At 30.7% G+C, this 143417-nt stretch overlaps 12 protein-coding genes and 1 non-coding gene across 36 annotated transcripts; 6 read left to right on the top strand and 7 right to left on the bottom strand.

Annotated features, from left to right (window-relative positions):
• Window positions 1-9002: 9002 nt before the first annotated feature.
• TRNAR-UCG lies at window positions 9003-9076 on the top strand. Its single transcript has one exon. It is a non-coding gene; the product is annotated as a tRNA-Arg (tRNA).
• An 8456-nt stretch (window positions 9077-17532) lies between these two features.
• On the bottom strand, window positions 17533-31115 carry LOC113871747 (protein ROS1-like). The gene is made up of 22 exons (XM_027508848.1): window positions 30806-31115; window positions 30181-30395; window positions 27225-27883; window positions 25202-26638; window positions 24750-25106; window positions 24078-24168; window positions 22545-23955; window positions 22383-22462; window positions 22160-22244; window positions 21973-22064; window positions 21830-21898; window positions 21701-21737; window positions 21495-21577; window positions 20037-20474; window positions 19497-19533; window positions 19351-19408; window positions 19033-19172; window positions 18875-18940; window positions 18651-18765; window positions 18515-18553; window positions 18076-18157; window positions 17533-17605 (listed from the first exon to the last, which is right to left on the bottom strand). The coding sequence occupies exons 2-22, from the start codon at window positions 30201-30203 to the stop codon at window positions 17533-17535; spliced, it is 5472 nt and encodes a 1823-aa protein (XP_027364649.1). The 5' UTR covers window positions 30204-30395; window positions 30806-31115.
• Window positions 31116-37954: 6839 nt separating this feature from the next.
• Window positions 37955-40260, bottom strand: LOC113872914. The gene is made up of 5 exons (XM_027510800.1): window positions 39587-40260; window positions 39009-39130; window positions 38890-38930; window positions 38718-38816; window positions 37955-38281 (listed from the first exon to the last, which is right to left on the bottom strand). The coding sequence occupies exons 1-5, from the start codon at window positions 40086-40088 to the stop codon at window positions 38131-38133; spliced, it is 915 nt and encodes a 304-aa protein (XP_027366601.1). The 5' UTR covers window positions 40089-40260; the 3' UTR covers window positions 37955-38130.
• Window positions 40261-44103: 3843 nt separating this feature from the next.
• LOC113871125 (conserved oligomeric Golgi complex subunit 1) lies at window positions 44104-52788 on the bottom strand. Of its 4 annotated transcripts, none has more exons than XM_027507923.1 (7): window positions 51977-52788; window positions 50209-51702; window positions 48553-48747; window positions 46854-47134; window positions 46122-46301; window positions 45716-45890; window positions 44104-44941 (listed from the first exon to the last, which is right to left on the bottom strand). In XM_027507923.1, exons 1-7 carry the CDS (start codon window positions 52655-52657, stop codon window positions 44768-44770), a joined length of 3180 nt encoding a protein of 1059 aa, XP_027363724.1. In that variant the 5' UTR covers window positions 52658-52788; the 3' UTR covers window positions 44104-44767. The 4 variants fall into 4 exon arrangements, with proteins under 4 accessions (XP_027363724.1, XP_027363726.1, XP_027363725.1 ...); XM_027507925.1 differs by having other exon boundaries at window positions 44313-44924; window positions 45825-45890; window positions 51977-52780; XM_027507924.1 differs by having other exon boundaries at window positions 44313-44941; window positions 46215-46301; window positions 51977-52780.
• A 2241-nt stretch (window positions 52789-55029) lies between these two features.
• LOC113870841 lies at window positions 55030-59692 on the top strand. 8 transcript variants are annotated; one of them, XM_027507341.1, is made up of 9 exons: window positions 55030-55156; window positions 55608-55692; window positions 55841-55898; window positions 56002-56136; window positions 56210-56618; window positions 56754-56826; window positions 56900-57043; window positions 57333-57461; window positions 58772-59692. In XM_027507341.1, the coding sequence occupies exons 5-9, from the start codon at window positions 56218-56220 to the stop codon at window positions 59393-59395; spliced, it is 1371 nt and encodes a 456-aa protein (XP_027363142.1). In that variant the 5' UTR covers window positions 55030-55156; window positions 55608-55692; window positions 55841-55898; window positions 56002-56136; window positions 56210-56217; the 3' UTR covers window positions 59396-59692. The 8 variants fall into 8 exon arrangements, with proteins under 8 accessions (XP_027363142.1, XP_027363137.1, XP_027363141.1 ...); XM_027507336.1 differs by having other exon boundaries at window positions 55608-55732; window positions 56224-56826; window positions 58772-59658; XM_027507340.1 differs by having other exon boundaries at window positions 56210-56826; window positions 58772-59584.
• Window positions 59693-60139: 447 nt separating this feature from the next.
• On the bottom strand, window positions 60140-64099 carry LOC113870842 (glucomannan 4-beta-mannosyltransferase 9-like). 3 transcript variants are annotated; one of them, XM_027507347.1, is made up of 10 exons: window positions 63594-64099; window positions 63392-63503; window positions 63152-63250; window positions 62503-62755; window positions 61928-62038; window positions 61692-61828; window positions 61224-61337; window positions 60926-61125; window positions 60644-60838; window positions 60140-60414 (listed from the first exon to the last, which is right to left on the bottom strand). In XM_027507347.1, exons 1-10 carry the CDS (start codon window positions 63707-63709, stop codon window positions 60252-60254), a joined length of 1500 nt encoding a protein of 499 aa, XP_027363148.1. In that variant the 5' UTR covers window positions 63710-64099; the 3' UTR covers window positions 60140-60251. The 3 variants fall into 3 exon arrangements, with proteins under 3 accessions (XP_027363148.1, XP_027363145.1, XP_027363147.1); XM_027507344.1 differs by having other exon boundaries at window positions 63392-64099; XM_027507346.1 differs by having other exon boundaries at window positions 60140-60416; window positions 60661-60838; window positions 63392-64099.
• A 10302-nt stretch (window positions 64100-74401) lies between these two features.
• Window positions 74402-77239, top strand: LOC113873166 (GABA transporter 1-like). Its single transcript, XM_027511169.1, has 7 exons — window positions 74402-74545; window positions 74717-74947; window positions 75526-75623; window positions 75732-75918; window positions 76010-76140; window positions 76492-76725; window positions 76817-77239. The coding sequence occupies exons 1-7, from the start codon at window positions 74422-74424 to the stop codon at window positions 77195-77197; spliced, it is 1386 nt and encodes a 461-aa protein (XP_027366970.1). The 5' UTR covers window positions 74402-74421; the 3' UTR covers window positions 77198-77239.
• A 1432-nt stretch (window positions 77240-78671) lies between these two features.
• LOC113873473 lies at window positions 78672-80259 on the top strand. Its single transcript, XM_027511604.1, has 2 exons — window positions 78672-79023; window positions 79992-80259. The coding sequence occupies exons 1-2, from the start codon at window positions 78721-78723 to the stop codon at window positions 80136-80138; spliced, it is 450 nt and encodes a 149-aa protein (XP_027367405.1). The 5' UTR covers window positions 78672-78720; the 3' UTR covers window positions 80139-80259.
• A 1500-nt stretch (window positions 80260-81759) lies between these two features.
• Window positions 81760-84792, top strand: LOC113873608. Its single transcript, XM_027511810.1, has 7 exons — window positions 81760-82753; window positions 83162-83294; window positions 83432-83485; window positions 83560-83651; window positions 84010-84245; window positions 84432-84602; window positions 84668-84792. Exons 1-7 carry the CDS (start codon window positions 81975-81977, stop codon window positions 84778-84780), a joined length of 1578 nt encoding a protein of 525 aa, XP_027367611.1. The 5' UTR covers window positions 81760-81974; the 3' UTR covers window positions 84781-84792.
• A 406-nt stretch (window positions 84793-85198) lies between these two features.
• LOC113873607 (phosphatidylinositol-3-phosphatase myotubularin-1-like) lies at window positions 85199-99123 on the bottom strand. 7 transcript variants are annotated; one of them, XM_027511807.1, is made up of 21 exons: window positions 98847-99123; window positions 98660-98728; window positions 97886-98111; window positions 97492-97782; window positions 96595-96669; window positions 94918-94989; window positions 94116-94185; window positions 93806-93855; window positions 92627-92916; window positions 92425-92498; window positions 92226-92289; window positions 91780-91839; window positions 90914-91013; window positions 90704-90817; window positions 90079-90248; window positions 89859-89943; window positions 89434-89661; window positions 87480-87539; window positions 87331-87395; window positions 86478-86757; window positions 85277-86209 (listed from the first exon to the last, which is right to left on the bottom strand). In XM_027511807.1, exons 4-21 carry the CDS (start codon window positions 97528-97530, stop codon window positions 85706-85708), a joined length of 2400 nt encoding a protein of 799 aa, XP_027367608.1. In that variant the 5' UTR covers window positions 97531-97782; window positions 97886-98111; window positions 98660-98728; window positions 98847-99123; the 3' UTR covers window positions 85277-85705. The 7 variants fall into 7 exon arrangements, with proteins under 7 accessions (XP_027367605.1, XP_027367608.1, XP_027367607.1 ...); XM_027511804.1 differs by lacking the exons at window positions 97492-97782; window positions 97886-98111 and having other exon boundaries at window positions 85199-86209; window positions 98847-99114; XM_027511808.1 differs by lacking the exons at window positions 97492-97782; window positions 97886-98111; window positions 98847-99123 and adding an exon at window positions 98455-98552 and having other exon boundaries at window positions 85297-86209; window positions 92425-92501.
• Window positions 99124-100523: 1400 nt separating this feature from the next.
• On the bottom strand, window positions 100524-104288 carry LOC113872491. Of its 4 annotated transcripts, none has more exons than XM_027510084.1 (3): window positions 104119-104234; window positions 101017-102859; window positions 100655-100986 (listed from the first exon to the last, which is right to left on the bottom strand). In XM_027510084.1, the coding sequence occupies exons 2-3, from the start codon at window positions 102800-102802 to the stop codon at window positions 100958-100960; spliced, it is 1815 nt and encodes a 604-aa protein (XP_027365885.1). In that variant the 5' UTR covers window positions 102803-102859; window positions 104119-104234; the 3' UTR covers window positions 100655-100957. The 4 variants fall into 4 exon arrangements, with proteins under 4 accessions (XP_027365887.1, XP_027365888.1, XP_027365885.1 ...); XM_027510085.1 differs by having other exon boundaries at window positions 103950-104228; XM_027510086.1 differs by having other exon boundaries at window positions 100524-102809; window positions 103950-104288.
• Window positions 104289-109839: 5551 nt separating this feature from the next.
• Window positions 109840-119208, top strand: LOC113872471 (pyruvate kinase 1, cytosolic-like). The gene is made up of 16 exons (XM_027510050.1): window positions 109840-110060; window positions 110569-110665; window positions 111077-111174; window positions 111353-111508; window positions 113769-113846; window positions 114686-114817; window positions 115238-115315; window positions 115516-115587; window positions 115722-115811; window positions 115888-116032; window positions 116252-116340; window positions 117008-117103; window positions 117251-117318; window positions 117534-117633; window positions 118500-118559; window positions 118943-119208. The coding sequence occupies exons 1-16, from the start codon at window positions 109992-109994 to the stop codon at window positions 119093-119095; spliced, it is 1581 nt and encodes a 526-aa protein (XP_027365851.1). The 5' UTR covers window positions 109840-109991; the 3' UTR covers window positions 119096-119208.
• Window positions 119209-119528: 320 nt separating this feature from the next.
• LOC113871205 (dihydrolipoyllysine-residue acetyltransferase component 1 of pyruvate dehydrogenase complex, mitochondrial) lies at window positions 119529-130196 on the bottom strand. Of its 3 annotated transcripts, XR_003505773.1 has the most exons (24): window positions 129875-130173; window positions 129177-129224; window positions 128665-128719; window positions 128559-128589; window positions 126727-126773; window positions 126590-126634; window positions 126388-126461; window positions 125515-125584; window positions 125221-125406; window positions 125076-125120; window positions 124862-124935; window positions 124674-124743; window positions 124052-124444; window positions 123502-123562; window positions 123374-123418; window positions 123190-123273; window positions 122162-122238; window positions 122032-122094; window positions 121792-121862; window positions 121614-121674; window positions 121095-121129; window positions 120603-120663; window positions 120444-120524; window positions 119975-120026 (listed from the first exon to the last, which is right to left on the bottom strand). XR_003505773.1 is itself a non-coding variant. In XM_027508129.1 (23 exons), exons 1-23 carry the CDS (start codon window positions 129952-129954, stop codon window positions 119968-119970), a joined length of 1881 nt encoding a protein of 626 aa, XP_027363930.1. In that variant the 5' UTR covers window positions 129955-130196; the 3' UTR covers window positions 119529-119967. The 3 variants fall into 3 exon arrangements, 2 of the variants coding, with proteins under 2 accessions (XP_027363930.1, XP_027363931.1); XM_027508129.1 differs by lacking the exon at window positions 121095-121129 and having other exon boundaries at window positions 119529-120026; window positions 129875-130196; XM_027508130.1 differs by lacking the exons at window positions 121095-121129; window positions 124862-124935; window positions 125076-125120; window positions 125221-125406; window positions 125515-125584 and having other exon boundaries at window positions 119617-120026.
• Window positions 130197-143417: the final 13221 nt, after the last annotated feature.

Genomic DNA, 143417 nt, shown 5'->3' with positions numbered 1-143417 from the left:
ATGTGAAGATGGGAAACAGTAGTATCTTGAATTGAATTGGAGCAAAAACAAATAACTTTTTGATAAATTGTTTAAGATAAATGTTAATAAGTGATGTTGGTTAAAAAAATTAAGAAAAAATAAGCTATTTTGAAAAACACTATTAATGTATTTTTCTGTAATTTGTAAAAAAAAAAAAAAGAATGGGTTTGGTGGCACTGTTACAAGAATAATCTTTTGTGACGATTTTATATTTGATTCGTACTAAAATTATAAATTAAATAGATCGTGTCGTCTATTTTTAATTTGAATAAGATTTACACTTTAAAATATGATAAATTATCACATCATATGGCTATCAAATAAAGAAATACTAAAAATATAATAAAATAAAAAGTATCATATTGCGTTATTTTATTCTAACTATCAGAACAGATCATTAAATCTTTGAACAGTACCTAGATACTAATTGATAAAACTCATTGTTTAATTATGTATTTAATCAATAACGTTTTTCTAGCTATACGGGTGTCTCAAAATTTATTAAAACAATTAAAAATAATAATAATTATTATTATTATTATTTTATTGATTTAAATAAAATATCTAAACTCTTTCAAATATTCCTAAGACCCCAATTTTCATTCAAACTCCTTTTCCAAAGTATAAAATAAAAAAGTTAAACGTATTTATAGTTTAGCTTGTTTTGAACGATTGTTTATATATATATATAGATAATTTTGACAAAATCAGTATTATTTAGAAAAACGCTAAGACCTATATAATCAAGTTAACACATTATATTAATATTTGATGTATTGATAATACACATTAACATTTGTATTTAAACCTATGACATTGTCCGAAAATATTAATTGATGATTGAACAATAAAAAGGTTTAATTGTTTGGTATAAAGACAAATGTATTATGGAAGTAGTACGGGAGATGGGGGGGCCGGAATCGGGAATCCAGGCTGCTGGAGGCATTTACATGGAATAGACCACGTACCTAATTTTTTTGACTTGTGCTTCCCCTCTTACATCACTCTACGCTCACACTTCGATGCACATTATTATAATCTATGTTTCCCAGTTATTGTTGTCAGTGTTCTATACACCCTCCCAAATATTATTATAATCATGCATTTTTCTATCAATGTTCTTTAGTCATTCATGTTAATTTAGAGAACACAGATTAAGGAAATTGTAGTATTTCTTGCTCATGCACTGTATAGATTGATTATGAACAGAAAATAAAAGAAAAAAGAAAGGAAAATAAAAAATATTATTATACTTTGTTGATATTATTTGATTTGAAAGGAAATGAAAAATCTAACCTTTTCAATAACATATCTGCCGTTAATATGAGAAAAAAGTAGCTCCTCAGGGTTCATTTTTTAATTTTGTCATTTTTCTATTCTTAAACTTATATTTATGTGTGTATTTTTTAAAATCTTTTAGTTTTAAATAATTTTTAACATAAATATTTAATGTTATTGTAAATTATTTAAGTAAAAATTTAATTTTAATTAAAAATAAAAAATTATCTAATGAACTGCAACTAAAGTTTGTTCTACTTTTTATTAGTTATGCATTATTATGCAATATTGTCTCTAATTACTTTTATAAGACACGCTTAATCTAAAATTTGAAAAATACGGTGCTTGATCATAACAAGGTGTAGTATAATAGTATTAATGAATAATACATTTGACTTTTAAAATAAAATAAATAAATATACTAATTTTTATAATAGCAACCTTTCGTCGACATGGTTATTGCCTCAAAAGAGGCTTAACATGATACAATGTATCATTATTAACTACAGCACTAATTAATTAATGCGTCAATAGGAATTTGCATCACAACGACCCAAAAAGTAGAATTTACATTACCTCTGTTATTGGTTGAAAGAGAAAAATAATTGAAAATAAGGAATAAATTTGGAATGATATAAATAATACAAGTGCAGTGAGCAGTGGCATTTAAGGGGGGTGGAGGGAAAGAGTGTCACAAGTGATTGCTTCCCAGAGACGTAGGTGACCCAGTGGACAGTGGTTGCAGTGTTTGTAGGGCACGTTCCCATTCCTCTTGCTGCCATGCACATTGACGTAGCCGCGATATAAGCAGAGAGAGAATCATGGAACGCAATTTGACAAAACCCACATCTCACTCATCATCTCCATCACGTCACCTCCAATACTCATGTCACATCACCACATTAACATTCTCCTCTCTTCAAAATCAATATTATCAAACCAGTCAAGCCACTTTTTTATATATTTTATTTAATTTAAGTCATTTTTATAGGTAATATATGTACTATTAAAACTATGCATAGTTCCAGAAAATTAAAGCAAATGTTAGGCTGTATCCTTGCAGTATTAAAAAAGAAAAAAAAAATGAGTGCCCTGGAATGGACAATAACTTGCATTCTTTTTTTTCTTTTATGGATGCTAAGCGTTTTTTATTTCAGAGCAATAGCTTATCATCAGCAGTTTGATTTAATTTAAAAAATTATGAAAATAATTCATCTAGGTCACTTTATTTTATTAGTTTTTTTTTTTTGTTATTACACGGGTATTATTAAGTTAAAACAAATAATTATATTATATTAAATAATTATTTGTATATATATATATATATTAACATTTAAAGGATAATCTTACTTTCTATTTTAATTATTTTTTATTTCTTTTAAAAATTATATCCCCATTTTCTTCATACATTTTATCATTCTAATATAAAATAATTACAATTTCATTTATCTTGCATGTCAAAAATTTAATTATAATATAATTAATAAAAATGAATTATTCAATTTAAAACAAACAAAAAATATTAAACAAATTAATTTAAAACACATCTATAATCACATATTAAATATTATACTTATAGTTAATAAATTTTATTTATAATACAAAAAATTTCATTTATTTTGACAACTAATAATCACATAAGATAAAAATTATTTTTGCTCTAAATACAACTATTATTTACATTATAGTTTATTTTATTTTAATTATAATAACATTATAATTACAAATAATTTTTTTATTTTAAAATATTATTAATTTATATTGTAATAATATTTTAACTTTAATTACAAAATTTCAAAGACAAAATTTTTAATCTGAATACTTATCTGAAGATTTGCTTATAAATAACCTTCTAATATTTATGTAGAGTGTCAAAATTTTGCTAATATAAATACATTTTATATTGGATAACAACTGCATAGTAAAAAGAAAATACGTCACATGCACCGTAAGACAAGTGTTTTTTTCACTAATCGACACATAAGTATCAGAAGTTTTCTGTGTCAATCTTTTTTATTATATTATCGACACGGTTACTAGAAGAACAATGTCTTTGTTCATCAATCTGACACTTTATTTTTAATTTAAAAATTGTATATATATTGTCATTTACAAAATTGACATTAACAATAAAAATAAATAAAAGTATCGACAATGCGTATTACAACACTTCTTTACACATGTCATTCTTACCATAGACCTTAAATTGAGATTTTATTTCTCAATTTACCTTTTTTTGCACATAAAAGCCTATAATTACGTGATTTAAATTTATAGATCGTATAATTTTAAAATAAGATTTTTTTTATGTGTATCTCCAATTATAACAATTTTCAATTATTTACTAATTAGTGTCTATAAAAATAAATAAAATAAAATATAAAACTATTAAGCACTAGACCAATTAGGACAAAGTTATTTTTTAATTTAATATAATATGTGGTCAATTTTTTTTTATAGACAGATAAATATTATTAAAACGAGTATAAGGGATACTTAAAACCTTTACATAAAGAAAAAAAGCAAACTAATATTTTTAAAAATACAAAAAAATATAAAGAAGCATAAACATTGTTATCATATACTTTTAAATAAGCAGAGACGTGGGTTTAGATATTAATTAGCAAGAGTAATCAAATCTCCCTTATTACATAGTGACAATTACTTCCAAGATCTCAAAATAATAGAATATAACAATTCATTTTCATCCAATACACTAGTAAAAATTAAAAAAACATGATATTATTCCTATATAATCATAAAGACTACACAACACTAACCTAAATAATAAGCAGATTATGACGTTCACTGTTGCTACTACCAGCATCAATCCAAACCAAAAGATGAGAAGAAATATTTGACGGCAAAACTACTAAAAATTCAAGCTAGTGAACAGTAAAATATCAGATCTTATATAAAACTGGACACAATAAAAACAAATGACTTAAAATTTCTTCCAAATTAGAACAGAAATAGCAGGAAGTATCAGCTATATGGACATCACGACTAACTAGCAACCTTTTACATAAGAGTGCAGTTAACAACAATTGTGGAAAAAATAATACACTTGAGAGAAATTTTACTTTCTATAGCTTTCTCAGAGTGTCCATCATAACAAGTGCAACATTATTTGGACAGTTCATTTGTTTAGATAACAATAAATAAGTAGACTAAATTGAATAGCACCTTAAAGAATCAGCTCTCCAAACTTATTTATTCTCTTCCAAACCACTCACATAACACCGTTCATAAGCTCTAACATGAGATATCAGTAGGGTGCTCATATTGAAATAAACTTCTCCTCCAACTCACTTTTCATACCCACCTAGTTTTATTATGGAAATCATTTTTGAGAACCTTGAAATCCATGTTTTCCACAACATGTGGTCAATTTAGATATTAATAAAATATATTTTCTTTATTTATTTCATTCAATGTCATAGTGTCAACTATTTATACACGATTTTGTGTTATCAAGAGGATACGGATGCATTAAAGATGTTACTCGCATTAAATGGGTTCATAAATAAAATATTGAAAACAAAATCTCTAAAAGATTAACTCAAGTCTCTTTTATAAATAAAGAACTCTGACAAATTCCTAAAAATATGTTTAAACAACACAAGAATCTTAAATAGCATAATCGTTCTAAACTAACAAGATTAATTTACCGTGCATCCCAAAATCTGCTCTGCTAAATAAAAAGGAAAAAAATAATTATAAGGTTTTGTATTTGTTTTTTCATATTGTCCTTGATATGCCTAGAGTATGTCGAGGGAGCCTTGAACCTTTCAATTTCATTGTTTGCGTCAAAATAATTTATTTTGTGTACTTTTTATTTTATTATATTTGAAAATAATTTTTTCTCAACTATTTTCCCTAAAACTGATCAAATCGTTGTCCCTAACTAAACGGGGATTGATTTCATGAACGGTTGAAATAAATAGAGCTAGAAAGCTTAATTTATTCTTACTACTCAGTTTTCTTAATATATATTTTTTTATTTTTAAGGTCAAGTTACTTCATATTAATAATAAAAATCACTGTAATTATTTTACATTTTGATCTTATAACATGATATTAAAAACCATTTATAAAAACATACGGGAGTTATTTTTATTTTCATTCTCCCCCCAAAAAATGTAATTTAATGCTTTAAAGATACTAGTTAATCTTTTTTTAACAAAAATATGTAAATATAACTAACTTTTGATGTTTATTATACTTTTTAATAAAAAAAAAGCATTTATTAATTCTTTTAACTCTGATTCTTAAAATATTGATTATCAAGACTTTATCCATATAGATTTTTCTAACCATATTTCTTAAAACATCAATTTGTGAATTATTTTTTTGAAACCATGTTAAGTTATATTTAAAACTACATAGAGATGTATGTTAATATTATTTTATAACAATTTTTTTTTTAGTTTTTTGAACAATGTCTTAGAAATACCAGATTTGTCTTTTGTATGTATACATGAATGCTTAGAGTTTATGGCATGCATGATTAAAAGGGTTGAGGATTTCACAAAAGAAATTGAAAAGTGTCCTTTTGTGGTTTGTGATGGGAAAGGTGTGTTTGTCCTTGCCTAAATAGGAAAGGTGATGATAAAAAGGCCAGCTGGACAACATGGTTTGCTTATAGCAAATGTACGGATACTTAGAGAATGGTGGGACCATGATGGGGAAATGGAGGACTAGGATGGGATCGCTAATCATTCTGTAAGATAAACAAAGTTTTGTGGCCTCTTTCTATGTTCATCATTGGATAATCTCCTACTGGGAATTTCCACACACACTAGTTTCTTCTTCTCTTTCATTATTCCTCTCCCTTTTTTTTTGTTCCAATTAATGTCAAATAAATTAGGCCAAATATTTTCATACCCATCTTGTTAAAGGTTATTATTGTTACAAAAACTTCTCCTTGATAAACCTATCTGTTATTTTACTGCCAGTGTCAACTAAGTGATTTAGGTGATTATGAATTAGATTGTGATTAGGCATTTAAAAAACATATAAATAATCAATTCTCAATTCACGAAAATATATTAAAACACAATAATTCATTGATGGTTATTTGATTGAAACCATATAATTTATCTATTAATTGTTTTTTATTGATGAATATTTAATCTATCTGTTTAAAATATGTTATGATTTAAATATTTATTTTCAACAATTACAGTACTATCTTAGACAACTCTACTATGTATTGATAGTTGTATCCAAACTTTGTTAGTAACTTAATTCTTCTGTTTTTGTGGCCATATATATAAAATGCCAAACCATTTACACGACACGCCTTGATTTTAACGATGATCAGCAAGGACAAGGTTTTCTACTAGCTGTCCGTCACTGAAAAATGACAATTAAGAAGTTATACAAATTTAATGAGACAGTAAATCTTATTTATAAAAATTTAAAATGTATTTAATTTTGTTTTTGTTATTAGCAAAATCGTGATCTTCAAAAGAATTTTGATGATTATCCATGGAACCCTTGTAGGACTCAACTCCTTTTTAAAATCCTAAAAGTAGATAAATTTTACATTACAAAGCAATAAAAAAATTATTATCATGATATAATAAAGCTTCTAGAAATTTTATTTTATTTAATATTGATTGACTATTTTAAGTAGCGGAGAGAACACGTTAAGAATATTTGTAAGCAAGGTATAACATCAATTAATTATTGGTTTTGTAGCACATTGTTTTAGTATGTGCATTGGGTTAAATTGGTTTACTCTTAACATAACACTGAAATGAAAAAGTAAATAAAATTTTTTCCTTCAAACTTCAGAATTCTAAACCCTTAATTATATATCTGTGATACAAAAAGCTAAAATCTTAGACTATGAATTGTGGGCTTCTATTCTAACTATTTAGTTTTAATTAATTTTTAACCATTAGGTGTCAAATTAATGGCTTGGATTTTGAATAATATAGAGAATCAAAATTTGAAATACTTTACTTAAAATTTAGGCTCAATTTTAGCGAAACACAATAGTCTAAAACTAATTATCGTTTAATCTTGTTTGATAGATAGAAAAATATATAAATATGCTATGCTGAAATTAAATTATAACGAAATGTGATAAGAATAGTATACAACAGAAAAAGATATAATTTTAGTAATATTTTATATTTAATGGATGATTAATAATAAATTAAATGCATTATAATATTATATCTATATTTTCTTTTTTTATTAGTCGTATTATTGGTAACTTATAGTTCTTCATATTCAAAATGATAGTTTTTTTTGTTCAGCATGTGATTTATTTATTTTTCTTAATTTATTTTGAACTCTAAAAAATATATATTAAAAAAAACTGAAATATGGATATAATGGAGAAAGAGAAATCAGACAATATTAACTAGTGTAAAAGAATGTTAAATTAAGTTTGATGAAATTTTGGCATTTATCTTTAAAATTCAATTTTCCTTTTTTTTTTTCTCAAATTGAAATGTGTGATAAAAAATTTAACACAAAATTACAATGGTAGCTGTTGTTATTTTATAATTTATTTATTATTTATCTTAGACAATATTATTTTCTTTTTTGGTTATTCTTAACTTATCAAATTTTATGTTGTATATAAAATTTATAATTTGAAAAGTTAAATATTAGTGAAATTATTATTTTTTATTCATTTATAATTTATTACGTGTACTTTTAAGAAAATCGGTTGAAAATGATATGTAAATTACAAATTTTTTAAATATTTAATTTTTTATTTGTATTTTTGTTAATTTTATTTTAAATTTTTTTATTTTTAAATATTTATTTTTATATTTATAAAAATTAGTTTAACTTTTTTATTTTGTTAATTTTTTGTAATTTATTTTTAATAGTTATATATTTGAAATTTATGATTATTAATGTATAATAATTCTGAATATTTAATTAAATTTTTTTAACATTATACAATAAAGTATTATTTTAAAATAAAATATATTTTAAAATTATTTAATTTTACAAAATTTTTATTATTTTGATTTCATAAGTGTAAAATTAAGTTAAAATATTTTAAAAATTTTATTAATTAAAAATTTATTATATATAATAATTTAAAATATATATATAAATTTTTTGTTTTAATTTTAAATTATATGTATATTTAATTTAAAAATAAGCAAAGTAGTTAATATTTAAAATAAAACACTTTTACATTTCTCGTACTATTAAAGTAGTTTATTAAATGATCTTAATTGATATTTTACATATTTTAAAAACACATAAAAATATAATATTTAAAATTATGAATGAATTCTCAAAGTGTGTTTTATATTTGTGCATGTGAGATATTTATTATAACACACTATTAATTATTAACATGTTAACCGGTATAATACATAAGGAGACAATTTTAAGTTTTCATTTCAATAAAATCCAAAGTGCTTCTTTGTTTTCATACTGTTGAACCATAATCAAAATTTTTTAAATCAATAGTTAAAAAATAAAGATGCATTATTTCTAAAGTACACTGAAAAGCATTTATTGTTTTTTAGTTCAGTTACAATCAAATTTAATCTTCTATTGACAATAAAGAGAATAGAGCATAAATATATATGTAATTTAAATATTTAAAATATTAATAATAATAATATTGTCTGCTGAACTTCCCTTGAATCATTGCGATTTATTTTTACTTTTACGACAAGGTTTTTATGAAATAAAGGCAAATTTATTGTATCTGAGACCGCATAGCGCAGTGGATTAGCGCGTTTGACTTCGGATCAAAAGGTCGTGGGTTTGACTCCCACTGTGGTCGTCTGTTTTTATCAGAAAAGCAAGGTAAGATAAGCCAAAGCATAGCTAATAAATCTTTTTCCCTTATTTATTTTAAAAGCTCAATAAACCAACAAAAGTTAATTGATTTTTCTTCAACAAATAATGTCATACACTTATTTTCATAACAGAAATAATAATACAAAAATATTTTTTAATATGTACAAATTATGCACAAATATTTTTTTAATAAAAATTATAAAATTTAATATAATTAAATATATTAATACTACTATATATTATAATTGTTATTAAAAATTTACTATATGTCTTCTTACTGAGATGAAAGGCAAAGCAAGCGTTAGCTAATAAATCATTTCTCCTTATTTATTTTAAAAGCTCAATAAACCAACAAAAATTAATTATTTTTTTAACAAATAATACCATACACTTATTTTCATAACAGAAATAATAATACAAAAATATTTTTTAATTTGTACAATGTACAAATATTTTTAATAAAAATTATAAAATTTAATATAATTAAACAAGTAAATATTACTTAAATGAATGTTCTATTAGTTATTAGTTAAGTCAACTTAATTTATTTTAAAATATTTTTAATAGTCAATATATTACATTTTATTATTAGAGATAATTATATTCGAATGAAATATAAGCACTAAAAGTAACAAAATTACTCATCTCATATTTAATACATTATCTATTGTTAAAATTTTAAAGTATTTAACTATATGTATGTGTTTTAAAATCAATAATAACGTTTCATGTTATATAAACTTTGTTCTTCAGTTAGTTAAATAATTTTATTAATAATACATATTTACTTTTTAAAATATAAATATTGAATTAGTTAGTTAGAACAACGTAAAATATAATTTTAATTTTTTAAAACATTAATATTTTACTAAAAATAAATTTAAAATACAAAAGTATTTTAACCTTAGTCTCTGAGGTGAGAGCCGAGTATCCTAACCAACTTAGACTACAACAGATGAGGTGAGAGTCAACTATCCTAACTAACTTAGACTACAACAGAAAGATAAATATAATTTTAATTTATTTTTAAAATATATTAAATTTAATTTTTAATTATTTTTATCAAATTTAATTTTATACCAAATTAAATTATTGTGATAAAATGGAATATAAATAATTATAATAACGTTATACCTTTTTTTTTTATTTCTTGTTGTCATATGCTATTTTTTTTAATTAGAATAGTGTTTTTATGATGCATAAAGAACTTATAAGATTTAAAATAAATGAAACTTAATTATTCAACATCTGAATTTATTGATAAAAATTATTTTAGTTTAATTTACGATGTCAAGTTTAAATTTTAACGAGTATAACTGTATTAAATAATATATGTAATTTTGAATTTGATCAAAATTTCATTAAATGTTTAAGTGTATGAAAATTTTAAATTATATCAAAGAAGAAAGGGTCAGATTTACATAAAATTAAAAATAAGAGAACACAATTGATTTTAAAAAAATAAAATTTCGCATGAATTAAACTAGAAAAAAGAGTAAGAATATAAAATTGAGTATTTGTTACTTAACATGATAATACAATTTGTTACCCTTAGTCCCTTTTATCACATCTGATTTTGCCATTATTTGAGAGATCTAAATTCATTTAAAATTTATTTTTATAATTTTTTAATGTCTTAAATTATCAAATATTTTTAAAATTGTATGTTAAGATTTTAAATACCTAAATTTAAGTTTTAATATTTTTTAATTTTAAAAAATTCAGCAAAAATATTAGTTATTTAAATTTAAGATTTATTTTCCAAAATATAATTTATTTATGTTTTTATTTAACCAAACAATATCCTTACAATAATTGCCAGTTTAATTAGAACTATCAAGGAATTGGTCAAAAACATTTGAAGGGCAAAGCCCAACAATGTTCTTCCTGGGCCGTAGGCAACAATTGAAGGTCAAGGCCCCAACTACGTTGTTCCTGGGCTCACTTAATTCATCAGAATGGGGACCAAAAAGAAGAAAACTTACATCAGAAATTTCCATATAAATACTCTGGCAAATGTTCTTTTCATGTTTATTGTCTACCTTGTGCCCCAAATGCTCTACCTCAAACCTTGGCAGTTGAATTTCAGTGTCAATTGCGTTGGTGATGGGCGATTCTGGTGTTCAGGAAGAAGAAAGGTATGTTACTGTTACTATTGAACTTCTCAAACAAGAACCTGAAAATGGTGATTCCCCTCCCATCCCTCTGACAATACCACTAATAGATGATCTTCCCACAGAACCTCCTATTTCGTTCGCAAAACCCCAAAGCTCTTCGAACTCTACAAGGATCAAAAGGGGGTGTTATGGTGCGGTATGACCCAGAAAGCTGAAGACTTGATGGAAGAACAACAAAGGGTCATCGAGGAAGAGCATGCTGATAAAGCTGCAGAAGATGTTACCAGGTTTATCATGATGTCGGTGGAAAAACGGCTACCTTTGGAATAGATTGCTCATTTCAGAAGAGCTTTTGGGTTGCCATTGGATTTTAGAACCCGTTGGGTTTTCAATTATCCTCAGTATTTTAGGGTGGTGAAGTCTTTTGATGGACTTGAGTTTTTGGAGCTTGTGTCTTGGAACACTGATTGGGCTATAACTGAACTAGAGAAGAAGGTGGTGAATGGAATAACTGAAAATGCCACTTTGCATACCCAGGTATGCTTTCACTGCCATTTCCTTTGAAATTCCCTTCAAATTTCAAGAGTGTATCTTAATTATGGAGAAAAGATTAGGATATGCTTGGAAGAGGATTTTTGGAGAAGAAAGGAGGGGAAGGCATGGCTTTAAATTTTAAATTAAAAGAATTATATATGATGGTTCTGAGCTCATTCAGAAATGCCCTTTGGTTCTCTGGAAGGAAAAAGTTCTCTGTCTTGTGGGTTATAGAGGAAGGAAGAAGAAGTTTGAGACATATAGTGACATGTCTGATGGGGAGGGTCATGATGGTTTGCTCCAGAGTGATTCTGAAGTGGTGAACTTGCATGTACAGATTGAGCTACAGCCTACAGGACACCTTGATTATGAGGATTCATTACTCGGGGATGATTCTGAGATGGATATTGGAGAGATTACCTGAATATTTTCCAAATTTACCACATATATTATATAATTGTTTCAATTTAAACTTCAATGTTCTAGGGAACATGCAATTGTATACCTTGATGAGTTAATATAAATTGAATTTTGAGGATGGCTTGCTGCTTTATTCGGTATGTAAATTCCAAATAGCTTGTATGTTGTTGAAATTTTGGAAACCTGTGACATTCTGCTGTTTTCCGAAAAGGATTGTACTTGCGGCTGTGTGATAGGAGGGAAAAATTATGTAGAGACTTGGCCATACGAAAAGCAAGACAGCATGGTTATTACAAACTATGTACTTGAGTATTGTCATGACAATTGAGTATGTTTGCCAGCTTGTTGAGGGCAGCAGCCATCACTTGATTGTTTCTCCTAGCCGTAGCTTACCCCCTGAAATTTTATAACTGACATTCAACCATGCTCATTGGTTCTATATAAACCCACAGTATCATAGCAATTTGCAAGTTAAATGCACAACACACAAGGAAATCACTCCTTAATAACCTCTTGAGGGAGTTTGCAGTTTTTTCAACTGTTTCTCTTAGTTGATGGTTCTCATAATAGTTCTCAGATCTTGCTCTGCGCTCTTTCACCTGTGTCATGCCACTTTACTTATTGGAGGTGCTTCCCTCTTTATCCACCATCCTTGGTAAGGCCAGGTCTGGTGGATTGAAATTCCTTTAAATCCCTAGGTATATTTTAAAGGAAGAGTATGTCAAGAACTCACTAATATATAAAACTTAAGCTGTTGGATGAAAACACATGAATGATATTATATCTGATGGACAGTCAGTAGCTTGCCAATGAATCTAGGGCTTCTGTTTTTGTCCAAAATTTATCCTACCAGTATTGAGCTCAATCCTGATCCTGACAAAAGGGCTAGATATGAACTTTTTGAGCTACAAACCCACTGACTAATGATGTTTGCATGTAACTGACAGTAATTGTTAAGAGGAGTCATTTTTGTTTGACTGTTGTTATAAATATGGTTTTATTGTTTATGCTGGTCTGAAATCTGTTTCATATCCTGTGACATTTATTAGTCACCCTTCATAGTATAGAGAAGTAATTTGTTATTTGGGAAATTATAGAAAGATATTTCATATTTATTTCTATTTTCTAGAGTAAATGAAACATTCTTCAGTATGAAAAATACTGGAAACTGGATGTTTTGTTATGTGCTTTGTTTAGTTTACTGAAGCCAGCAAGACTCGTATCCTTATTTTTGTTATTTGGTGATATTAATTTTTTGTGATGTAAAGGCTTTGGGATCAACTAGTGAGTATTCTTTTGTTACTATGATAGCTATAGGCTAGCAATGGAATCTACTTTGCTGTGAAGTGGGCAAACAAAATCTGCTTCTGTTGACAAAGTGGTGTATATTTTAACAGAAACTAATCATATAAATGTGCTCTGTATTGCAATATTATGGTTCATAACAACGATCATTACCTTTTTATCCTTACATTCTCTCTCCCTCTCTATCCGTTGTTTCTTTTCTTATGATCTTTCTATTTCCCGATAAGTCCTTAATTTTTTTATAAATTTTAATTTTTCAAAAATAATTGTTTAAACCAATTAAATGATTTTCTCTTTTGGACAACTATTTTCTTCATTTGTTTGAATTTATGGATTAATGAAAAATCTTAGCTTTTTAGATAAGGGAAAATTTTGTCTGTTGAAAACTTTTGTTCTACAATGTTGCTTCAATAGTAATGAACTAGGAGTATTAAATCCTAAGCTGCTTGGACTTGGTCCTTAGGTGCTGGTTTTATTCTTGTATCTGACATGTATGCCCAATTTTTCACTTGGAGATTCAATGCCATGCATGCTTGTTTTCAGTATCATTGGCATCTTAAAAAAGTAAAGCTATGATTCAGGGAAAAGACTAATTAAAGGTTCAAATTATCCTTTTTAGAATTTAATAAATCCAAACAATAGGAGTTTAGGTAATAGAGTAAAGTTAGTACTTAGTGGTGCCCTGGCAAGGGGTTTTCTTAGTGCTGATATTGTGTGTGTATATATAAGTGAGAAAAGGAGTGCTATGTCAAATACCTAATTTATGAGAGAAAAAATAGAATGTATTGTATAACTCTATAATGAAGACTCTCTTCTTTGGTATGAATATGTATATAATAACAATCTTAATCTTGATTTCCATGTGATTCAGTTTTTTATGAATATGACCATGGATGAACTTGATGCACCAACAGCAAAGTTTTGGAAATATAAAATTAAAATTTGCTGGACAATGATAAGTTTCTTCAGTCTTAATGTTTTAAACTTTTTACAATATTTCAATTAAAGAAAAATGCATGAAGAATACAATATACAATTAGAATTTCCCTTATCACTTTTGTTTATGATTATCTGTGCTTGAACTCTCTTAGGATAATCTAAAATAATGATCTTACACCAGATAATCGCTCTGTATTATTCAGATCTTGACACTAACATAGTTATTTGTGGAAGGATTATCATAGATCCCTTAATTGGCTTGCACATTATGCTATCAAGTTTTTTTTTTTTTTTTTTTTGGGGGGGGGGGGGGGGGGGAGGGGAAACTTGTAGTTTTGAGGGGATTGTTATCTGGTATTTTATATTAAATTGTTTTGTGAAGTTAGGTTAATCAAATATGCTGTATTTTGGTAGGCTCATATGCTCATGGCTGCTAATTGAGGCATTGCTCTTGTGCCACCTTTACTTCTAAATTGAAATTTAGGGAGGGCTTGAAAGAGCATATACAGATATGTAAATAATTTATGATTCTTATAAGCATTTTTCAGTTTAGTTTAATAAACTTTTCATAGTTTATCAATTTTTTTTTGTAATAAATTTCATGATTAAACTTAGGTCATAGTTTTTCATGTGATAAGAGTTTATTAAATAGGTACTTAATTAAACTGCTTGCCCAAATGCACCCTTAATATGGCTTTGAAATCAAACCAAAATGTGCTTTTTTTGGATGTCGGTCAGTTTGTGATTTGCATCCATTTTAACTTGCAACTTACCTAATAGCAGTAAGCCAATAATCTTGTAAGCATTTCGTATCCCTGCAATAACAATGTAATGTCTAGGGTTAACTTGGTTCCCCTTGATCGAAAAAGTGAGTCAAATCAATCCACTTCATGTTATTGGTGATCTACAAAAAATGTCAATTGGTTAGTGGATTGAGTTGGGTTGATTTAAATTTAAAAAATGAATACAAACTCAAACAACTAAAAAAGAAAAATAAAAAAAATTAATAAAAATAGAAAATATACCATAAAAATTCCCCATTACTAGCTGCTAGTTGTTTATGTGTATGTATAACTTGTATGCCAACTTAGGACACCACAAGTTTATTATTTGTAACTTGGGGTGTTTGTGAGTTGATTTCTTCTACAACCTATGATGCACAAATATGATATGTATTTGATATAAATTATTCTTAAAATTATAGGGTATAAGATACATGTAGGATACATATTCAGATTTGTATAAAAAATATAAAGACACTAAAAATCATAGTAGTATCACAATGGAGCAGCATGGTGCTGCTATAGAGACCTAATAGCTTTGTGGTTCAAAAGTGTGCCAGTTGCGCCGCAAATCGTGGCAAAAAATGGTGGAAATCGCAGATGTTATTCTATTCTTGTTGAAATTCCAAACTTGCCCTCTATTTCTGAATGTTAGGTGACTTTTAAGAGTGACAATCTTAGGATTTTGCCCCCTTTTTATTTTTTTATATATTCTCCCTTCCTCTTTTGTAGCCCTAAGCTTCTCATTTCCATCTCTCAGCTCTCTATTATTTTTCCTCTTATTTCATCTTTGTTCTCTATGATTCCACTGCTTCTAGTGGCCTGCATCTTTGGTGAGGCTTTTGACGCAACAAAGACGTTTTCTGTTCATTTTCTTCACCTCTAATTAAGCTTCCAACGTGACCCAAATTGTTTTCAGTCATCTTTTTCAAATTCAGCGAAACTTCTATTGTCACCCAGATATTTTCCTGTCATCTTCTATATCTCCGAAACTTTTCGGCGAACATGCATATTTTCCGGTGATTGGACATTTTTTTTTTCTATTTGATTTCCTTTTCTATTTTGATTCTCCTACTTTGTTGTTTCAAATTTCAAAGCTTAAAGTAGAAGTAATGACTGTTTCTACACCCTTCGCTGTTTGTTATTTATTTTCTTTTCTGATTTGAGTTTTCCTTTTTTATTTTGTTCCAAATTTGTGTATTAATTATATATTTTTCAGCATGTATATGTGTGTATTAAAATTCAGAATAGCGTTCATCCCGCTACCGCTATCCCCACTATAGAGTTTTTGAGATTGACTGTTCCGTGCTGCTATTCGGGATTGACTACTATGCATTAAATATATGATTACAATTTTTCAAATTTAAATTAAGAACATACTTATTCAACATTACTAGAAGCAACACAATTATAAATCAATGTCATCATTAATTATTGTCTGATGCCTACAAATAGGAACAATATTGATCTCATTCCTTCCTTGGGCATCATCCATTAAGTGGATAGCTTCCATTTCTAGTTCATCAAGAAACCAGGTTTCATGTTTCTATCTTTTACATGCTCATATGTCTCATATTTGATTGTATTAGATTTTTGTAACTTTTTTTAAAGGCTTGGGTACTTGGTAAATATGTATAGGTGAAGTATATGAGAGTATGGGTGTTTGATATATATCCGATATGAATACTCGAAGCAAACATAAGTATTGATGCTTCATAGTTTACATCGTATCTACCATGAGCCAGGTTGACTCACAGATTGTATCCCATTTTGATAGCAATAAAGTCTCCTCTAAGTCTATTAGGAGATTATATATTTGGATGATATGAAGAACAACATTACATGTTCTTGAACAAGAAAATAGTTTTCCTTCTCTAGATTCTCACTAAAAGATTATTCTCTCTCTCTCTCTCTCTCTCTCTCTCTCTCTCAATCTCCCCCTCCATGTTCAACAGTTAGATATGCCAATTAATAATAGCTGCAATATAATCAGATGGAATTTTCTGTATTGTTGCTCTTGTATTGCAAATTATGTTTCTTTTGCTGTATTGAATCTTTGAATGGACCTATCTATTGGAAATTTCCATGTAAAAACAATTCTTTCTGTTTTGAATGACAACTGGGGTATTTATCTATCATTATTATTTTTGTTAAAAATTGTGATAGAATTATTGTTTGATGGACCAGGTTTTGTACTTGTAAGACAGCCATTGGTTGTCTTGAATTTGTTCATAATTAAGATGAGCTGGGTTTCTCAATAGCTAGATACTCCTCAAATTATAATTGGATTGTATAGATGATTATTGCCTTTGTCCGAAGTGATTGCAGTCCTCTCATAGTGACTATCTCTCTTGAGTGGTTAACCGGTTAATTGAATATGATGTACCATTTTTATTCCGCTGCTTGTGATATTTCCTGTCAAATACATGTGCAGTGTATGGAAATAATCCAAAGTCAAAGTTACTTGACATGCAGTAATAAACTTATGTGATTGATTGGTGCATTTTCTGTTTATTATCAATGAATTCTTCGATTGATAATAATGCAATAATTACAATTGATTTTGATTAATGTCAGCATGATTTTAACAAGTGGCTGTTTCATGCCTGAACATAGATGATTTACTGGTCAATCTCACTATTTATGGAATTTCATTTCCTAAGCTGAAAACTTGGATACTTTATGACATGCTGTGTATTTGTTTCATGTTAGAGAAAGAATAGTTGAAGGTGCAAAGGCATGCATTGATGATCCCCTGCCATGCAGGCGGCAATCCCCTCTGGTCTTAGGAAAGTTGGATCTTCAAGACTAGCTTTTTCTGGTAAATATCTTGATTCTTGAACAGGTCCCATTATCATATTTTTCTTTTTTCTTTCTTTGCTAACCTATTTGCGGTAAAATGCAGTCTGGCTTGGAGAGGACGGGGTGCACGGCTCTGTTGATCAAATCCCCTGACACAAACAAATCCTGAAATGAAACAAGAAATTGTTAACAAGAATGACAAGATTGAACACTGATACTCTGTAGCTGCATATGGGAATTAATCACTGATTGGAGAAGGTATTTGCATGTTTCTTGAATTGTTTGAGTATAGGTGATGGTTTAAATATGGCATTAAAAATGTAATGACAGTTGCTTATAACTGTCATTTGTATGCATTACTCACTTGCAGTTCTCAACAATATAGGTTTGGTAATTTTAGATTTTGGTACACCATGTATTTCCTTCTTATCAGTTGGAAGGATTTGTTCTTTCCTCTGTTATCAGTATGTCTAGCAGGACAAAAGAAGAAATAAAGCAAACATTTTAAAGTAGTCTGCCTACCTCTCCAAAAGCAGTACTGAATTTCTTGGGTTGAGAGGCCTAGTAGAAATAAATATTTATGGTGAGTACAATTCTATTATGTGATAAACTGGTTTAGAATAAACATGTAGTAGATGAGCATATAGAGTTTTTCTACCTCTGAAAATTGATGATACAGAGGTCCCAAAGTATACTGTCCTCCTTGGCAAATTCCATATCCATGACCTAGGGATATCAATGGGTTGAATGCTGGATGCATGATCCGCAAATAACTTCATGATAATAAGTTGTTTATGAATCTTGTTAGTGAATAATGAAATTTAAAATAAGGGTAGACTTGCTAAAGTTATCAAATATTAACAAAGCCTTTATTACACATACCTCATTAACTTGAAAGTAAGTCCCATTCAGTGGAAAGCTTCCCCTAGTTGCTGTCCTACAAGGTATCTACATATGGGAAAATATTTGTTTAAGTTAAAGAAAATGAAAGTCAAGAAAATAGTGACTTTAATCCTTCTGTATCCACAAATAATCTTTACCAGAAGTGTTCCTCTCACTGTTTGTGAATTAGCTTCTCTAATGCTGTTGCATGAAAAGCATGTCTTGTCATGGCACAGGTTGGTCGAGTCTTGGGAGTCACACTTTCTTTCTGGTGGTTCTATGGAATTTGCAGTCTCACCTAATGTTCAATGTCATAATTCATAAATATAGATGAGTGACTGTGTTGTTCTTTGACTTTAACCTATCTTAGAAATGATTATAATCTTGCATGTGCTTCACTTTTACTTTCCAATCTGTCTATTGAGCATGGATATAAGTAAAAAGGTAGCTTTTGCAGACTGTTGTCTTTTGCTAACCTGGTGTCCATATTGCAAGAAGATATGGGCTTGGGTCATCAGGTTCCCGTTTATCCATCTGTAAAATTTATTAAGTAGACCAAGATAAGAAAAAATTCTGTAAGCTGATAACTGCATGTTGCAGTATAAAGAAAAGAATCACCGACCTTTTCCAAGAGAGGGTGTGAATCTGGAAGTTCATATCTGCATCAATCAGGGAGGTGTTAGAAAGCATGATTTAGATTTCCATTCAAAAACTGACCTGCCACCTAATCTAGAAACTAGAGAGTCAAGTAATTCACTCCAAGTATGCTAGTTATGACAACTACTGTAGTGAGGCCAAGTAAAAAAACCTCCCAGAAATACTTTTGCTAGGTCTTGAAAATAAAGAGGTGTCACACATCTTATCATTTGGACTTGTATTTGTGAATATATAGCCAAAAGCTTTGCATTGTCAACATACTTAAACTACGTAGAAATCTGACAAAATTATCTTTATAAAGGTGCAGATCTAATTTTATCAAGGAACTGTAAGTGCTTGTGGGTGATTAGCTGCTGTATAGTCTTTACAGCTAATTGTACTGCAAAATAATTTTTTAAGCACACTAAATAGGTTTCTCAGCTTGAAGAGAGCATGACTGTTTTTTGTTAGATGTGTTTTTCTGTCAAGATTTATGTTGCTACAAGCAATACTAGAATCTACTTACACGTGGTGTTCTGTTCTTAGCCGACTCACATTCTTCAGTTTTGGTGTAGGGATAGAAGCAGACTGTGGAGTCAAGGCAACAAGTGCCTTAGACACATCACCTTCATGATGCTCCTTGTATTCTTGCAAGCAGTTCTGTACATTCATTGCAAACTCTCTGATATTGAGGTTGATAGTAGGAATTTCATCAGGATCCTCCCTAAAGAAGTCCTCAATGTCACTGTCTAATTCCTCTGTCCACTCTTGTTCAGGTGTTGCTGGTTCTTCAATGATTGGTTCGCACTGTCCACTTTCAGGACTTACTTCTCTGATCAAGTTGTTCTCGGGGAGAGGTAGGATCACAGGGTTCTTATTGACATAACAGTTTCTCTCTGCTGCAATGGGAACATGCATACTCACAATGCGTTTCTCTTCTGGTCCAGGCAAGGCAAGCCGTGCACTGTACTGAAAGGGTTAGTTGGCTTATAAAATGAAATAGGTATCTGATGCACTATATGCTAATGATGCAGTTGAAACGAACACTTCATTTTTGCTTGTTTATCTGGTTGTTTTCAACAATAGCTTGTTGTTAGCCTTATATTTCTTCTTGAACTTATGATTTTAGAGGCTTCAAAATTTGACTGTGGCATATAGGATCTACTTTGGACTTGTCGAGATGGGTGATGTTAAGATTTTGGAAATGTCATCTGTCATGCTGCTGAAACAATTTATTTGACATTGTGGCCTTTTGCTTTTTGATAATAAGTTGATATCATTCGTTGGTCAATAGTCCAGAACAAAAGTTACCCTGTAAAGGAATAAAACCATTGTGGATGTGCAAAATTTTCTAAACTGACTGCACCAATAACCATAGTGTAGTACTGGAATCATGAGCAACAGGATGGGGATCCTAAGTTTAAAGTAAGAGGAAACTGAAAACAACATTGCAAAGAAAAATTTGATAGAGGAACTCAGAATGTACATTAAAGCACAAGGGGCCAAAGGATGAATTGAGCCTTGACTTTGAATGATGGAGATGATGAGGGGTTTAAATAAGTGCATACGAACTCTAAAATATTTGGTGGTTGATTTGCATGAAAACTGATGAAACAACTAATTTGACTGCTAATTTTGCTTTAAGACCCACAATCAGACCTGATAACTTATTTAATATCTGGATCTTATTTTTTGTAATGCTAGAATATAAATAAAAACTGTCTGTCCTTGTTTTGAAGTTTCTTTGATATTTTATTCTTTCATCTAAATGATGTGGTTATAATATTTTAGTTTTTACATGTTTGGCTGTGTTCCTTTGAATTGGCTTTGGATTTCAAATCTCAAAGAAGATGTAATTTTGTACACATTTGTGAATTGATTTTCGTATCTCAAGAATTTTAATAGTTTAATATATAGCTTTACATGCATTTTGCATTACATCGATGGAAGCAGGTAACACAAACTGACATATTTAGTAACTAACCTTGCAAACGCACTTGCAAAATGTCTGCATTCTGCTCTCATTGGGCACGCATTGCAATTTGGTTTTTTCTTGGTGCAGAAAACCTACATATTTTGAGCATGAATTAATCTTAACCTCCTTTCTGATGCTTGTGAAGCAAAAATAGTTTTAAAATTGTGTCCGTTCCCTGAATGTTATCACAAATGTGAAAAAAATATTATGTATACCTTCCCAAACGTAATCATTTGGTAGTGTAGCTCATACCTGCATTCCATTTATATATCTGTTAGAGATTTAAGCATAACATAATAAAGCAGCTATTTCTAATGCACAGTGTTGTGGAGTTATGGTTTTACAAGGTTCTTTGATCAAGTTTGCACAATCTTGGCCAGAGATACTTCTGAATTGATTCCAGCACTGGATACCTACATGGCACAGCAGTTGGCAGCTTTTATCTATGATACATTTAAATCTTTGCTGTTTGGCATTAGATACTTACAGTTCGAGGAGGTGTAACTGAAGTGTTTCTGGAAGTGGTTGGAGAGGGACCCATCCAAGTCTAACAGCTATCCTTCCAACATTGGTGTCAACCTTCAAGGCATGATTCATGGCAACATGTTATTGCAAAGCTTTTTATGGATTTGGATTGGCTAGTAAGCAGTGAATGGGTTTTGAATAAGCCTTACTGGGAAAGCAATATGATGAAGTGTCAGAAGTCGTACACATTCCACACTTTTTAACCCCAGTCCTCGTATGCTTAGAAGGTAGTCCCTGCATTTGATGTTAAAGCATATAGATAGGACATGGTTAATTTGCATTATAAGCTGTTATTTGCAGCCAGTGTCTGCTACTGCTACATGGGGGCTTTCTTAGGATATGAATGGTGATATAAGAAATAAAATGGCTTACTTTGCTTTATCTGGGGGAACATGTCTTAACCATTCAAGATCAATGCGTCCATGTTCTGTAACCAATCTGTTCAGGAATTCCTGAAATATAATAGAAGTACTTGTCTAATAATATTTTGGCCAAAAATCAGTGTTCAATATAAACTTGCTTTGTTGAATATACCTTGATTCGTTCTGCTAGCATGTTGTTCATCCCTCGTTCTTTAATAGCTTCAGATATCTCTTTAACAGAGGCACATCTTACTGCCTCGTAGTCCAGTGAATCCATTGTATCTTTGCTTCTGTCTATCTCTGTCCCATTTGCCTGTACATCCTTTCTTAGTTTGTCCCAGTCTTCTGCAGGCTTTTTCTGTGTCTCAGGTTTCACTTTCCTTTCTTTTAAAACCTTGATTTTTCTCTTTTTCTTCTGTGGCTCTGATTTAGCCCTACCATTGTCTGAGCATCCTTGCCTTCTTGCAGCAGATATCATTTTTTCACTGTCAAGTCCACCTTCTGCATGTTCAGAAATAGTGCAGCGATCATTCACTACAACATCTTGCCCTCTGCCCAATATGTGAGAAGTGTTTAGTGACTTCGTATATGGCCCACTTTCTGATTCTATGGTTTCCTGACCTACAAGATGATGGTTCGATGAAGGTTGCTTATGATTTGTCTGAGGTCTTGATTGAGAAGTATCTTCTGGAAGGCCTAAATGCCTGCACAATGGTCCATAAGGGCTAATTGTCGGTAATTCTGGAGACCCTAGAGTTCCATTTCCAAACTGCATCTCTTTATAGTTATCTGCACTATCTCCTACTTCCCTAATGCCAAATCTCCCACAATCGTTGTCCTGGAATTTACTGTATGCAGAAACAGTTTCAGTCCTTGAAGACTCCCCACAATTCAATTGAAAAGTCTGCAGCCCCTGTGTGTCTGGGTGATGTAACTCATAATCAGTTGCAGGAAATACCGGTGGTTGCTTTTGTGGATAAATAAAGTTGCTGGGATGACTGAATGCTGAGTGAATATTGTTTCTGCCTACTCCACAATTTTTTTTCATGTGTTCAGTTTGATGCAGCTTTTCATCTTTGGTTCTCTCCTCAAACAGTGACACCCCATTTACACTGTTATAAAATTCCTGGAACATAGCGGTCCTTCCTACCTGTAAAGAAGTTGTTGAAGTTAAAAGCTGAGTCAGTCTTGGTTCACACCTACTGTCAAGTCCTTCTGATTCTGAGTTGGATCCTGAAGAGCATCTAATTCTGGCATCTTGAGTGATTGAGGAATCAAGTGAATCTTGCGATGATAAAAATTCTTCCTCTGAGCTCTGATTATTTAGCTTTATTAGGTTTTGTCTTGTCCTTGGGGTTTCACTCTCTCTCCAAAGCTCTCTTGTATGATGGGATGTCTCAAAGCCAAGATGATAGGTTGGCTGATTTAATGTCCCTCTTCCAATTGATGTTATTGTATCAGCTGGATTTAATATCCAGAGTTCTGCTTCTTCAAGCAATGCATCTATGGCAACAATATCATATGATGTGTTGCTGCTTTTTGACTTGAGAGGAAACCTTGCTGTCAGGGACATAAAGGCAGAGCTGCAAAGAAAGAAAAGAAGCATAATTTTTTGGCAAGGTTGCATATCATCTTGCACTAGTATTTGATATTTTGGTGAAGCTTCCCAAGTAAAGAAAACACCTATCACTGATATTTAGCTTACCTTGAAAGATGGTCTGAAACATTCTGAGTGAGGAAAACACCTATCACTGAGTCAACAACAGATCCTTTCCATTTTGAAAAACGTCTATCTCCTGCAGAGGTGTATTTCATCTTATAAATATATGTTGACAGGTGAATAATTTTGCAATAAAGTGAACATTTTTTATAAATTGTTATCCTCTGTTTTTGCTATTAATAAATATGCTGAAGAGCTGTTGGTGAAAATATCTGATTTTGTTGTCCATTCATGTTTGTGTGCCTTGACATGTTTCTTTTCTTTTATGTTTTAAACTATTTTTTAAGAAAGAATGCTGTTAGGATATTATGGTTATTAGTCTTGATATAAGTGGCTTGAGCCAGTAGTACTAGTGCTCGACCTAATTATTATGTGACAGCAGGATTAATTTAGTGTAAGGTATGACTTTCATCTTATCATACATTCAATAAGCTATCATTTACCATCTCTCTCTCTTCCTAGCCTGAATTAGTTCTAACACTTACAAATATATCTAGGAACATTCTAATGAGAAGTTTAATGTCAATTATTATAACTTGCGAAGAAACAGAAATGGTTGTAGACATTACAGAAAGTAAAGAATGTCTCTTGAGCTCATGTAGTGTTAGCACGTTTTCGGATTCTTGGTACTTGATGTTTGGGTATGATGTATCATACCTTGAATAAGATGCATCCGTGCAATGAAGGAATCAACTCGTCCATGAAAAACATTTCTTTCTTCTTCCCACCACTTCTCCTTTTCCTTGTCAATTCCTTCAATGCCTTCACTTCCTTCCTTGCCCATCAACAGTTTCCAGATTCTCTCTGTTTCTGAGTCAAGATCCACTTTAGGCCTTGGTTTTTGTCTTTTTGTTAATTCAAATTGCTGGTAGGGTACAATTGAACCATCTCCGTTATATGGGACAAGTGCCTTTTGTGCTTCAATGTCTGATAAGTTGCTCTTCCCAAGGTTGAGACCATTCAGTTGACAAATTATCTCATCTATCAGAGTGGAGCATATCTGGTGCGGTTCTCCTGAAAATTAAGAAACAGATCATTGTCATTATATGTATACTGAAAAGACCATTCCTTTACAAAGCATGCATAACTTGGGATAGCAAAGCATTCACCAGTGCTGGCTCCATTGTTTTGCTGCTCTACAAATCTTTTCCTTTCAATACAGATGTTTGGCATTCCTTCATTAGACTCTGATTGAAATCCATTTTTTTCTTTAATTCTTGCTTTCTGTGATTTCCCTTTAGACATTATTTGACCGGAGGACCTTCCACAGATGTTTATATTGACTTTCTTTTGAGTATTTTTATTCTTCTGCTTTTTATTGCCATCTGCATGTAAACTCTCTTGACACAAGGAAATATCATGTGGATTTCTGGCTGAGTCATGTTGGTTCTTAATGCTGTTATAATATGTTCTCTTGGAACCCTTTCCTTCAATGGAATCAGATACAATGTTAGTCTGCAATTGAAGGGTATTCTGACAAATCAGTTCTCCGGTGTTCTGAGAGTTTCCAAAACATATTTGTGATTGAAATAGGCTGTAGTCTAATTCCTTAGCATGAAATTGGTGCATACATCCATTATTTCCTTCCTGGCACATATCAGAATTTCCCTGTGCTAGACTTTCTTCAGTGTGTGGAAATTTTTCTATCTGCTGTTCTTCTGTAGTTGCTGACAAGACTGTGCCTAATTTCCCTTCTGATGGGAAATAATTAGTTTTCTTTTCATGCAATAGAAGTGTATTATCATCAATGTTTCGGCATTGTTGGTTTCGTACTGTAAGTTGATCATTCTGGCTGATCAGCAAAGCTGATTTTGTACCATTTGTTATGGTTGGTCCCCCAAGCATGTCTGTGGCCTTGTGATCTGAAGTGATACTGAAAGCTTTCTCATTTCTATTGTGGATCTCCTGCTGACAAACTATTCTGCTCTGGCTTTGGCATCTGCTATTTTCAGAGTCAAAATTTAGAGCTCTCCTGCAGGATTTTTTAGTGGCAACTGTAGAATCAGCAGTTTTATCTATAGCATCAATCTGCGGTGTTGCTGCAATGTTTGGGACATTCTTCCTCTTTCTGTGCAGATTCTCCTTGATCTGTGTCTTCTGAGTTCCATGCCTTGGATTTCTTTTGGGCTTGGCCTCTACAATTACTTTTGGCCTATGCTTTCTTCGTTTGGGTGCTTTCTGCTCAGGTGTTTTGTTCAGGTCAAATCCCAGGTCACTTTCCTTGCCACATATATTGCTGTCAGAACTCTTTTGATCCCCATATGTTGCAGAAATTGCTGCAGATGATGAATCTACTATTTGTTGTAGAAGCCCATCACAATATTCCTGAATTTCATTCTGTGTGGATGAAACCAAGTCTTTTTGTTTGTTTTTCTCCTGACTTGTGCTTTCAGCTATTGTGTAATCTGGTATTGAACAAAACTGGTCGTTCATGAACTCGAGCTGATCCATTGTTGGTATTGATTGGAGGGAATTGCTGAAACTAGTGGTGGCATCAGCTTCAGCTAGTGGTGCATAATTCATATTATAATTGGGGTAAGAATCACCTGTAAAACCAGTTTTAGTCACTAACCCATTAATTGCTGAGATCATAATGGATGCAAAAAGGTATTGTTTAAACTGCCAAAAGAAATGGAGTTGTGTTTGTAACACCACAATTTTTATCATAGTTTCTCTTTGCTGCTTACTGTGTAATTTGGTGAGGGATATCAATTGCAGGTAAAAGAGAGATAAAATAAGTTTTGAAGAAACTATTGTCTACATTCATTTTCAATGTTTATAAAGTCATGTTTTGTGAAAGAATAATCACTTTTATATCAGTGTTATGAAAATTAACGTCTTTTGGGTTACTGATACATGGAATTTGCCCTTGAATTTTTAATGTAATCTTTGAATATAAAATTACTTAATGCAAATTAACTGTTATGGACCCTGGAGATTCAGTTTATTATCTATTTATTAATTTGGCAAAAATATAACCTGTCAGTTTGTGTGGCTACATGTGATATGCAATTGAATAGTATATTTCTAATTCAGTTGTCTAAATTCGTTGTGTTTCAGTCGGCTAGAATATCATTAGAAAGCCATTGTAAGCACTAAAATTTCTGAGTTTCATTTGCAGAAGAAAGTTACCATAGGGTATCTCAGAGTAGAAGTCATCCAGTTGGTATGGGACTGAACAGTGAATGTCATTGTTGAGCAAGCTGTTCAAGTTGCTGCCACCAAATTCAGAATTCCTATTTGGAATCAGAAATCTATTTGCTTCTTTGAGCAGAGTGTCTGAAGCAGAACTGACATTGCATCTTTGTACACCTACATAGGAATTACTCACATCACTGCTAGCCTGAGGGTAAAATTTTGGTACCAGTGAATTTCTTGCTGCCATGTTGTTCGCATCCAAATTCCTGTTAGGGGAAACTATTTTAGTTGCATTGTTCTTGAGGAGCTGTTCCAAGGTATTACTGTTTGATCCACTGCTCTCATAGTGCCACGCCTGGGTGTAAGAGCCTGCAATGTGATTGAGAGCATTGGTCCTATTAGCTGAGTTGCCATCAAAATTTTTGTTTTCTCTAGTTCGACCTGCTTCTCCTATCAGGTGGAGATTCTGATCTGCTCCATGGTAATGCAGCAGCTGCTCTTTCTTGTACTCGCTTCCAGGTACCCCTAGTTCTTGATAATTTGATCTTACTAGAGTCAGCTTCTCTGGGGTGATGGGTACCCATGTATTGTTCATTTCAAATTGTCTATCATCTTCACCCAAAAGTTGTTCTCCAAAGTTCATCATTGAAATTCTGAAAGTTTAAAACGGTATTACTGAGGACATTATGATATGAGGAAATGGAGAGTATATTAATATGATCATGTGTTACAAAACACCAAATCAATGCGCCTATTTATACAATATTCCAGCTCAAGTACAAGTGTACTAACTAGTACGGGCTAATAAGGGCCACTCAAACAATAAGGCCTCTTAATTACATTGGTATTATATTATATACATTGTTGGGGTGAAAAGGCCAGGAAACGATCAACACGCACAAATGGAATGTCCAAGAAAATATAGCAATCATGGGCAATATTCAATAATAGAGACTAGTTATTTACTAATTCCACGTATATTAAATTTTTATTATTAATTTTCCTAAATAATATCGACGATAGCTAAATGAAATTAATTATTTTAGATTTGATTGCTTTTTATTTTCTGAGAACAATCTTTTCATTTGATTATTTAATAAAAAGTATTACCATACTAGGAATGTATGAGATAAAATGAATTGATTTCCTCTTATGTAAAGGTCAAAATCGTTGTATGCTCTCTATGTCTTGTTAGGAGATGTTCATAAATTATATATATAAAAAAATTCAATTCAAAAGTCTTGTTAGTCGATTCAAAAAGCATATTTTCAATAGTTATATTAAATAAATAGGTATTGATTTTATTTTTTTAACATAATCTTTTATTAAATTTTTTAAAATTTATTTTTTAATTTAGTCTTATTTTTGGAATGTTACTCTATAAAAACGATTGTGAACCTAAAACCGAGTGAGGGTTCGAATCTATAGTTTATATGATGTAAATTCTTGTTTTGTTTCATTTGACAATTTAGTCTTATTTAATATAATAATGTATTTATTATTAATATTTAAATATTTTTCTTTTAATTTATAGACTTTATATTTAAAAATATTTATATAGTATATTTGGACATTTTATTTTAATTTAATAATAAATGTGCAATGTATGAATAACATAAAATTGAACTAACAAAAATTAGAAAAAAATAAAAGAATGGTTAATTACAATATAATACTTTTTAAATTTAGTTTATAAAAAAAATAATTTTTTTATAGGAAAAAATTAATAAAAATAAAAATAAATACTTAATATATGAGAAGTTACATAATTTATATTTTATCTCTTTATATGTTTGGTCATGTGTAATTTAGATTTGCGAGTAATACGTCATCTACTTTTGAAAGTGTACAAAAAAATTTCTTTTGTTACTCAACCGTCTAATTTTTTTCATTTTTTAGATAAAATACTATAAAAAATGAGAATATTTTTGTCCAAGAAAACAGAAAGATTGGATGGCTAAATAACAGAAGAATTTTCTTATATATTTTCAAAAGTACATAACATTACATTGCACATTTTCAAAAGTCAAATCTAAATTACATATGATTAAACATACAAGTAGATAAATATACTTTTTCCTAAAAATAAAAATATTTTTTAAAAAATCTCATGTTCATAAAAAAAACATTATTTGCATTTTGATTTCAAAGATTCATTTAATTATCATAACTTTTTAATATGTTTTTATTATTATTTTTATTTATTAAAAAAATTGCTATGTATGCTTGTTTACAAGTGTAACCTTTTTTCAAACAATTAAGCGGAAAAAGCAACTCTGAACATACTTTCTGTAACGTTATTGTCAATATAGGAATGGAATTTCAATAGCAATTAGCATAGATAAAATTTCTGCATAGATCACATCAAACTCGTCACTGCTATTAGCTGCATCAGAATGACGTTTATAGCTATATTACTTACTTGAAAAATGAATGTAACCCTAACAGAATCCCATCATATGTCAAACATTGCGATGGAATTACTATAACCAAAAGAAAACATAGACATTTACATTAAAACTTGTAGGTGATATTAGAAATGAAACATTGCACGTAGAATCAAGAATTGAGGAAGACCAATACATATAAGGGAAGGATAAACAAGAAGGTAAGCCATTTTGGGTTCCACATTATGTATGTGATCAACAAGCAATGCCATTAACACCAAACAGCCTCCAACCAACTCAAGAAACACCATATTTCAGTACAAGATGTATAAGAACTTTTCAAGCATAAATAAATTTTGTCAGGTATTGTTTATCATGTTACCTGTTCATGTACAATATCTAACTGCAAACAAGGTTATTTGTGTTATTCCCAATTATATGCTGAACATACTTTCCACTCAAAATATGTCAAATATTCAATCAAACAAAGGATCAACATTCACATTGACAGTGTATTCAACTCATGAGAATCCACAAAAAAACAATTCAATAGAGGATCTCACCTGCTATGTTGTTGCTCACCCATCTGAAGAAATTTCAAAGCTTTATGATCTTGATGGACTAGGCCAAAGCTACAAGTTCTACAGCTTCTTCAGAAGTAATCTAGATTTTGCCCTGAATCATACGAATCCCGATGAATTCATGTAATTCTTAGTTTTAACTCATTGTCTGATCTCAACCTGTCACAACCCTTCCAACACATTCCTCAGCATAGCCACTGTTACACGATAACATAGCAACATATTAAACCATAAAAATAAAAACTCCCCTTAGGCACATATTATTCAATGCCTGCTTTAAATGTTGAAATGAATGACATGAACATGGAAATGGTGAATAACAATGGTTAACTAAAAGTAAAAGCACATGTGTCCAGCACACAATACCAAAAGAAGATTTTTATTGGTAGTTGTGAATCTGACTATATTGACTGATTAAAATCCGACATAAATATATGGGATTTTGTCACAATAAACGATATAAAACAGAATCTTCAGAATCTGTGAAATGAAGGATACACGAAAAAACTTGTCTTGATTTTGTTCATTGTATGCTAATTATGTAGAACATTAATACGAAATAGCAAAAATGGTATTAAAAAAAATGTTCTTTTGAAGCTCAGCTCACCTATCTGCCTTAAGGGTACATAGCCGCACTGAGCGCCTCACAAAACTTAAGGTATAGTCATTACCGGAATGGAAACAGAGTGAGTCTGAGAGAGAGAGAGAGAGAGAAGAGGGAGAAAGATAAAACGATAGATTATAAGAGTTTTAAATAATATTAAAAAAAGTACATGTTAGTTTGGGACACCCTTTGTGTAAAAGAATCTAAACTGAGCACTCACACCATGCGTTCATGGTTTTATCTTTTGCTTCTCCAATGACTTGTTTCTGTTTTTATTCTCTTACCCATTAATGACTTTACGAAACAGAGAATCGAGCTGTCTCTACCCTTTCAGACCTTATTTTATAACATTTACTATGCTGATTTCATGTAAATTTGAGTTATTACAGTATTAATTGTTTTGGTCACTGGTTACAAAACTTTATATTGGATGTTACTACTCTCGCAATACAGTATTTGGTGAACATATATGAGTACAATTTGTAATTTTCGTGTAACATTGTTCAAAGTTTCATGCCAGGAACTATCTATCTAGTTGTAGAATTTATATTCTTAGTGTTATTTTCAATTTTTTTTTACATTAATTAATAGTACCTTCAATTTTGGTTTTTTTTCTTATTTAATTTTGTACTTCTATTTTTAGTCGAGGAGAATATGACATGTACACGAGAAGGTGAGGGTCGATTTGAAAAAAAAAAAGTTCTAATCAATTAAAATTGTTTGTTAGTTTAATTTTTTTAATTTATCTTTAAGGGATGTTGATTCTCTCTTATTGTAGCGGGAATCAATGTTAGATTCATTTTTTCTTAAATAAAATAAATTTAATAAAAAATACAAAAATGATAAAAAAGTATATGCAAAATTTATTTAAATAAATTCTAAATTTGTAAATTTTATACTTTCTTTCTCATTCTTGTACTTTTTCTCTTCCTACATACTCAACACTCCTTCAATCTTTATGTCCAATTTCTTCTTCTCTTTTTTCCATACTCAACTTATCTCTTCTTTTCTAACTCCCTCTTTTACTCACTCATTTAAATGAGTTTTGTGTATTTTTTTTATTTTTACTTAAATGAGCTCATTTTTGTTTAAACAAAAATAAAATTAAACCTTTAATTTTCGTTATAATAGAAGATGGTTCAGATCAAATTTTAAGTTCATTTCTATTTACATCTTTAACCTAGTTATTTGAAAAATTAATTTTAAAGACTTTTTAAAAATTAAATTTGTTATTTATAAATTATTTTTTACAATTAAATTTTTGAAATATGAAAAGATATTTTTTGAAAAAAAAATTGAAAGTGATTTGTAAATCATTTTCTAGATTAATATTTTAGAAATATAGAAAATGTTCAAGGGATGAGAATTAAAAAAAGAAAAAGAAAGAGGAGTGTGAAAAGACATTCTCTAATTTTAATTGGCCAACCCAAATTGAATTTGGTCTAGGGAAGTGATTGGATTGTAATCTTTTGAAAAAATTGAAAATAAATAAGAAAAATAAAAAAAAAAGTACAAGTCTTGTATATAAAAGATTGGTTGACACCAAAGAGAGTAGAAGTTGACTCATAAATTTTAGACAACACTAACAAGACATGCAACAAATGCAGGCAACATAGGGCAAAGTATAGATGCTAAATCGAACAAATAGAACATGAAAATGAGAAGACATCAACACATACCTTGGTTTGAATTGAAAGTTCATAGAGATGGCAAGAGCTACGAGTACAACGGCAATGAGATCTATTGAACAACAACTCTCAGTATAGCCAATTCATAGGCAAATCACGAGGGCAACAAAAATTCGACTGAAGAAGATGAGTTATTGTATGGAAAATCAATGAAGAATGCAAATGAATCCTTCAATTTGTGAATATATACACATATTAGTTTGGATCGGGTTTATTAGTTTTTTCAATGTTTTAACCCGAGACTTGACCCGGCTGAAATTAAGGTTTAACCTTTCTTATTAAAATTAAACCATTAACCTAATTTAAGGTTTGTCCTTTAGATTGAGTTAATTGAGATTGTAAACTCTTTTTTAGCTTAGGATTATTATTGTCTAAAAATTACATTTGGATAAGATCACAGCGAGTGGTAAATTTTTAATATAATTTAAAAATTAAAATGAATTCACTTATACATATATAATTTAATTAATGGTTTTAAATTTATGTATTTATTACTTTGTAGTTGTTTTACGAATAAATAACTTTCTATTTAATAGAAACTATAAATTTAATAAATATTAAATGTATATTAATTTTTTTAATATTTTTCCTTTATAATATCAGCAATAGTTAAATGAAATTAATTATTTTATATTTGATTCCTTTTTTTATGACAACAATATTTTCATTTAATTATTTAATAATAATCATTACCGCAATATTTATCAGATAAAGTGAATTGATTTTCTCTTATGTAAGGGTCAAAATCATTTTCTCCTCTATGCTGCCTTGATAGGGGTGTTCATAAATTACAAAAAAATGAATTCAAATATCTGCCTCTATATATAATTTTGAGTCATAATTTTTAAACTAGAGTATTTTTAGATGTTAATTTTATTTTCATTTTTTAATTCAACCTTCTATTTATTTAGATTTTGAAAATTGAAAATTTTATCTCTTTAATTAAATTTTATTTAGTGTAATAATATATTTATTATTAATATTTAAAATATTAATTTTAAATTTCATTTAAAAATTTATTTTAAGTAATAATAAATGTACAATCTATGAGAAGCATACTAATTGAAGTTGAACTAATTAAATACTGAAAGATGAACTAACCATAAATTAGAAGAAAAAAAGCACAATTTAAAAAAAAATTGGATCAAATTTTTATTTAATTTTAAAAGCTAATTTAATCCAATCCAAATCAAACATGTACGTATATTTAAATATTATTTTTATATATTTTTAACTTCTAATACATTCATTAATGTCACAAAGATACTAATTTAAATATTATTTTTATATATTTTTTAACTTGTAATACTTTAATTAATGTCGCAAAGATACTAATTAATAACCTCCGAGCAAGTTTAAATACATGAAAATACCTGTGGCTTTTTTTTAAAAAAAATAGTAATTAATATTACCTTTGATTATTAAAAATAAAGAAAATAGTATACATCCTCTCTTGCATGAGTTGGTTTTGTAATCATTGAGGCCTGACATGAGTTACTTTACTTGCGTAAATGTTTGCATAAACTATGCATTATTTTGAGGATATTTTGGGGACAGTTATGCCTAAATCAACAAACCAAATGGAATCCCATGAAAGTCGTGTCTTCAAATAACCACAAGTCCTAATGTGAAAAGTATGATTAATTAAAATCTTTAATATATTGTCTTTTAAGTAAAAATACATCAAAGGGAATAAACAAAAACACTTAATTTTGACTTTTTATATAATGACATGTGGCAAAAAATTTAGTTTATCTAAAAAATAGTTTTTATTTGATATAATGTATGAAAACTTAAAGTTGAAATAAAATTTAAATTGCATTTATAAATAATATTTAAAAATGATATAAAATTAACAAAATAAAATTAAAAGTGTAATATATGAGAACTCATGTGATTTAATAAGAATAAAAAATAGAATTAATTTTTAAAACATATTCTGTTAAAAAAAAAGGAACTCAAACTTATAATAAAGAAATTAACAAAAAAATATTCTTGCCATACTTTTTAATTTTTTCTTAATTTTACAAAAAAAAATACTTACAAATTTTTTAATTTAATATGTGGTCTTAAATTTGAATCAATAAAAAAAATACTGTCATTCATAATAATTTTAATCAAGTTAAACAAGATTGTATCTAGTGAAAATTATGTTGTTTTAAACAAAAAAAGGAAAAGAAACACATGTAAATTATTTTTGTTTTAAAAATTCATTTAATTATCGTAACCTTTTAGCATGTTCTGATTATTGTTTTTCGGAAAAACTTAAACCAATACATTCTTTACTTTAACGATTAAAATTATGTTTTTGAATTTGACTAAACATGTTTTTTTCTTTTACTCTGAAGAATAATGTAATAACATTATAAAACAGTTTTCTTTTAAAGAAAAATCTAAATAAAAATAAAACTCTGAGGACGTATTCCCGCAAAAGTAATATAATGCAATTTTTTTTAAAATTATTAATAATAAAAAGTATTCGTACGATATTTTAAAGTTATTTTTAATGCAATTTTTATTTATTAAAAAATACTATTGTGATGATAATTAAAAAATAAATAAATCAATGTAACAACGATGATCTTATTTTTCTTATGCAATTATTTATGTTACCATGCCTCTTGACGACCGTTTCTAGATCTTTATTTTCTTTTAATTTTTAAGTTTTTTAGAGTTTAACTTTAAAAATATTAAAGTAAAATTTAGAAATTTAAAGGGCTTGTAAAACTTACCAGAACATGTTGAATGTACGATAGATTTTATCAAAATTTAAATTTAGTCATAATATTAATATTATTTTTAATTAAAATTTAGTTTAATAATATATGTAGATTTTTAATATTAGTGTATTAACTTTTAATTTTAACTTTATTATTTAAATTATTGAGTTACAAATTTAATTGTAAGGAGAGAGTAACATTATTAGTGTAATTTTGGACCTAAATTTATAAGTACAGAAACCATGTGAATAGTAGTACTATCAATACATTCTTGATATGTTACATGATAATTTTGAAATAATAATAATAAATAATGTGTTTAAAGAGTAAAAATTGAGGTGAAAAAGCAACTTCCTAAATTGAGTCACATAAATTCAAACCAGCCCTATAAAATACTAAATTGTACTCTTTTAAACAAAGATTAAGTAAGATGTAATCCATATCTAAGAAAATATTGTTCTTAGCATTCTAAAAAACTTGCAAGGAGCATGCAGAAGAACTAATAGCTTAATTACACTGGAGGAGAATTCATAGTGGACTATTGGTCAATAAAATAAAGGATTAAATATTAAAATTTATAAATTTAGAGACTAAAATAATTAATGCTTATATTTAAGAAACTAAAACAGAGTTTCTTTTGTTTTCACCTGTTAAATTTGTTATATCAACCATATAGCATTTGGTAAAAATCTTCCTCCATGTCTTAGAATTTCTGTTGCAATAACATTAAAATAAATAAATGGAACAAAAATATTATTTCTAAATTTTTGTTAATTTACTAGAAAATTAATATAATTTATGATAAAAATATTTTAATTTTATTAATTTACTCAAAAAATGATTTATGCAATAAAGGGCAAAGGAAAGAAGGAACCGCAGGGATTGGAAGGATGCAATGGCAAATGGATGTGTCACCTTTGGTGCCTTTATTCCTTCCGTGTGCTCACCCAAAAGTCTGTTTCTTTTTTCCCTTTCACAACTTGGAAAATGCTTTTTGTGTTTTGATGCGTATAGATGAAGCGTGCAGTTAGATTCTACGTTTAATGCTAACTCTTAAGATTGATTATACGAATATAAAAAGTATTCAAATTTTCCGAGTTTAATGGAACTTTTTTTTTATTTTAAAAATATAAATTGTTATTATTTAAAAAATATAGAAAAACATTTAGTAATTCTTTAACTAATATTTTTAAAATACTTATTAACAAAATTCTTATTATTATTATTTCAATTTTATTAATTTTTTTGGTAAATAAAAAAAAGAAAAACATAAAAATAAATTATAAAATATGTAAATTATCTAAAACTAAAAGTTTAAGAATTATATCAGAAGAATTTCAATTTTATTAATTTTAGTCTTAAAAGTGATGTTAAATATTTAAAATAATAATTTTTTTTTATACTTTTATATGCTCAATATAATTTTTAAATAAAGCCTTTTGTTACCGCCAGTTGCTTGGTTTTAGTTCTAAAGGCTAGGGGTCTATATATATTGTTTGTTCTACTTCTTATTATTATTATTATTGTTGTTGTAAAAAACATTTTAAATTTTCATTTATTTTTTTACTATTAAAATAAATTTTATTTTTAAAAATTTATTTCATTCTAGTTTTGTCATGTATTCTTAAAACTGTTAATATTAACTATAACCTACATCTTATCCCAAATAACTAACTACATGGTTTTATCTCTTTTCAAACATTGCATGTAATTGAATTACTTTAATTTTAAACATTAATATATATATATATATATATATATATATATATATATTATAAAAGATGATAACCTAGATTTTGATAAAAGATGACTTAACAAATTTAATTTATTTTTTTATCAGATTTAAAAATATTTATTAAACATATGATACTTCTAAAATAATTTTATAAAAATAAATAAATAAAAAATATTAAAATATGACAAATTTTATGATTAAATACAAATAAAATTATAAAAAATATGATAAGAAATTATTTATAAAATTATATAAATAAAAAATAGTACTATAATTTAATAATTATTAATAATACAGATAAAAATGAGATAAATATATAACTTAGTTTTATAATAAATTATTATATTGTATTTAATAATAATAATTCATTCCAAATATTTAATATTATAAAAATTTAATTATTTTTTATCTATTTGAAATAATTTTTATTTATCTATAAATTTATAGTAAAAAATGTTATATAAAATAAATATTTTTAATAAATTATAATAATTTTTTTAAAGATAGTTTATAGGTTACTTTCAGCCCACTTAATTTAATGGTTTTTTTTTAACTCTATAGACTTTTTAGATGATGAACTTTTTGATCTTATATATTTTAGTGCTAATCCACATTTCTACATGAATTAAAGTTAAATTAGTTAAAACTAGCTCATTTAATACTTTTCTGGTGACAAAACATCGGGTTGAGGCGAAGGAACGAGTAGTTCACTGAATGAATTATGTGTGAGCTTAATCTAAGAAAAAAATTGCCAATATATTTTGCACAGATTAGAAATATGTAAATAAATACTAGTTTTATAGAGAGTTTTAGGAATTGAAGAAAAGGGAAAGAGTCTAATTAATACGTCTTATATATTATAAAATAGTAAAATTCATGAATCACTTGCCAGTGTCCTTCACAAATTCCAAATCATTATTTATCAAATTATTATTATTATATATTTTTAATCCATAATAATCGTGTTATACTGAAATTTAAATATCAGGGAAAAAAACAAAAATTGTGTAGAGATGTTACTTAAATTGCTATAACTTAAAACTACAATCCTAGAAATTATTAAATTCACTTGAATATTCTCAAAACGAATGGAAAAGGAACTTGTGTAATAAGGTCTTAAATCACATATGATTAAAGGAAGTGAGTTTTGCGCTGTACTAACGGTTTATTTCCATGCATCTTTGGTCACAAGTTCTCTAACATATCATAGTGACCGTATCCATGAAACAGCACATTGATGGAATTTTCTTCGCCGTTTCTATATTCTTCGCCATATTTTGCTATGTTTACCAAATCAACTGAGCTTGGGTCTCTCATGAAAACAGATATTGGCGTCCTAACAAGTTATGAAAAACATGTTAGATACAAGATAAAGAAGAATCAGAACAGCGGAAAATGTAAAAAAAAAAATTATCTCTGGGTTAAGTTATTGCATCATAGAATATCCCTAAACTTTTCTAGTTCTAGAAACTTGTTAATTTATAGTTTATTATGTGATGGATGGATTCACATGTTTTACATCCATTAATTTTACTGTTTCTGTTACCGTATAAAGTGTATGAGAATTTGGGATTAATTTTTGTTTAATTTATTTGCTACAGCGTTATGTCCATCGTTCTATATCATTGATGTATCAATTTAAACTTACCAACGATAGATGGTAATTGAAATTTAAGTAAACAGCTTCTAGTCAATAAAATATACATCAAGACACATGTTTAAATTCAATTATAAAATAATATATACGAGTAAGACACATTTATAAAACTCACCTCAAGACATGCGAAGCCATTAACAGCTCTGGTTCTCCGCCCCATACATAAGGCTGTTGAATTCTCTTCACGTATGCATCAAAATCTCCTTCTATAAACCTGCAGATAAATAAGACAAAATAAATAACAAAAGCACATGCCAAGAGAGTGATATTTATCTTGCAAATCTAACCATTCTGTTTCCTCTCGCCGTTTTAGCAACTCATCCACCACCTAAATTGGGAACACAAAAAACGTTAAGAAATTGGAAAAGAACAAAAAACTTATTATCTATCTAAACACTGATCTTACTCGAGCTCTTAATTCATCAGCCAAGTCCCTCTGCTCATTCTCATTAGGTGCTTTTTCTCCATTTCTCAAGCAAGCACTATGAGCTATTGCTCTAAACAAACACCGACCATCAGCAGGCACCCCTGTACCAGATAACTTACAAACAAATCAATATATTAACTTTCACACAATCTCACTCAAACTTTTGGTCTCGGTGCTAAACAAAATCATCAATGCAATTTTTAACATAAAAGATATTAAAAAGGAAAACAACTAAATACTGAAAACATAAAAAAAATAAAATCGATTCAATTAAAACTCTTCAATGTTGTCAATAACAAAAACAAATTTAAACAAAAATGAATACTCTGTAATTTGAAAAACTTAAAACAGTTCAATTGAAACATAAATCCAATTTCATTGTTCATAAATTAGTTAAAAAGTGTCTCAACTCAGATTAAGACTAAAAGCAGTCACACGACAAATCCATCTTCTTTTACAGAATGTAAAATGCTGATCCACTTAAACAATCTTACAATCTAACAAACATAATATTAAAAATAAAGGAAAAAAAAAAGAGCAAACGAAATATAACTAACCAGTTACTCTGTAATCAGCAAAAACCTCATCCTTCTCTTCTTTATCCACCAATTCCTCTCTCCTGCAAATCTCGTCGGAGACCACTGCAGCAGCTCCGGGCGCCGCTTCGGAATCGACATCGACACAAACCGGAGGTGCGAGGCACGCACACACGCCGAAGAGAAGCCAAGCCGAGTCAGGACGGTGGAGCCACCTCGCCGGTCGGGCGTCCCAAGCCACGTTCCACGATCCCTCTCCCTTCAACTCATGCACTGTAACCACTCCGCGCCGGAATCCGTCACCACGGCGTGGCATGATGGCGTGCCATATTGAGGCGGCGCCGCCACCGGAGCCGAAGAGTTTACAGTCGCTGGAATGACGGCGACGGATGAAACCGTCGAAACGTGGCGGCGGCGGCGAGACAGAAAGAGAGAACGAGGTGTGAGCCAGACGAGCCGGCGACGCGTGAACGAGAGAGAAGATCCACGGTTTTGGGCGAGTGGCGCAGAGAACTCCAAGCATGGGGGAAGGCTATCGTGCGCTGTGTTTGATTGTTGCACTATCTTACGCATCGGCATCCGCATCCATACCCGTTTGCATTTGCATGTGTGAGTGGCAGAGCATAGCTTTTTGGAGAATTCCAACAACCCACACGGCCTCTCCAAAGCAATATTACAATCACACGCGCGTGGCTAACATGCTCTCCCACTCGCCTCTTCTTTATATACCCGTGTTCCTATCTGCAATTTCTTTTTCTTTTTTATTTTTTTATTAAAAGGAATATTCCTCAGTGCCCTGGAATTTCTAAAATAGGTTCAACCGTTCGTATTCCACGTGGTAACACCTCATTGCTTCGTAATAATACTTTATTTTTTTTAATGCTATGACTTAAATCCGTGATATTGTATCTATTCAATTAAATCAGTTGTTAATTTAATCACATTTTTAACATTTTTTCCTAATCGAACAGTCCCAGTATTATGGGTTTGTTCAGTTATTGCCCTGACCAGCAACTCTTACAATTCAATATTTGTTGTGTGCATAAAAATATATCATTTAAAAGGTTAATGTTACTTACTTCATAGAAGACTATTCTGGGAATTTTATAGACATGTTTGATTGATTTTGAAAACAAAAACAATTTCTTTTAAGGTTTTGTAAATAAATTAATTAAAAATTATTATTTTTAGCATTGATTAAACTGATTCACTGTGCTAATTTATATGCTTTTAACAATGTTATAAGTACCAACTCGAGATTTTTCTACCAAGTGCTATTTTTACTAGTGAATCGAATGTTCGTAGTGGTAGGAAATTTTGATAGAATAAAAGTTAGACATAGTTTTTTTATAATTTTTAATTAAATTTTGAGCTCCATTTTAATAACTTACAGAAACAATAAATATATATATTTTATTAAGATAATTTTTAATTTTATTTAAAAATAAAAAAATATTCATAAAATTGTAGCTAACTTCTGTCGATTATAATAAATTAATTAAAGCTTGAGATTGATTGATAGAAATCAAGACATTTTAGTATTTTCAGTGCTAGTATGATTTATAAGTCTAATCATGAATTATCATGTCACTACAAATTGTTCATTTTTGTAGTAGTTAGTTTAAAAATTTTACCTATTATAAAATTTAATTAGTTGATTGTATAAAAAAAAATTCTGATAATGTATTAAAATTAAACTCATATTTTAATAAAAAAAATTACAGTTAAAACATTTTATACCATGTGGTCGTGTTTTTTTATTTTATTTTTACTCTATATATTTAATAAAATTAAGTAGTTTTAGTGCTTTTGTCAAAGACTAAAAGCACATTTTTAAAATATTTTTTATGCATTAAAAATTAATAAAAATTTTTAAGAATTAAAATAAATACGTCATATCGTCTGGGATAAAAATTACATCTAAGTCTATTAATTAAATATCATAATTTTCAAATAAAAAAACCATTAAATGTTCTCAATTAAATATTAAGTATCCAACATTTTAATTATGTGTATGTATATATAAAATGATATAAGCTAAACAACGCAATGATTTATAATCTATACTTACGCTTAAGTGTAAGTTATTATTTTCCTAAAATCATACAAAAAGTGGTCAAATAGAAAGTATGATATACAACATTTATCTTATTTACGAAAATTAAAGACGCATAAAGAGGTGATTAATTGAAAGAGATGAAATCATATAAATTTGGTAAATGGTAACTAAGTGTATAGTATCAAAATCATTAAAATGTGATCATGTCATAAGGCCTAAAACGAGAAATTTCAATTCAAAACTTTAATTTGAATGTTCAATCAATATAAATATAAATTTTTTATACTGCTAAATAATTAAAAATAAAAGAATCAGTTGCATAATAATTAATGATTGAATGAGAATATAAAATACCTTCACTAATTACTTCAATTGTAAAGGCATAATGACTAGAGTCCACAAATGGTCTGAAATTTGATGGTCCCATTTTAGTTTTATGCTATTTTCCTTTCAAAAAGCTAAAAAAAAGAGTTGTTCAAAACATTCCACGTGGTTGTTTGGTGGAACAAAGATATACGTACAAGTCATTGATGAAGAATGAAGTGAAGCATAGCAATAAAACATTGCTGTCCTTTTTTGCTTTAACAATCTATTTCTTTTTATTGTCAATATTCAGCTAAGAGAGAAAAGCATATTAATATTTATCATAATAACGTGCTGCTAATCATAGGAAAGGGTATTAAAAAAATGATATAAGACAAAAAGTCTAAAACAAAAGGTCTTCAATAAATTATGCGTATATGTTTTTCATGAATTTAATTGGAATAAGGACAAGCATGATGAGGAAACTGAAGTGTAGTTTTTATTAACTATTTTCTTAGAATTTGTTTTGAATCGATGTTGTTTGTTTGGAATTATTTGGTCCTTTTTGTTTTTATATATGAGTAATATAGCATTGAAAAGTGTAGCCACGTTACAGTGTTGCTTGCACGACTCTAGCACCAGCCACCTCGTGCCCTAGAGGGACAAGAACATGTCATCACCAAATGTAACAAAATGGCACGCTCATTTAGAAAACCCTCAATTTAATAAATTTTTTATTCTTTAATTAGTGCCTAAGAATAATTAACATTGGTCTTAAGTACTAAGTTAAACTCTAACTCTAATTAAAAAAAAAACTAACAGTAACTTAAAATGTTGCACCTGAATTTTATCCTTCCTTAACCAGTGTCTTTAAGAGAAGCGATTAACATTTGCCAAATGTAATCAGTAACTTAAAGAAATGGTTAATAGTATTTGTCATTTAATTAATGGATTCATAGTGACATAAACGCTTATACGTTTTGCGTTAGGCGAATATTTTGAGAAATAGAACGAAGGAAATCACCCTTTTCCACGGACAAGTCCATGATTTCTTCCTCAAATTGAATCTATTCATCCTGATTCTCGCCGGGCTCGTGGAAAACGAAAAATAAAATAAGAAAACTAAAATGAGAAAACTATCACTACTCACATGTAAGTGTATTATACAAACCTATATCAAAATTATGAGAGAAATTTTCTTCTCGTAAGTCATGAGCAAAATTGTGAGACATGGTGCATTTCTTTGTCGTGAGACAAAACTAAATTGAAGTCACTCATAATCCATAACATGCTAGTAGTTTCCAATAGATGCAATGATGTGAACTAAATGTAAGTTATTAGTGTGTATTGAGTTTTACACATTGAAATTTGCAAAACAAAATCATACACAAATTATGTTTAAGGCCGAAGCTAGAGAAAGTGTAATTTTTTTAATGCAAAATAATTTATTTTACTCGTTTAAAATTCATTCAGTTTATCATTTGTCATAATATTTTAGTCTAGTTTAACATTTCAACCCTTCTTATTTGCAAAAGGAAAAATGCTCTTCCTATGATTTATTTCAAATAGAAAGAAGATTAATAACATTATTATCAAAAAGTACATCATAATAGCCTAGAAATTATCATTGTATGATTTTATTACACATTTAGCAGTTATATTTGAAAGAATAAAATTATAAAAAAATTGACACATTTTAAAGTTAATTTATTCAGATAAATACTTTTAAGAATCGAAGTAAAACAATCTGCTCATTCTTACGCATAAATATACAATAACAAGTCTTATTTCAGGTTATATAAATCACACGTCATTGAACTTAGTGAAAAACTAAACTATTTTTTTTAACACATGACACGAATAAACCTTGTCTACAGGAAATAAATGTTAAAAAATAACTTTTAAGGACCAAATTATCTAGTTACATGACACTATATGTATATGATTCTTATACCATATCAGTAAATACATCACCCTATTAACAACCATGAACAAAAGAACAAAATTATAAATAAGTTAACATTTTAAAATGATAAAATATTTCGACAATACTTTCAAAACCAAAGATAATCAACATTAATTTAATAGACCAAATTGTATACTTACAGATACGTAAGACTTCTTTTTGTAAAGAAATTTCTATATCACCATATGTTAGTGATTTACATGGCGAAAGAAAGAAAAAAACTTAACCCATATATTGAATTGATGCCAAACTGTATTTGGCGTTAGGTACATTTACCAAAATGAATAGAACAGGAATATAATGACAAACTACAGATATATGAATTCAGTTCATTGAATGAGTATTTGAAATACAGAGTTACATTGTAATGAGAACCTTAAAAAATATCTAACAAAAGATAATTTGATTGAATTTATGCAACCACTATAGACATTGACCAAAAATTAGAACCACGCAATACAGTAGCCACAAATTATAGCAGCTCTCAACTCTGACATTAGCAAGATCCCATTTCAGCTTCCTTGACCCAAATGACACGCGATCTTAAATCTACCATCAACACTACTCGCTCGTCAATCTGTTGTCAAGTTCCCTCATGCTTAAAAGTTGGGCATTTACATTCAAAACCGTTTCCAAGCCAAATGATAAAATGATAGTTAACCACGCCAGTCAACTTTAAGAATCCTCATCCCTATATTTCTTTGACCCATTTGCTCCAGATGTTTAGAATACTCGGAGCTGATTGTAATGTTGCTCTATCTAGAGTGGTTTCATGTATGAAAGGTGGAGGGTTGGGAAGGTTTCATGAGATATCACACTTTATGGTAACGAGACTTTTCAAGAGCAACTGGGATCTCTTTGAATCATTGAGCCATCATGAATCTGATCTTGGAGCTGTAAAAGATGAAAGAAGACCAGCTGCATGAGCAGGTAAAATATCTCCAAACGAGGACATAGCAGCTGCAGATCTATCCTTAAAAATGCCAACTTGCCCGTCAGATAATATGGATCCAAGTTTAAAAGTACTCTCCCCAAACCTGCTTCCAACCTTGAAGAAATATAAGAAATAGTATCAATACCTACAAATCTATGCGATCAAACAATATATTCTAAATCAGATTTTAGATATATAAGAATAGAGAAGTAACAGTATACAAATGCAATTAAGACTTCATATAGATCGGTCAATCATATCAAAGGTGACTTTACTCCCAAATTTTGCGTATAGGCGGCTAATGTTGTAAACGGCGTATACTGAAATCTACTGGCCAAGCAATATGGTATTATATGCTCAACCACAGAGCATGACGATAACTCATTAACCAAATTCGGCAACAATTATAAAGAATTTTCTCAATTAATCAGGGAACCAATTATAATTCAATGGATAACCTTTTCCAGGCTAGAGCAACACATGATACAAGTACTAGGTGTAGGAGATGAAGTTCTATGCGGTTTAAGAAATTGAAATGATTCAGAATTACTTCAGTCAAATACTACAGTAGAATAATCCAAATAAAATTACTAAGGAATTCTTTAGATTTTGAATGATACAGTACTCTGTACTCCTAATAATCACTTGGCATATGGATTGGAATTGCATTAAATAGTTGCTCAACTGTCCACAGTGTATAAAGAAAGACAACTTGTCTATAGAAAGGAAAAATACATTTGTATGGCTGCATAAATAAGAGTTCCCTGCAGCCATGAATGTGTATGACACGCAAATGTGAGACGTGGAGTTCAACATCACATAATTTCTTGATAAAAAAATATGATGAATTAAACTGCAATACAGCAATAGATAGAACCAAAAGCTTACTTGCATAAAAGACTTCAGTAATGGTGCTGCCACCCCAAGACTTGAACTATCATCCAAATTTATCTTCTGAGAAAGCTCTCCATTTGTAAGAGAATTCCATGAACTTCTTGAAGAAATTTCATTTGTTGATGGGGTAAATGCCTTCTTTGTCCCTCTAGAGGACAATGCTGGAGCACTGGATTTACCAAGACATTAGTTTGTGAATATGAAATGACATTTTAGAATATTATTCAATAGCTTAATTAATAGGTTTCTTAGCAAAACTACCATAAAAATTAGTCATTGGATGAACTATCAGATTTAAACTAATTTATATTAAATAAATAGTAAGACGGTAAAACAGACAAGCAAAGAACTATGCATTATAAAATGACACAATATAAATAAAACACAAGATCAGACTAACCTGATGGGGAGGTATTTAAACCGGGGAACTGTAGAACACCTCAGAATATTAGATTCTGAATTAGTAGGCAGTTTCTGAACAGTATCGGTGTATATACGGTTAAGTTGCACAAAGAAACCAAAGAGGACTGCATGGCGTAGGTACGTCTGTCTCTCATTCTCCCAGAGATATGGTTCGTACCTTTAACAAATTAAGTAAGATAAGAAATCATTACCAGATCAAGGGAAAGAAGGAAAACTTGAGATGACTCTGAATTACTAGAAAAGCAAATTAATACCTACAGCCAATTCAACCCCGCACAATAAATGCACACTACAAATTCTCTCTAACCATGATTTTCACAAAAAAATATATTACAATGTTTCAACCTCCCAGATTGCAAAATTATGGGGCCTAACTATGTCATCTGGATTTGCTCCTGCATGAGCATGGATTTCTTTGAGTTACAGTATATTTAAAATTCATGAATCATGATCAAGTCTTGGCCCTTGAGCCATCAATTCTTTGAGTAATCCATTTCACTGATACTCTTCGAAAATTTTTGCATTTCAGAGGGCAGTTTTCTATTTTTTCTACTTCTATTATTTTCTAGATTTATTTTAGCTATTTCCTTGCATGTGTAATCATTGTATAACCCAAATGTTCATGTATTGCACATCTTATGTTCCTTCTAACATGGTATTAGGTCTAAATCAAAAAGAAAGAACTTGAACAGAAGAATGAGAAACTTACGTAAGCCAGTCTATGGGATCTAGTTTCTGAGAAAGTCGATTTAGCAATTGATTTGAACGTTCTCTAATGGCTGATGTCGTCAAACTTGGGTCCTGCTTCCTTCTGATGGGTAGCTTTGGTTTCGGGTTATTAGATGATTCCCCAACCACATTTGAATCACCACCAGAAAGAACATCAGTAGCAAATTTGACATCTAACAAAACTTGCAAGACACCTTTTTCTGACACTTGTCGGGAACCACCCTCTTCAGTGGAAAGGAAGTCCTCAAAGATTCCAATTACCTGTAGATGTAAGCAGTGAACAACATAGCAAGAGTCATTGAAACAAAAATACATAATAACTTGACAAGCCACCACCTAGAAAATTGTTCCAAAACATTGAACAATTCAGGATGGAATGGCAACATGGTTAAATGACACTTCATTGACCATTGATTAACATGTCTTCACAGTGAGCAGTAACACCTAGATTTGAGCAATATTTTCCTGGTACTTACGTTTATGGTGAAATAAAAACTGCAAGCCAGTGCTAGTGTAAGTGTGTTCTATTTGCCCAGGGATTTCAACCTAACAAATTTAATGGGATAAGCTGCGGCCTTAGCTCCAGTTTCAACACCTTTCTCAAACTGTTTTCTTCAATAAAAATGGAAAGGGGTGGAAAGCTATTATTAACCAGCCTTTATTATTATTTACTCATGTTTGTCTCAGAGATATGCATGTATTTATTTTGTACTTTTGATTTTAAAAGTAGAGACCTTTCATTTAATTGTAATAAATTCCATAAAAACAAAAGGAAATGTTAATGAATAATAAAGAGATAGAAATTAGTAATTTGATGATATATCTATAAGCAAAATTTAGTTTTGACCAGATGCTTCAGAAGAAATTACTAGTTTAATGATAATTTTATACTTTTCCATGTTTTTCTTCAAGATCAGGTTTTGGGAACATTTGATTTACAACAAATATAAGAAACCATGCATTGCAAAGGCCACACTATTGTTTAGTCATCTGTAGCACTAGCAACATTGTAAAAGAATATAATGCTAGCCGTCAACATTATGCTAATACGAAAAAAAGGTTAGGCTTTTGCATGCCCATGGTTCTATTCACTCTCATTTTAATTCAAAACATACAAAGAAATTTAGAGGGTTGTAGATTTCAGGAACTTCCATATCCCATCTGAGCGTCAAAATGCACCAGTAAATCAAAAGGATTTAGCATATCAAATGGTGCTCAAACAGCCTCATTGAAAGTGAATCTTTTTATTTTTCAATTCTCTTTTGGCTACTCACCAATAATCATTCAGGACTTAATTATAACCATTTAATAAGGACAATAACTTTTGGTTATTCTTAACTTTGAATCCAATATAAAAAAGACACCCAGATAAGATATTGATTTATTGTCACAATACCTCAAAACCACCAAAGGCAAAAAGACATTATGCAGCACAAGGAAAGCTTGCAGAGGGATTAGACAACCTTGCTGAATTCTTAGTTCACTTCTCATTGTTTTCTGTCTTATGTTTTATATGATTTTTAGGATATATTATCCTCACTGTCATTTTCTCTTCTTATTTTCAATGAAATCTCATTTTCTATAAATAAACAAAAGGAAAGAGAGGAAATAAATTTAGAGAGGCAGAATCACTTTGGTGGACATGAACTTCAAATAGATTAACACACAGAAATATCTACCTTTTCCAATAATCTTGATGCAAGTTTATGCAAAATCTTCTTGTCAAGTACGTGACCTCCAACTCTATGAACTTCTTCACAAGCTCTAAATAGAAACGAGATGATATACAGAGAAGGCATAGATGGAAGAGATATTTTCATTTCCGATTGGTTCTCATTCGATTGATCTTGCTTGACTACAATATCCTCCCAGCCCTGTTTAGGAAACCAAATAATGAGCAACCTTCAAGATTAAAACGATAACTTGGTCGGCATATCACAATACAAGGTCCCACCAAAAAAAATGACAACATTACCCAATGACAACACTTGAAATTGATGATACTTTACTATCCTTTCAAAAAAGCAAACAAAAGTTAAGCTGGTTCTATATTGAAAGGCCACAAGTTTTCATTTGACATATCATCATTAGTTGGTTGCAAAGCAAAATATCATAGTAAACAAGTACTTCTTTAACACATTTTCAATTCATTTCAATCCTCTCAGTCTCAAATAGACAAACTTCAGTAAATTGCTAACTAAATACTCAAATAAAATAAATCTAAGAAGATATATATCACTGCATTCTATGCATTGCATCAGTGATTCCTTCCATTAAGTAACACCACTAAAGGAATGAAAGTTTGGAAGGAAGGAGAATTTGTCAAACTAAATGCTTCCAATTCATTCAAAATAAGGTGAAAAAATCTCACCATTATAGATTTGTCAACCCATTTCTGGGAGGATTAAGTTAGTGATCGTGGAAAACATAAGAAACAACTAATTATCAAGAATACAGATCTTGAAGTAAACTAATTGAAGACATCATCATATAAATCAGGCAATAATTCACAACTAATTTCAAACAAAATTGACAACAGTGGCCTGAACTATTTGGACTTTAGGCTCTTTCAATTCCTTGTTATCATCCTCAAAGATGATAATAACAAATAGGGTTTAGGCTTGCTTAGTTCTGGTGAGGAATCTCAATAAAGAAATATTAAAATAGGGCAATGTTCTAACATATAGCTTTTCTGGCAAGACTTTTGCATGATTTGCTTAACAAGATAGCAAATTCATGGATTATGGTATAGTGTTTCCTCCAGGATGTAAACTCCAATCATTCAATAAAGATTGCTACAAGTTGTTTGGGTTGTGTTTCTTGATATGTCATTAAAATTTTGGATCCTTAAAAGTTTCCAAATTTTCACAAGATCCATAGTATAATCACAATTCCGTTTCATAGAGTTCAGACTACAATCACATGATATGCAGTGCTATAAATGTTCAAGCAGGAATCAGGGACAAGTTTTGACCCAAACCCAATGTTGGTTAAGTGGTTTTCCATTCTGCTGATATTAAAATAGGCTGAAGAGCTTAAATTTATTGATTTCCAGTATTTTTGGTTTTCATTTACTCTTTATTCATAAGGAATTTCTTATCCTCCTTCTCATGCTTTCCTTCTTTATTTCTTATCATCTAACAAACTTTTATTAATAGAGATCTTCAAAAGGAACAAACTACAAGTACTCTTGTAAGACATATAAAGGTTCTCCAAAAATTAAAGGCTCGCAAGTGGAAGATTAACAAATTATGACGAATGAGTTTAAGCTATCTCATGTCATGGTAAAGCAAAGAGAACAAACCAGAGGGGGCAAGGAGGTAAATAACACTTACCCTCCAGGGTGTGCTCAAAGATAAAGCATCATCTTGTTTAAGATCCCAAGAGACAATGGCAGAAAGTTCATCGGACAGCCATAATATCCACAAGTTGTAAGCTCTAATGCAAAGATCCCCTATAGTCTTATTCAGTTCTTCCAATTCATGACTTGCACCTTCTCTTGCTCCAAGCAAAGCAGCAATAGCAGATGAATTTTGTCTTTTAGAGGCAAGGCTTGTTTGTCTTCCTGGACTATCACAGACAGCAGAATCAGTTCCAAATCGAGATTGTTTCACCATAGTTGGTAATTTCCCTACTGCAGATGCATTCCCATTGGCCCAAAATCTGGGAGAACCAAGTATCAAAGGTATATGTTTAGAATGGTTTTGGAATGCAAACAATAATCGTCCAATGAAAAGAGATTTTTCAACTGTAACAGTTGTTGGCACTGCCTTGTCGCCATTTTCCATGGAGGCATTTAAACTATCAAGCTCTTTTTTCAGTGTCATCAATATAGAAGACACACTTTCATAACATTTACTTTGCAAATATGGTGCCAGATCCTTCAATCTTCTAGAAGCCTTTGGAGATTCTAAGAAACTTAAAAGATCCTCGAGGATGCTCTGACAAGAAACATCAACTGCATCCCTGATTTGGCTTACTTCAGGACCAAAATAGGCATTAAGACAAGACTGAAATTCACTCTCCTCAGGCTGGGCTTTAAACCCAGAAACAACTCCAGTTTTTTTGGCATTGGAGTCTAGAAACCAAACACCACCAGCTGTAGAAGGTCTGTTCAAGTACCCCTGAACATCATTGTCCTTGGTAAATGAGTCAACTACAGCAGAAATTGAGCTCATCACATTAACAGAGCCAGTTAGCTCCCTAAATCTCAAGTCAATAATTTCTTTCATCCTGCCAAGAAAAGCATCCTCAAATATCTCGTCCCAAAGATCTGAATCGTCTTCCAAAACGAGTTCCCGAATCCTACTCCAAGGTAACTCAATCTCAGACCCAAAAACACTCTTGAGCCATTCTAGACTCCCCTGTAGAACTTGTTTGCTTTCCATTGTCTCCCTTATTGATTTCTCAGCAGAAGCAAGATCCTGGCCACTACCAATGGCATCAATCAAATTTCTTCCACTTATCTTGTTTACACATTCCCTCAGCCAAGTAAAACAAGTATCCGCAATGTAACGCTTATCAAGCATTACCATGATCGATTCCAGTTTATCTCTGAATGACTTCCAAAGCCTAACTTCCTCGTCAGGATTGGGAATCCCACCAAATAATTGCGATGCAGGAGGAGATCCCAGAATGACTTTGTAAAAAAGGGGCATATCATTCAACACTTGCAAAAACAACTCACCCACCTGACCCACACTGACCTGAATTATACCCAACACATCACACAATACCGAAACCACCAAGGAGGAAGCATCTCCAGCACCAGCATTACCCAACATGTGCGATATCCACGATTTCCTCGATTCCAGAAACAAGCTCAACACCTGTTTTTCATCAACAAATCAGTTTATACCCATCAAATGACGAATTAAGCAACTGCCCACATCTCAAATCACTCAAATCTGCTAACCGCAAGCAATGACACACCCTCTTACACCCCATTTCCAACCCAATTCTCAATCCACACTCACCAAATACTCCACACCAATCAATCTAAGAACCAGGCACCTAAACACATCTCAAATCACACAAATCCACAAACTGAAAACAATCACAACAGTCAATAACCCAAAATTCCGACCGAAAAAAACAAAATACCTGCTTGGGCTGGAGCTCGTCAATTACAGCGACGGCAGCCAACGCATCGGCATAAGCAGCAATGGCAAGGCCGCGATCGAGCATGCGATCACGGCTGCGCTGGGAGATCTGCGCCCTGAAGCTCTCAACGATCTGCCACTGGTGCTGAAGAAGCGGAAAATTGGCCAAGATCTTGTTCTTCTGGTCATCGGAATCGAGGAACAAGCGGTGGTGCACGTGCTTGGCACGCACGTAGCGCGACGCTGCCTCAAGGAACATGCCTTCGTCGAGGCAGCCCCAAATGTTTTCGGGCGTGTCGACGAGGTACTTGACGCGGCACGCAACGCCGTAGGTCCAGGCTCGGGACTGGGAATGGAGCTTGGTTTGGGAATGGGATTGAGAGAGGGAGAGGGAGCGGATGCGGCCGTTCACGGCAGAAATGTTGGCAGATATGGCGGTGCAGGAGGCCTTCATGTGGACGATGGAGTCGGCCGAGTCGATCAGGTCGCGGTAGCGGTTGCCGACCAGCTGCCGGAGCTCCTCCTTCTTGTCCTCGATCTGCTTCCGCATGGCGGCCTCGGTTTTTCGGATCTCTGCGATGGGCTTGGAGCGGAAGAGGGACTCGGCGTCGCGATGGCCAAGGGTGGAGATGCGGTGGTCGTCAGCGTGAGACGCCGCCGCCGCGGGGGAGGACACCCTCATGGTTGTGGCAGTGGGGTTTTGGGGTTTAGTGGTTTGGCATTGATGTTTTCCGGCGACGATTGTGGCGGACGAGGGTCGAGGAAGAAGGAGAGTGGAAAATAAGAGAAGGGTCACTTGGAAAGAAAATGGAGAGGATCGAGGCAAGTTTCGTAAAGGATAATTTTGTCTGACGATGATGTAAACGGCGTCGTATTCCTCGGGAAAAGATAAATTATTTTTTTTAAGATGTTAATTTCAGTTAATTAATTTTAAACAACTAAAAATGATAATGTTTTACTTAAAAATATATATTTCAAAATAAAATCGTTATTTTTAAATATTAAAATTCAATAAATTTTAATACATGATGAAATAATTAGATTGATTATGGATCATAAATTTATTTTATTGTTGATGTTAAAATAAGTTAAATAATGTGTTTTAAAAAAAATTGAAATAATTAACAAAAGATAAATCAAGTAAATATTTAAATACGTATTTGGTAAAATTTATTTTTATAAAAATCTTTAAAACTATATAACCATAGTTACTCATATTATATTATGTATTATATTTTTGTAATACATAATTTTTTTTTTTCTAGTTAACACATTCTCGTAGTATATAGTTTAATATATACATTTATTATAAAACTAATGTGGACATCACCACTTAAGTTCAAGCTCAACTATCACATGGAATTCAAGATCTATTACAAGGCTTAAGAAGACTCATGATAAGAGCTAGATCAAGGAAGGCTCCAAAAACTCTACAACACATGCTCATCACCATGCTAAAAGCTCAACCCCAATATAAGGCTAACACTTATTCTAAAATGTACACATGCATAGCCAACTTATAATGAAAGAAGAGTTCAAAGCTTTAAGTAGAGATTGAAAGACTTTTTATTTGTTTTGGAACTTTGTGTAAAAAATATGTAATTATACATTATTGTTTACATCAAGACTTGAATCATGCACTTGACGTTAAGATATGTCCACTTAACCACTGAGACATATACATCATGTTTGTAGTAAGGGAGTTTTTATTTTTAATATGTCAAGTTTATGTGAACAAACTCTTAAACTGAATTGTATTAAAACTTTTGGAAATTATTTGGAGAAATAACAAATACTTGATTGAAATCATATTATAGTAAATATTATGTTCTGCTAGAGTTTTTCCTTATAATCTATGATCTTAATAAGAATTCATCAATTTTTGTAGCGATCTTGTTGGCTTTATCAAACATCTTTATTTGTGGTGTCATCTGTATCATATTTTTTTCTTTTATTTTTTTTACAATATATGAATTTCGGTTTTCTCCAATTCTAAATTTTAGGGTTCATAGCATTTTTTTCCAAACAAATCCTAATCTGCACCCAGAATAACTTTTATTCATATCTCATGATTTACAATTCCAAAATAAGTAATTTTTGAGTTAAAATTTTAGTTCAAAACGTGAACTTTCATGTCATTTTTAAAACACTCAATTATAAAATTTGTAACTTAAGTTACGTCACAGTTCTAGTTAGGTCCAAAATTCAAAAAGCTTAGGATAAATCTCATCAAAAACTTTGGACCACTTTTATAAAAGAATTATTTATCATGCTTTACTAGGTGTGATTTTATTATATAAAAATATTTATTTTTTATCAACATTTGATAAAAATTAGGATGAACACAATTTCTTTAAAAGACCATTTATCCTTTGACTTATTTTGCAAAATAAATATGCTTTTATCTTTCAAGGCATTATTTGATAATAAAATAAAAATTTTGATTTTCTATTCTCATCTTTCTGTTGACATTGTCATGACTTAGTTTGCTCTCACAATAGAAAATAATGACTTATGAGAGTTTTTTTTTTAAGGCTTCATGAGATGATAAATTGTGAACATGCAAAAGAAATGAATTTTAAAATCAACACTTTCATAATTAATAAAAGAGTTAATCATATTCATCATGTAATTTATATCATAAGGGAAATTCATAATATTTTATCTAAAACTAATTAACAAGTGAATCTCACTTGTATCTTTTGAAAATAATAAAAATATTGAATTTGTAGCTACATAAATGGATAACAATAGGAGTAAAAAAAAAAAACTATGTAAATCTCTTTTATATTTTACTTTTGGACTTCTAGCTTCCTAGATTGTTATTTAAAAACTAAAAAAATAAATTAAATTATTAAAATATATTAAACACACTTTTAAAAATAAAATTTTATAAATAATAAAAAAATTGTATAAATAACAAACAAAATGGTTTATTTTTTGGTAAAGAAGAGGAGTTAAATTCCGTGATCCATTGGGGGTTGGACTTGGGCCCACTTAAATTCCGCGAAGTAAAGGCCCATTTGAAACGGGGAGTTTCGTGCCAGTGGTGTCACTCTTGCCTGAACTGGCTAATCTAGCCTTCCCTTCTCCGAGGAGAGCACAAGAGTCGCCGGAGACGACCCCACCACTGCGACACCGTCGTCCAACCCCTTCTTTCTACCAATAATTATACTTATCAGTGAGTATACGTATAAGCTTCCGATAAATTTCTTCTGCATTTTATCCATAAAGTTATCTCACCGTTTCTTCAGTATTTTGCATTTTCATCATGTCAATATGTATCGTGCTTATACCTTTATCTATCTATCTATCTACACACACACACACAAAAACAAAATTCTATGTATTTTCTGGTTACTTTAAATTATTCATAGTCATGTCTTGCTGACTGGCAAGGTGTAAGTTTTGTTTTGGATTTTTAGGAAATGGGATCGTGTTTAATGAGCCAAAAGCACAAACGATATGGAACACGTGTTACTTATTGTAAAAATTTGAGTTGCCTTTGCTTTCTTTGTCTTCGGTATTACATTGCAAGGATTATTAGTTTGTTATGGGGTATGGGTTGAAAATGACATATAGGTGTCTGAACTATCTAAATTTTAAATTTTAAATTTGATATTTATGGATAGAATGTGAAGTTCACAACGATGGTAAACCAAAGGGTTGAACAACATATTACGGAAGGGCAAAGGAAAAAGAAGAGGAAGAAGGAAGGTTTGATTCCTCGTCCTGCATGCTCATGGGTGTATTTTAGGTGATTTGTTTTGATTTCTTAACAGTGAAATTTCATTTGTTTTGTGTGTGTTTGTTTTCTGTTCTGATTTTGTGAACTACTTACTAAGTCTTAAATCAATTTTTGCAGTAAGGAGTTTATCAAAGAGTATATTGCTTCCCATCCTGAGTCATCGGGTCTTAAAGCTGTGAGCATCTTTATTGACTTTTGAAACTGCTAGGTTTGTAGTACATTTGTAGGTGAAAAACTATTTATGACAATAATTGAAGTAGCAATTATTCTCGCTGCAGGCAACAAAGGCTGCCTCAGATGTGTGGAAGTCGATGAGTCTTGAAGAGAAGGAAAAGTATTCTAAGCATGCACGTGAAGCGTGGGATGGCTACTTGAGTTCAGGTGCTGCCCCTGTCCCCAAACCAAAGAAACAGGTAATTCCAAGCACTTGAGTGATGGTTGATTTGTTTATTCATTTTAATAGTTAAATGAATCTTGAAGTTGAAGATAAAATAATGCAGACTAAACTAGTAACAAGATGCTCTCCCGGTCGCTTATTCAATGTGTTACAGTGCCTCACACCTGAACAGAAGGAGGCAGTTAAGTGTATGGGCTTTGGCAGCCTCCTCGGCCTTAGATGCCAAACGCTTCGGCGCAGTTTGTGTCTTTGGTTATTGGAGAGGTTTGACACTACTAATTGCAGCTTGGAGATCTGTAATGAGCACATGATGTTAACTCCGAAAGATGTAGAGATAGTGATGGGATTATCTGCCAATGGGAAAGAAGTGGTGAACTCTGGTCCAGAAGACTTGATTTTAGATTTACGTAACAGTTATAATGCAACAAATCATGGAATTTCAGTGCGACTTTTAGAGGAGCGGTTGGCAACTGCTGAGGCTGGAGATGATTTTAAGAGGTCATTTATTCTTTATGTGCTGGGAACGCTTCTGTCCCCAACAGCTAGGCTGGATGTTAGCCCATCATTCCTCCACTTTTTGACAAATATGGATCTTGTCCATCAGTATAACTGGGGTAAATTCTTGCTTGATAGGCTGGTTCGAGAGATATCACGCTTCCATCAAGGGAAGCAAAGAGCTGTTGGTGGTTGTCTCTTATTTCTGCAGGTAACATTGTTTTCCCTGCAACTTCCATTTAGCTTATTAATGTTTTTTTACCTGACTCCTATTTCTTTTTCAGCTTTTCTACTATGAGAGCATATCTCTTGAAGGGGCTTCTGCTCTAGTTCCATATAGTGTTCCATATCTGTTTTCTTGGGGGGAGGAGGAGATTGCTGAGAGAGAAAAACGAGAAAAGGAACTTGGCGGTTATGGTTTTGGCGAGGTAGATAATGATGTACAATTTATTTTATTACAACACTATGTTATTTTCCTATTTTTAGGTCAACAGAATATATGTTTTAATGGTAGAAATTAGAAAACCCTTCAAGGAGATGAAAATGACTTACCTTAAGGCATCTACTGACCATTTGTTTAATGAGATGTTTTAATTGTCAAACTAAAACCATTTGTTTAATGACTTAACTTCAGAACCATACTATTTAGATGTTTTTTTTGTTAAACTAGTGGATCCTAAGTTTGTGCAGATATTAAGGTATGTTTTTACTTTGCAGCCATCAAGCAAGAAGAAATGCCATAGTATGAATTTCCCAGATTATAGAAATCATCCAGCTGGCCCATCAGTTAGCACAGAAAGCACTAGGATTGGGCATGGTTCCCTTCTTGAACCAGAATCAAATGAGGTGATAATGCCATTGTCATTCTTTATTATTATCCTCTTTTTATGTCCACAAGTGCATGTCAAAAGGCCCTGTTTTATACCCTCTTATTTTTATAATTATGAACCCAAAATTTTTACTTTCTTTTATGAAGGAAGAAGACCAATGAATAATTTTCTTTCCAACTTTGCAATAGTTGCAAGTGGAGTAAGTCAGTTTTAAAAGTTTGAGTTTGATTGAAATAAAAATCTGAGGAACCATGATGTGTTTTCTTTAATTTGGAATGACTATAGATTTTGGTGGAACTGTTTTTCTCTTAAACATTTTGGTGGATAATATGAAAGAACTTATTAACGTGACCCTTGCTCTTACACATTATCAAGCAACTGGTCTAGTCTCTTTGTTTGGCAATGTTGGGTTTTGAACTAGTGATATTGTGTTGTGCCATAAGACCACATGTTGCTAGCCAGTTGATGAATGGATTGTTTTAAGGCTGTCCATTGGCATTTTAGCTGATGCAACCAATTTACCCGTTGTGGTCTACACATTCAATATGCTTTATTTCATAAAGATTTTAAAATATTTAGAAAAAAGATACCTGGAACCAAGGAAGAAGTGTAACAATTGATTCACAAATTATAACCGTTGCATTGAAAGCTGTTTATTATATTCACTTTTCTCTTACTGTACCCTTCTGGGGGTTCCTTATGGGCACTGTTTTTTTAAAGTCAGGATAACAGCATGCTTATTGCCTTGTACTGTGTTTAAACGAATTCATAAGAGTGATAGATCACGATGAGACTTATAAAAAATGGTTTTCTCATTGCATTAATTATTAGGCTTGAGATATTCATTTTGTTCTCCATTTTTCTTTGTTGATTTTTGGTTGAGCTTCTCCTTATATTAACACATTAGGAATTTTATTTCTTTTAGTAGATTGTTGATGTATATTTTTGTTAAACACATTTGATATTCATTATGAAAATCCTAAAGCAGCACTTGTTAATAATCTGAGTGCAGAGAAAAGTAATCAGTGAGAAAGTATTGAGTGGCTTGAATTTTATAGCTTTTTCTAAACATTATCTTTTCCTAACTGTCATAGCTGGTCAAATTTCTTTCTAAATGTATGGTGGGGTTCACAAGGAACTATTAGTGGAAGTTCTATTTCTACACTCTTCTCCAAGACCTGTATTTGTGTTGTTTTGTGCATGCGCATTCAGGTGTGCAGGCATCCTGGCATGGATGCATTTAAACGAGTGCACATGGATTTTTTTTATTATGACATATGCAGCTTGAGAATGTTTACCCTCTCAAAAACTAAATTGTTTCTACAGGAAGGCATCCTTGGTCTTCCCAGGACCAGAACTGTATTGAGTGGAGATGCGGATTTAGTAGTTGAATCAATCAAATCACCTTGCCAAAACAGAGAATATGGCTGCAATGAAACTCTGGATTACATGACCAGTAATGACCATGAAGTGACATGCATCTATTCTCCATGTACTTGCCCACTTCAAGGCTGCAACTATGTTGGGTCGTTTGAACAGTTGGCATTGCATTTCAGCAGTAAACACTGGGATTCTGGGAGACGATTCAAATATAATTATCCATTATCTATCTATTTACAAATGAACGAACAATTCCTTGTTCTCCAGGCAGAAGAAGATGGGGTTCTCTTTCTCCTCAACAAGGGCACAGAGATTAATGGGAATATAGTGATGATAACCTGTATTGGTCCAAGCTCATTAAAAGAGAGGTTTACTTATGAGATTGTTTCATGTAGGGGAAGAAGTTCTCTTAGATTAAAGTCTGTAGCTGAGAGTTTTCCTGCTCGAATGGAGGATTTTCCCCCAGTAGATTTTCTTTTAATTCCTTTCCATTTTCTTGCTTCTTCAGGGAAGCTCAATATCGATATTTGTATATGGAATTCTACTGATCATGATGTAGATTGCTCTTGATTTGTGACCTAAATTGTAGACAAATTATTTAGGAAGTGAGAATGATGTCAATTGGCATTTGCTTATAAGATTTTTCGGCTATTTCTTTAGAATGAACTCTTGATCAACTGAATGCTGCTTAGAGCAGGATGGTAATCTCTATCAGAAGTCCTAGAAAGTTGTTTAAATTCAACCTTTGAAATGATAAGTTAGGTGCTGCTGGAGAGGCTGGAATTTCTGTATGTACATATTTTTCTACACTTCAGATTTTATTGTAATTATTTTAATAATATAAACTATTGCAAATTCTAATTTCTTATTAACAAATCAAGACTCCTAGACCTATTTGATTTTTTCCATTTTCACATCTTTTAATAAATAGTGGCGTTTGAATGAATAAAGCCGTACCTGAGAGAGAAGATATGCTTATTGGGACCTTGCCTTAGAAAAAGAATTTTCAAGGACAGGAGACTTTGGATTGTGGCTTGGAACTTGGAAGTCCGAAGTTATGTTTGTAACAATAAGCTCAGCAGGGAGCAAACTGGACTTAATAGTTCCAATTTTCAGTTTAGAGAAAAGGAGGAGGGAAGCAGAAGTTGTGTCAACTTGCTTCTATATTCCAAATTTCCAATTTATTGATTATCCTTTCCAAGGCATTTCAAGTAATAAACAAATCTCCGTTTTTTCATTTATCTGTCTTCCTTGTCTATTTCCATTTAAAAACAATTGAAAGTATGACAAATACTTGTTATAAAAATAATGTATGCTACTAAAACAAATTGAATGGCAGCTACCGGCAGAAGAAACTGCGTTTTGTTCCTTCTTGTAGTGAATGGGATGCCGAATGATACTCAATAATTCTGATGGAGGAGTTCCTCTAAGAATTAGGAACAAAGGTGCCAATATAGCCAACCCCAACCACAAAGAAGGCAAAAGATTGCAGGAAAAGATATATGAAGTAGTGGTTCCTCCCATGGGTAAGATCATACCATCCACAGAAAAAGAGGTAGGCTCCCACTCCAAGTTCTAGGAAATAAAGCCTGTTAATCAATAGTCATCAACAAATAAGTACTGAAGGTGAAATAGTGATTTCTAGTTATAAAAACCATAATTTAAGTTTGCATGCAGAGTGATTGCTATCATGCAACTGCATACACCTGTTCCGAATTTGAGGGAATCAACTCAACTCATGTCTATATTGTTTATTCTATGGGGCAACAGATGATAACAAGCTAATAAAACTGAAGCATTCTCCTTATATAGGTATACCTTTCACCAATCCTGATACGAGGCTTCTTAGCTGCTTTGCCAACTGATTTTGTTTTAAGAGCATCTCCCAATTTCTCAGTAACTACCCATTCATTGACTCTTCCTGCCTCAAGCAAACCTGTAAGTGTTGCCTTGGTCCTATGCATTGACATGACATTTTCAAAAAGTATCCAGAATATCAATAAGTGGATTGACCTGCAAAAGGTGTGTATATGATAAGTTACTTGCAAATGAACGCAAGAACACGTTGTCTGCGTAATTTAGACACCTTAAAATGCTTACCTTGGAGTTCCAACAGCATTAAGGAGGGTAATGATAGAAGGTATATAGACAGCACCCCACTTGGGAACTTCTACTTCTGGAACTAAAACAGTTGCTGGCATCACGATACAGTAGAATACAAATGTGACCACATGGGCTACGATCTTTCGTACAAAGAAAAAACTATAAATCACATAAAACTTCTTCCACATGGAGACTTTCTGTATGATATGGTAGAAAAGGAATTAGAAGAGAAGATGCATAATTATTAAAACAAACTATAGTATAGATTAAAAAATAATTACAAGGAAACTGATACCTTGTTTCTTAAGATTTCCATTGCCATTTTCCTGAAAAGATTAGCTGGGCCACATGACCACCGGTGCTGCTGATAACGGTAGGCTTTGAAGGTACTTGGCAATTCATTTTTCACCTAAATTATTTAGATAAATTGTTATACAAAATAAAAAATTCCGTACAGGAGAAAAGACTCGACAGAAACTTGATGTACAACTGAAAGAACAGTTTGTAAAATGTTTTCTGAATAACCCATTGCAGAAATTATATATGTTGCAGTCCATAAAATTTTTAAAATCCACTTAAACAAGGCTTCTAAATTCATGTTCTATTATTCATCTCAAATAAGGGAAGGGAAACTAAATTCACCATCAGCTGACATAATAAGGTTTTAAACCCCTAGATCCAGTTAGTAATAGATTGGCCAACTATAATTTGTTAATACAATTCTATCAGTCATGCAATTAAATGAAGTGTGATTCAATGATACCTTGAGGTCACTAAGGTAGACAAATTTCCAGCCTCTGAGACCAGCTCGGACAGCCAAATCCATATCTTCAACTGTTGTGCGATCCTTCCATCCACCAGCTTCATTTAATGCTGAAATTCTCCAAACACCAGCTGTGCCTGCACCATATCATCTACATTCACATGACACCCAAAGAAATATTTCTCTGCAGTTTACGTTTCTTTGAAACTGTGATCAGTGTTAGGGAAATGATTTACCATTGAAACCAAAGAAAGCATAGGTTGAGGACCCAACTTCCTGCTCCACAAGGAAATGATAGTCCAATGACATCTCTTGCATTCTTGTCATTAAGCATTCATCAGCATTTACTGCAATACACAAGGAGTATAATTGTCACACTCCAAAGGCATCTATATTCTACGTTGGATCCTCGATTTAGATATTCGAGGATATGGATTGGTCATGTTAGAGAGAGAAATACATCAGAGAAGGAGTACCATAGTTGGTTGTAGAGATCTATTAGCTATATTTTTATCTCTTGTGTCTTTTTTTCTCTGACATGACCATATCATGTCATTTAATAACAAGTCCTTGGATCTCTAAGTTGATTCTATTTTCAGTCCATTGGTTTGGCTTGACCATGAAGCTTTGGTGCTAAAAGAATTTTCTTTCCATGTTCAGTTGTAACTAAGCGTATTTTTTTAACTGAAAAATATATTTTGATACCAGATCCATTATTAAAGAACACACAGTTTTGCTTTTATTTCCTACCTAAAGAAAGCTTGCACAAAGGAGCTTCATGAATATTTAACTTTAATGAACAAAAAATTACCAAATTTCCATCGAGCTTGGACAAGTGAAACTTCTGGGTTGTGAGCCAGGAATGGGATGGTGCGCCAAAGGAAGTTAGGCTCAGGTTGGAAATCAGCATCAAAGATGGCCACATAGTCACATAGATTGACATAACTGTGCTTCATGCCTTCTTTGAGAGCCCCAGCTTTGTATCCATTTCTGTTCTCTCTGATCTCATACTTTATGTTTATGCCTTTGCTGGCCCATCTCTGGCATTCCACCTCCACCATATTCTGTGGTGTTTTGGTCAAAAAAGAAACAAAGCATAAAAGGTTACGTAAGCATTAACTAGATTCATATCAGAGAACAAGAACTGTCTAAATGAATTGTGTCATTTTTTACAAGGATTTTAGTCACCATTTTTCTTTACTATCTTAATGTTCTGAATGAATTGTGACAGAAAGTGCTGTGGTTTTTAAATGTTATTTTGTGAAGGAAACCTTTCCATGCAAGTTGACCTAGATTATGACTAATGAGAAAAATTATATTTTATGTAGCCCCTAGAGAGTACAAAAGAGCTAAGAGTGGGTTTCTGTTGACTAAGGGAGAAAGAAATAGGAATTTGTAACATTGTTTAATTATTGCAAGATAAAGGAACAAAAAGTCATATTTCTAGGGATGATCTCAACCTTAATGATTGGGTCTGTGGAATCATCAAGAACTTGAATAATAATTCTATCAGATGGCCATGATAGCCCACAGGCAGCTCCAATTGATAATTGATACACCTGCAAGCAATGGAACAGTACCCACAAAAAACCTCAACATCAGAAAAAAGAAAAACAATATTTTTAAAGAAACAATCCATGTCATAAAAGTTTTTTATTTTTTAAAGAGGTTTGTTAAATAGTATAACTTTCCACTAATACCTCTTTCTCATTGTACATTGGAATTTGCACCAAGACCATTGGGTATGCAGAGTTTCCTAGCTCAAGGTCATCCCTGAGTGGCTCCCATTTGTATTGCTTCTCTGGCTTTCGCCTAAAAAACTTCAAAATGACTAAGACTATACCCATATAAACTCTCTCCACAAATAACATAACTGACATGGCTAGGCACAAAACCACTAACAATTTCAGCAATGGAACCATCAAGGGTGCCCTGGCTTGCTGCCAAATCAAACCCATTTGGTTTGCACTGCCATAATGCATGCTTTCAAACGTAGTTGCTGATGAAAGCCGATCCATTTGGGGGCTTACTTAGTTTCCTTTGGAGAGACAAAGTGCACTAATAGAGCAGTGACTATATAAAAAAGAATGTGATATGATATCACTATTTGTGCTTGGTTTTTGAAGCAGGTCTTGGAGGCTTGTTGGCTTTGCGAAAAGAACACGGATTGTTTTTAGTTTTCACTTTTGGTCACTCACTGATTGTTGCTTAGGAGTTACGACAAGGCAATATGAAAGAGCTAGAGTCAGTGGATACTATTATAGTACTGTGCTAACAATGCATTCCCACTGAACTAACTAGTTCAACTCCATGTGCCAGATTTAGCCACAGCCAATGGCACCAAATGGAGCAAACGTATATTGCAATGCTTTTCAAGTTCTCTCTCTCTATGGTCTCTCTCTCGTTTATTAACAGTGAGAAAGAGAGAGAGAATTTAGAGAAGGATAGAAAGAATAGAACAACGTGTGGAGTATTTATATATAAGAAATTGCAAAGTTTGTATCAAAGGCAAATTTGAAAAATTTGCAAAGCAATTATGATAAGATGAATTATGGACAACTGGCTCGAAAGTTGAAACCACAAGAGTGTCACAATCTGGTAGCGTTAATGAGTAGGCTTGTGGCTAACATAACATTAAAATAGAGCAGTGGTTTCCACAAAGTGAGTCATTATTATGTCAAATCAGGGAAGTTTGGGATTTTGTTTAAAGAGATGTTTTAGTGCATAAAGACGTAGGGAACCTCGTTTTAGTCATTTAAATTGTTTTGGGTGTATGAATATGAACATACATTTAATAAAGTTTTAAGTTAAAGTAGATTCAGGTTTAAGTAAATTTTTAGAAGTCTTTATAAGAACATTGTTTCAGTTAAGATAATTATTGTAGGAGAACTCGAACTTAAACAAATTTTTAGAAATGTCTTTGTAAAATATTATTTGAGTCGAGTGTAACTATTATAAATAGATTAAATATTTATTTGAAATATATTTTTAGAAAATTTTTCATTAAAATGTTATTTAAGTCAAGACCCCTGTAGCTAAATTACACATTCACTTAAACTCTAATTTAAGATCATGTATTAAACTGAAATAATCTCTTATTAATCCTAGTACTTGGTGGTTAAAAAAAGTTAATTAAAGTTAACTAAATGATTACAATAGATAAAAGAGTTATTTAACTCGCTCTAAGCTATCTTGGTTGGATGCTTGTAGCAGGAAACTTGAACTTTCAGATTTGATGTGGCAGATTATGAGAAACTATTGCCAAGTTGGACAAAGAACAGCCAACAAAAATAAGCGTACTTGGCAGTTGACATATCGATGATTTTATAGGTCTTAAGTTCTAGTCACCTTAATTTTAAATCGAGAATTTTGATGCACAAAAAGTATACTTGACAATTGACATATATAATATTGGTGCTTTATAAGCATAAAAATCAAATTATATGATTATTTATAATTAATATCATCAAATTTTTTCAAATAAATTTAATGGAAGTTGAAGAATTATTACGATGACAATAATTGATATTGAATGATCACTTAAATATCTATATATATATATATATATATATATATGTAATTAAATGGATTTCTTGTGGTTTTTATTTTTCATTTACTTTTTAATATCATTAATTTTTCATTTGATCCCCTAAAATGAGAGATTAAATAAAATAAAAAATATTTGAAAGGATCAAATAACAGAATAAACGAAGGAGATCATTTAATAATAAAAAAATTATTTAATTAAACAATATCTTAATTTAAATTAAGAATTTATAGACATTACCATTTATACTTTACACACATACTTATTTTAATTAAAAGAATCAAGGAGCAAAATCTTCATATACTAAACAGTTGGCATATCAATTTTTTTTTAATGATCTTAAGGTCTACTCACCTTAATTGTGTAACGAGAATCTTGATGATCAAATACACTTGACTGTTACTACTAGTGAATTTGTATACTGTAGATACATTATTAAATTAAAATAATTTTTTAAATACAAATTATAAATTATTGTATAACGTATTTTAAGTTTAATAACATTTTAATATTATAAAAATATTAAAAATTTAAATTAAGATTAAAAATTTAAAAAGTTAAAATGTTCAATTAAAAAAATGACACGACACAAGGAAGAAAACAATTATTTTCTAAAAGTATCTTTAAGATAATTTTTAAAATACTATTTTTAAGAATAAAAACTTTTATTTTACATATAAAAATAAATTGATGTTTTATTTATAAGTATAAAAATTAAATCGTTGTTAAAAAAATAGATTATTCATTATAATTAATATAATCATTTTTTCCAAATAAATTTAATAGAACTTAAACTACGACTAATACTCTAATATCGTTACTATTATAAATATTTATTGATACGGAGTGGCCAAATCCACAAATAAGATATCAATTACTAATGCTACTGTATACAAAGTTTGCCTCTATCATGTCATTATGTAAGCTATTAGCCTATATTATAATTAGAAAAAGAAAATTATGTAGTTAATATAGTATATATTATTTATAATAATATATATAATATAAACAAGAGCTAGGATTTATTAACAAGTTAAATTTATACTAAATTTTAATCGTATAAATTAAATAATCTAACGATTAAAATTTCTGTAAATAATAAAATATAATATATATATATATATATATATATTTATTTATTTATTTATTTATGTAACTGATGACGAGCACCCTCGGAAACAGGTTTCAAGTTGTGATGATTAATTATGTATTCTTTTAAAAAGCTGTAAGTTTGGTTAGAATACATTATATATATATATTGGCTTCACAAAGAGGACGCAACACGTAAAGCAAAAGCATTCCAACATTTCCATAAGCATCCAATAAACCATGCAATCATCCTCATTCCATTGTAGAACTGCAAAAGCTATATCCTTATTAATAAACGCCAACTTTAAAGAATCAATGGTCTCAATCAACACATTAGAGTTTCTTTATCATCCATAAACCATGCAATTACGATCATCATTCAAAAGCTTGATCTTCCCTTATAATGGTTTTCAAATTTTTTGACTAGATTTCTTTTTTAAAAAATCAAATATCCTCTACGTGCTCAAGGGAGAAAAATAGGGTCATATATGGATCCCCTACAATTTTCAAGATGCTTTTAGTTATTAATGTAATGGCCAACTTTTATTAAATTATATTTATAATTTTTATTTCATCATAAATTAAACAAATTTTAGCATGTACATTTTATCTAGTTGCTTTAGCATATGCTAAAAAATTTGTAAGCACGAATCAAGCTTAAAAATTATAATTAATAATATTGAAGTAAATATAAATTTATGATTATTTAAATATACACTGCAAAAAAAAAAAAATCCTCAAATGCCTAATAACTTTTGTTAGTACATTCTTTATCTAACAAAATATAAATTACTATCGTAAGCTTAAAAAATTTATACATATAATAATATATATTATACCAATAAGTAATTTTATAAATAAAAAAAATATTATATATTATCAAAATATTATATGTTAGTATAATATATTATTTGTCAATATAAAACTTTAAAATCTATATGAATAATTTATTTTTTATTAAATAAAATTATATCAATAGAAAAACTATCTTAACACTTAATTAACCATCTTTGTTTGTAAGTAAATAATTTTTTTAGTGATAGTGTTATGTACTGCAGAAGATTCGCATCCAATAATAATAATAATAAAAACAAAAGCCATGTAATCTCTTAGTTTGTTTTCAAAGTGCCTTTATCCCCAAGTGCATGGTATTTCTGCAACTCAAGAGAATCTTGCATGGACTGAAGAAGTAAAAGGGAAATTGGATTATTTTAGAAGTAGAAAACTCAACATTATAAGCCCAATTTGATCTTAACTATGGGAATCCACCTTACTTTAATTTACTAGTTCTTTCATTATTGCATGGCTTCCACCTAATTATTCATCATTATTGGAGACTTTCCATGTATTCCACGAGGTGCTATTTGCAGGGATAAATCTAAGATCAGATGATAATTAACAATGTACTAAATAGGGATAGGAACTGGACTCGGTCCTACATATAAAAAAAAAGAAACTGAGTACTTATTCAGTTCAATTTGGTCGAAAATCTCTTGTTAAAATTTAAAGGTAATTAATTTAATTAAAGGTAATAATTAAAGCATTATCTACTTTAAGTAAAAAGTTAAAATTAAAGATAAAACATATAAAAAAAAGGTAAGGAATACAGATAAGTGGTTGACTTTTTATTATTAAATAGTATTTATTACTCAGAACCAAATTCTAACTTCAGCATCGGAATGCTTTTTGCAGGTATCTTCCTCACGTCAGCAATAGTCAGAGGGACGTCATCATTTCATGGCAGAAACTAAAAGATTAGTGTTTCCCTAACAGGAACAAATAATTTTATAGATCATACCTTTATAAAAATGCATTCCTCATTCTAAATTCTTTTTTTTTTTCCTTCGAGAAATCTAGCCTAACCCAAGTTTGATTGGCATAAACAACGTTAAGAAAAATATTGGTTTACAGTAGAACTAAAGACTATATATATATATATGAATTGTAATATTATATATTAAAAGTAATAGTATAATATCATTTTACGTACTACCCACTATTTTCCGTTAGAAATGTTAAAAGATATTTGTTTAAAATATTTCTATCATCCAATGAAATTTTATATTAATCTCATTTATAAATAATAAATTAAATTATTCCATGAACGTCCTATAAAATTTTACTCAATGGTATAAGGTGAACGGAATAATTAAAATAGAAACAAGGTGAGAGTATTTTTCTCTTGAACAAAGAGAATATTTAAAATTTTAGTTTTTTGGTCAACAAAATTTATTTATTTAAAAAAAAAATTGTTTCTATTATTTTTTTTTGTTAAAAATTGTAAAAATATATAACATCTTATTTTTTTATTTTTTCAAATAAACTACTAATCCTGTTATATAACCGAGTATATATAATACTTGTTCATTTTAGAGATAGAATTTACCTGTAAAAAATAACCAAAAAAAGTATCAAAATAACAAAAATATTTATCAATTACAAAAGTTGCCCAAACAAAATTTTAAAAAGATAATAAAACCATTAAATAAAAAATATATAAAATATTTGTAAACATAAAATTATTTAATGATTTTCATCATCCAAAGAGTATTTTAAATTATTCATAAAAAATAACACTATGAAAGATATTTTTAAAAAAACTAACAAAGTTTACTTATATTGATTAGAAAAAAAAAAAAAAGTTTACTTATATTGTGAAAAGAAAGGACGGTTATTTATTAAGGAGTTTGGGCCCTGTTGCGTTGGACCAGTTCAATAAAAAATCGTAGGATGGATATCACACAGCACATGTTAATCCTTTCAGTTCATTTTTATAAATTTGATTTCTCCTTTTTTTTTTTTTTTTTTTTTTCAGGAAATTCATTATTATTGCCTTTTCCCTCCCTCCCTCCCTCTCTCCTCTTCTCTGTTTCTCAACTATATTTGATACCAAATCCTTTATTAAGGAACACACAGTTTTTGTTTTTATTTCCTACCCAAAGAAAGCATGCACAAAGGAGCTTCATGAATATTTAGCTTCGTGAATAATAATAATAATAATAAAGGTAAAAATTTTAATATAATATTTTTATATTATTTTAAAAATTATTTAAACATTTTAATAAACTTTAAAAAAAAAGCAGGAAAACTCACTTTATGTTTCCTTTTTCTTGCTTTTTGACCCAAATTATTGCACAAGTTTTCTTTCCTTATATTTTCTTAGCATCCAAACAAAGCATAAAACTTTATTCCATAATTTTAAATTAGGATGGTATGTTTGATCCCGATGACCTTAAATGCAACTCAATATGAATAATGTGAAATTTGGTTTGTATGCTTAAGCTTCCATAGCCTTAAATGCAACTGCATGCATTATGAATGCTTTATTCATAATATAAAATTGGGATAGTATTCATTATGCCTTGATGACCCTAAATACAATAAGAATATGCCCCTTCGTTATTTTTTGCTTATGAGTTTAATGAATGAAAACTTTAATGTCGTGAATATATTTTTATTTAGAGAGTAGGTTGTATATACAACTTCAACTTAATTGGAAATAGAAAGGTAAATGTGATCACCCTGAAATGATAATTGCTTTAGTGGGGATAAATTGATTTTTTTTTTCTCCCTCCCTTTAAATAGAAAATAATCTTGTACATTATCAAAGGTGTCATTCATGATTTTGCCATTATTCCTGTTAGCAATTGTGTTTGTGTAGTTCTGTTTGTCATTAGATTTTTATTTTTATTTTATCATTTGAACTTTATTTTAACTCTTGATGTTTTGTTATTCATTTTCAGGAACTTGGTGATATTCTTAATTACTCTTCTGAATGAAGCTGGATATATTTTGTAATGATTAAAGTTGTATGAGACCTTAAAATGCAAGTAAAGGTTTAGTGAGCCCAAAATTATCATCTAGTGTTCAACAATTTACCATTATGTTGGTGATGTAAGTTGGTGAAGTTGTAGCTTTTTAATTCAGACTATAGATATAATAGATAGAATACATATAGGTCTAGAATGCTACATGTGATTTATTCCTTCTTTGGGAAACATTTACACTTAATCTATGTCATCTGTAGGTCATTAATCAAACTAAAATGTTCATCTACAAGAGCAAATGTTTTGTTTTGCTGCAACTACGTTGTGGGGTAAGTCTGCAATCATTTTGATCCTGGTTTTAGACATTATGGCTTATATTCTGATTTTATGTAAGTTTATGCTTACTATCCTACTTCATCTAGTTATAGGGAGTTATGGAGACGATTGTGATAAGTTATGCTGGGTATCTTCCTTTTGTGGTTTTAAATTCTGATTTTAAAATATATTTTTTTAATAACTATAAAAATAACACCTTTTATTTTGTTTATTATCTGTCCTCAAGATATTTGTGTAAAAATTTAAAGTATTAAGGTTACTTGTGCGGTTGAAATATTAGTTCGTTATTTCTATTAACTTATGATTTCTTACACGTACACATGATAAAATCTTCAGGGAATTTAGAAGCCAAGTCAAAGTTTATAATAAATAGAGAAGAGCTCTTGCTATTCAGGACTAACAAGTACAAATATCTTATCGTACAAAAAATGAGTCACATAAGGATCTGAGACAACTCATGTAGTCAAAGTCAATAAATAATTTTTGAATATACTCCAAAAAAAACACGCGAAAATGCATAAGCCAACTCAACTCAAGTCATGAAATACAAATAAATCACAAAATATACACATAAATTATACTTTTGTCCCTCTTAATAGTTTATTCTCAAATTTAATTACGCCCATCTTTATTGCCATGTCTTTCATAATTCCTACCATCTTTCCATCTCTCTCTCTCTCTCTCTGTTTGTCCAATTCTAAACAGCCCAAAAACTCAATATGTGAGAAGTGTCATGTGTGTGTGTAAATTAGTTCAAAAATTTCAACGATTGATTATTATAATAAGTAATAATATAAAATAAGATTTTTGTTTCGACCCATTAGATAAAAAATAACTTGTAGTATTTAGATTGTATAGAACAGTTACTTTTTTCACATAATCAAACAAAAATAATCACAACCACCTAATTTTCTCCTTCTTGTAAACAAAATTGTCAGCACACCCAACTCAAACCACTCAATTTTGTTTTTTGGTTACCATTCCACACATCTTTGTCCAGAGGCATTAGTCAACAGCTTACCATGACAAGCTTACTACCTCCACAGAAGCACTTTTTTGCTTTGTTTATCTGCATAAGCACTTTTGTTCTTTGTGGACCGTTACATTTCCGGGGAACCTTCTATTCCTTTTTCATTTTTCACAAAAATTGACAAACCCAGATAAGTATGTACCTAGTTAGAGCAACATAGTTAGTACCGAAAAATGTCAAGAAACATGATGTCTCTTATCAGGTTAACTAATATTCGTCAGGAAAGTGTAAGCCTTTCTGTAATTTCATTCGGCAGAAGCTTCTGGCAAGAGAACATTCTATTATTTTCTGCCAAATTGTGTTGCTCCTTTCAATTTTAAAATTAGAGAAAACTATATAGAGCATCCTACTTTAGTTGGTGGCGTGAAAAGAATTGAAATGTAAAAGAAAAAGGAACATTTAAAAGGGAAGTTTATACTATTGCTAGACAAGAGAAAATTCGAATATAGTTTGGTTAAAAGTATGAAGGAAACTATCAGGGGCCTGGAAGAAAAATTAATTAATGCATGTGTTAGTAATTGGTTAGCATAATGCATTAGGGTTATTTTAGTGGATATGATAAAATATGAAAGTTTGATGATAACATAATATTATAAAAAAACTGATAACTCTTATTTTATTTTACATTTAATGCATATCAAAATAACAAGTTAAATATATTATATTATTTTATCTTTTTTATTTTTACTTTAGCTTCCTAAATAAAATAAAATTTAAACAAAAAATAATAAAACAATATATCTAATTTGATTCAACAAACATTAAAAAAAATACAGAATAAAAAGGAAAAAAAAAAAAACTTTCCTATCCATGAAACAAATCCTTTTAATCAGTAAGATAACTCAACAAATATACATATATATATGAACATAACTTTTGAATTATTATTAAACACCAATTGTCCTCTAGCATTGGAAGAAGACTTCTTCTTCCTTCCGAACTATGTCAGCAGTTAGACCTCTGTATTGTATATTGTTTTCTAATCTTACGCAAGCCTCTAATTAAGATAATTAATTATAGTTTTAGTCTAATTAAGTATCATACTGCAATAAAAAAAAATCTTAAAATAGTTTTGGTGAGAAGGAGGATCACTCTAGTTCGTTTTTATAAAGTCAAAGTATAGTGTCTAATAACTAGTGCTACGACTTTTCAAACTCGTTCATTATTGGTTTTCTTTTTCCTTTTTCCTTTTCAATACCGTTCATGGGAGAAAATTAGGCGTGCCTGCATGGGTATGATGAAATTCTGCATTATATTAGTTTTATTTTCAAAGGTTTAATTCGAAACGATTTAGGATATTATATGAATATGATATGCTTTTTAGTTAAAGATCTAACAAAGAATGTTCTGTGTAGACTCATAGCCGACATAGAAGAAACTTCAACATAATAATAGACTTAAGAGTTCATTAATATTAGCCTCTTCGCTTTGGCCGGTGGCTTTTCTTTTTCTTGTATCAATTAAGGGGAGGAAAAGAAAAGGCTAGAGCTTCTTTTGATGTTTGAACTTTAACTTTTAAAAAATCAAACTACATCCATTATTCTAATATATTCAGAATAAAAAGAATTAGTTCATTTTATAATTAAGGAAGGTTAGTAACAAATTATTTTTAATATATTTTTTTATTATCAGTGAAATTTATATAAGGTTGACTAAATGATGTAAGTCCTACTTTTGATTTAATATTATAATTTTTTATTAAGCAAATCTTAAACAATGTTATCTAAAATCACGTATATGCTACGCATTTCTCATCTGCAAACATTTATTTATTTATTTAGACTTAGATATCTATGAATAAAAATACCAGGGGTCCTTAGATGAATGATATTTGTTGATTTATTATGAAGCTCAGTCATGTACTATTACTACAAGCTCAACCTGAGTTGCCAAGCTTAGGAATCAATCGCCAGGTTCATTTATCAAATAGAGATAGCTGAAATGTTTTTGTTTTTAAAGTCAAACAGCTGTAAGGAATTTTATAGATATTATAACCTATTTGAATGAGTTTGTTTTTACTAGATTCAGAGGGAAGGATTGTTTGATTGAGTATTTTAAAATAGAAAAATAAAATAATTTTAATTAAAAACAATAGTTATGTGATCTTTTTAAAAATAAAATGCCAAAAAATTATTTTATTTGTTTTAAATTAAAAATAACAGTTTATAAATTTTAGAAATAAGTATGATGCAAAACCCTCTTTAAAAAAAAACTAAACAAAAGACTCTAAGTCAAATCAGAATTTGTCATATCCTCTCAACAATTTTCTTATTACTTTATAAAGTAAATCTTAAATAAAAAGTTTATACATATCTTTATTTAGTAATTAAAACAATATATAAAAATAAAAAAAACATTAATTATTAGTAAAATTCACGTAAAAATGATTGCTTTTAACTTTAACCATGAAACAAAATGAAATTGTCAGAAAAATGTGTTGCATCCTGGGGATTCCCACATGTGTGAAATCTAAGTATGTGGACAGGCTGTATCTGGTCAACTTTTCTTACAAAAATACATAGAATTTGGCATCTGATAATATAATACAGCTGATTAAATTGACTTCAATGTTGATGTTGGATGAGCCACCTTAATGTTTTAAGTCACCATAGCCCACCTCACAGTGGCATAAAACTTTAGGATTTCGTAATAAACTAATCATGAAGCAAGTTGTTACCCATGTGTGTCACTGTCGTATATACCATTCAAAATTATCAGTCCAAGACAGTTTCCAACGCACAGTAGTTATGCTTCTTTGACCACCATGATTCAATCATGTTTCTGAACTAAACTAATTTAAGTCTTTTTCAGCATTCATGTCAACTTGCGTCTCTTCTTATAAGATACAGTACATTATTGTTATCATTATTAGCTCAAGGTACGTATGTGAATTTATATTATTGGCCGCAGAAAAAGAACAATTAATTCGTATCACAGAGAGAAGAAAAACTGGCAACAAAGATGGGAACTGTTGTTCACAACTCCTCGGAAGTGTATACAAGTGACAGTGAAAAGGGCTTTGCCATCAACCACTCTACTCCACCAGAGGTAGATGCAGGGGCAAAGTTTGTTCTTGTATCAAAAGGTGAGGGTGTTTTTCCTTGTTGAATTGATCTATGTTACTTTATTCCATGGTGGTTTGTGATGAACCAAAAGAAAAGCTTTGTGGGGGGCTATGATGAAGAGTTTTTTTACTTTTTCATGAAGATAAGAAAAGGGTATTGATCAATTGTTCGCTGTGTGGTGATGTATGTAGGATCATGGTTGCACTGCGGGTATCATTTGACTACATCTATTGTGGCTCCTGCGCTTCTTACTCTTCCTTTCTCCTTCACTTTGTTGGGTTGGATTGGAGGATTGCTTTGGTTGACCCTTGCAGGCCTTACCACATTCTATTCATACAACCTTTTATCTGTGGTCTTAGAGCATCATGCACATCTTGGGCGTCGCCAGCTTCGATTTAGGGACATGGCTAGAGATATTATAGGTGAATATCCAGCTTCCTTGGTTTTTGTTGTGAATTTAAAGAACAATAGTCCCAATTTTCACAGAATTATCATCTTTTTGGCACAACATAATCATATTCTATCTTTTCATTGTTCAAATTTTTATCTGAATTTCCTTCTTTTTTAATATTTTTTCCCCATTTTATGAAATGAAATGTAAAACTTTCATTTTCAATTCAAAACATAATGATAAGGCTTTAAAAGCTGAAACTGTTGCTGTTGCCAAATTGCTTTTCTTTTCTTTGCCAAAAGAAAAGCTTTTATTTCTTACAACAGCTATGGACAGCTTGGTATATTTACTTCAGGCTCTTTATTATATATTCGAAAACATTAGAAATTAGAGAGAAACTATGCTGCATATAAACAATAGCTAGCACTAGCAGTCACCTACAAAAAAAAAATTTAACTGCTAGTGTTATCCACTAATTTAGTTGGTATTGAACTCCTTTTCTGATTTTTCTTTTCCACTGTGATTTCCTTTAATTGGAGGATGTGTGTGCCTTTAATGGGTTGGGGCATTCATAATTGATATTATTGCTAATTGCAAATGTTGTGGCAGGACCTGGATGGGCCAAATACTATGTAGGCCCGCTTCAATTTGTCATATGCTTTGGCACAGTGATCGGTGGTCCTTTAGTGGGAGGAAAGAGCCTCAAGGTAATTACAATTACAAGTGTCATTTTGCCAATTACAACTTTTGAAAATTTCCATCCTCATTACAATTGTGTGTTTTATTGAGAAGCTACATTTTCTTCTTCTTTGCAGTTCATTTACATACTCTACAACCCAGAAGGAACAATGAAGCTTTATCAATTCATTATTATATGTGGAGTCATAACACTGATTTTGGCTCAACTTCCATCATTTCACTCCTTGAGGCACATTAATCTGATTTCTCTGATTCTTTGTGTGTTGTATGCCACATGCATCACGGTCGGTTCTATATACATTGGTAAGGAAAGGAAAGCACAATGGCATTATTGGCAACTCAACCTAAGCAGAAACTTGAAATCAAGTTGACGTTTCTCTTGTATATACCACAGGTCACTCGAAAAATGCACCACCTAGACACTATTCTGTAAGAGGTTCTGAAGTAGACAAACTCTTTGGTGTCTTCAATGGTATTTCAATAATTGCTACCACATATGCCAGTGGAATCATTCCAGAAATACAGGTTTGTTGACCATCTTGTTATTCATTTTTAGAAAACCCATGTTGGATATGCAATCAAGTTTAAGATGTTTTTGGATACACGACTTATTTAAGTGCTTATTTAAGCTTTTTTCAAACAATACTTAATGCCATAAATTTAGTGATAAAACTAATTAGTATAAGATGAAAACAACTAATTTTGGTAAGTTAAACCAAGAAGCTTATTGAAATAAACTTAAAACAACTTACAAGAGTTATAACCTTGTTTAGAAGCTCTTCCAAACAGACCTTTAATAAGGAAACATAGTTAAGAGCCTTGTTTAGCTAAATGCAGATGCGAAGTCACTAAATAGAATTCTTTTGCAATTTGCAGGCAACTTTGGCACCTCCTGTGAAGGGCAAAATGTTGAAAGGACTATGTGTCTGTTATTCTGTTATAGCCACTACCTATTTTAATGTGGCCATATCCGGTTATTGGGCATTTGGTAATGAAGCCAATCCTACAATTCTTGCTAACTTCTTCCGTGGGACAAAGCCTTTGCTACCCAAATGGTTTTTCTTGATGACTAATATATTCATCCTTCTGCAAGTGATGGGAATGACTGCGGTAAGAACACCTGAATGGTATATATTTGTGAATTTTGCAGTTGACATCTCATTTTCGTGATGAATAACCATAGATATTGGTTATATCACAGGTTTATCTGCAACCAACTAATGAGTTATTTGAAACAACTTTTGGAGACCCAAAAATGGGACAATTTTCCATCCGAAATGTTGTGCCAAGGGTGCTACTTCGGTCACTATCAGTGGCAGCAGCCACAGTTTTAGCAGCGATGTTGCCATTCTTTGCAGATATAATGTCTTTGTTCGGGGCATTTGGATGCATTCCTCTTGATTTCATTTTGCCTATGGTTCTTTATAATATGACTTTCAAGCCCTCAAAACACAGCATAATGTTTTGGGTGAACTCATTGATTACAGTAGCATCCTCAATTTTGGTTGTAATAGGAGGAATAGCATCGATTAGACAAATAGTTCATGATGCCAAAACATATAATTTGTTTGCAGATATGTAAAAATTATAGCAATACATACAGACACCAATTTTAGGTGTCATTACAATTCTGTTAGTCATCTAAATTCAAGCCATTCTTTCAATCATTCAGATATCTGACACATTATCTCGTTAGACATTATGTTTTAACAGCTAGTTGATTCTGTACTTATCCAGGTAACTACAAAGGTTTTAGTTCTTTGTCAAGACCCAACTAAACGACAATGTATTGATCAAAATATTAATCAAAGTAGTCAGTTAAAGAATGGGCATTGTACGTTTGAAACAGATAAAGTGAAAAAAAAAATACTAGAGTTAAATGAATATTGTTTAGTTAGGGAAGTTGCAAAGAAAAATTAAGAAGAATTCAAAGAGGAAAACGAATGCAAGAATGGTGCAGGAGATTTTTTATTTTTTTTAGAACAAACAGAAGGAGATTACTTCAAGGATGAGGTATCACATTAGTTAAAATCTTTAAATGGTAAGATAATGTTGAGGAAATAGTCTACATGATAACGATGTATAACACCCTATAAATTTAATATATTATAGATTAATTAATTAATAGTGTAAATTTTTTTCAATATTAATAAACAAAAACTAAATCTTAAAATAATTAATAAATGATAGAGTTAATTTGTTTTTTTTTTGCACGATCATAAAAGTTGTCGGATAATTAGAAGGTAAATTTTACAATATTTAAAAAAAAAAAAGAGTATTCTATGCTCTTATATATGTAGAACAATCATAATTATTGATTTTAACAGTAGAGTTAGTAGTATATTTGAAAAAATATAAATATCTTTTAATATCTTAATATAATCTAGAAACAATATTTAATAAGAACACTATAATAAGCACCTAATTAAAAACAGTAAAAAGAGGACAAAAAAATTCTCAAAGCTGATTACTAAATTACCACACTTTTTATCATCTCTCTTTCACAAACATTTTATTTGGTGGTATAAGAAAAGTTGTGACTAAAAAAACTATAATTTTGAATGCAATTTTATATAAAGCAATAAAAGAGTGGATGAAAAAGAAAACATTCATATGGACTCATTATTCTTTATTTTGAACCTCCTGCTCTTTGACATTTCTCTTTTCTATCCTCATTTTGTACCCATTATTCTTTCCATTAAAATGCAAAATATTGTTTATAAACTTTATACAATATTGTTTTTCTTAATTTCTGCATATTTTTCTCAAGTTAAATAAGTTAAAATTTTATTTATTGTTTTATCAACTATCATTGTTATTTTTAAATATTAACCTGAACAATTTAATCTAGCAGAACAAATTCATTCCAGAGGCAAACAAAGTGAAAGGGTACATCCATGTTCAAAACTCTTCCAGAGTGGTGGTTGTGGAAAGTCCTACCATAACCCATAACCCAAAACCCATAACCCATAACCCATTACCGAAACCCACTCTCTTCCATATAAGTATGTATTTGGGATTTGATGCGCTCACATAATTCAAATCCCTCACTTTCATTTCACTTCATATGCATCGGTAAATTCACCGCTCTAAGAACAGAACAGAATGAACAAAACCACCGAAATTGTGGCCATTGAAGAAACACCACAATCACCCAAACAACCCACACCAAACCCCCTTCTCTCTTTCTTCTCCAACCTCAACTTTCATTTTGAACTTCCTTTCTTCCCACCTAAACCAAAATCACAACTTGAAGAACCCCCAAAACAGGCCCAGGTGAGTCCCAGCTCCAAGCCCAACGTTGTACGCTTTCCCAAAACCCAGGTTGTGGTTCCTCCATCTCTCGAGGCCGAGCCTGATGCTGATCAATCCTCCACAAAGACTTCCAATCCTATCATTCTCTGGCAGGTATTCCTCTCTCTCTCAGATTAGGGTTTTTGGGTCTCTTCGAACTTTATAATTGAGGAATTTATGTTATGCCTCTGTTTTGTAAGCAAGGGAAAAGAGTAAGTAGTGAAATCACTCTCTGGGTGAATATTTTTGCGATGCGAAGTTTACATTCATTCTGATATAAAAGTAGCATGTGTATGGTTTGTGTAGTTACTACTACTAGTTCATCATGGTGATGCGATAAATAAGAGGTAATTTGGTTTGGTTTAAAATTCCTGATAGATGTGCAGCATGTGTCACATGAGAGAGAAATCAGATTAAGACCTCTCCCTCTCATCTTCAGTTTTATTAATTGGACACCTTTTATGGTGTTATGGTTTAGTTTCAAAGAAAAGTCCCTACAAATGATTACATGGATGCTTCTCCTTTCTCCACCTCTAACTAGAGTCGTTCAAGTCCCCATTAACCTTCTTTCTGATATCTTGCCATATAGTTAGCTCTTCGTTTTTCTCGTTTTCCTATACTATCCTTGTACTTCTCTTTCCTAAAGTATGCTGGAATATTGCATCTTGACCTTAATATGTCTTTTGACGTGAGGGTAACGAATTTGTATTCAATCCAATGCCCTTTTTGGTTTCATTACAATGCTCAGCTGATGAATTTTTTAAGTTTTAACCCCTTAGGACTGATAATAACAAAACTAAAAGTGGCAAGTTTTTATCGGAAAAAAATGTATTTAAATGTTGTCTTTTTTCAATAAAAATCTGCTACATTTAAATGCTTTAAATCAGTCATGAGGACTTAAGGTTAATAAAACCGTTTTTTTAAAGAAACGAAACTGCATTTGAAGTTTGTTGTGTGTGTAGATTTGTACAAGTATGAGCTCCAAAGAAAGAGCTAATTGTGAAACAGGTTACTTAGCCTTGTTATACATGGTGATAAACTCTGTTTGCATATTCTGACAAGGTTACTTTATCTGATTCCAGGTTTATGTATTAGGAGGGATCATTATTTCAAGATGGATTTGGGCAAGGTGGAATGAGAGGAAGGGTGGAGGGAGGCCCCCCAATGATGAGAGCGCTGAAGGAAGAAGGCCTTCTGATGATGGCCGTCGATCCTCAGACAATGAATAGAAATTTTCATTAGCTGTGTATACGGTGCTATCTCCATATTCACAGATTCTCTGTATCAATGGATACTTGTTTCGTTTGCTAAAGCCATATAAGATGCTTTTTGTTATATACCAATAGTTGCTGTGTTGGTATATATTATCTTTCTTTACGATCAAGTGATGCCATCGATTTTTTTTCTCATTTCTGTTCTCAAATCCTCCGCCGGCATAGGTCAATATTAGCTGATTAACCTCAAAATAAACTTTCTATGCATTTCTTGAATGTGATTAGTTCGTAACTAGCCCTTAATTTGGCCTTTTTTACTCGGCTGGTGTGGTGAATTTCATATATTTTGACAGGGAAGGCCAGCAAGTAACACAATTTTTTTTTTAAATACATCCTTAAAAAATATATTAAATTATAAGTGAAAAAAGTCGAACTTAAATAATTTTTTGTAGTTTTTAATAGATTTTAACTTTCATGTTGAAATAGGATTGATCGATGATGATAGCAGAAGCGGTTTATTATTTTTCTACTTGAAATAAACAACATATTTAGGTTGGTATAATCTTTATTTTTTCATTTTAATGTAATAATTTTTTTTTTCTCTCAGCTCTTCCGTTTCTATCATGTGTCACGTTTTCTATCAATGGCCATTAGCCCCCCTTCACTTCTCCATCATTCAACAGCAAAATTGCCTGTTCATCCCCATGCAAATACGTGAAGGAAGAAGGACAGCTTACAAAATTTAGGTGCTTAGAAACCTAACTTTTTCGGCAGGAATTATACCGACTTCATTCTTCAGCTTGCAAACAAAGAAAAGGACTGAAGTATAAGAGGAATTGATGAGAGATGTTTCAGTATCATGTGATTTTGTAAACCAAAAACACATGGGATATGCTTAGGGACAAAGATAATTAATTATTTTATCACCAACTTATTAGGTGTGTGTTTGATCGAATAATTGTGAGTTTAATTTTGGTTGTTCTTTTTTTTTTTCTACAAAAACTAAATTAATTAAAATTGAGGTTGTGGCAAAGTTATTCATGTTAGAAAATGTTTTATATTAAAAATAAATTTATAGTCCAATTTATTGTGAAATTCTTACGATGTTAAAAAAGGTTATTTTTGTACCTCTACCATAACCTGCTCATATACCGATCTTAATTTTAGCTTTATCCAGTCAAGCATATTTTACTTGTTTATAAATCCTGTTTCTATAGATCCTGTCTCGCCAATAACACTTATTGACTCACTACATGCTTATGTTATTCCTCATTAAAGTTGAATAACTTGACTTTTGTAATTTTGAGGTCATAACTAGTATTCAAAAGTTTAATTCCACATTGTTCTTGTGACCATTGTTACACTTGAACATAGTTTTAGGATAATTAATTAGCTGGGTACATATGATGTTTTATCCCTAATCACAACTTATTAGCAATTCTTAAGCATCAATTTGGTTTAAAATTCGATTTAGTTTCCAAAAAGCTTTTTGGTTTAGCCAAAGCCCTGTGAACAATGTTAGTGAAGAAAAAACAGTTTATGAGAAGATTTAAAACATTATAAGGCAGATTATTATATTCAAGAACGTTGTTGATAAGGCTCTGTATAAAATCACGTTAACAAAATAGATAAAAGAAAGACAGTTTGTTGTTGCTATTCATCTTTTGGTTGGTAGTTGCGTAAACGAGAGTTACCCCTTCGTTTTGGATCGCTGTTAGAGCACTCTGCAATAAGAAAGAATCAATCCCTAACTGCACGTTTGATGACGGAAATCGTTACAACCTCCGTCATAACGTCGTCTCCGATTCCTCCGTCACAAACCCTAACCCCTTTTTCTCTCTCTATCTTATAATGGCCACCGAAGACTACTCGCTCCTCGACTCTCCCTCTCACGCGCAGCCCCACATCCACGCGCCCACGCGCCACCACTTCGCTTCCTCCTCCTCCTCCAGTCCCAGCACTCTCCCCGCCGCCGAATCTGCCGCCGCTGACTACTACCCTCACACCTCCTTCTCCGACGCCGCCGAGGACTCCTCCGGTCCCTCCAAATCCGGCTCCGCCGTCCACACCCCCAACTCCAAGCGCGTCTCCGCCGCCGGCAGCCCCTACTTCTACAACAAGAAGCTGAAATCCTCCGCCAATCCCGATCCGGCGACCGACGCGGCTTTCCGCGGAGGCGGTGGCGGCGACTATCGGAAGGACCGAGAAGAGTGGAGCGACACGGCGATCGCATGTCTCTTGGAAGCGTACACGGAGAAGTTCAACCAGCTGAACCGCGGGAACCTCCGCGGCCGCGACTGGGAGGAGGTGGCGAAGGCGGTGGGCGAAAGGTGCGGCGGAGGAGGAGGAGAGGGAAATCATCACAAGTCGTACAAGAGTGTGGAACAGTGCAAGAACAAGATTGATAATTTGAAGAAGAGGTATAAGGTTGAGCTTCAGAGAATTGGGAGTGGTGGCAGTGGCATAGCCACTAGTCTTTGGCATTGGTTTAAGAAGGTTGAAATTATTGTTGGAAACTGTGTGACTGTGAAAAATGTGTCTGATGATGACAAGGAGGGTGGTTGCGGTGGTGGTGCTGGTAGTGGTAGCGGTGGTGCTAGTTCTTCTATATCTAGGCAAACCAAGATCAGGTATTATTAGTTTTTTATTAAATCACCTTTTTGTTATGTTAGTTGTTGGACTTGGTTATGCATATGTATTTTTGTGCTGTTGATGAAATCACCATGATTTTGGCTTTTGATGGCCGAGTGTGAGGGTTGGTTGAAGTGGGAAGATCAAATTATGTTGAGTTGGAATGTTTTGTATTTTATTTTTTGCTAATAATTATTTTTCAGTAGATGTTGTCGTTTGATGTGTGTAGCAAACTCTGCCTGCCTGCTGAGACAAGGTTTGATTGCCGTTGTGAACTTGTGATAGTTCAATTTTTTGTTCAAGACATGCATTTTAGTTGTTGATAGCTGGTTGGTGTGTTCATAGCATGTTGTGGTGTAAGAGATATTGAGATGGTTGTCTGACATTAGTGATATATCTGTTTGCAGGTATGCACCTAGCATTTCCGCCATGGCAAACAACCTCAAAACAAAACCAGCCTCAAATCTAAAATGGCGTAGAGTTTTGTTTAAAATTAGCGGCTCTGCATTGGCTGGAAACTGCCAGAATATTGACCCCGAGGTGCCTTTTTTGTTCTTGGTCCTGTTAAAAATTCGTTGGATTTTGGTTTTTAAGGATATTTGAATGAATAGATTGTGCTTCCTACTCTTAGAGACTTAACTGGAAACTGCAATTCAACTGCTTCCTTCCATCATTAGGTGGCAATGCAGATTGCTAGGGAAGTGGCAACAGCTTGCTGCCTTGGGGTGGAGGTATCCTTTGACTTCTTTAGTGGTTTGCAATGGAGGTTACTTTTTGTTAACATTGCTTAAAGCTCAATTCACAGGTGGCCATTGTTGTTGGTGGTCGTAACTTCTTTTGTGGAGATGCATGGGTGTCTGCTACCGGGTTGGATAGACCTACGGCATACCAAGTAGGGTAAGCGGTTTTAGTGCTTTGGTGGCATAACACGTGTAGTCTTTGATTGATTATTATTGAAATTATTTATACTAATTTTCCAGGTCTTTTCTTTTAATATTGCATTTTGTAAGGGTCTGTATGTATCGGGTGTGAGATGAGATTGAAAAAAAATGCAATGGGAGTTTGGTTAAAAGTAAGGCAATGCTTTGAATATCAAGTATATTGTTAATAAATATAACTTTGCAGTGCAACTAGCTTTCCTCATTTGTTTTCCTAGAATCATATTTGCTAAATTGACTGTAGATCAATAATAGTAGTCCCTCTCCCTTTCTTTGGTTGTTGATTGCATATTGACTATGTTATTGTCTGTAAAAAGTATGATGGCAACGGTTATGAATTCTATTTTGCTTCAATCTGCTTTGGAGAAGCTGGGTGTTCAGGCACGTGTTCAGAGTGCATTCTCAATCCCAGAGGTCGCTGAACCGTATAACAGGCAGCGTGCCATTAGACATCTTGAGAAAGGAAGGGTTGTCATATTTGGTGGTGTTGGTGCTGGCACTGGAAATCCACTTTTTACCACCGATACAGCTGCAGCTCTCAGAGCTTCTGAGCGTATGACCTTAACCTTTATAGTTTTCTTTTTGGGTCAACATCTATTTGGTTTTGTTGTTTTTATGTCAGTTCCAATCATGTGTTCTTCTATAATATTATATAGCCTTGCCCACCTCTCTACAAAATGCTTGATTCTTGATGCTTGACTTGGAATGAATTTTGATGTCTCATCCATTTTTTTCCCAGTTAATGCCGATGCAGTTCTGAAAGGTACTAATGTGAATGGTGTCTTTGACTGCCAATCCCGTAATGATAATGTAACCCTTGATCACATATCCTTTAGAGAAATTGTTTCTAGGGGCATCACCTCCATGGATATGACGGCACTAGCATATTGTGAGGAGAATGGAATACCTGGTTGGTATTTTCTCACCTTCATCTATTAAACCTTTTCTTTTTTCTAAGCTATTCGTTCTCTCCAGTTGTGGTCTTCAACATGCTTGAGCCGGTGAATGTTTCGAGAGCATTATGTGGAGATAAAGTTGGCACTTTGATCGATCAAACGGGAAGAGTGGAGCATCAGCTTCCTAGTTAATCATGTATATTTTGTTTTTAATCGAGGCGTTGCCTGCCAGCATAGCACACAATACCAATTCATTACATTGAGGGAAGACATGTAACTTAACTACTGAAATTTTGTACTTTTAACAAATGTTAATAGAATAATATTATTTGGATGAAGGTCTCTTGTCCGAATATATTGATTATCGGTTTATATTAAAAGCTGATAAAATTATAGAACCTACCGGTTTTCCAATCATTATTATTCGTTTAAACACGAGGCAACCTGTCTTAGAACCTTCCCTACTAACAATTTGGCACATTTCGATTCATCATCCAATTCCAGTTATGTTTGAATCAATTCATCTGATTGTCAGTCATGTTTGCACGTTGAATTATTTTGGAGAATAAGATCTTGTAATGCCATCTGCCCTGAACCAACCATCTTTTCCAACGAACTGCCGCTTAAAGAAATACCAAAAAATACCTTAAATTCAGCACCTTCCACTAATTGTGAACAGGAGGAATTGACTAAGTAATGCAGGTGTACGGCAATAAATTAACTTTTGCTATACATTGTTCCCTCGGGAAATGTTAAAAGAGAAACTTTATCTGTACAAAATTGACCTTATTCAACAATTACAACGTAATCTGCGACGATAATTGTCCCCAAATTTACAATTATACAGATGCATAAAATAATGTGAACAACGTGATACGCATCAACCCAACATCATTGTACTGAAAGATTGGGTCTGCACCAAGACGGTCTCTAGCCAGCCAACTCTTATAGTCTGTACAACTCCGGAGACCCAATGTAAATGGCAGGGTCCACCATTTCACCCCATTTTTCATCGCGTGGAGTGTTAAAAAAATTAAAAATTATTCTCTTCGCATAAAGAAACCAAAATTCGTTGTGACTGTTCACTGTCGAGTCTTTTGGGAACTAAATTCCCTGTTCAGTCAGACTTGAAATAACTGTCATCAATTGACAGTTGGTCGAATGCATCAAAATTTGCCTTCAAACCAACATACTGGCTACCTAGTTGAGCACAGCCACCATTTGGCCACCTGCAGCCTCCATCGGCAGAGCGAAATGGGCAGAGTGTTTCACATACTCGGCCAATGGCATTGTTTCCACCATCATCATCTACTGTAACCGGAACCGAAACATACATAGCCTTTTTGTCATCGCGTACAGTACTATTTGATTCATTCTTATAGCAACAATACAGTAAGTCTGGGTTGCTTTCAATGTCAACAGTACATTCACCACTACCAGAGAAGTGAACCTTGCACCCCATTGACTGAATTGCACGCTTTATGGCCGTATTTTCTTTGCTTATATTCTTGGCCATGTTCGTAGCTGAGCTGTTTAGTTGCTTCTCACGTCGTAATTCAGCACCTAGCGATTCCATGGCATTTGTCATTTCCTTAGCTTTCCTTTCAGCCATTTCTTTAGCCTGTCACCATCACACAAAGCACTAATAACATTACAAGGTAAAACCAAACAGATCAACAGTTCAATTCACTTCACAATGGAAATAAATAGCGAACTATTCTGATAATTGATATGCTTAAAGGAAAAAAAAAGTACAAGGTGGCCCCCAAAATTAAGGACCTATTCCAACCTACTAATATGGAGTGCTAAAGTGAGTAACACAGATGGATAAAGGCAATGGCTTATAAAAGGGACACAGTCGTAATCAGAAAATACAGGAAAATAGCTACCTTCTGCATCTCAGAGTATTTCATAACTATCTTCCTGCATTGTGCTTCAATCTCCCCAGTTTGTGCTTCTTCTGGGCAGGCCCAACGAAGGTGGAATTGGGGCCATAAAGTTGGGGCTAATGCTGCTGCTGGGGGTAGAAGCGCACTATTGTGCTTCAGTGGATCATAAAAGGGATTGTAATGAACATGGGAACCTCCTTCTGATGTCCTCAAATCAGCCAAGTATACCCACAGACACCCACAAGCTTCGAAAACATTGCATTGCTGCCTCTCCTTCTCACTAAAAAAAAATGCCATCAAAACAAATACAACAACCAGCAGCAATACCTTGGGTCCAATGCTTTATTTCACATTTCCCATTACTTCATCCTCATACATTTACCATTTAATCCACACTCTCACAGCTGTGGTCTTTTTAAATGTCTAAATACATAGAGACGGAAAATTTTTCCTCAGACTGAACATCTATAATAATGACAAATATTTCAGGTTCTAAACTGACATCAAACCAGTAATGACTAATAATCTGTAGGTTCTAAACTATGTAGTAGCACTACAGTGCTACTAAATGGGCCACATAACTCTGTAGGGTTGAGTACCCATGGGTTATATAGCACTATACATCATTTTTATGATATATTGGATGTTATTTTTCATCGTCTCTGAATGTTATGATCCAATACAACTTTTGATTCATTATTCAAAAATTAACTCAACAATTCTCGATTTGATAGCTTTACTTTGGTGTGTTTCACTACTTTCAATTTGATAGGACATGTTAGGAAAATGCATGTCATTGACCACATCATTCTGCAGTGTGCAGAGAAGACAAGTTACTAACAAAAAGAAATACCTGTTACATAGGAAGTTTCCAAAACGACAAGAAAGCATGCAATCTAGGACGTCCACAAGGAAAGCCTGAAAAAACAGTTTTTAGCAGGAAAGAAACTAAAAATAAAACCATGCAACAAAACAAATACAGAAATATTAAAGTATACATACCCCAGAAAACTCGAAAGCAAAAGGATACATCCGCAACAATTGTGAAACACAGTCTACCCACTGAAAACATATACCAGACAGTGAGATCACAATAAACACAAACACTGAACATAAGTGTTGTAGATGTATAATGGGAGAAAGTCAAATGAAATTAAATGAGGAACAAAAAGATCCAAATTGATAATCAAGATTGATATATTCTTGTGCATTCACCTTCTCATGATAGAAGTCTCACCAAAAATTTATTAAAGGGCATCATTTCACAATGTCAGTATTTATCTCTTTAAAAAATCCCAAAAGAAAATGAATTATAGCTTTCAAGAAAAAGGTATATTCACCTTCTCAAAAGAGTTTGCTAAGTTTTGCAATTTTTCCTATGATAATGATCAAAAAGCCTCAAAACTATATAGAGGCATTACTTTTTAATATTTTATGTTATATTTTAAGCTGAATTTTTTTAATGCTAAAAATTGAACATCCTTTTATAATACCAATGTTCTTGAAATGTCAATGTCCATGTCCATCCATATGAGAGTCAGCTCAAATGTCCAAGCCAACAGAACATATGTTAGAGACAAGTTTCCCAAAGGCTTGAAAGTTTACAAGCAGCAAAACTATAGGAGAGGAATTAGGAAATAAGTTGTTATGTTCTGTTTTGAGTAGTTTAGGATTTATCTTATTTCCTTTTGTTATTGTTGTCTGTTACCTTTTGTTATTGTTTTCTGTTACCTTTTGTTATTTTCTGTTACAGTAGCTAGGAGCATGATTTTAGGAAACATGACAGCTTAAATAAGGGGATTACAGAGGGGAATGGGCATCGGGAAAATTATTTCAGATTAGGGTGTTGAGCCACTTGAGAGCTCACTTTCCATTGCTGTAATTTCTGCTCAACTGAGCCAATTCAATACATAATTTAAATTTCAGAATCCTTACCTTATCAACATAAGTTTATAATTAGACACCTAGTGAAGAGTCATTGACGCATGTTGTATGGGTGTTAGCATGGTTGTTAAAATTGCAATTTTGATCATTGGATCATCCAGTCCTGAGTTTTGTGCTTTGTTCTTTGTTTATTTACAGGTGGGATCAGAGAATGGTACAATTGCTCTAGGATCACAGGGGTATATTGCAAAAGTGTGGAATTGGAGAGCCAGATCAAGCTGCAGGCATGTGAAATCATGGATTGGGTTCCATGACCTAGAGGCAGAAAACCCAATTTTTGTGAGCTTTTTGGTCCTATATCACTCTTCTCTCTTTAAGCAACATCATCAATGCTGCATCTCCCTTTGTTTCAGCTTCAGTTGTTCCCTTTATGCAACAGACACCATGCAAGTTTCTATTTGTTCACTTACTATTTTTGCTGCTTTTCTTTTTCTGGTGTCTCTGTTGGTTTTGCTGGTATGCTTGATGGATGTTTGTTGGTTTATATAAAATCATGTGACATTTAAAATCGATCATGTGACATAATGTGTTAAAATCCTGCAATGTATGAGTTTCCCCCCTCCTTCCTTTCCTAGGTTTGATTCTGAAGTTTGACAACATTGGATGACCAGGTTTCAATTTCAGAATCGTGTCCAACACCAACACCTCAAGAAAGAGTAGTGTTTGTGCTTCATAACTAACAATAGCATCACCAAATTTATAGTGACATCAAACCTTCGAAGGATTAGTCCAAGGCAGAGTCTACTGAAGCCTGAATTTGAAGGTGATGATTCTAATGAAGGAGATGATTTTAGAGAAGATATAATATAACCCAGTTGATTAATTATAGATTACTTGTCAATTAAATGATGTCTAGGGGTTATTCACAGAACTATAACTACTACAAAAGTAGCCTTTTCCCACTAGGAGAGGTCAACTACATGCATCAACCAACATCATAACATCCTATTGTATTTGTAAATCATGTTTATAAACATATCATTTAAATCTAGATCTTAATTAAGGAACAAACCTGCAAAAAAATGGGAGAGCAATTGTTTGAGTTATGAGTGTGAGATGTAGCTGGAGGTTGAGATGAGAATGCTCCTGATGACTGCCGCAGAGGTGATGGTGGGAAACTGCCAGTTGAAGACTGCCTAGATAACTCAAAAGGCATGTTGGTAGTTCCAGAGACAGATGGCATTCCCACACGATCAGAAAATGGATGACCAAATGCAAGCCAATCTTTTTCGATGAGTGCCTGCAAATGGAATAAAAATGTGAAGCACAATTAAATAACAAGTACATCGATTCATTTTCAACATGCGATCAAAACAGATAAATGGTTTGATTAGATTAGTGTGGAATGAATTTACCTGTGATATCAAACAGCAAAAGGAAAGTTGCTCATTTTCTTATAGTAGCATTGAAATAGAATTAGTTGAGTAATGTCCTTACCTGAAACCCCGTGAATGTCCGGTAATATGGATCAAGCAACAAATTAGCAAGTGAAACCAACTGGCTTGTCCTATCCCATCCATCACTACCAAAATACGAAGAAAAAAAGGTAATGTGTTAGATACCAAATAAACTTGAATATCATACAAGGGAAAATACAGTAAATTTTCAATTAAGAATTCTTAGTTTTAGAACAGTGAGGAAGACATGATTATAGCACCTGCAGTGTACAAGCACAGAAGCCTTTTCCATAGCAACACGAGCAGCAATCCAGGCTGCACCAGCCAACACACTTTGAACATGCAGTAACCATCCACTGTCCCCAAGAGTTGATACTGAAGCAGACATACTACTTAAATTGCCACCACCCCATGTTGACCCACCATGTCTCTAAATAGAACTCATAGAAACAGTCTTAATACAACTCCCATAAAGTTAGAAAAACAGACTGCCAATTGATACCATACAAAGTTACTCAAGCCAAAACAGTTCCGTAAAACATAATTAAAAATGCTATAACTCAAATCCTAGCTAAATTGAACATTATTTATGCATCATTGTTGGCAACAAATTACAAACAAGCACAAAGCAGTATGTCATGAGCATCTTGTGTATCTAAGTCCTTTTAACAATTAACCATGCTGGATGATTTGTGGAGGAATAATAGAAGCACTTTTATGCATACACCATGGTCCACATTCAACTTTTAAAAAAACCAACCAAAACATTCAATACTATAATTATCAGAACAGAATTTACCAACAGCTCCAAATCATGCCATTTTAATTCCCTACTCAATACATCCAAGACATAAATTGCTAAAACTTTAATAATCACAGACTAACCAAAAAAGATGACATTCCATCTGATGACGCTTTTCCATGAGTGTCCATGTATTCTCGGAGCCGAGCAAAGCTCTCTCTCATTGCATGGATGTTGTCTATCCCCAAAAAAACTATCTGAATCAGAATTTAGATGCTTAGAAAATACAGCCAAATTTATAACTGGAAAAACAAAGAAAATAAAAATGGACAGATCAAGCATATATAGCAGACCTCAGATTGAAAATAGTTTGATGACGATTCAGAACCACCTCCCATGGCTCCATTAGCTAATGCATTTTTCCTTGGCCGCGCATCAGCAATATATAGCTTTCTAGAACATAAATACAATTTTGAAAAAGGTTTTCAGAAAATGCAGAGAGGAAAAGTATCTAGGGATTGTGCCAAGTACACAGTCAATTAAATATTTAAATGGGGGTAATTATTTATGCAAAATACAAGTTAGCTTTCACCAAACAACTTAAGCTTTTAGGGGAGTTAAAACTCATTCTAGGGATTGCAATTTTTGTCATCATTAGGGAATCCTCACAGGGACTTCTCCACACAAGGCCACAAGTTCAGAGACTTAAATGTGTTATCTAACTTTATATAATTTGAAAAGTTTTAATAGTGTATTATCATTTATTTTGCAATGCAGAAATCCCCAAGTGAGAATCAGGGATGAGGACAGGAGAACAATGAGCTGGCAGGAACACAGAGGTACTCCCCACCCTAGGTGGGTGTTGTCCTAATCCTTGGTGTGATATCAAAGCCTCTATGAACAATATTCACCACCCATTCTTCTTAATTAAGTCATAATTCAGCACAGGGTAACAATTTAAGCCCAAATGGCTATTGCGGTAGGGAGCATGTCAGGGATATACAAACCAATTCTGAGACTTCTCAAAACAGCTCAGTTCTTAGGGAGGTTGTCCTTGACAATATTGATTGATATTTTATGTGGATGTAGAATTCATGTTGAAATTCACTAACAAAGTAACTAAATTGCAGAAGCCTATGCTTTTGCTTCATGTAACAACAATGAGCAAGAGCAACATAAATTCACAATGCAAGAATATAACAGAACAAACAAATCTTACCTCCTTGAGCCATCATCTAGTTTGCTGCAAAGTGCAGCAACAAGTTTTTCATCCATGTTGCTGCAGGAAAATACATGAAAGCTTGTCACTGTTTTGTGTATTTCATTTCTTATAAAAGAAAATTAATTGAAGAAATCACCCTAGTGATTAAGGACCAGGAAAAAACACAAAAACAAAGGAAAACATGTTCAACCCCACCCAAAAAGAGAAGACATCACTATTCCATAATAAACAAGACAGAAAAATTCGGTAACTGATTGGCCTTACAATTCCTTCCTTCTAGCAAATGAAATAATTACTGTTTGTACACAGTGTAAAGAGGCGTGGTTTAAAACTTCCAACATCAGTTAACAATATATCCTATACTGGCCTTACATCTATCCAAAACAAATACTGTGATTCTTTTGCCTTCAAGAGGGAAAATTTGATGAAATAGTTTGCATTACCTCCTCATATTCATCATGAGACCAACTAAGGGTTGGGAAGATCGAGCAACAACAGCTCCATTAACTATATTCATCAATTCCAATAAGTTAGAAGGTCATCCTCATATTACAATAAATGCAGAAGAATAAAAAGGAAAGGAGGAAAAACATAGAACTGTGCCAACTATGCCGAGAAATTAAACCAATACTTCGTACATACCAGGATGACACCACGAAACTACAGGTAGTCGACATCTTGCACGGAAGCTGCAAGCCTGGAGCACTTCATCATCACTGCTAGCATTAGGACAATACAAAGTTATTTAATGAAAGGTTCAGTCAGTGGATTCAACCTTATCAATATAGACATATGTCACATAACTATGGCAAAGGTAGAAAGTTTGGCCCTTGATATAGTATACCTAATGACCTTTGGAACAACCAAAGCAAATGGATACGTCTGGCACATTGTATAATTGGAATTTACGCTACTTATTCTCCATAGGTCATTTGACAAGGTGAAGGACCCACTTTCAATCATATTGATTGATGCACGATAAGAACCTATGCAAAGCAGTCGAAAATACTCATCCAATAAGCGCACCAGTGGAGTAGTGTTCTTAAACCTAGAAGGTCCTGACCCAAAAGCATAAAGATCCCATAATCTCACTGGCTTTGTACACCTCTGTAGTGCATCAAATACCACACGTCTCTGTAAGATTTTAATAACCAACATTAGATCCTAAACATGCAAGAAGAAAATAAAAGCAATTGCTTAAATGTTCACTACAACATTCTCACTGGTTTACAACACTTTAAAAGTGCAGCTTACCCAACAACTTCAAATATCACGAAATGATAAACAAATCAACAAGAGTTGCAACTAATGAAAAAGAATATAATTAAATTCCATATTTTCTATTAAATTTCTTTTTATTTTCTGCCAATGAGACTTGACTCAATTGGGAGGATCAACATTCAAGCTGCACTGATAAAAAGGTCTTGGGTCTGATTTTTTATGATCCTTCACCAGTAGGCATCCCCAAATTGTGGTGCACTCTACCTTGGTTGTGAAACAACTTATTCACCTTTTTAATTTTTGCATAAAAAAAAATCTTTTCAATAAAAAAATAGTAGAATCCCAAATACAATCAATAAGATATGGAATTATAATGTACAAAAGTGCCACAATCCAGAATGAATACATTAATAAATTAGTAGGAGATACCTAGCAGAGAACTAAGAAAATAAAAGTTAAAACGGATCTCCATGTTTGGGGATTATCCAAAAGAACAACTGAATAGAAACATGGGTTTGTGACTCATTCAATCCATGTATGACGAAATAATACACATGTCCCAGACTTATTTTGAGCTCCACACCACATAGGATACTTATGGCATGTGATGATTCATGTGAATTTGTGAGCTGTTTCCTTTTTGACAAAGAATGAATGAAAGTGGGGAACCAAATTGATAAATTAGGGGTTTTCACAAAAAGCCTTTCAGTTGAGAAATGTCTGTCAATGACATGCTAATCATTTTATAAAGATGGACTCAAAATTATTAAATCTCCCCGTGACATTGTCATAATGCAATTACCTGTTTTGTACGTGGTCTAAAACCAAAGACTATAATTCTCATATCCTTTCCTGCATACAAGAGTAAAGGTAAATATTTTCTTTAATAAAAAATTATTAAGATTCAACACATAAAAATACAACAAATTTGGAGGATTTCCATATACAGTTAAACAGTTGTAGTATTTAATGATATTAAACCTCCAATCAGTTACCAGATTTTTCTTCCCTTTTATTAACTTATCAGCATTATCCCCAAATTTTGCACAGTGATCTCATCATTAATTAAATGTTTATAAGAAAAATAGCAATAAAGAGGAGCTTATGCATACCAATCACCTGGAGCAGTCTTTGCGTTGGTGTCTTGTCTAGATGACGAGTGTTTGACTGAACCTTTACAACCTAGATTTAAAAAGAGAGCAATGCATGCGGTTCAAATCTGAACAATCACCACAAAAGTAGGAACCAGAATCAAGATGCATAAATACACTTACAGGTTGATATTGCACCGAATAAATATAGTTCAAAATTATCACTACATTAATAGATATAAGAGAGTTTAGATATTCATTCTTGTGGCTGAGCTGATATGATCATATGAACCAGTAGCACAAGTCCATCTCATTGGCAAGTCAAAATCAACAAAAAAATTGAGAACCATTCAAAATAATTTTTTCAGAGAAACCAATCAAAATATGTAGTTCCTATTTTCTCTTCATGAATCAATCTTGGTTCATATTTTATAAGTATTCCAGTGTTACATTGGTGGTAACCACAAGAACTAGTAATGATTTGTAGACTTTAAATGTTCTACAACCAATGAGTGAATTAGAAACCTAAAATAATATATGCACGCATGTACATGCACATTCGTGTGTGAAAAAGCAAAGAGATAGACGAGATTAAAACAGAGGCTGACCAAACTCACACAAGAGGGATATGCATGATCACTACAAAATCATTGATTGAATTTATTTTACAAATATCTGATTGTAGTATGTCAAAATTATTTGTCAACAAATACACAAGTATGGCAACAAGAGTAGGTTTAGAACAGTCAATATAACCAAAGTAAATAACAAATAATAATTACACAGAAGAAAATAGTTTGTAGAAAAATTTGCAGAGACTTACTGTCTTGTTAAACTTCTCAATGGTTGCTAATGGTATTGTTCCAAGGGCAATAACTTTTCTAGTTCCCTCGCTCTGAAAAATGCAATGAAGGAAATCAGAGAATAAAACGAATATGCATTATTTAGACATGCAAGGGAAGGTAACAAATTTCCCACATAAATAGAAGTTAGACACATAAAAATGCACATAAATCAACAACAGAGCTTAGGAGTTAATTATCATGACAATAAGATGAAGGTGAGGCAATTAATTTCCAGTAAGCCTATATACTAACAGAAATAAACAAACAGTTTGGCACAGGAGAAATGGAGAACACAGTTCTGTATACTAATAATATAATATTGGTTTTGTACCGTTAGAGAAGCCAATCTTCAGTATATTAATCAATTCTTAGATTTTGCAAACTATAAGTGACATACAAGACGAGAGAAACACCAAAGCTACCAGATTTTAAATGGTTAATCAAGTGATACCTTACCACCATGAGATACCAACATACAAATCAAAATAAACACTTAGCCATTCAATCACCTCAAGCTCTCTTTTTTTATATTCCTCTGTCCCCATGCAACACACCATTTAATTTTAAATATGACTATTTTTTAAATTTTAATGGAAGTTCCTTAGTTTTACAAGCCTTTAACATCACACAATACTCCAAAAGCCCAGGTGACACTTTAAACCATTATTTGTTCCTTTTCTCTTCTTGTATGCTGCTCATAGTGTGATTTCTTAAGTGAGATACAGCACTCTGAGGAAAGTGGACATTGACCTCTGCTTGAACCTTCTCAAATTTTAAAATGATTTTTCTCACTGGATTTGGAATATTTTAAAGCCATATGAACCTATGGCAGAAGCAAAAATTTTAAATACTAAATATTGGCTTTTGAGCATGATTATGAAGAACCATTGCATAGGCATGTAATGTTGATTATTGTGAAATATTTGACATATCAAAGTTTGAAATTAATTGAGTGAATTTTCTCAAGTTACAGAATGTTCTCCTTTAAATAAATTTTCAAAATATCACATTTTATTTTTTATCATTTGACAATTATCTCCATATGATTGTTACTGTATTATTTTTATTTTTTTAAAATTTTTTGAAGAGGTGAAAGACCTTGTTAAAACTATATCTAACACTAATGAATATTAAAATTGGTGAAGTTAGGACTGGATTAGGCCTAGCGAGGTAGCAAGGTATTTGCTGACTGCATGTGCATTGGCTATGATTTCAAGCTTGATGGGTAGGAAGAGTACCTACTGTATAGGTATTTGTAGCTTGATGGGTTTTAGGGAAAATAGGACATTTTGCTGAGGTGAATTTTAAATGATGACAGCAAAAGATATTCAGTTCGAGTAATGTGGAAATTAAAGAACCACATCTCTTTTCTAATTATTTAGACTTAATCAAGTGTTTCCAGAACTTCATCACCAGTCAAGCCCAAATCACAATTAAAAAATTCTCCATATAGTTGCATTCCATGATTTTTCTACCAAAAACCTTAATTATCACACCAATATACATTTACATTGTCTTTCCTACGGGCATTCAGACACTTTTCTAGGTTGTGGACATTTCCAAATGACAAATTTAAGATTGCTCCTACATCAGAGTACCTTGTAAATAATAATAATTTAGAAGTGGTGCAGGAAATTTTACATAAATGAACTTACCAGAAAAAGAAGACGAAAATTTGTTACCATCAGCATGCCTGCATCATCAGTATTAACAAGAACAACACCATGTCCCTGAAAGTAAACACCATAAACCTTCTTAATTTCTTACAATAGATTCAAACAGGAGAAACATGAATTCAAACATTAAGATTTGTTTTAGTAGTAAAAGTTAGCAAAAGGTTCACACTTGAGAGAAATTTCTTGGAGCATTTGCTTTCCTAGGTATATTTCATTCTTGTTCATACAAGACAGGATATCTCTAGAAATTATCAAAATATTTTAGTCAAGAAAGTATTTGTTTCACATATTTTGTTTTGGTTCTCTTGTTTCAAAACTACAGAAAGTCAAGAAAGTAACAATTATTTTATCCAAAAAAATACCCTTATCTATTGGTATCTCACCTAATCAATTCACAACACTCTAACTCTTTTATTAAGGATATTTTATTCGAAGTAGACTATTTCATAACAGTATCGATGCAATTAATAATTTCATAAGATATGTGTATTAGTATTAACTTAAATGAGAAATATTTTGAAATGGACGGGAGGAAGTAATATAGAAGAGCTAACATAGAGCTTTCATCAGGCCAATTCATAAATGAGGAAAATATTGCCTCTTTAATTGTCTAATTGCACTAAATATATGAACAGTGTCAAATGAATTAATAAACATATATTGAAGGAATCTTGGCAGCATATCTTATTTTCCCAAGTTTTGGAAACCATTTATATATTTAGGTATATTATTCAAAATTCAATACTCTAGTTCAGCGTTTGATATGTCATAACCAGAGCAAAGATCTTGAATTCTTGAGGTTGCAGCAATAGATAGCATGGAGCATAGAATAGTGCACCACACTTAAGACGGGAAGTCCTATCCACCAGTTCTCACCCCTGCCTGGGAACTATCCTCCTCCTTGTTTGGTTCCATAGGGAAGGGAACCCCGCCAAGGCTTCATGACTGTGTGAAGGGCCCCTGTAGCAGGAAGGTCTAAAGTGTCCTGAGGCATCCCTTTAGCTGGAGTAGAAAGTGATATCACCATTTGACCCATCACTGTCAATCCCACCTATCACCTCCCGGTCCACTGACACACTCAATCGTCAGTAATTGACAATTAAGCAGCACAGCCTGATGCAGCACATCGTTAGCTACAGCATCCTTAAATGTTTGGTAGAAGATTTCCTGGAAGACAAGAGGGCCACCCAAATAGCTAAGGAAAAGGGGATATGCATCAAAAGAGAAAGGAATATCATAGGAACCTATGAGTGAGAGACATTCTTAAAACCTTAATCTCATTGAAGGAAGTTTCAGTATCCTAGTCATTTGCCCCACATCCCTGTTACCCTATCATCTAAAAGGCAGTGGGAAATCAAGGACGATAAGTCCCATACACTTCCAAGGCAACAACATGTCCACTTGAGCCCTTTGTGGCCGTCTTCTATCTTGCTTTCAATAGGTGCTACATTTGTTCTCTACCAGCCACCAGCAGCCAAGTCCCATTTAATATACCCCTCAAAGAGCACAGGAACCCACTTTCAGACAATCCCATAACCAAATTTCTTAAAAACAAGTTTCCATGTAAACAGGAAACTGGAATGGACATTTAACAAACATTAACACACTCAAAACAGATGTATGACACAACCTAGCAAATCAATGGACTATCATATTGTTAACTGTATGAATGTAAAGATTCAGAGCGAATTAGTAGCTGCAAGACAGAATCTTCATATGGATACTCAATTGGCAAATTATTTACAGGTCACACATGTCAAACTCAGAATGCAGAGATTAGACAATGCATTATGCACCAAACCCTATAAGTATTTCTGGCAAATCCCGAGTCACCCTTACCATTATTTGCCCTATCCTCACACCCCTCACACTTTCGCAGATTCAGCACACATAATCAAAACCAGACTAATTAATTCGGAAAGAAAAGGTTACAACAACTGCTCCACAAATCGCAGAACAAATCACAAAAGAAAAGGGACAAACGGGGAATTTTGAAGAGTCTTGAAAAGGAATTAAAAAAATAATCGAAGGCTCGGTTGCGTACTTCGGCTACAACTTGCTCCGCCTCGAGCAAGAAATCAAGATTCGCATGCGAGACGAAACGCGAAATTGGCTGAAAACAAATTAGAACTAGAAAATTAACAAGACGAGAAAAATGAAGAAAGTTAAAAAGATTGAATTAAAAATGAGGAAGGTTAATTATAAGAAAAGAAGAAGAAGAAGAAGGAAACCTCAATCTTGGTCCATTCGAGGGCGTCCCAACTACCAGTCCCCTCCATCTTGGAGGACTCGGAAGCGTCCCTCAACGACGTCGTTCGAGTGGCGCGGTGTTTGGGCACGTCCATGCCAGCGAGTGAGAGGAGAGAGAGAGAGGGATTGCGTTGCGTTGTGTGGTGTCGTGTGTTGAATGGAAGACTTAACAAACAAACGACGATGCGGGGTGGTGCGGTGTGGTGAGTGCTGTGCTCCCGCGTCCCACATAAGCAAAGAAGCAAAGGAAGGGATGTTAATAAGTTGTGCCAAACTTTTACTACTTATACCACCCCATCACTGCTCCAAGCCAATCCGTCATTATCCCATTCTTATCATTAAATTATCATTGTCTCTACTAACCACATTTTTTTTATATATTCTTTTAAAAATATTCAAAAATATGTTTTAAGCTTATTTATAATATTTATTTTTGTTAGAATAAAATTAAATAATTTTTCTTTAAAAAATATCCAAAAATGTGTATGCTAGTTATATAAGGTAAAGAAAGTGCTTAATTTAATTTCAAAATAAATCTTCTTTGAGCAATAGTCCTTTATATAACTTATAGGTCTAATGAAGTATTAAGAATGTATTTTGATAAATAATTAAGAATTTACTTAATAAACTTTTATATATTTTTTTATGTTAAATATGAGTTTTTTAAGCGATAGTGTTTTTAGGAATAATTATTCTTTTTTTATGTCGTATAACTTCTCACGTATTAAACTTTTTTTTTATTTAAGATAAATTAAAATTTATATATTTCATAATTTATTTATAAATTTTTAAATATTATATTTTTAATTTAATCATATCTAATAAAATAAAATAATTGGTACCAATAATAAAATTATTGTCTAAAATTTATTATTTTTTAGATTTAACAATGGTTATATAATATATTTAAATTTTATTTTAATCTAATATACATGTATATGGTAAAAAAAAAAAAAAAACCTATTGGTTATATAAATGCCTATCCTCATAAATTTAATCATCAAACTTATTAAAATCAATTTAAAATATCAACTTGATAAGTTATATTAAAAATTTATTAAATTAAACTAAAAATGGTCTATAAAAAATTATTTTTTTTTATAAAATCTGCCTAAAACTCTTATAAATAATTTGTTTCATAACTTGTCTTTCAGTACATCTAATTCTAAAAATAAATTAGATTGGTAAACCAGTTTAGGTTTATAAAATGACAGCACTATCAACTTGATAGCCATTCACTTCAATATTTTAAACTAATAGGAAAACGAATGAACATCAGCATGGACTAAGAGATAAATATTAAATTAGCCATAAAAAATAGAAAATTAAAAATACAAAAGAAGCAAGGGAGTGAGACTGATATGCGAGAGATCAAGATAATTAGAACATGACATACTTAAAAAAGTTTTACGATAGTTATGAAAACTAAAAAGTTGTAGTTAAAGAAAATATCATAAAAACATCACTATATTTTTACTCTATGTCCAACTTTCTACCAGCATTATTTTCACAAACAACTATAAAAGTATTTTTCATAGTTTTTTTCAGTACAACTTTTTTAAAATAAAAAAGAAAATATGACAATGTCATATTTTCAAAAATAAATAAATAAATAAATATATATATATATATATATAAACAGAATATTTTAACCAAACGTATCTAGCATTTTGAAATTGGCATGTCATCCCACCATTCAAAAGATTTCAATATAGAAAGATCCAGTTTGATAAAACTATACAATTTAATATATATTATGCTCATAAATATCCGCCCTCTAAACAGCATGTAGGAACCCATAGGACAACTTATCAGAGATGAGACCAGCGATCCAAGTTAAATCAGCTAGGATCTCCTCAAAGAAAAATAATACTAAATATTTAAAATGAACATTTCTCGCCAAGATTGCATTCTAACTCTAATATTGCACAACAGTGTATGTGACCATTTCTCTCATACTCCATCTAGCCCCTAATTCACATTCATCGAAACTCAAGCTAGAAAGTTGGTGTCCCTGAAATCCTTCATACCAATCAAAATGGTCAGGGACTGCACTTCAAGTGAAAACTGCCATGAGCATCATGAAGATTGCTTATCCATTCAGTTGAGGGTATCTACTATCTGCTTATCCATTCAGTTGAGGGTATCTACTATCTACCCCATTATTGCTACAATCAACCAGAGCTTTTGTATTGAGGTCCCTAACATATCTCCATACATAATTCAGACCCACAAGAAGCTCAGTGATTATTGCTTCTGTTTTTTCTTGATTTGCAAAGTAAAGGGTTTGTACCAGCAACACGTTTGTCCGGGAAACAAAGCTATGCTGCTCATAACTTCTCTCAGATTGCCATCTTAGCATGTTATGAGCAAGTGGGGCTAACCATTCTAATATACCCCTCATTGCTTCGGTCCATTCCTCTGCTAGACTTGTGTCAAAGATGGCTTTAGCCATGGCCTTGGAATATGGCTTTAGCTTGGCCCTAAGAGTAGTTCTTACACGTCTAGGTAACATGTTGTAAAGATCCTCTCTCGCATCAAGACCAATCAGGTATGGAGAAGCTGCAAGCTTCTCTATCACAATGATGACATTTGCATAATGCAGGGCTAAAGAAGCAGCACCAAGGGATTCAGATGGAGGCTTTAACCTGAATAGAGTACCAAAAGTTGATCGAGGACAATGAACTTCTTTTCCAGGAGCAAGAAGGTTTGCATTAGCATCATTGTGATTCTGAGTTGCTAAATGAACATCATTTAGGCTTGAGTGGCAGTCAATGACAGAGGAACTGTCCACAGCCATACATCCTTTGAAAGGTCCTACTTGAGTCAGTCGATTGTGTCTTCCATTAATTTCCCTCCCATTTATGCCATTTATGGCAGATGAGTGGCCATGAAACTTCCAAATCTTGCTGCTTTTATTTGTTCCATTATCTTGGACTGGCTTTTTGGAATTCCTTCCAAGAGGACCTGAGAAAATTTTGATACTTCTATACTTTCCTGAAATTGGGCCTGACTTGACGGATGAGTCACCACCACCTGAACGAAAATTGCCAGTTTTATTTGTTCTAACATTTGGAACAGATGTAGCAGTAAAAGCACCAAGGGGTCCTGAAGCAAATCTACTAACATTATTCCTGGAGGGGTGGACTGAAGGTTGCAAAACTTCAGAAACTGATTGACTGCCATGAATGTGATTGGAATTCAAAGCACTTCGATTCTTGATTTTACCAACATCTATAATCTCTTGAATTCCGAATACATTGTTGATCCTACTGAATATTGTAAACAAAGCCCTTGCTAAAAAGTGTACAGTATAATCATATGTCCTGTTCCACAGAGAATTAGCCTTGAAGTTTTTTACCTCCAGCCTTTTCCATGCAACCTTCTTCTGATAGTCAATTAAATTTGGCCCGTCAGACTCAGTGTAAGCCTTCATTCTTCTAACAGTTTGCTCAAGATCAGACAGCAATTCCATCTCTTGATACAAAGTTGCATTAGTTGCTATAAACTTTTCCATCCTTTTTACCTTTTTCTCCATTTTCCTGGAGGTGAATCCCCACCCATAAGGATCAACACCAAAAGTGATAAAATCGTCAAAGGTATTCTCAAAACCCTGCAAACTTGGATCACTGCATTTCTTCCCAAGTCTAGCCACAGATTCAGCCACATGTGCCATGTTCTCAAGCATCTCTAGACTGATTAAGCGTACAATGAAATTCTCATCATCTGAAACAAGCTTTCTTATACTAACTGAATTTGTTATCTCTTCTCTCAACTTAGCAACCTGTTTATCACTCAAAGACTGCCACAAATTAACAAGCTTGGACATCAAGCTAGCAACTTCAAATGCTAATACCCCAATCACCGCCTTCTCAGAATTACTATCATCCTTCCGTGAAGTCTTCCATAGAGTTCGAAACCATGATTCAGCAACCATTGCTTACCTAAGAATGGTAAAAAAAATGCTCTTTAAGACAAGTCCTTGGTCATAGCTCTGTAATACTCAGCAAATAGCACACAAAATAAGATTGTCAAATCAAAATAGCCTTTATGTATCCAGATGCCAAATAAATTTCAACCAGTCTCAATATTTTATGATGCTCAGTGAAAAATGTCATCTCAAAAGCTTAATATTAAGGAAGCTATTTTACACTGTATTTTTAATATCATTTATTGTTAGTTGAAAAAAATACAGCAAAAGCAAGCTACAAAACGTTTGAAATGGATACCTAACTAAGATTGAAAGGGTGATATATACCAAAAGCAATTATATTGTAGCTTAAATGAAATGGTCATATAATTCTCTGTAAGTTCTTAATTTTGACTTCAAATTGTAGTTAAAAATGTTCAACCTAAACTGGGACTAGTCATAATTTTGTATAGTTACCAAAGTAACCCACACCGATAGACCAAAGAGAAAAAAAAATAGAGAATGCATGACTTTTTATACAGAAGAAAGGAAAAGAGGAAATAGTCCCCAACAAAAACTAAAAACAAAAGATTCTTTCCATTGCACCGAAATTTTTTTCAGTCCTGGAGTATGTACTTTCTTTCCTTTACAGCAAGATACTGGACATGTATGGTTATTTTTCTCAAATTGAATTTTTCTGTAAATAAAAATAGTAAAAACTGCTAAATAAAGAAAGATAACTGTAGGGAATAGATACTACTATTTGATTCCAGGTAAATATTGATGCAGCGTTTTATATATATATATATATATATATATATATATATATATATATATATATATATATATATATATAATCAACAAAATCTGAAGATTCTACTGTTTCTTTACCCCCTCCCCTCCTTTTCTCTGTTTACTCGGTCATAAACAGGAACTAACTAAAAAATCACAAGTTGAAAGGAATATCCTTTTGGGAGGGTAAATGGGTTTCACACCAATTCTCACTGCAATAACAAAGGAAGAATGACACAACCCCAAAAGAGTAATAGAAAAGCCTCATAATTATAGTATACACATGAAATCAGTAAAACCCTTATTGACCATTAAAAATAGATTAAAAAAACAACAAGAAGACGTTCACTTTGCAACTTTTGAAGCATGTAATTAAACTTACATCAATCACTTCACAAACTTGTTGGCTCACATGGATGAAGAAGAAATTCATTAGCCATAACACAAATCCTTAACGATTAGTGGTTGCATCAAGAACAAATCAAACACGGAAAGGAGAAGAAACAGCACAAAACAGAATGGAAGCACAAGTGGGGGACCCAGAAACTCACCGATCACAAAAACAAGGACTTGACCAAGAATCCGTCAGCTGAGAGCAAACAGTGGAAAATGGGAACAGTGAGAAAGAGGAGAGAGAGAGAGAAAGAAGTAAATGGAAGTTGTGCAGTGATAGGAAATGAAGGAGAAATTGCAGAGAAAGCGAGTTTATGAAATTAAAGGCATGTCATATTTTCTTGCTTACTTTTTTAATTGCCCCATTCACACGCTCCTACAATTATTTTTAAAAATTAATATAGTTTTAATAGTATTTTTTTATTTTTTACTGATATATAAACTTTTGTCTACTTCTTTTACTAAAAATCTAATAAATACTTTACGACATTAGTTAAAAAATATAAAATAATATCTATCTCATAAATTTTTAATGTATATTAATATAATTTTTAAATTATTGTTTATTCATTCTTTAAATAATATCTTACAAAAAATGGTTCAGAAGACCTTTTTTATTTTTAGATGATGATGTCCTGAACTTCATGAATTTCAGTTTGTGTGCAAGTTTGCTCTTATTTAGAATTTTAAAAAGTAATAAAATATTGGTGTACTATTTAATGTGAAATTAAATTCAGTATTAAACACGAAATATTGTAAGTCGCGAAGAAAAACTGTGAATTTATCATTCAAAATATTAAATGGAATGATAAGGATTTTGGCTGGTGTGATTAATGCTTATTCAACCAAATTATTATAATTTTATTTAATAAATATTTTCAAGCATTACAGATTCAGTGATGAAATTTTTGCTCGTCAGTTAATAATAGAATACCAAGATTCGTAAATTTGTAGAGAACAATTTTAATTTCTCTATTTTTTATTATTCTCTCATTTTAAATAAAATAGTATTGAATATTTTTTATTTTAAATTAGTAAATATTTTTATTGTTTAATTATTTTTTTACAAAATATGAAAATTATAATAATAATAATAGAAAATATAGCATTGCTTTTCTGTACAAGCTGAAAGAAACCCAAAAAGGAATAAAATAATTTGACGAATTGCATGTGTAGAGAAATTATAATAAGTCTGTCAATGGATATATTAAAGATGACCCTTTTCATTTCAATTTTATATACATTTCTATATTCATCCATCTTTAAGAAAAATGTCTTACTCAATGATATCATTAAAATTCTTATAGATATATTACATGTTATCGTTTTTTCAACATAATATTATTTAAAAATAAAACAACCTTCCCCCTCACCCCTGTAACTATTATATGAAAAATACATGAATTTTATTATTAAATATATTACATTTATGTTTATGTAAATTTATTTTATTTGCTGCCAAAATTATTTAAAACAAATGTAGTATGAGTCACTTTGATATCTTTTGTGTACAAAAGATATTTATTTATTGAAAATAACAATTTTATAAAACTGTTTTTAAAAAAATAAAATAAAATAAATTTTATTTGATAATTTAGTTTTTAAAACTAATTTTAGTTATACTTTATTGATTTAAAAAAATAGAAAAAAAAAACAAAAACACCTAAATAGCAATTCTGTTTTTCAGTTTTAAAAACTGAAAATAAAAATTAATTTTTAAAACTTACATTAACAAAGCAAGTTTTTCTATTTTTTTAATTTAAAAAATAAAAATTATATTTAAAAAGAAAAAACAAATAAGTTCTATATCACTTCTTTTTTAAGCAGCCATAACTATAAATAAAACGCTAAATAACATTTTAAAACATCAAATCATCTGTCATGTGAAAGTTTATTTTGTTGCCATTTGGATTTGATGACAAATTACAAGCACAAATAAAAGCTTATAACATTCACAAACAAATACTCCACATGACATCTTGTAATAATGTTTATAACTGTAAATAAAAATTAAAAAATATAAAATTTTGTAATTTTGTTTCCTGAAAAAAATTATTTTTTTAGAATTTTAAAAATTATTTTAAATTAAATTAAAATAACGTGGATCATAAAGTATTTTTTACAATCTTTTAATGAAGCTATAATTGTATTTTAGATAAAAGTTTTAATTTGGTTTTCTAATAACAAGAGTGTCACATTAAATAGGCCATTCAATAGTTTGGGCTGCTAATTTTTTATTCCAAAGATTTTAAACTATTACTGTATTAGTTTTTCAAAAATTTTATACTAAATTAATATTTTAATCATTACTTAAGTCCCTCAGAATATTAGTTTAATAAAATTATACATATTTTTTTATATTTAATTTATGATTAATTTAAACACTTTCTTTGACCAATTTTAGTAACGCAAGTCCTAATTATCAATTTAAAGTGTTTTTAAAAACTATTTTAAATAATTATTTTTTTAAAAATTCATCATTTTCATGTGATTTATTTTATATTATATATATTTTTAATTTAACCTAATTTAATCTCTTTTAATATAATTAAATAATTATTATCAATCATTAATATTTATATTATATTTTAAATCCATTAAACTCAAGAACAATTAAATAATATATCTTTAACTTTTATTTAAATAATATTCATATAATACACGACTCACTAGTTAAAATTAATTTCTCACATTTAAATTGAGTTTAAATCACACAGTTTAGTACTTAAATATGCATTCAAAGATGATTCTGTTGAATAAAACATTACCATTGACCAAATTTTGCCTTCATCATTTATTTAACAAGAAGAAAAATATAAGGGTGCATAAAATATTTAAATGCCATATGAAAAAAGTTGTTATTTATGACAATTTCGACGGAGAAAGTCTTAAAAGTAAAAAGAAAAAATTCAGATACAATTTTACCAATATAGCCCCTATGCTCCATTGAAAGAATGAGCTTTATTTATTATCAGTTACAAAATTATTACTATCCAATCAATCACAACTCGCTAGAAAAATTTTACTTCTCATTTAAAAAATTATCGACTTCTTATATATTTGTTAATCAGTTTTTTACAAGGTCAAATTTTAAATTACCTGCTTTATTTTTATGTTATACTTGGATAAAAAAACAGATATAAAATTAAAAAAGTTACAAACTAGTAAAGAAAATAAAATAGTATTCATATCGATTAAAAAATTAAATAAAAAAAGTGAAATTATAGTAATAATTTAAAATATTAAATTAATGAAAAAAAAACTTTATATATAATATTTTTTCAGAGACCAAATGTTAAGTTCCACTTTTTCCCTGGTCGATTAAACACTCAACAAACAAAGCCTAAAACTTGATGCAAATTATTGTAAAATTTTAATTTTATTTGATTATCTACTGTTAACACCATTCTATTGTTTCTCTTTGTGAAAATTGAAAGAGGTAGTAAAAAATGAAGAGAAGGTTGAAGTTATTGGTTAAGGAAGCAAATGGACCAGTTTTTACGTGTCAAAGCTTTGATTAGGGAGAAAGAAAAGAAGAACTGAGAACTTAATAATTTGAAGTGATATAATTTTAGGTTTCCTTATTGATTAATGTTTGATCTTTATCATTTTTAATTCAAATGTCGATTATCATAATTAATAATTAAAATAAGCAGTGTAATATAAAAATAATATTAAAAAGTATAATAATAAAATAAACATTTATACTTTTTAGTTACATCTTATTGTGTTATTCATGGATATTGAGGGTAAGAAATAATAAATTTGAAATTCATAAGTTAATTTAAGCTATGTTTGAAAAAATGTTATAAGTTAATGGAATAAATTTGTTTATTAAACATCTTTATTTTAATTTAAAAACTTATAAAGATATGATAAGTACTTATTTGTCAGTTTTTTAATTAGTTTTTTTTAACACGCTTTAGTGATAGTTGTCATTACTCATAAACTAACAAACAAATTCACAATACTGGCTAATTTACAAATAATCAACAAAAAAGTATGATTATTATGTAATGAAAATAAATAAAGATCATTAAGTATCCCTTAAACATAATAATTAAATCTAACAAAATCTGAAATAAGTACACGCAAAATTTCCTTCAACTTAAAGGCTAAAAAAAAGATAAACGACAGCTTTTATTAGGGAACGTCTCATGTGACTGATCAGTTTGGGCAACCTTTCTTTTTAAGAGTTTTTTTATTTTTATTTTTTAAATGTTGGGCTCGGAATCAATGTGGACAAGTTGACTCGGTCTTGTTAAGGTATAAAAGACATGTTGAATTTGAATATTTATATTTTTAATAACTTTTTATAGAATATAAAATTATTAATTGTTAAAAAATTAATTAATTTAATTATTAATTACCTTATATTATTTTCATGATCCTATATATTAAATTTTATATAATTTAGATATTTATAAATTTATTATCCAAAATTTTATATTTATTTATATTAAAAAATACAGTATTAATTAAAAATAAAATAATGTGAATAAGTATCTATATTAATTTTATATAAAATAAATATTTAATTAAATTATGTATTTAATATATTCAAAATAAATTTTGCATATTTAACTTGTAATTTTTATGATGAGAATGCTTGATTACCATATTTTATTTAAGGGAAATTTCATCTTGTTGAAAATCATATGAGACGACGAGATTGTTAATTATTATACGTTTGTTTGGCGTTGTTAGAATTTTTTTTCCCCTAAAAAAATTGAATTAGTCAAAGAGAAGTCAATACAAAACTCACTGAGCTTTGTTATACCTTTCTAATAACCTTTCTTTGGCTTTATAAAGTAAATATTAAATAAAATATTTATTTATTATTATATTGAAAATATAAATACATTAAATACTTTTTTCATTTCATAATTAAGAAGATTTGTAGGAACAAAGACAAGGAGAATTTAAAATTATTTAATTCAATTATAATAGTAATTTGTCCCTTTTTTTTACATTTTGATGCAGGCATTTTTATGCCCAAATATAGAAAGCTGAAAGTCCTTATCTTAGTTAACGTGTCCCTATTATATGTCGTGTTATATAATTCTATTATAATTTTTATGTAACAAAAAGTTTAGCGGATAAAAAATTACCTCATTTGAACAGGAAATCAGATCTAAACTCTATACGCAAAATAATTCTATTGCATTTAACATTTTATGGTTTTGCTTTGACATTAGTTGTTGGTTTAAAATTACGGTGTGTTCACAGTTCAATCACTTTAGAGAAAAATATCATATGATTCAAAATTATTTAATGTATACAATTCTGGTCAATATTCTGGCCACGTGACTAAGTTTTATTACTTTTTAAAAAAAAAATTATTCGCAATAAAAAATAAATACACACTTTTCATCAAATCACGAATTAAAATGAAAAATTTTCAACATTGATGACTAATATTTGATTATATAAATGAGATTTACTGTAAAATTTATTTCAATTTTTAGTGGGGTCAAATCCAACAAAAGTAAGACAGAATAGAAAAAAACAAAGAAACCTTAACAATTGTGGCGTTGAAGAACAACAGGTACTAACTAACCCAGTAACATTGGCTACCAGTTTTTGAAAGCAGCCGTTGTTTAGTGGAATGAGTCGAATATTGTGTGTTGGTTGCCATACTTGTTTGAGACTACAGAACAAACCAGGGTGCTATGTCGCCACCAGTAATACACATCACACAGACACACAATTCAACATCCTTTTCCGTTGTTTTTGATATTTATGTTGTTTTACTTAGCTTCCAAATTCCACGTGATTACTTCAATTCCATGAGACACGTGTTGCATTGTGATAAGCCACGCTGTCTTTCCTTGCACAGTCGCCACTGGTGCTTAAATCATTCGCTTTGAAACACACATCATGACGCAGAAACTTTCTATTTATATTCACTCTCTAACTTCCATTCTTCAATTCAATTGCATTTGACCCTACAACGCTGTCATATATTTGTTGTCTCTTTCTTTCTTTTTTTCTCGCTTCCTTTGATCGGTTCAGTCATCAGTGAGAGAAAATGCAGTCTACTCCTTTGCTTCTCGAGGAACCCATTAGGATGGCATCCATCCTTGAACCATCCAAGCCTGTCAGCATTTTCTTCTCTTTCTCTCCTTTTTTCATTTTTATTTCGTAGTGTGATGGGTTTGCTCTGCTAATTTTGTCTTGTTGTGACTTGTAAGTATTGTGATAATGAAAAAGCAATCTACTTTTGGTGACCCGTTTGTGGTGTTGTTATTTAGAGTGACTGTGTGGTATTGGTGGTGATGCATTTGATGGCTGAATGCTGTGGAACTTGGTAGATCAAGTTGAGAAATGGTTGGGATTGATGAAATGAGAGACTGACTCTTTCTTTTAATTTTAAGCACTGTGATTCTGAAAAACTAATCAAATTTTGGTGATCCAATTGTTGCATTCTAATTTGGAATTGATGTGTGTGAGTATTGGTGCTGCTGCTTTTGATTGCTAAGGAGTTTAGTAGATCGAGTTGTAAGATGATTATCCCAGATGAAGTGAAAGGGTCTATGGGGGGCATGCAATTTCTTAGAGAATTTCAATTTGGATTTTGATTGAAGTGTTTTAAATGCATTCTGCAGACTTTCTTTCCAGCTATGACAAAAATTGTTGGCACCCTTGGTCCAAAGTCACGATCAGTTGATGTAATTTCCCGTTGTCTCGATGCAGGAATGTCTGGTATTCTCCCTTACCACCTTTGATGGTTCTGATCTTAGTTTAAAAATTGATTATAATTTTTTCTTCCATATATATCCACTGTTTCTCTTATTTCTACACTCAGTACTATCTCAAAATTAGAATAGCTCAGTCAATTAGAATAAACTGTGTTTGAAGAATTTGGAAGGCCTAGTATTTTCCGAAAAAGGGAAAGAATAAACAAAATACAAATAACCTATTTGTCTTTCTAGCTTGTCAAACAGTCACTTTTTTTATAAAAAAAAATCACTTTGGGAAAATAGATATCACAAATTAACTGAATAATTGTGTTTTGTTGTTCTTTCATTATAGTTTGGAATGGCCCTTTCATGTCTATAGTCAGCTTCTGAATCATAATCTGTTCTGTTATCTCCTTTTCTTCACATGTGCTAGTGGCAAGGTTTGACTTCTCATGGGGAGATCCAGAATACCACCAAGAGACATTGGAAAATTTAAGGGCTGCTATCAAAAGTACCAAGAAACTCTGTGCGGTAATCTTGTCATATGTTTTCTGTTTGTTTATTTATCTTACATACATGAATATGAGGACTTGTGACAGATTCTTAAGTAATTATTGTTTTAATACGTTAGCTTCTGTCCCCATATGTGCAAAGACTTCTAAAAGGTAATTAATGTAAAAAATATACGTGCATTTTTGTTCAATTCCAGGTTATGCTAGATACCGTGGGTCCAGAAGTACAAGTTGAGAATAAGACTGATCACCCAATTACTCTTGAAGCAGACACATTAGTTGTCTTAACTCCCGATCAAAACAAAGAAGCTACTTCAAATCTCTTACCGGTAAATTTTAGCGGGCTATCAAAGGTCAGTATACCTTTTCCTTTTATTTAAGTATGTTGGGTTTTGCCTATTTTGTGTATAGTCACTACATGCATGTTATCTATCTTCTTGCACTTTTGAAATTGTTTTTGTCAATGGTTTTCTTGTTGCATCTTTGTGTTTTAAAAATTCTGTGATTCCTAAATGTGATATGTTGAATTACTGGCTTGGTATGATCAATTCTGGGTAGCCCTTATTTATTTTATCTTCATTTTAGTCCACATTCAATATCTACCATAATTGATGATTTTCTATGCCATAACCACTCATGTTCTTGCATTTCTTGACAGCTGGTACTTTTATTCTATATTACATATAGTTTTTATTAACTTGAAAAAAATATATAATTGAGTACAAAGAGAAGTGTTATGAAAAACTTTATAAAAAAAAAAAAAGTTCATGTAATATATATTTGAGCTATACAAAACATGTACGATAACTTTGTGTATGAGAACTTCTGAAAGCAAATCTAAGGACTTCCCAATAGGGATATACTCTGTTTTGAGCTCTTACTTATTTAATCTAATCTTAGATATATTTATTAATAACATATAAAAGATTATTCTTGAGTTCTCTTTGTAGATGACATAATGTTGGTTGAGGATTCAAAAGAAGAGATTAATGCTAAACTTGAGTTATGAAAAGAGACTTTAAGATCTAAAAGTTTTCGCTTGAGTAGAAGTATTATATATATATACATTGCAAGTTTAACAAAAAACAAAATGAAAATCTTGCTTTGGAAGTTAAAGTTAGAGATGATATTATATAACAAGTTTTTAAGCTTATGTGCTTTAATCATAGAATACAAACTGGGTAATTAAAGTAAAGAAAAATATTAGGAATTATTTGTAACCCTAGAGTATCTATTAAATTGAAAGAAAAGTTTTATTGTACTGTAATACGACTGTGTATATTGAGCCTTAAAGAAACAAAGTAAGAAGAAAGTGAAAGCAATGAAAATAAAAATGTTAAGGTGAATGAGTGGTCCCACAAAAAGATTACAAAAACTGTCTAAGGTAGTTTAGTCATGTGCAAAAAAGATCTTTAGAAGTATCAATGAGAAAAGTAGATTACATGACTTTTAGTTCAGTAAAAAAAAGTTGAAGGAGACGCAAAAGAATCTTCAATGAAGTTATTAAAAATGACATGTTGATTAATTAGATTTCTGAAAATTGAGTTTTTGACTAAGCTCAATGACGTCATATGATCCATGTAATTGACCTCATCTAATGGAATAAGACTTGATCATTGTTGTATTGATTGGTAAAGACTGCCCCATTGCAGCATTTGATACACAGAAGCTTATTGTTTCTTATATTGTTTTAATTTTCAGTCATCAGTTGTATTGCAACCAGCTATTACAAAATGTCCAAAAGGAGAATGGGTCAATGGTTGTTTTTTCCATTCTATGTAGACGAAAATTATTCAACATGTTATTAAATGTTCATCTGAACACTATTTGTCAGAGAAAGCTAGAGGACATTTGATATCTTTGCTTACCGAAATTTAATACCTTTTGGCATGATGGCATCTTTGGAATCCATAGTATATTTATAGCAGACATGTATTGCATTCTTAAGGGTAGGAGAAAAAGATAATGATCTTGGCCTAGACGTGCATGACCGAATTTTGCTGAGAAAAATGATATAGAAATATCACATGATCAAGATCAAGAGTTCAACATGACTTTGCTGCTGTAGGAAAAGGAAAAAGATACTACGAGGGAAAAGTATACCCTATAGTGGTTCAACTTTCCTCTGTAATATGTTATAGTTTCTAAATATCTATAAGGGCTTGTGAGATGAGTTCAGAATTTTGCACATAGTGACCTTTTCTTTGAATTTTCTTACACACCACTTAGTTTCTGCACCGGTATGTTGATTCTGCCCAGATAATTATTCATTCAATATTTCTGTTGGCATCAATAAGCAACGTGCCAAAAAAATGTTATATTGCTTTTATAATATGTCAATCAAAATTTTCCATATGATAGTAATCAAGGGATTCTCATTAATCAATAGCTCTAACCTGTTTGTTTGAGATGGTGAGGAAAACTTTTATAGGTCAAAAGAGTTTATATTTCCCTTAGTTATGATCCTATCTCTGCCTTTTGTTCTAAGTGGGTTCTACAGGTTTGATATAGGAGTTTGTGGACTTTGTCTTTACCTTTCATATTTCTCATACTGTACTTTGATTATGTGTATAATATGGTGTCGCCTTAACTAATATGTCCATAATTATGCAGGCTGTGAAGAAGGGTGATACTATTTTTATTGGAAAATACCTGTTTACAGGAAGTGAAACAACTTCTGTATGGTTGGAGGTAACATAATCTTGGATTGACTACTACAGTCTTAATTGTACAAATATTCTATTCTGATTACGTAGATTATCTTAATAATTTTTTTACTATGCTATTGGAATACCTTTATATTTACCTCCTTAGGGTATGTAGCTCAGTTATAGGATAGCTATTCATGTATGCTACTTACAGAAGTTTGATGGTCAGAGATGCTCACTGAAAGGAGTTACCCTTAACTCTTCAGTATATGTCAGAATTGCAGGTGTAGTATTAGAGAAGAACGAAAAGAGAGAAAGACAACTAGCAGTAGACTACTATATGTCACAATTATGAGTCAGCTGTATACTTCTTGTATGATTATTGTGATGTAATCATGTAATACAATTCTTTAACTTGACACTTCTATTTATACTAATAATTAGTTCAAGTACCAGTACTACCAGTACTACCAGTACTACTAGTCCAAGTCCAAGCCCAGGGACAATATCTTAATTTGTTCTTCATCAAAATTATATATAAAGGATATTTAATTTTGATTCCAGTGTTGATGATATAACATTTCTAGTAGGCATTGTCTTATATTTGTTTCCATTTCCCTCTTTTCCTGGTTAACCTTCTTTTTCATTCTTCTCTCTTTATCTATTGTTCTATTAGTCTATGTATATATTAGTGCTGTTTAATGGAAAGTTTCTTCTGCATCAAATCATAGACTTGCCACAAACATGTTGCTTATTTACAGTTAGCTTTCTTGGAAGCACTGTATGAAACAGAGTGCAGAAAGTAGAATATTGCTGATACTCAAAGTCAGAATTATTCTGTTTTATTACTGTCCTTCAATAAGTTTTAGTTTCCCCATGCAGGTCAGTAAGGTGGATGGTGATGATGTCACTTGTCTTGTAAAAAACACTGCTACACTTTCTGGATCATTGTATACTTTACATGTCTCCCAGATTCGTATTGATCTTCCAACTCTTACTGAAAAGGATAAGGAGGTAACTACTAGAATTTTCAGTGAAGACTGACATGGTTGAGTTTCCAATATACTTATTTGTTTGAGAAAGAATATTTCAATTTTTATCTATATTCATGGGGTGATTTGAATTATATTTTGTTGTTGAAATTATAGCTAGATTTAATCAATGGTTGAAACTTCTTAAATTTTGTTGTGCAATGGCTTATCTTTCTTTAGTCTGTCAATCTGGAAAATGAATCATTTATTTGGAAATCCAAAAGATTAGATGTTCGTGTATACATAGTAGATATGGTAAATTATTTTATCTGCGTCAATAAGAAACATTATAACTGGATTGCATTGCCTCTTTTACTGTCATGAATGGCAAATACCTTTATGTTATTAACTTGTAATTTTGAAAATCTAGATGTTCCTCTTGACATTTTACTCACTAACTCAGGCAATAAGCACATGGGGTGTTCGAAACAATATAGACTTCCTTGCATTATATACCCGGCACGTTGAAGATATTCGCCATGTAAGGAATATTCTTGATAAGTTTAATCTTATCTCTAAATTGTAATTTTTTTTATCATATATTAATGATTTTCATTCTTTCTGATTTCATGTCTAACTTTTGAATTTGCTTAGTTTTCATAACACTTGTGCTTAAGTGAATAATTTTCTTTTTAGTTTTCCATAGAATTAAAAAAAATACTTGCATTTTTCATTTTGCAGGCACGCGAATTTCTCTCTAAATTTGGTGACCTCAAGCAGACAAATATTTTTGCTAAGATTGAAAATGTAGAGGCAAGTAGTTTGATGATCCTTCCAGCAGTGAACTTTACTTCTATAACAGAAAATTGCAGTAGTTCAAGATCCTTTGATGAGTGTGCTTAATTATGATTCTAAAATGCACCTTTCTACTGTAAAATTCTTAATAGGGACTGAAACATTTTGATGAGATACTGAGAGAAGCAGATGGTGTCATCGTCTCTCGTGGAAATTTAGGGATAGATCTCCCACCTGAGAAGGTCAGCCTATACTTCTGGACAGAAATGTTATATATAATATACTTAAAGTGATAGAATAATTGTATGGATTTGACAGGTGTTTTTATTCCAAAAAGCTGCTATTTACAAGTGTAACATGGCTGGAAAGCCAGTTGTTGTCACACGTGTAGTGGACTCTATGACTGATAATCTAAGACCTACTCGTGCTGAAGCGACTGATGTAGCCAATGCTGTGTTGGATGGTAATTTTTTTCCTGATCTAATTCCTTTTTGGTATTTTAGTGAATCCTGTTTGATTTATTGTGATTATGATTGCATTACAGTGCGTCTAAACTTGCATTTAATACATAACATGTTCCTGTTATTTATTAGTACTCCTTTAGTTTATTATATTGATCACATTATGCATAATCCTTTCACCGTTTATGTCTAAATTTGTTTTATTCTTTCTTTTGGATCAGGCAGTGATGCAATTCTCCTTGGGGCAGAGACCCTGAGGGGATTATATCCTGTAGAGACCATTTCAACAGTTGGAAGAATCTGTGCTGAGGTAAGTTTGCGCTTTACCTATTAACAGCATTCCTACAACTCTTCTGTTATCTTGTAAAAAGACGTTCAATTTTTTCATTATAAACATTTCCCATTGTCAATTCCTTTCTCTTGCTCTGTTGCTTTTTAATTGATTCTTGTTACTTGGAAAGTTTCCTTCCGTATACTTTGATAATATATGGCAGTGCATAGCAGCTCTCACAAAATTACTTCCACAGCCTAATATTCATTGTTTTTTAGCTGCCCAAATGGTCTTTATAAGGTTTGCTTTGTCCCACTCACACGTATACATTCATTTCCTTGGTAACTTGTTTTCTGCTTCTTGTTATAATAGTAAGCAATTGCTGGTATCCATAAAATGATTTAATATGTTTTCAAATTTGTTAAGATATGCTTTTGCTATAGAATTATCTCACTACCATATTTTGTCATCAGAAATGATTTGTTTTGGCTATTCTTAATTTTGTAATTACATACTATCCTTTGGTCTTTAAAAATCTTAGCAGACAAATTTGAATCAGTCTTCATTTTTCTTTCTTGCTTTTCCCTTGTCTTGCTGATGACAATATATGAAACGGCTTGCTATTTTCCATTAAGAGTCAAGAATCTCCCCATATTCTTCTTCAACACCTTAAAGTAAACGGAAACTAATCAGATGCTGTGTGCAGGCAGAGAAGGTTCATAATCAAGATTTGTATTTTAAAAAGGCTGTCAAATATGTTGGAGAGCCAATGAGCCACTTGGAATCAATTGCTTCCTCCGCGGTACATTTCTTGGTTGCACTACTCAAGCTTTTTGATTGTTTTTATCATTCCTTTTCCACGATTCTTCTATTCACTTGCTCAAAGGATTATTTACTTACTGATTGATGTGCATATTGGAAGTAAATTTTCTTATGCTGTAACATACAGGTTCGAGCAGCCATCAAGGTTAGGGCCTCTGTTATTATTTGCTTCACTTCATCTGGAAGAGCTGCAAGGTTTCATTTTATCTCCTTCTGTGACTCCCCTTATTACAAAAGCTTTTCATTTTTGGGTTATTGATGCAAGATTTCACATTTGTTAATTTCTTTCCTTCAGTAATATAGTTCCATGTTTGATTTAAGTTATTGGCACTCAGTTATGTTCTATGCTGTTGCAATTTGATATCTTGTTGACATATTATGCATTATCTGTTAATTCTGTATTGGTGTAGGTTGATTGCTAAGTACAGACCAACCATGCCTGTGATATCCGTTGTCATTCCTCAATTAAAGACAAATCAACTCCGATGGACATTTACTGGTGCTTTTGAGGTATATAAGACATTAGCTTTACATGAGTTTTCAAACTGAATTATTCACATAAATGTTAGGAATAAATCCTGATGCTAGCCAACCCTTTGAGTCAGCTTTATCTGTCTTGAATGAGCTCAGTCCTGTGGTTGCCTGAATAATTTTGCTAAACTGATTGATTACTATCTGGATTTCTGTAATGGAGCTAGATAGTAGATAATGAATCCATATTGAGTTAGCTGGTCTTGAACTTGACTGATTCAAATTATTCAAAGAAAATATTTACCATTATTGTATCAGCTTCTATCATTGGGAACTTTAATTCTTGATAAAGAGTTTATAAATAGTTTCATATAATCAACTTTCTGGGATAAATTTTGTTATCTCCACAAGATCATCAATTCTTGTTTTTATGCAAGTTTTTTAACCGTTTTTATATTAGTTGTTTTTTAAAGACAAGGTCAATTTGTGTATTTCTTATATGAAATGCATATGAAAGTAGAAGGCATTTCATCAGTTGTTTTTTTATCACTGAGAACCAATCTTGTGAATACCTGGCCCTGGCTTCAACACTTTGTCCTTTTGTGTTATAATGCTTCCGTATGATCAAACAAGTAATTGAAGTTATGCTTTCAAACTTCACTACGGAGAATCGTTAACATGTGGAAAATTTGTCTGTTAGCTTTCACTAACACGTTAAGAAACATCTCTTATGCCAATAATTGGTTTGATAGTGAAAATGGTCCTATGCCTATATTTCTTTCCTGCTTAAATTACCCATTAGTGTTCTCTTATTTCAATTAACTTTGGTTGACTTGCATTATGAAATATGATATTGAAACTAATTTCTTTTTTGCTATCTGTTTCCTTTTATGAATCTATGGCAGGCTAGGCAATCACTTATTGTGAGAGGTCTTTTCCCTATGCTGGCAGATCCACGACACCCGGTGAGTTATTCAATATCGATTAATATAGTGATGTAAATGGCGAAGGGGAACTAAAGAACAGTATGAAAACACTCGTACAGATATCTAAATCTCAAACCCTAATTTAATTACCATGAAAAACCCGGATTCCAAGATTGAAACATACTATAAGATTAATTTCGCTCTATATCACATTCCTTTTTTTTTCTGCTTTGCAATTTGCATGATAAAACTATTGACACACCCAATTTTTATTTACTCTCTGACTAACTACTAGTTTACTTTTAATTTCTTAAATTGCCCTTAATTAAATATGTATTTGTTAAAGCCATTCCTAAATTTGCTAGGGTATGGTTGTTACGATAAGAGTTACTAAACTCGGTGATTTTGTGGCTTGATTGCAGGCTGAGTCTAAAAGTGGAACAAATGAATCCATTTTGAAAGTTGCTTTAGACCATGGCAAGGCTTTTGGCATCATAAAGCCACATGACCGAGTAGTTGTTTGCCAGAAAGTCGGAGACTCATCAGTTGTGAAAATTATTGAGCTCGAAGATTGAAACTCGCGTCCTTTCACGGATGCATAAGAAAACTCCTTCCGAAGCATTTCTTTCAAACACATTTTAAGTTTCACATTAAGTAACAGACACACTGAAGATGGGTATTTTAGAGGTGGCCCAACTCATTTTTCTGATTAATTGTTGCGTGATTTAGAGCGAGAATGAAGCTTTGTTGATTGACTATTTAAGCGGCAAACACAGTTTTGAGCTATAAATGGTATGATTTTTTCATATTTGCAAGTGGCTAATTAATGACTGAAGTACTACCTTAAACCACATTCATCAACGTATCCAATCCAATATCCATATTTACATGGAAAAATCTACCTAGATTCCCCATTATTAATACAATCGCTAGGCCAAAGTCTGGTACGGAAAGTAAGTATGAAATGCTGCGGAGAAAGAGCCAGAACAAGCAAATAGATTAACATTGAAAACAAAAATTACTATGGTTCCATCACCTAAATCGGATGACGGGCATGCATCCCACGAAAGGGATTTTTATTCATCAAAATGTTGGTATTTGTACTGCTGTCTATACAACGCTGTTCATACAAAATTAAACATCAAAGAGCAGCAAACTGCCTAATGAACAAAATTCCCAACATGCTTGAATCTCAATTGTTGGAAACCTAATGTTAGATGGTACCTTGGGCGCCATTTTCTGTGTGTATTTGGTAAATAGACCCAAGATATTATTTTACAAAAATTGATAAGGCACAACAATAAAAAACTGTTTCAGATGAAGAGATAATAAAAAGGTTAAAGGACAAAAATGGGGATGCTATGACAGTTTGGTCCAGGTTGTGGCTAATCCACATGAATGGTCACGAGAAGTCCAATCTAGTAACAGGAAAATTTGTTGCATGCCATTATAAAAGAAGTCTTCTTATATCACTGAAGTTTGATTGCAAAGCAGAAAGAAATGCACCTGCAAAATGGAGTTAAAACAACATAAGCCACCCTTCAAAACAGTGTACCTTGGTGGATTGCTGCAACAGCAGTCCATAGGTGCTATTCAATATGTCTCACGCCCTAGAAGATCTCTTTTATAGTCGATTATTAATGGCAAAACGACATTTTATATAAGGCTAGGTGATGTGCTCCTTTTCAGTTTGTGTACATTAATTAATCAAATGTCAAACTAACATATTACATAACTAATAATTTACTTACAATTAACCAAGTATAGTCAGAAAAAAAGTATATTTATTGGTTAATATCAGTAGATTAGAGGTTAAATAAATTTGATACTTGGTTAGCCAAACTCTACGTTCATTGCATTGAATATATAGGCTATTGATTTTATGCTATTTTAGCTACTTTGATCCGAATCAGCTTTGCATACCTCCAACTTTGCCATCAAAAACGCGATGATCAGCAGACAATGTTAAGTTCAACTTATTGACAATTGATGGCTTCTCAACTCCTAAGGAATATAAAATCAATGTTAAAATAGCTTAAAATTAAGCATCAAGTAGCACAGAGAAAATCTATAAATTTATACCATCAGCTCCAATAACTGGTTCCACAACTTTGTTGCCTCTCCCTACAGCAAGAATGCAAGCCTGCAGCAAATGATAAACAATAATAAAGAGCCTTAGAACCACAGTAACAACAAGCAACAAACACTTTGAACATTTTATATGTTCAGTCCAGTCCACAGGGGTTGACAACTTGGCACACCATTCTCAGACTAATATACCAGGCATTCTGAAAACTCTTTCAAGATATCATGCTTTCATCAAATGCATGTTCCTTAAACCAAGGATGGTAAACCTGAAACCAATGTATCGCTTCCCAGTTTTTTACCCCCTCTTCTACAATCAATCATATTAGGGATTATCTGTCCTTATTTTGCTGTGATAGTTTCATTCTCATTGCCATAGTATAAACTATAAAGTAGAATACGTAAAGTAGATTTTGCTTTGAGTCAAAGAATATGAATAATATTATAAAGGGCCGGCAACTATAGAGACTATTACAAATATCTATATACCTGAAATATCCAGTTCCTTTCCTTTTTTCTTTCTTCTTTCTAAAGAAAATCAAATCAGGCAAAACCATCTTGGTTCACCATGATAGTTTGCTTCTTAGTTGATATAGTAAATAGCATATTAGAGAAGTATAAGTTGGTTTTTCATTATTACAGAGTAATAAAATGGGAGTACAAGAACAGTAGTAATTAACAGCTCTCACATACAAAAATTTAAATTTTTTTGAAGTAACTTAATTATTAAGAAAAACTTTTACTAATTTTTAGAAATATATATATATATATATATATATATATATATATATATATCTTTATTAACCTATTTATGGGTGTGCTGCACATGGTAAGATTGACAATCCATTTGGCTACATTCATCCCTACACTAAATAAAAATTAAAGATTTTGCAAGCAATTTTGCTTAGACAAGGATAGTAATTAGATGTTTTAAGTACAGGGTTGTGTGTGTGTGAGAGAGAGAGAGTGAGTGATTGAGTGAGTGAGAGAGAGAGAGAGAGAGAGAACCTGTGGAGGATTTATAATAGCACAAAATTTATCCACAGGAAACATTCCTAAGTTTGAAATGCTGCATTAAGGCATTGTACAAAGGTCAGAATTATTGCTTTTGGCATAAAAATATTTCTTAAAAAATGATAAATGGGGAATTTCCAAGGTTGCATGACAATATAAGTAGTAAACTCACCTAAAAGTTCCCCCTTGGAATTCTTGTGGCTTCAATTTGCCGGTCCGAGCCTTTTCAGCTAGTTCCTTGACCTGGAGTACAAATAAACTATCAAGGTCGTTTGAGAAGAACCTTACTTTTCTGTCTTTCCAATTCTTAAATTTACTTAGAAAGAGTGTGAATGCCAAATGTTAACACTAACAGATATGCAGTCCAAATAAAATTGTTAACCAGAAACCTCAATAAATGAGATAAAATTACCTCAAAGGAGATAGCAGATATTGTCTTGTGATCAGCATTTTTTATTATTGGAGTCATCAAGCCCTGTAATCATGCAAAAGGTTTGAGTGTTTTGTAAAATTATACTAACAGTTAAACAACATTGAATTACCTTCTCAGTGGCAACTGCTATCGATATGTCAACAGAATCACATAAAATGATCTCACCCTTTTCATCATTCCAGTATGCTGCAATAATGAAAATTGCATTTCAGCATTAGAAACTCCCATGAGAATAATTCAGTTTAAGAGTAGGCAAGCATACGCCTAATTTTAACACTTTATTGTAATTAGTAACATTTCTACTTCACAATATTTTAGCACTCATTTTAACACTATTGTAATTAGTAACATTTCTAATTCACAATATTTTAGCACTGGACTCAGCCTGTGGCAAACTAAATTGGATTATACACAATAATTTACGCCCATGTCACTCAAAATTGACATGGCATGTTGGGGATAAAATCCAAAGAAATGAGGAAAATTAAACAAGAGTGACAGATATATCGACACTAAACAATGCACCAGGAATTTAAAGTATCCAAATCTAGAAACCAAGCACCAAATTTGTTCAGACAATTATGTACCTACATTGTAATAGTTTATGACACTTGATTACATCATTGTGACAGAGTATTAATTAGTTATATCACTTGATTTTGTTTCTCTGGGGAATGTAGTTAGTTTATATCAATTAGTTGACTTGAAACAGCCATTGCAACCATGGTTTGGGAGGTTTAACAATCAACACAGTTAGTTCACCGGTTTGAAATGATTAACAGCGAAGCCGATCACTTCGTTTTCCATTGTTTATTCACATAATGGAGGCATCTATTCAGCTGTATATGTTGATGATATTATTATACAAGAACTAGAATAGTCAAGAGTCATTATCTGAGCAGAACTACAACCCAAAGTTAACTCCCATAAAAAAGGACGCTTTAAGCAAATTGTTGATAACAAGATTGCACTGTTTTCAATACTACAAAAAAAACTATATTTACTTAAAAACTGATGATAAACAGAAAAGGAAACCCGCATTTCTATTAAAAGAATATTTTGTGATTGGAACCCCTTCTATCCTGTGACAATTATAGGCAACAAGAACAAATAGAACACTAAAATGAAATTATTTACCGTTTGCTTCTGGTACATTTTTGAGAGCAGCTGCTACAACTTTGATTATAATGTCATTCACAGAAACTTTAACGTCATACTGCTCTGCAATGACGAAGGAGCAAATAAAACATATTGCATTGCAAAAATTACAAGACCAACAACATTTGATACATTCCAATGAAAGTCTATTACTAGTCCATACCTTTAAGATCCTTTCGAAGCGAAAGAAGAGGATCCAGTATGACATCTGACACATACCAATGAAAATGTATATTGATCAGTCAGTACTAAATAGTTTGCAAAAATATGTGGGGCACTGGGAATTAAAACCTGATGATAAATATAAGTGTGGTGTGTTTTGTTTTGATTCCAATAACCTCTTGGCAATCACCTGCAAAACAGTAAAAAGTATTGAGAGACAATTTATCGTGTAGAGGGGATGAGTGGAAGGAAGCAGATTTGAAATTTAACCCTTCATTAGTTATCAATTTTCCCAAGTATTTATGTAGTTGAGAGATGTAAATAGAAAGGATAGGACATCAGGAATCAATAAAAAACATTAATTAAAATGCAATCTGCATCTCTGCATGTATATCAACAGCCAAGGAGATTCTGTTGAGAAAAAAACAATGAGCTGCACAAACAAGAGAGGGCACAAAAATAGTTCTGACCCTATTAGGGCTTTTACAAGCATTTTCCTTTAGATATTTGAGTAATCAACTCCGAAACAGAGACACCATCAAACAATGGCCGCTCAGAATACCTAGTTTATTGTTCATGTATCCTTATTTGGCAAGAATAATTTTCATAACCATGCAACATGCCCCCTGAAATAATTGAAGAATCTTATTCATAAACATGAAGCATTTGATGGACCTACCTTGCGAATTTGACTATTTGGAAAATCTTCATAAGCATCCGACTGCTTTATGGAAGACTTTGACTCTTGTGAAGCCGCAACTTGTTGATGACTTTGAGATGATGATGCCTTTTCTTTAGATGAAGCAGGTTTTGGAGACAATTTACCAGACCTAATTGCAGAAAGAACATCCCCTTTCAGGAGGGTGCCATAAGGACCAGTTGCATTCAATGTTGATGCATCCAATCCATATTCTGCAATTAGCAATTTTGCAGCTGGACTAATTCGTGTTATATTGTTTTTCTGTGCTTTGACCACGCTTTTAGTGTCATGTTGGGTGGCCTTTTCCTGTTGGCTTGTTGAGCTACTGCTAACAGAATTCTTAATAGCTTCAATATCACTTGCATCTTCAACCTTGTAGAACAGCAGGTAGCATAAGTATTTTCATATACTCCAGTGCTCTTCATAACAAAAGCAAGGGATAGCAATTTGGTAAATCAACCATTAAATATATATGATATTGTTGAATGCTTTCTTAGTTTGTATTTCAAAAGAAGATGCATAAACTGTTAGACCTCAATCCTCTCCATAACTATTTCATGGGAAGAAGTTATAAAATTGCACAAAGCATTTTCATGCTTACTGTTATAGCAATAGGCTGTCCAACAGCTACTTCTTTGGAACCTTCTGGTGCAAGTATTTTAGCCAGGTACCTAAACACCCCCCAAATTCAGACATAAACAATAATTCAGTGTGTGGAAATGTACACAACAATACCAACAAACAGAACATTTTCAATGAATGTCAGTATAGGGAAAGACTGTTTGTTACCCCTCTTCAAGACTCTCAAATTCAAGTGTAGCTTTGTCTGTCTCTATCTCACATAATATATCACCCACTTCAATCTGTTGGATAATTAGATGTTAATGCATAACAGAAAAAATAACAAATGGACATAAATGACTCTTTGTTCATATTTTAAAATATTAAAAAACCCACCGAAAAATAGAATCTCATTAGAACCTTATATTAAAACAAAACTAACCTTGTCTCCTTCTTTTTTCCTCCATTTAGCAATGTTTCCTTGGTTCTGTGCAGTAAAAAAATTTGAAGACTAGTTCTTCCATGGAAGGAAAGAAAATTTATGTCTACAAGCAAAACTTACAACAATAACATCAAAATTTTCTCACCATTGTTGGAGACAAAGCTGGCATTTCAAGAAGAATATGAGGTGGAAGTTCTGATGCATTAATTGAAGTTGAAGTTGATTCTGGCTTCCTCTCCTCATCTATAACATCCTGATGTTTTTTGTCTTCAACCCTGGTCTCATCCCCCAACGAAGCAGGAACATTTTGAATGTCATCTGCATCCTCAACCTTGACAAGGCCCATAGTTAGAGCTTCAATTAATCATGAAGTAAATTTAGCAATGGATTCTACATAATAGTAATAATGCAAGAATCATAAAATAATGATATGGCTTACTGTTATTGCAATTGGTTGACCAACAGGCACATCTTTTGAACCTTCTGGTACCAATATCTTAGCCAGAAATCTGCAAGAATCATCAATTACGACAACACATTATATTGATGCACTAAAATTAGCATGCCTCATATGATCTCTAGGTTCAAAACCCATCAAGTATATTGAACCCATATTAGAAGGCCAAAATGAACAACAAATTAACAATGAGAAAAAAAAAATTTAGGCAATCAATTCTGACACTTTTTTGTCTAAAATAAACATTTATGCATTAAACATACATAAAAAGGCAGAAGATGGCTAAGTGGAAAAACGAAGAATAACTATAACATATCTGGGTGGTTTTCTTCATATTTATTTCCAAGGATTAACTGAGTATTGTGCTAAATATCAACCAAAATTATGAAAATTCTCTGTTTCTTACTCCTTAATAATGGAAACTTTTATCTGACACTTGTCTTAGAACACCAAGTAATCTTTTGAATTGATCTTTGCCACCTTCATGCAGCATAAGTGTAAAGCTATTGGCAGTAAACAGAGCAGAGTATAAGCTGTGTTTATGCTCCAATAGGCTTCAAGTGAAAGAGCATATTAAAATTAGTAACCACATTATTAGTCCACCGTTTAAATTCTACTAAAACTGCTCACAAATTTCCCAAAGACCTTTAATGTGGAGATCCTTAGCTGCTGATCTCTCCAAAATTATTGACCAACAATGCTTCTAATTTGTCACTTACCATTTATCAATGAGAACGAACAAGAACAAACAATACTAATTTTCTAGATGGTATGAAACTCAAGTGTATAAAGCTTAAATTACAGGTCATCCAAGACTTAGAAAGAGAAAATTCAAAGGAAGAAAAAGAAAATTACCCCTCTTCAAGACTTTCAAATTCTAGTGTAGCTTTGTCAGTTTCAATTTCACACAATATATCGCCCACTTCTATCTGTTAGATTAATCAGTAGCAAGGAGAAAATGATTAATTAATTCAAACAAGTCAATCCCCAAAATGAAAGCATCAACACAAAGAATTATGATCTACCTTTGAAATATAAAAACTATATACTAACTAACCTTGTCTCCTTCTTTCTTTCTCCATTTTGCTATATTACCTTGGGTCTGAAACCATGAAATGAGGTCAACATTTAACACTCCATGAAAGCCCTAAAGGAAAATAGATAAAACAAAGAGAAAAGTTCCCCCGAGCTAACCATCGTAGGAGATAAAGCTGGCATCCCAATGACAGCATGTGAAGAATCTATCAAGGTGAAGGGAGGAGAGGCAGGGGAGAGGGAATGATCAGAACATAACCAAAGGTACATGACTTAATATATGCAAAATAGAAAAGCAATCCATCTAAGAAATAGAATAAATACCCTCAAAGCACTAAAATTTAGTTAATAATCAGAACATTAACCTCTTTAATCACTAAAATTTAGTTAAAATAACAAGCAATTAAAATAAAACTGATAAAAGAAGATGAACAGAATGAATTTCAAAGAGAATGGATAATAAGTAATCATCCTAAACAAAAAAGGAAAACAAATGACAGAATATAGTTTGATTCATGAGCATGCTTTCAATGCTCTCTCTCCCCCCATTTTCTCTCTTTTTATTTTCTATCAGTTTCTCTTGGCTTCTTGTTAACTAATACTGCAAGGCTGCTTAATCTCTTTGCATATGTGAGACTGAGATCTCAGTTCCTTTGAAGCAACCATGGCCAGAACACCTAAGAGAAACCAAAAATTCTTGACAGAACACACTTCAACAGTTTGACTCTTACACAACATGCTGAATCATCCTTTATGTCCCAGCCCCATCTATTCTTGTATATGCAGTTATGAACAATGTTCACCAATTTTCTCACCAGGTTACAGCCACTTGAAGAGAGTTGGAGATGGTTAAAATAATTCTTAGACACCTAAAAGGGTCTATATACTGTGGTCTTCTTCAGAAGCCAGCACCATCGCATCAACCAATCCCTGTAATCACCTCTTGTCACGTGGATGCCTTTGACCCTAATGACAGGAGGTCAACACCTGGATCCTGTATCTACCTAGGGTCCAATTTAATTTCCTGGTGGTCCAAGTAGAATCCCCTGGTTGCTAGGTGTAGTACTGAAGCAAAATAGAGATCTCAGCTAAGACTGCTTGCCAGTAGCTGAAATTCTGAGGATCTAGTCCTTGCTTACTGAGTTGCATTTGCATGTTGCAATTACAACTGTAAGAATTGTCAATTAGGTGACAAACTTAGAACAGTATCCCTATTTCACAATCCAGTTTTGCACTCGAGAACTAAACATGTGGTTGATGAAGTAGGATATTTTCTTTGTAAAGGAGAAGCTCCTAACAACAGCCTCATGGCATATAAAATCTCAGGTGAAAAACAGCATCAAGATATTCTCACTAAAGCTCTATCACCTCAAAGATTCACTGCCTTTAGAGACAAGCTCAATGTTTAATCATTTTTCTCTAGTCTATCCACCATGAGTTTGGCAAGGGAACTTTTTTAATAAAGGCTAGCTCAGCCTGTAAAGCCAGCTGATTTTAGTTCTATAACAGAATTCAGTTTTGGTTGTAATTTTTAGTTGCTGTTAGAATGATAGTTGGGCTGATTAAGTCTGCATAACATACTCACAGCTTGCTTGCACCTCAAACTGCAGAGAAGTTACAGATCTTACTAATCTGTTAGAACTCTTAAAAATAGAAAACTCTCTATATTGAAGACCCACTTTTTATTCTTTCTTCTCTCTATGGTAAATTTGCATCACAGAATTCATAGCTGATATAGATATTATGTCACCAAAAAAAAAAAAGAATTAGATGTCCAAGACACAGATGCTACATACAAATTTTCAACTTAAAAACTAGCATAGCATAACATAATTCACAAGAAATCTCCTGAATAGAAGCTTTCATAACCAGCTGTAGAAAAAAAAAAACATCATAAATAAGAGAAGCACACACAAGTTAAGTGAAACCAAAAAATAAAACCCTAAACAAGTAGGAGCATTATAAAAGTAGGGAAATGAAACATTCAGTACCTGAAGACGAGTAGTATTTGACATCAATCCACTGCCAAAAATGTTGAAAGTTATCAGAGAACATTATAGACATGAATGAATTTTTTTTTTCCATTTAAATACTAACCTTTGACTTCAAAGATCTATCACAAACTCCAGTAAGTCTAGAACAAGATGCAGGCCTGATAAACACCATTATTAGTAAACCGTCAAGATAAAAATGCAGTAGACAGAGAAGAAAGATGAACTACAGACATTGATGTGACAATTATGTGACATGTCTAACGAAGAAATGCCAATCCCACCACCGATCCATAAATTTGACATGCTGGAGATAATGTATGGTCAGCCAAAGGAGTTCCAAGCTATGTAGGTTTGGTTTCACAATTATATTTCAGAGACTCAAGCCAGGCAAATTGGCTTTAAAGAAAAAGAAACTGATAATCTGATCCACAATAGTGGTTGGGTGGTCAAAAGGCCAGACAACTCCAACCCTAGTAGTCATAATAGGATAAATTGTCCTTTTATTTAAACTAATCCCACAGGAAAGAATGGAAATAAGAGTTAAAGAAAAAAAAAACTAAATTTGCAGTTAATGAGAAAAGGGGGGGGGGGGGGGAGAGGGAATTGGATGCAAACCTTATATTCTTATCACCACCCACAGGAAAAATCCCTGAATTATAAGTTCTGTGCCAAAAAGATAACCCAAAATGGTATGTTAGAACCTTGGAAGCAGCATTATAAGATTGAAAAAGAAGACACCAAATCAGAATTACAAAAAACAACACTCAATGAACGTTAAAAGCCGGGCATTATTTCAAGAGTAACCAAAGCAATTCAGAAATGAAATTTGAAAGTAAAGGATGCCACCAAATCATAGTACGCATGATAAAAATAATGTTTAGCATAACTGGCAGAATCCCAACTCCAAGAAATTGCTAGCATCATATAAGTGTAGCATTCTAATCGTCATGAGATAAAGAATGTCAACAGAAAGTAATTGTTAGCACCATTTCAGTTTACCGTCAAGCATGTACCCTAACTAGTAACCAATCCTCTAAAATCCACATATATACACACACAAAACGCGAAGAGGGTGAACAGAGGAGCAAATGCAAATGAAAATGAATTATGTGAATGAAACAATGATCCAGATTCAGCACCACCCTATCAGCCTCGTAGAGTGCATAACAACTTACAAAGTGGCGATTTGGAAAGCGATGGATCGCAAAAACGAGTTCAATTCCAATTCCAATTCCAAAACCAAATGCTTAAATGGATGTAAAAACTAAGAAGGCTATTATGAAATTCGAGAGATAAGTGGATGAAGAGAGTACCGAGAGATGGATCTGGCGGGAGAAGAGAGGAAGCGAATGGAGCGAGCGAAGAGAGGGTGACGAAGGCGCGAGAGAACCATCGCAGAGCAGAGAATCCCAAATGCAATGAGTGGTCGATTCGATTCGATTTGATTTGATTGTAATGAGAAAAGAGATGGGAAATGTTGTTAGTTAGTTACTCGTCTGTCTGCATAGAATTTTCAATACAAGGTAGGCGAAGGTGATTGCGAATTTGCAAGGTTATGTAATTTGTGGGGCATATGCCCGCCCGTGCCAACCAAACCCCATTAATGCATTACTAACACAAAGCTTGGACAGCACTGTTCAAAATTTAGTATGTTTGGTGCATTTAATTCAAAACAAAAACTTTACACTTTATTTAATTCAAGAAAGTGTAAATTCATTGTCTTATCTTTATTTTTATCTTTAAAAATTGTATATACATTTTTTCTTTTTATATATATTAATAATAAAATTAAACAACACAATAGTTTTATTATTACTTGTGAAAATAAATAATGAAATTAAAATATTTTCACAAACTAAACAAATCCTTTTAGTTTTATATTTTTTTCATTTAGTAAAAATACTTGTTTCGTCAAATAAAGGGTTATGTATAAATTTGTCATACATATTGCTCATTTTATCTTTATTTAAAAGTTTACATGTCTTAAATAAGGATAGGATAAAATGATACTAGGAGCTAAAATAAAAAATATATATATTTAAAACTTTTTTATTAAAAAAATTATATTATTACGATAGTTATGTATATAAAATTTACATAAATTTAAATTTTTATAAATATATGATTTAAGAATAACTATTTATTTATAGTTTAAATAAATAATATAATGTACGTTAAAATAAAGTGAAATAATAAAATATCATTTAATTTTAAAATTGCGTGATATTTTGTAATGATAAAAATATTTAATGTTATATATATATATATATATATATTATTTTATAACTAAAATTTAAGAAATATTTTAAAATTGAGTAAGACGTTACATTTTTCAAATGTTTTTGTTTTATTATTTAAAAAAATTATTAAAATGCATGTTACAATTTTTTTCCTTTTAAATTTTAATTTTTTGTTAAACTTAAATGTTGTGCTTCGCTGAGATGTAGAATTCTTGCTAAAAATATTTTAAAAAGCTAAAAAAGTTAAAAATAAAATATTGATAAATTTATCATAAATGAGAAGAATATTTCAAAATAGTAGTTAAGAACGGATGTATAAAGTATATTTCATTTTCTGTACAATAATTAGATATCAAAGTCAGATGTCAATCTGTACGTCCCTGGTTACATGAGGTTGTTTATATTTTTTTATTAAATTATTTTGTATAAAAATAATAATAAAATTGTATTTATTAAATAATATCAAATATAATTATAATAAAAAATATAATAAAATATTTTATTATACATAATGTTTTTTATATATTCTATATATATTTTTATCATACTCAATAATTATTCTCAGTAATAAATTTTTTATTCCTTTTATTAACATTATTTTAAATAATGTAACATATAATTAATTATGCTTAAATACAGATTTTGTTAAATATAATTTAATATATTTAAAAATTATTTTTTATTTTTGTTTATTGTTGTTATAGAACATATATTTATTGATAATTATTTTCTTCTTAAAAAATTTTTTTGATAAAATTATTTGTGGAATAAGTACTTACCATCTTTTCTTTCTTTAATTATTTTTGTTGTAATTATTCATTATTTTAAATGTATAATAAAAAATATTGCTCAATTGCATGTTTTTTATACAAGATTGATGTTTTGAAGTAGTATAATTCACATTCATTCTTTGAGTTATAAGTAATAATGAGAAATTGTTAAAACTTGAAATATTCAAAAATTTTATAAGATAGATAAGTTGTTGTTGAGTAACTTTATAAATTACTTTTTTATTAGATTTTCTATAATATTTTTTTTCTTTAAACATCTTTATCATATAATTATATATATATGTGAAACTAAGAGTATGTTTGATTTCTCTTTTAAAAAGAGTTTTTTTTATTTTTTTCTAAATATAGTATAAATTTATACTATATTTAGAAAAAAAATAAAAAACTCTTTTTAAAAGAGAAATCAAAATACCCTAATAAATTGGTTTCTTAACTTTTGGTTTTATTTAAATTTAATCATTTAACTTTTTTTAAACAATTTTTTTTATAAAAAAATTAACTCTATTAAAAAATATTATTTATCTTCTTATTATGAATTTTGAAGAAAATATGGTATATTTTGACCCAAAAAAAATAGTATCCATTTTTCTCTTTTTTCTCTTTTTTTGTTAATATTCAAGAGTGAATTTTGGACAATGTTTTTTAGTGGATATGTCCTAATACCTTCTAAAGCTTTCTCAATGCTAGTTTTTTTAGTTAATTTGGGAATTTTCTAGGAATTTTCTCTCTCACTCTCACATACTCTTTCAAAGTTAGGATTTTAACTTACTTCTCCTTTTCTTTTCCCTTCTAAACTTCCAAACAAAAAGCGAATTCAAATTATAAAAAAAATTTGGAAGATTCAAAAGAAAACCTCTTGTAGTGGTTAACACTTTTTTAGTATTCACATAATGAATAAACACATAGTAGATGAATGATTCAACTACTGAAATCACACAAGCTTTTTATAGATTTTTTACTGTATGAGTTGTTTATAGTGAGCTCTATCTCCAAAATTAGATGTCTAATTGTATATTATAAAAATAAATGTCATATAAGTAGAATGAGTCATGAGAGGTAAGAGAAGAAAAAATAAATAAAAAAGAAGGCAACCATAAAACTTGTTGAAATATATTATATCTTTACTAAAGCTTACACATAGAAAGAAAATAAATAATAAATAGTGATAATTTCTTAATTGAACTAACGCTTTTAATGAAAAATAATTTATTTAAAATATCTTTTATGTTAACGTATCAAAATAAAAAATATTAGAAGACTCAATTATATCATCAATAATTTTATTTAAATGAGTATGTATGCCTATTTTTAAATTTTTTTTTATTTGCATTTGTTATTGAAAATTTGGATATATGTTATAAATAAATTGTTTGAGTGAATCTCCCATTAACTTAAGTAGATATTGAGTTAGAATTCTAATCCATGTGAAAATATTTTTTCTTTTTTTTTTATCCGTTATTTGTATCTTTCCATCTTCAACTTGTCAAAGTAATTTATTAATTTATGTGCTAAAAAAATTAACTTACCTAAAGATGAGATATTAATAATTCTCATAATTTTAAATAACATATAAATTTTGTAATAATTTAAAAAAAATTAAAGTTCTATAATTTAAGAAATTTAATAGCATATTATAAATTTATAATTTATATATTAATTTTATTTTTATTTTTATAAATTTAGTATTCATATGATTGGAGATTCACTTAAAAGAAATTATTTTTTTCAAGTTATTTTTTTAATACTTACATTTTTTAAATTATTTTCCTTCTCAACTTATAAATATTAAAATAATAAAAATATTTTTTTCTCTTCATATTATAAATTTTATAAATAAAAACAATAAAATCAAAATATTATTTTATTTATTCTTTTACTATTTACTTGAAATTTTATTTATTATGAAATTTTATCTTTTACACTACTCATTTCTCATTCAACATACATTAAGTCTTTATAATATTTCGCGGTATTATAGAAAAAATTATTACATAACAATGTATATATATTTTTATTTGTTTTATTTATCTAATCACTCGCATGGCTAGATTTTTAAGTTTGATAAATTTTTACCATCCATTTAATTAATTTCATTTGTGCTATTTTTAAAAATTATCTATATATTATATTATTTGTTTAAATATTATTAACGACACTTGAATTATAAATTTAACCTAATTTATAAATACGAGTGTAATAATAATAAAAATTTCACTCATAGGCATGTACAGTCACACCTTTTTTTTAATAAGTGGATATACATGAATAGTCATGTGGTAGAATTACCAAATTAACGTTTGCTTTGACATTGAAGTTTCAAATTTGTTTTCTTTACATGTTTTATTGACATTAAAACGCAGACATCATTCTAATTCATTCTTCTATCTCCCCAGCAATATCTCACGGTAAATGATATTTAATTTGAGGGTGTAATATTAAAAAAATATTATGTGAAAACTTAAGTATTACTATTACAGAAATTAAAAGAATAAATTTAAGCAAAATATTATTTTGACATGCAATTTGAGAGACCAAATTATATAGTGTGTACTAATTTTTTTATTTTAAATATGTATTAATTTTTAATGCATTTTTATTAGTTAATATATTATAAAATTATTTAAATTAAGACAATTATGATAATTAATATTTAGTTTTGACTAAATTTTGTTAATTGTTGACTTTTTTTGTGTCCTTTCAAAATTTAAACTGACAAACTTAACTAATTTCTAATTTGATTAGTCAAATTAACCAATTTAATTTTTTATTAATGATAAATATTATATTAATGATTATTATTCTTACACTAATTAAATATTTTAAATAATTTAAAAAAAGCAAGTCTATCTAAAATATACCAAATAATATATTTTTGTTAAATAATTTTAATTTTTTCAACTACTGCGTTTCTCAAAAAAAAATCTCTATTATTTCTATACTAATCAACCCAATATGTGAATGATAATCATAAACAAATGCAATAATTTGTAATTATGTTAATACATATTACAAATAAATAAATAAAAATAATTTTATAAGTGTGTACTAGTTTATTTTATTTCAAATATATTTCAATATTTTATGTATATTTTTATCAATCAATATATTAAATTAATTAAAATAAACATTTAAATAAAGACAATTAAGGTATTTTTTTAAACATTATATGACCAGCTTATGCACTCTTATTATTTCAATAAATTTTATTAGATACAATTCGTAGTCAATATTCTGTTTCTATTTTTAATATGATGTGGTTATCATCATAAAATTTCACATGCAATCCATTTTAAATAGCTATAAATAGATATATGTGCAAATTCTAAGCCGAGCAACCAAAGATTATTTGCCAAAGATGACAGCAACAAGGTCTGAGCTTTGCATGGTTTTAGTTTTGGCCATTGTAATCTTCAACCCAATGATAGGTACCAATGTTATTGTTTCATTTGTTAATACATATATTGCAATTTGCTACTTTGTGAAATTTTTGTCTCTTAAAACTGAAAATATTTTGATGCAGTGTACGGTCAGAAGACACCGTGTGTGTTTGCTGAGGTAAGGTGTATGACTAATGGGGACTGTAATGCAGCTTGTGGAGCTCTTGGGTACCCTCCAGATGGTAACATATGTGATAGGGTACCCCCTGCTGAAGGCCAACGTTGCTGTTGTCGAAAAGTAGCAAATGCATTTGAGGAAAACATGAGTTAGAATTTTTTGAGTTCCATTTGCCTCTATTATTTGTGCCCCTCTCATTTCAATTTACAATAAATCAAATTGTTCGATTCTTATTTTGTGTTGTGTGTGCTTATTCATTACCACACTAATTAACATATTCATGCGATGGATCTTGTTCATGAAATATAAAGTAAAAAAATATAGGCTATGTCTCCATATAAAATGCACAAAGTGTACTTTTGAAAATGAATTTCTATTCTAGAATCATCATATTAAAAACATATAATTATTGTATTAATATATTTGGTAGGATTAAATTAAAAATTTTGATTATAAATTTATGTTTGACTATAAATTTCTATTTCTAGATCATGTTAAATAAATATAAATGTATTTTAACTATAAATCCATATTATTCCTCTGAATATTATAATTTTTTATTTTATCTCTTTAAATATTATAAAAATTTTCATTAACTCCTCATAAATATTATGATTTTTTTCATTTAACTCTCAGAAAATAGATTAAATATAAAAATCATAATATTTGAAGGATCTAAATGAATATAATAAATAGAAAGAATTATTTGATGATAAAAAAATTATTTCATGGGTCTCATTTAAAAAAAATAAAAAAAGACTATATACAAAACATAATCATTAAAGGATAAAAATTTAATTTAATTTACCAAAAAATTAATGATGAATACTTGACAGAAATATATTAATAAGTGAACCACATGTAAAATTTAAATAAATATTATTTTAATAATAAATTTAAAATTAAAGTAATAATATATATAATAATTATAAAACAATGATAACTTGGAGGAGAGGTTGACATCATGCTCTTAGAACCCACAATTCTTAGAGATAAACATGGATTGGATTTGTATAAAACTAAATTAAATCTATTTTAAATCTAAATAATATGAATTGAATTCTAAATCAATCCATTTTATTTTTCTAAAACTGGTTTAAAATTGATTTTAAAGTTTAGATTTAATTTAAAATTGATTTTAAATCTAGTAAAATATACTATTATTGAATTATTATATTAAAAAATAAATTTTATAATAATTAATATAAAATTATATCTGTATATATTTTAATAAATTAATAATATAATTCTTTTACATTCATATTATATTAAAATTAAATTCATATTTTTTACTTTGCATTATTTATCTACCATACAAACTAATTATACAAATTAAATTTTAAACTAATTTATTTTTTCTTTTAAAATAATTTAAAATTAATTTTAAATTTTAAATTTGGTTTAAAAATGATTTAAAATTTGGTTTTAGTTGAATATATTTAATAAAAAATATATTTTATGTATATACAAATACTTACCAAATATATGATATAACATTCATTTTATGAATATAGAAATTCATATTATATATATAATATCTTAAAATTTGAAGAAAAGGTAAATTGCAAAATAGTATTACAAAAAATGCGAAATCGTAGAACTTCTTTCTATATGCAATTTCAGGTGAGCCTCTCTCATAGGAATTTAACAACTTCTATTGGAATACGAATGAGAAGGCACTAAGTTCCCTTAAACAACGCTAATGGATTACCCTCCACCCCAAATTTCTCAACATTTTTGGAACATGTTTTATTTTATCAAATTAAGTACCTTCAGCATGTAAACATGTAATTGATAAACCTAACTTAAAACAAGATGAACAAGTTGGTATATATATAATCAAGTCAAATAAGTTACACTTACTTTTACGCTATTAATAATTTAATATAGAAAATTATTTTTGTTGATTTTATTATTAAATTATAATTATATATTCCTTATATTATTTGTATCAAATTTTGTTAAAATTGAATATAATTTTATCAAAGAATCTTTATTTCATAAATTTCAATAGTGTAAATACCATTTTTTGGTCTGAACTTTTATTAGAAAAAAGTGATATTAATGAATCTTATTAAAAAAAATGATTTATAACTATATGTTTGTTAATAAAATAAAAAGTTGATTCTTTCAAATTTGAAAAAATCATATTTGACTTTAAAAATGAAAAATTAAGCATTATGACAGTGAAATCAAAAAGAAATATCATACCCTTAATCATGAAGAAGGGAAAGTCCAGAGGAAATATTAAAAAAAACAAAAAAAATGACTAAAAGCATTGAGAAAAAAGGGGCATCAGAACCATGGTGGAAAGGAGGAGAGCAACAGTTTTAGAGAGAAAGAGTTGAAAACAAAATAAGCAAAAATGAGAGCCAAATAAAGAAAGGTAAGAAATTAAAAGATCACAAATTGCTAGCAATAATATTTTGATCATTAAACAAGTGTTCATTTCATATTTTCATATTTTTATAACTTAGTCTCAAATGTTATTGTGAATGGATTATTTTTGTTTGTAAATCTGCGCACACTTCTTTATGCCTAACCTCTGCAAATTGCATAAGACTTAAGAGTTTCCTACATCTCTGATTTTTGGTTTTCAATGTTTGCAAAATGTTTCAACAAAATTTCCTCACATCCAAGATGATGATAAATCAGTTGATGGATTTTTTACAATTGGACTTTAACATGTGGCTGCACATGTTCATTTGCTTTGTTCTGTTCTTCATTCATGAAGAATTGAAAGTTTAGAGGAAACACACACAGAAAATAAAAGAACCAAAAAACTGAGCAAAACTATAGAGAAACCAAAGAGGATGTGGGAAGAAGAATAAAAAAAAATAAAGGATCAACATTTTTGGAGCAAGACAATAAGTCAACGATGTTAATTATAATAATGAGTTTTAAAATTCATGATAAATTGTAGATACATTAGTACCAATATTACCTTAAATTTTACGCAATACAAATTTATTCTAAAATTAAATTATATTTTAACTTTATTTTATTAAATAATAATCTTGATTAATTAATCCAAATATATTTTTACTCCTTTCTTTAAATATTTCTCTTTTATTTAAATAATAATTAATCTAATAAATTAAATTTTAAAGCATATCTTTCATCAAATAAACTAAATAACTAAGCATTTAATTATTTAAAATTATTTTTCATTTTATTCTACCATGTTTTAGATATTAAAGTATGATTCACATTATCTTCTGTTATTAAATAAAGGATTTATCTATAGTTTATGTTATTTTAAATTTTTTTAAATAAATTACTCACTCAAATTTTAAAAATTAAAATATTTTATTTTTATTATTATAACATATATCAATCCATTATGTTTTAATTTGTTCATAATTTTATTTTTATAAATTCAACTCAACCCAGCCTGTAAAGAGCCCTACCCGATAGCATCACGCGGGATCCGTGTTTAAAGTAAAAAAGAAGGTAAAAGCATGGTGTGGAGTTTTGGCTACCCGTTCCAAAGTAACAGTAAGAAAAAGGAAGAAATTGATTAACTGTCCATAGCTTGCACTTAATATTGATGTTCTCTAAAATTATATTTTTATTTTAAAATTATAAAAGAAAATAAAATTAATTAAATAGAAAATAATCAATATTATAAATAATGACCCAACTTTCTCGCACCCTTATCCAGTATGCCATAATTCATGTCGACTAGTCAGTGAAATGAAAGGCAACTATCAGACTCTAAATATCTCCTTTTTATAAAATAAATCAATATTCATAAACAAATAATTACGTTTTATCTTTTTTATATAAAGCTTTTGAAAACTTTTTTTAAATTATTTTAATATTTTATTAATATACATAAATATTAAATTCAAAACACGAGATTTGCATGGCACTCAAAGGTAGCGTTCATGAACCTTCCCTGCGCATGCGTTTGGCATGCAAGACACGATTTCAACTTGTTTGGAATGAAAATAAGGATAAAAATAAGCTAGTTTACTTTAAAATTTTAAAGTCTAAGTTTTGATTTATTATTTTTTATAAAAATTTTATCAATCATAAGTCTAGCATGTGTAAAAGTTTATTTTGGTCTATCAATTTTTTTACCGGTATATTTCGTAACGTGATATTTAAATAAATAAATTATTTTTTTATTTTTAATTAGAGAAGATATTTTATTAATTTAAAAATAAAAATAATAATAATAATAAAAGAGTTATGTATAATATAAATAAATACATAAAAATATGATAAATGAGACAAATTAATGATATATGTAATCAAGACAACAAATTAAAGTTATGTGTATAAGATCAAGCTATATTAATACAAAAAATTTTAAAAGCAGAGTTGCCTCTCTTACAGCCTAACAGCCTACAGAGTATGTAATAAGCATACTTTTTAACTCTAACAACAAATATTAAAATTTTATTTATTTTAAAATTTAATTTATTTAATATAATATTATATTATAATTTTTATATAAAATTATTTAATATATTATTATAAATTTTATAATTTTTAAATAGGTCATTTTAATAAATTTAGTAATTTTTTAAAATTCAAACATGACTTATTTAATTAATTAAGTTTATATAAAAGATTAAATTAAACATATTACTTAAATAATAAATAACTTATTTATTTTGTCACATTATTTTTAATATTATAAATGAAAAGTTAATTTTATAAATAAAATTATATATACACGTATAAATTTAGTTTAAATTGGATTGGATTGATTTTTAAAATACATTTAAAATATAATATAATAAAAACAAATTAATTCTTAAAATTTTTCAGTTAAATTTTTGTTGTTTGGAAAGTACTTACATGAGTAAGCATTTTGGAAATAGCTTATGCGGCAACTAAACAATATTCATGTATTGACATTCAATTAAATAGGAAGCAGTAATTACCCCCTGTTACCCTGTACCCTTCCCCTGACTTGACTACCTTACTTGTTGTTATGTTTCAAACAATTTACGAAGAAACCAATTGATTAGGTTGGGGAAGAACAGTGACGACTCAAATAATTGAATGCCTAAATTATGAAAGATGACGATGAATTATTCTATTTTTAATTTAATAAATTTCCATTAATAAAAATAAATTCTAAATTATAACTCAACTCAAGACTATATATTAATAATTTTTATTTGTTTATCTATATGTTTAAGAATATAGATCTCTTCCCCAAACATTTAGTTTTATTTTTTTAAAACAAAAATATACTTATTTAAATAAAAAAGATGATAATTTTTTTTAATATAAAATTTGCTTCTTTCTCATAAGAGAGAGAAGAGGGGCTGGATGTAGGTGTTGGGGAAAGATAAGTTTGGAGATGATATAAAAAAGTTTCTAATTAATAATTCTCAAACCTATTTTATAATCACACTTTAAAGAAAATTTGATTTAAAGAATTCAAACAATTTCATCTTAAAAAATAACTTTTTATATAAACATATTTGAACGTAAATTTTTTCACTCTTATCTCTTATTTAACAAAAATAAGATTCTAAAACTAATTTTATTTCAAATTTGTGTTTAAAAACATGTTATAAATACAAAAACATAATTTAATGCAAAAATTATAAATAATAATATTAAAATATACATAAATTTAGAAAAAGTAATTTAAATATAAGATTTAAAAATATTATATATTAAAATATGGAACTTTGGTGGTGATTTTTGAATTTCTATACTTTTAGAATTTTTAAAAATTTATATTTTAGTATATATATTTTAAAATATCACATAAAAAATGTAGATTCTTTGGTGCCCAGCACCCTTTTTATCTGACACAAGATTATAAATTTATCACAAGTAGACAAGTAGTGTTGATAAAGAGACATTACAAAAGTATTTCCTTGAAAAACTTTTGATTATTTTAAAATTTTTAATGTTAAGTTAATCCAAGTAAAACTATAGATCTTTTAACTAATAATATTAATATAAATTTGAACTCATAAAATTCAATAATATAAAGAGCTTAAAATATATAATTTAGATAAATAGTTATTGTATCTGTACTTTTATTTGTTTAACACTTTACCTGAACTTAAAATTTTTAAAATAATTAAAAGAGTACTAAATAATATCTTTGAAACCTTTCATATTTAATATTATTTATCATAAACATGCAATACTGTATGACTTAGAAGTAGATCCAATATCCCTTTAAACGGCATGCACCGAAGAAGCCCATACTGCACGTGTCGCCAGCAATGCACGTGTCGCGTGTAGTGTGCCTGCAGACACTGCCTCGCAATCTCGCGTGCTCTTCACACGCACGCTGTTAAACAAATTTTGTGAAAAATAGAAATGAAGTAAAAGTCACCAGTTAACATTTCAATCAATTAGTTTAAATATTAAAACGATAATTTAACAAACATCAACACTTTTCTATTTAATATCCTAGTTAAATTTTGAAACTTTAATTTAAAATTTATGCTTTATGAATTTATTTATAATTTTATCATATCTTAAAATATATAAATAAAAACAATTATTAATTTTATATATAATTTTATTTAGCCATTAATAATGATTTAAACACTGATCGCTAAATTTAAATAAGAGGAATATTTTTTTCATATATAAAATATTATTTCAATGACTTCAAAATTATCTCCTGAAGCTTTCCCCTCGTAAAATTGCTTTTATTTTAGTCGCGGTTTTAGATAAATATATCTTTGATTTACATACTAAGAAAAAACAAATAGAAAGAAAGTAAAAAAAAGAATAATACAATATTAAGGAGTATAGTTAAAAAAAAAATATCAAGTAAATATTATCACTGTTAAGATAAGTATTAATCATAATTGGGAGATTGCATTTGGATTTACGCATATGTCAATTGCCAAAACAAATATATAGGGAATACAATAATTAAGGAGTATAGTTCAAATAAAATATTAAATAAATATTATCAATGTTAAGATATGTATTAATCATAATTGGGAGAATGCATTTGGATTTGCTGTCATATGTCAATTGCCAAAACAAATAAATGGGGTCTGTACTTCAATTATTTTTCTTGCTAAACCCTCTTTAATAATTTATATTTACTTTAAAATTATTTAATATATTTAATAAAATATTTTTAATCATCTAACATTTTCATACCGTATTAGTATAAAATTATGACATAATTGCTTACGTGGTCGTGGTTGCAACTTTTGACGTTGCCATACTGTTTGTCTTCTCCAAGTTGGTGCAATCGTAGTAAATCTCAATTATCACGATTCGCTTCCTACCAACATTATTAGAAAATTTAAAATATTATTTAGTAAGATAAATTTTGTCAATAATTTAAAATTTAATTTTAAGGTATTATTAATATAAAATATAATTTGAAATTAATTATTATTAAAATCAATAAAATTTCATGGATAAGTTAATTTATAAATAAAAATAATTTTTATATAATCAATTATTTTGATTTGATTTAATTTATATTTTATTAATATTTAAATATTACTACAAATATTAAAAAATTATTAATACAAATATTTGTTTCACCACAACGTAATTATTTTTAAATTTTTTTATTGTATTATTGTTAAATACAATTGATATTATCTTAAACTTAATTTGGGATAAACATAAAATTATAATTTTATATTAAATTAAAAAATGCTGAATTTTATTATAAATTTAATTTTAAAAGTAAAATTTTTGAAACACAGATTATAATGCTGCATTGAAATGCATATTTAGTAATGTGAAAATTGTGACTGACAAAACATGCTAGATAATTAGGCTGCGTAAGAGAGAGGGATGGGGTGCCATTTTGCATGTTGCACGGATCATGCTCGGAATTTAGGGTGTATAAAAGGCATCTAGGTTTAAATTAGGTATCATAGAGACTATTCTTATAAATATCTTTCCAAAGATTATTTATTGTACAAGCAATAATTTAGTATTTATTTCTGCATCACACAGGTACAAGAATAATCCATGTGTACTTAAATTTATTATTAACCCTTTAATTAAATAAATTTATTATCTCATATTCTATATACTTATAAATATGAACTATTACATCATTGTCTAATAATGCCCACTAACAAATTATAACAGGTAATATTGAGACAACAATATTAAGTCATTATGTTAGCATTTATACGTTTACTTAGTATTTTTTTGTCAATGTTTTTTAAAGATATATATGTACTGAAATTAAGCCTAATTTTTTGGATTACAAAAGAAAATAAAGAAACAAAGACAGGAAAGTAAAGCTTAAAACGAAACACACTCATTGTAGCTTGGAATATAAAAGATCA

The sequence above is a fragment of the Abrus precatorius genome, unplaced genomic scaffold, assembly GCF_003935025.1.
Source record: "Abrus precatorius isolate BTA unplaced genomic scaffold, Abrus_2018 Scaffold7, whole genome shotgun sequence".
Classification (NCBI taxonomy): domain Eukaryota; kingdom Viridiplantae; phylum Streptophyta; class Magnoliopsida; order Fabales; family Fabaceae; genus Abrus; species Abrus precatorius.
This window is presented reverse-complemented; position numbering and strand designations above follow the sequence as displayed.

What these genes read in the sequence shown, in the direction of transcription:
- LOC113873166 (XM_027511169.1), top strand. Translation starts at nt 74,422, where the DNA reads ATGGGAACTGTTGTTCACAACTCCTCGGAAGTGTATACAAGTGACAGT. An exon ending in CATGGCTAGAGATATTATAG is followed by an intron (nt 74,948 to 75,525) that starts GTGAATATCCAG and finishes ATGTTGTGGCAG; the next exon opens with GACCTGGATGGGCCAAATAC. An exon ending in TGGGAGGAAAGAGCCTCAAG is followed by an intron (nt 75,624 to 75,731) that starts GTAATTACAATT and finishes TCTTCTTTGCAG; the next exon opens with TTCATTTACATACTCTACAA.
- LOC113871747 (XM_027508848.1), bottom strand. Translation starts at nt 30,203, where the DNA reads ATGGGTGAGCAACAACATAGCAG. An exon ending in GTTCCCCCAGATAAAGCAAA is followed by an intron (nt 22,245 to 22,382) that starts GTAAGCCATTTT and finishes CATCAAATGCAG; the next exon opens with GGACTACCTTCTAAGCATAC. An exon ending in CAGTGAGAGGAACACTTCTG is followed by an intron (nt 18,941 to 19,032) that starts GTAAAGATTATT and finishes TCCCATATGTAG; the next exon opens with ATACCTTGTAGGACAGCAAC.
- LOC113872491 (XM_027510084.1), bottom strand. Translation starts at nt 102,802, where the DNA reads ATGGTTGCTGAATCATGGTTTCGAACTCTATGGAAGACTTCACGGAAG. An exon ending in TAGCAATAATGGGGTAGATA is followed by an intron (nt 100,987 to 101,016) that starts GTAGATACCCTC and finishes ATGGATAAGCAG; the next exon opens with ATAGTAGATACCCTCAACTG.
- LOC113873607 (XM_027511803.1), bottom strand. Translation starts at nt 98,960, where the DNA reads ATGGACGTGCCCAAACACCGCGCCACTCGAACGACGTCGTTGAGGGAC. An exon ending in ATTTTCGTCTTCTTTTTCTG is followed by an intron (nt 94,990 to 96,594) that starts GTAAGTTCATTT and finishes TGCATTTTTCAG; the next exon opens with AGCGAGGGAACTAGAAAAGT. An exon ending in TTGCTTTCGAGTTTTCTGGG is followed by an intron (nt 87,396 to 87,479) that starts GTATGTATACTT and finishes CTGTTTTTTCAG; the next exon opens with GCTTTCCTTGTGGACGTCCT.
- LOC113871125 (XM_027507922.1), bottom strand. Translation starts at nt 52,657, where the DNA reads ATGAGGGTGTCCTCCCCCGCGGCGGCGGCGTCTCACGCTGACGACCAC. An exon ending in ACGAGCTCCAGCCCAAGCAG is followed by an intron (nt 51,703 to 51,976) that starts GTATTTTGTTTT and finishes GATGAAAAACAG; the next exon opens with GTGTTGAGCTTGTTTCTGGA. An exon ending in GATCCCATAGACTGGCTTAC is followed by an intron (nt 46,302 to 46,853) that starts GTAAGTTTCTCA and finishes AATTTGTTAAAG; the next exon opens with GTACGAACCATATCTCTGGG.
- LOC113870841 (XM_027507336.1), top strand. Translation starts at nt 55,626, where the DNA reads ATGGTAAACCAAAGGGTTGAACAACATATTACGGAAGGGCAAAGGAAA. An exon ending in TGCTCATGGGTGTATTTTAG is followed by an intron (nt 55,733 to 55,840) that starts GTGATTTGTTTT and finishes CAATTTTTGCAG; the next exon opens with TAAGGAGTTTATCAAAGAGT. An exon ending in TCCCCAAACCAAAGAAACAG is followed by an intron (nt 56,137 to 56,223) that starts GTAATTCCAAGC and finishes AAAATAATGCAG; the next exon opens with ACTAAACTAGTAACAAGATG.
- LOC113871205 (XM_027508129.1), bottom strand. Translation starts at nt 129,954, where the DNA reads ATGGTTCTCTCGCGCCTTCGTCACCCTCTCTTCGCTCGCTCCATTCGC. An exon ending in AAATGTACCAGAAGCAAACG is followed by an intron (nt 122,239 to 123,189) that starts GTAAATAATTTC and finishes TCATTATTGCAG; the next exon opens with CATACTGGAATGATGAAAAG. An exon ending in CTATTATAAATCCTCCACAG is followed by an intron (nt 120,664 to 121,613) that starts GTTCTCTCTCTC and finishes CATTTGCTGCAG; the next exon opens with GCTTGCATTCTTGCTGTAGG.
- LOC113872471 (XM_027510050.1), top strand. Translation starts at nt 109,992, where the DNA reads ATGCAGTCTACTCCTTTGCTTCTCGAGGAACCCATTAGGATGGCATCC. An exon ending in CAACTTCTGTATGGTTGGAG is followed by an intron (nt 113,847 to 114,685) that starts GTAACATAATCT and finishes TTCCCCATGCAG; the next exon opens with GTCAGTAAGGTGGATGGTGA. An exon ending in ACGTTGAAGATATTCGCCAT is followed by an intron (nt 115,316 to 115,515) that starts GTAAGGAATATT and finishes TTCATTTTGCAG; the next exon opens with GCACGCGAATTTCTCTCTAA.
- LOC113870842 (XM_027507344.1), bottom strand. Translation starts at nt 63,709, where the DNA reads ATGGATCGGCTTTCATCAGCAACTACGTTTGAAAGCATGCATTATGGC. An exon ending in CAATGTACAATGAGAAAGAG is followed by an intron (nt 63,251 to 63,391) that starts GTATTAGTGGAA and finishes CATTGCTTGCAG; the next exon opens with GTGTATCAATTATCAATTGG. An exon ending in CCAAGCTCGATGGAAATTTG is followed by an intron (nt 62,039 to 62,502) that starts GTAATTTTTTGT and finishes TGTGTATTGCAG; the next exon opens with TAAATGCTGATGAATGCTTA.
- LOC113873608 (XM_027511810.1), top strand. Translation starts at nt 81,975, where the DNA reads ATGGCCACCGAAGACTACTCGCTCCTCGACTCTCCCTCTCACGCGCAG. An exon ending in GCCAGAATATTGACCCCGAG is followed by an intron (nt 83,295 to 83,431) that starts GTGCCTTTTTTG and finishes TTCCATCATTAG; the next exon opens with GTGGCAATGCAGATTGCTAG. An exon ending in CCTACGGCATACCAAGTAGG is followed by an intron (nt 83,652 to 84,009) that starts GTAAGCGGTTTT and finishes GTCTGTAAAAAG; the next exon opens with TATGATGGCAACGGTTATGA.
- LOC113872914 (XM_027510800.1), bottom strand. Translation starts at nt 40,088, where the DNA reads ATGCTTGGAGTTCTCTGCGCCACTCGCCCAAAACCGTGGATCTTCTCT. An exon ending in TGCTGATTACAGAGTAACTG is followed by an intron (nt 39,131 to 39,586) that starts GTTAGTTATATT and finishes TATCTGGTACAG; the next exon opens with GGGTGCCTGCTGATGGTCGG. An exon ending in ATGGCTTCGCATGTCTTGAG is followed by an intron (nt 38,282 to 38,717) that starts GTGAGTTTTATA and finishes ATAACTTGTTAG; the next exon opens with GACGCCAATATCTGTTTTCA.
- LOC113873473 (XM_027511604.1), top strand. Translation starts at nt 78,721, where the DNA reads ATGAACAAAACCACCGAAATTGTGGCCATTGAAGAAACACCACAATCA. An exon ending in ATCCTATCATTCTCTGGCAG is followed by an intron (nt 79,024 to 79,991) that starts GTATTCCTCTCT and finishes ATCTGATTCCAG; the next exon opens with GTTTATGTATTAGGAGGGAT.